Source organism: Lissotriton helveticus, chromosome 9 (genome assembly GCF_964261635.1).
Source record: "Lissotriton helveticus chromosome 9, aLisHel1.1, whole genome shotgun sequence".
Lineage (NCBI taxonomy): Eukaryota > Metazoa > Chordata > Amphibia > Caudata > Salamandridae > Lissotriton > Lissotriton helveticus.
The window spans coordinates 1,052,399,193-1,052,543,371 of NC_136070.1; positions in this window are offsets into that span (position 1 = coordinate 1,052,399,193).

Here is a 144,179-nt window from a genome sequence, read left to right on the forward strand (position 1 = left end):
TGTCGGAAGTCCTTCTGCGCTTAACACTATGCTTGTGTCTCCTAATGCCCCTGTGTTCATGGCGCAATGAGGTAAAAACGGACTTCTTCGTGAACGGCCGCCATTTTTTTTTTCTCCTTTTCTCTGCAGTTCTGCCGATATTTCTCGCCCACTATTCATACATCTATGGGCGTTTTTCTTCATGAGGGCCTTCCTTAGCTGCTGGCTATACTGCTGCGAGATTGTTGACTTTTAAGTGCTTTTTGCAGATTTACATGTGAGACGCAATTATCCTCGATAATGGCCGCCATTTTGTTTCCACAAACCAAAGAGGGTGCTCCTCCTTCATAGAATTGCAGTTTAGTATTGATTTTGCTATCTTTGCTGCTTTGTATGAGCTCCTGCATGCTCTACGCATTTATTGCTTTTTTTTTTATTGTTTTTTGTATCTCGGTGTGGTAGCCTCTGAATATCTCCTTCTGGCTGGTGTATTTACCTCAGCTGCTGTTCCATTCCTTTTATTGGGCCCCTCACTCATACAATATGGACTCAACACATAATTCCAAGGCTTCCTCCGCAACAGTTGCAACGCGCAAAGACTCCACGTCTCCTGGTAAGCGCCTTAAAAAAGACCCTCCCTCGCCTTCCAAGTCTCCGCCTCCTGTGACGCTTGAGGACATAATGGAGGAACTTCGTCATATTCGCCCCTTCATGGCGGATACTACCACAACTCTCCAGAGACTTGATGAGAAATGGTCGACTCTAGACAAAAGGGTTACTGATGTCGAGCAGCAGATAACTGATGCCAGAGATGTTGCTGCTAAGGTCGCTACTCTTACCAAAGAAGTTGCCTTCCTCAAAAAGACCTCTGAGGATTTGGAAAATAGAAATAGGCGCAACAACCTACGCATTTATGGTGTTCCAGAAAATTCGGAGGGGTCGGATATCATCCACTTTCTAAAGTCTCAAGTACTGCCTATCACTGGTATCCCCAAGCATCTGGACGTCAATATTCAGAGGGCGCACCGCCTTGGCTCTAAAAACTCCTCTGCTTCCTCAAAACCCAGGGGCATTATTGCATATTTTCTCCTCTACTCTGATCTAATGACTATTCTTCATTCAGCTAAGCAGCATAAGCAGCTACTATGGTCTGGTCATAAATTATTTTTCACCCAGGATGTGTCAAAGTTGACTGCGGCCCGTCGCAAGGAATTTTTGGACTTAAGACCTACGCTTCGTGCCATGAATGCTAGATATGGTCTCATCCATCCGTGTTTCTTCAAGGTCACATACAAAGAAAGGTCTTTCAGCTTCGATGATCCGGCTGACCTGCGGAAATTCATCCACACTCATAAGAATGATTCCATGGAACACAGCGGCACTTGATATTTAATTGTTTCTTTCCTTTTGTCTTCAAACTTTTTGCCGTTCTTTTTCGTTCTCTGATATGCGTTGTTCTTTTCCTTTGTCTTTCAGAAATGCATTTCGAGTCTCTGATCCCATCTCTCCTCTGTTGTATTGTATCATCATACAATTGTTTCTGTTACACCCCATCAAGCCGTTCCCCTCATGGCTGTCTGGTAAGTCCCCTTAATTTGTAGTACATTGTCAGGCTCAGTCTCTGTCTATTTGTTTTCCTTTTCTTCTTTTTCTTATGTACTTTTTTATATGAGACTTTGTCTTTGACTTTTCCTTTTGTAGTGGGGCCGTCTTTCCCTGTTGCTCCCGCTCTTACATCATTGTCTGTTTTGCCCCTGATGTGCATGGCTGAAACCCCTCGGTTTTTTGCCATCCTGTTGTTTTCCTTTTATCTTTTGGGACTTTGCGTTTCCCAGTCCTCTCTCTTCTTCTCTTCTTTTCCTTTTTCTTTCATCCCTTTTTCTCCCTTAGCCTTTCTATACCCTCTTCTTGCTCATTTTTCTTACCACTCTTTGGGTGCTTTCTTTCATTGGAATGTTCTCTTCTCTTTTTATATTTTCTCCTCTTGGCTCGGTATGCTTTCCTTTATATATTTCTTTGCTTCTTCTATTTCCTCTTTCCTATGTTTGACCAGTTTTCTTCTTCATTTCTCTATGTTCTTTCTATTTTTTGTTAAATGAAAGGTCTCAGGATAATTTCTTGGAATGTTAAAGGTCTTCGCAATCCGATTAAAAAACAACGTGTCCTCTCTCACTTAGCAAGACTGAAATGTCAGATTGCTCTTTTGCAAGAAACGCATTTGACTCTGCAAGATTTATCTTCACTCCGTAAGCAATGGGTTGGAGCAGCCTTCTGTTCCCCAGCTGTTAATCATAAGAATGGTGTTATTCTCTTGTTTCATAAATCGTTAAATGTTCAAGTTTTGCATGAATCTCAGGACTCTGATGGTAGATGGTTGTTTTTAGAATGTACGGTTAACAATGTTAAATTTTCTTTTTGCAATGTCTATGGTCCGACTGGTGTTGATAATGTATTTTGGAATGATTTTTCCTCCCTTCTTTCCTCACATTCCTCTGATGACCTCATTTTGGGGGGGGGGATTGTAATCAGCTCATGGACCCCTTTTTGGATAGGAAATCCAGAACTAGATACATTCCAACTAAAATGCAAAAGTCTTTTCATAAGGCAATCACATCCAGAGGCCTTAGCGATTCCTGGAGAAAATCTCACCCTGATTCTCTCGAATTTTCTTTTTTCTCCCCTGTTCACGCTTCACACTCCCGCATTGATTACATATTTCTCACTCAGCATGCATTTCAGTTCATGACTAATTCAGAAATTGGTTCTATTCTCATTTCTGATCATGCTCCTATTCTTCTCGATATGGATTTTCCCTCTCCGACTTCCGCCTCCAAACGCTGGCGCTTCAATAATTCCCTCCTCTTAGACCCTCTATTTGTAGAACATTTATCTTCCTTCATGACGGAATTCTTTCACAATAATCTTCACTCTGTTTCTGAATTTTACTTCGTTTGGGACGCCTTTAAGGCCGCAGCCAGAGGCTGTATTATCGATTTTGTGTCTCGTAAGAAGAAGAAAACCATAGCCCAATCTACCCACATTCTTAAACAAATTAAACATTTGGAGCACCTATATTTCACCACTGACTCCCCTGATACGCTGTCTTCTCTTATTCAAGCCAAAATGCAGTTTAATAAACACTCATGGGATTCTGCCTCTAATAATCTTCTTAAATTCAACGCAAAAATGTATGGTGGTCGCAATAAGGCGGGGAAAGCGCTTGCTAATTATCTTAAAATTAAGAAGCAGAAAGCCAACATTACTTCCATCAAGGATTCTCAAGGCACCTCTCATTCTTCGGATGCCAAAATTCTTGAATGTTTTGTTGATTATTATTCTAATCTTTATACTCCAGAATCCAATCCATCTCCAGCACAGATCGATTCCTTTTTCCAGTCCATACCTAAATCTTCCTCAGATACTGTTGATCTCTCCTTTTTAGATGCCCCTATTTCTGATGCAGAAATTCTTAAGGCCATTACTCTTCTGCCCAAGGATAAAACACCTGGCCCTGACGGTTTTACTGTGCGTTTTTATTCGCATTTCAAATCTATTTTCATACCACACCTACTTTCTTTACTTAACTCCTTTCTTGCTAAAGGTGAATCACAAGGTTCTTTTACTCAAGCCATGCTTGTTCTACTTCCTAAAAAAGACAAAGACCCCACTTTATGTAAAAACTACCGGCCTATCTCTCTTATAAATACTGATTGTAAGATTTATGCAAAAGTCTTAGCTCTGCGAATTAATCAAATCATCCCCAATCTCACTAATATTTATCAATCTGGTTTTGTTAAAGGACGCTCCATTACGGATAACTCAAGAACTCTTCTAAATATCATCAATCTAGCCTCTAAAATGAAAACCCCTGTTGCGGCCATTTCATTGGATGCTGAGAAGGCTTTTGATCGTGTTAACTGGGATTTTATGTTTGGGGCTCTAAGATGGCACGGTGTTAGTCCCCACATCATCAGTTATATACACTTATTATATTCTGCCCCCTCTACTTCCATTTGGGTTAATGGTGCGCAATCCAAGTACTTTCCCCTTCACAGAGGTACTCGGCAGGGTTGCCCTCTTTCTCCCCTTCTATTTGTCCTTGCTTTAGAGCCTTTTTTAGAAACAATTCGTCGATCCTCTTCCTACACAGGTTTTCTTTATAAGACTATTGAGATCAAATATACAGCTTATGCAGATGATATTATGCTATATATTTCTAATCCAATCACCTCTTTACCTGCTCTTTTTTCCCTGTTACAGGCCTACTCCTTAGTCTCAGGTTATAAATTGAATGTCGATAAATCTGAAATCCTACCCCTAAATAAATTCTGCCTTTCTCATCAGTTTCATGGTTCTGGTTTTGAATGGACCCCTACTCACATTAAATGTCTTGGTATCCTTTATGCTAACACCATTAGGGAAACTATTAGACTTAATCATAAAGACGTCCTCAATAAACTTACCTCCCTTATTAATGGTTGGTCTCCCCTTTTTTTTATCTTGGTGGGGTCGTCTCGCAACAGTTAAAATGATGCTACTTCCTATTATTAATTTTTGTCTTTCGATGCTCCCTATATCCCTTCCACTTTATTTCTTTAAATCCATTAACCGTTTATTGTCTAAATTCTTATGGAATAATCGTAAAGCTCGCTTATCTCTCCTTCGTCTACAACAGCCCAAAAACTTGGGAGGCGTTAACTTCCCCAACATATCCCGTTTTCACTCTGCTTTTACTCTTAAACAGATTTGGCCTTTTATGCAAGATTCAATTACTCACCCTGTAACTGCCTGGAGTTCATTGGAACTTGAGCAGATTGCTCCCTTCTCCTTTCTCACTGCTACTCGTCTTTCGCACCCGCCGGTACGTTTTCTTGCTCCTACTCTTAAACACTCTAAGACACTCTCTTTATCTCTCTTCCGCTCATTTTTGTCGCAAGCCGAATTACACTCCCTTACTCCTATTTGGTACAATAAATCCCTCAGACTTAATAACAAAGCGCTATTTTGGAAGGAATGGATCGATAAAGGCATTATCTATTATACTCAACTCTTTGTAAACAATACCCTTCTTACTCTTCCTCAGCTCTGTACTACCTTTCATATCTCCGATGCACGTGCACCCCAATATTCTGCTCTCACACTTCCTCTTACTGACTTCATTTCTCAGCATTCTTCATTACCTACACTTCCCCCTACTTCTCTCTCTTTACCAACCTTTTCCTTTCCCCTTAAAGCAGCTATAATTTACAAGACACTCTCTTGTTCTAACGTTATGAGAACTAAAACTAAATTGGAATTACTCTGGGAACGGGACTTAGATCAAGAATTTTCATTTCAGACATGGGATGCTATTTGGTCTAAAATACATACTGTATCCCGTTCTGCCAGTACTACACAGACATGCTATTTTTTTTACAATAGACTCTTTTTTACACCACATGATTTATGCAGATTCAAATTACTTGAGTCTCCAATTTGTTGGTCTTGTTCTCATAGTACTGCTGATCTCATGCATATGTTTTTTCATTGTCCTCTTGTTCTTTCTTTTTGGTTTAAAGTTTGGTCGCAATTGAACAAAATCCTGAATACTACCTTTCCTTTTGAACTTGTATATATTTTTTTAGGTGGTTCTTCATCTGTTTGGGATGATCATTGTAATTTTCGTAAATTCATAGACCTTGCATTGGCAATTGCTTTTCAAGTTATCACCACCAACTAGAAAGACACTTCTAAAATCTCCTACATTGCTTGGTGGAATTTGCTATGTCACCATCATAGACTTGACCGTGCCTTTGCTAGTACGACCACCTTATTAATCAAAAGGGATTTAATATGGATGCCTTTAACTGAATTTCTTTCTACACATGTTTGAAGATTTCTAGTCATATGATGCAATTTTCTTTTTTTCCCCTAATTTATTCTAGTGTTTTCTTTATTTCTATTATATTGTACTTTTATTCTTTTGTATAAACCCTTATGTTAGGCTATTCCCATCTTCTCTTTTCTCCCTTTCTTTTTCTTTTTTTCTCTCTCTTTCTTCCTCCTTTCTGATTTCTCTCCCCTTTTCTTCTTCCTTTTTCTCTCATCTCCTTCTCTTCCCCTTAAAAAAGAAAATCCTTAAAAGCTTTTTCCCTTAGTAATTTTCCTTAGCCCCTTCTGGGACATTTTCTTCATTGATATATTTTATTGCTTCATGTTATTTTCATTGATATGTTTCTTTACATTTTCTGTATTGATGTTTACATTGTCTATATACTTCAATAAAGCTTTCTAAACTTAAAAAAAATGAACTCTTCATAATATTTCTTAAAAGCCCAATTCACTGATAAAATCAGATTTTTGATAAATACTGATAAAAAGGTACTTTTAGATATGTAACCTTTTCCCTGCCTAAAGCCTCTGACGGCTAATTTGCATTAGCCTCCAGCTTCAACTCTCTGAGTGCTCAAGCCTTGAATGATGTGTGAAAACTGATCTCAGGGCAGAGACAAAGACCTGTGTATAGGGAAGTATTGCAGTTCCTCTGGCAGCATGACCATTTGAGCAGTGCCCATGAGCTTAATTTACTTCAAAGGGGCCTCCCTTGTCACAAGCAGATGTAAGATGTTACATGGACAAACCTCTTCTGTTTTCCCCTAGTCAAGCTGGAATCAATCCCACTGGGATGGGAGCTGCACCTATAACTGGGTTAGAGCTACCACACAGTAGAAGCTGCCCATTTCTTTGGCCATACCTCTGGGCGGGCGCACAGGCTCTGCACAAAGATAGAAGTCTTTCACCATCTCAGATTTAGGCAGAGAAGGGCACTGTGGGAATGTTTTCAGTAGACCACACACAATATGTTGCACAAGTGGATAGGGTTACCGGAGAATTTTGTGCCCATTAGTTAGAAAGTTACCCTCTTTCCTGGATGGCCGTACGCAGCAGGTCTGCATGACTCCTTTTTCATCCTCTGTCAGGAAACTCTCTATGGGGGTTCCTCAGGGCTCTACACTGAGCCCTCTGCTTATTAATATATATTTGACCCTTTTGATCTATCTGGCAGAGGAGCTGGGAGCAGAAATTATAGCGTATGCAGACAATACCCAGTTACTATTTACCTGGAGGGGCTGGGGATCTGGACACTATCATCCCCCAGACGTGCCTAGCATCCGTATTTTGCTGGCTTGCACAGGCCCATTTGAAGTGCAATGAGGACAAGTCGGAGGTTCTCTTGGACGGCCAGTTCCCTCCGGCCTTCAGATAATCTCTGCGGCCTCCAGATTTCCCTTGTCCTAACTCTGAGGGAGGCCGGCAAAAAACTTGGGGGTGTGGTTCAGCGAGGATCTCTGGTTCGCTGCTCATGTTAAAAAACTCACCGGAGTCTCCTTTAGCACCCTAAAGGCCTTAAGAAATTTCTTTCCCTTGCTCCCTAGAGAGGCCAAAGAGATGATAGCCCATGCCTTGATTATCTCCCGCCTCGACTATGCCAATGCTTTGTTCATTGGCATTCCTGGGTATTTGTTGAAAAAACTGCAAATTATACAGAATGCCGTAGCCAGACTCCTGTTCAACATCTCTAGGAGATCTAGTGTTCGACAGTATTTGCAGGATCTGCACTGGCTGCCTGTGGCCCAGCGGGTGCAATTCAAGGCCCTTACCCTTTTGCACAGGGCCCTCCATGGCGAAGGTTCTGTGTATCTCAGGAGGCGATTTGCTCTGTATGTGCTCAACCAATCCCTGCGGTCTGCCTCTCTACATCGGATGACTATTCCGCGATTTTGTAGAGCACATTTGGGGGGCCAGTCACTTTCTGTAAAAACAGCAGTTGCCTGGAATGCTCTCCCCTGGGATCTACAGCACATTCAAGAATGCCGTCTTTTTAAAAAATGCTTAAAGATGCATCTGTTCAGTCAGATCTTCTAAATGGCTCTTGCTTGCTCCACCCCAGTTCACTCCAGCGCCAGGACACTCCAGAGTATTTGTGCCCGATACAAGCTCTTTATAACATAACATAACCCTCACCCACAAGCTGGTGCGAGGCATAAATGTGGTGTCCCCATTACCCTCATCCAAAATGCTACTGACCTGAGGAATATGGGAAGAAAACTGAACCTGCTGTCTGAAAACTGATAGGAGCCCTTAAGGACAGGAAGTTCTCCCTTTTGTACCAGGACAAAGAAGTTGATTGCAAGGTTCAAAAGGGTGACCTCCTGTTCAAACTACAGGTACACAACAAGCTACAAGATGCCTTTTTTGAAGAGTTCCAAATGATTAATCCCAGCTTAACCTGCCCTGGACACTTATGTTGGCCTCTGCAGGAGAGAGTCCTTACTTCCAAGTGCTGTTACTCAGGTCCTGTAATTCTTGTCTGAGTCTGGATTAACTTCTCCTTTGACACGTGAAAGGACTTAGAAGATTTTTCGCTCCAAAGACCTCTGGAGTACTGGGGCAAACCTGCTAAGCCTGTCTGATCAAAGTGAGTTGCCGCTGGGTGAAAGATCCAGGTTTCCACCACTTGGAGCTTTTTCATGATGTGAAATCCTCATCAGTGGTCCCTCGCGGAATATGTTTTCGGCTCATTGAGCACTCTCTGGTTACAGGTTGCAGCCTTGCATTGCTGGAGGAATTCAAACTCCAGAAAATGTAAACTAAAAGATCTTGACCAGGCGAATGCACCTAAAGTGTATGGCCAGTGAGGGACCTTCCTTGGGTGTGAAATTCAGATTTGTTGAAATCGCAGCTTTCCTGCCAAAAACAGCTGACATCATCAATACCTCATCCAACAGATGTCTCACATCATGGAGCCCTCCTTGGCTAAATCCTGCTGCCATGACTGAAGTTTTTGGACTTCCATTTTAGGCTAAGTTCTAAGGTAAAAATTCTGACTGGGTCCAACCTGGGTGTTATATTTGACCCACACTCAATCACGGTCATCCTCAAATCACCCCTAGGTCCCAGTATACTGCAACCAGTTTACCATGGTTGGCACTTAATGCTTTATAGATATATATTTTATTTAACATTTTAAAAATCATATGTCTGGTTCCCCATACTTAGATTTGTTGTTTTGCTGTCATTTTATTTATTATAATTTACTCTGTCTAAATTGATTTGGGATTTTTCTTGTGTTGTGTTTTGACGTTATTACTGTTTTGGTACTGCATGAATGCTTTATACCTTGCTATAAATTAAGCATATCTTCTCTGTCCTATAGCTACCAGGGTGTGGAGGCTAGGCAAATTTAGCAACTTTAGTAGTTTACCCTAACAAGGACTGCTTTTATAACTTAAGATGGCTAGTTATCCCCTTGACTAACACCCCAATTTCATACAGGCCCAGTCTAGTTAAATATATTTCCACAAGGGAAAATAAAAATACGACGTTTATGGGATTTGTCACAGAACTGATTGTACTAGAGTCAATAAGAGAGTAAAACCAGTGCACTGCATCCAGGGAATCCATGGAGAATAGGCAAGGGGATGTGCAAAGGGTAAAATACGCAAATACATATTTTTTCTGCTGAAAGAGAATACTGCTAGTCAATGTATTTGACATTTCACTAAACTCAGGTGTGTTTGGAAGCACACAGTAACCAAACCTCTGTTTTTTGGGAAGTTGGAGAGTCCACATTTTGGTTTGTTATAGCTACAAGGTTTCTTCTCCAATATCTTTGTCTCCCTTCTTTCATATCTGAGTCTACTTGGACATTGCCTCTGACTTCCAGTTCACCTATTTGTATATTTCTTCATTGGTGCCTGTCTTCTCCTGCCTGCATGCATGTCTGTGTCTTCCTGTTCTAGTTGTAAAGAGCGGAGGAGGCGGTAAAAGGTTTAAAATTAGATTTATTATAAGTTAAATCAAAGGACCCACTGGAGCACAAACCAAAGCGTCTAGATCAGATCAGCTCCAACCGCTTCTCTGATCTAGAACACAGTCTCACTACAACACTCCACATTACATGTGTAACATTCTGCATACATATAAAAGTTCTATAAATGACATCAACAACTAAACTAGAAAGAGAAGAAGGATATTACCACATGTATCTTTTTCCACAAAAAAACAAAATAAAATAAAAAGAACAAAACAGAAGAAAAGTAAAACAAAACAAAATAAAGATTAATCTAGAATATAATCATCAAATCTCTTTGGCAACTTGACACATCTTTTATGAGAGACATGTGATCCAAGAACAGATGAACTAGTACCAGCATCACAATCAGAAACAGAAGGACCCAGAATAGGATCAGTCTCTGAATGAAGAGTAGTACCAAGACCATCACTAGAACAAGCCAACTGCTCCTTCTGTAATGGACCAGATAAGGAATTATCAAACCAAACATCTTCACCATCTTCCCTTTTATCAAACAAAAATTCTTGGCCAGGTTTAAGAACAACCACTGAACTCTTGCTCCACCAACCTTTGCCCTTGAGTAAAACAGTAGATTCTGTAACTTTTTCAACTTCAAAGGGCATACTGAACTTAGACATACCTTTGGGTGTATGAGAGGGATTAACAATCCTAACCCAATCTCCAGCGTTCACAACTTTGCTCTTACAATGATGAAAAACATCAGGACTTTCCTGACATACGTGCAGAAATTATATTGTCTCTAGCTTTAGAGATAGAAGATTCAAAACTTCCTGTCAAATTGTTCTTGTTTTTAAGTTGAGGCAAAAACAAAGATCTTGCTTGTCTGCCTCTCATTAAACAGAAAGGAGAAACTCCTGTACAAGTGTTAGGAGTTAGATGATAACTCCATATTTTGTCTTTCAAAAAGTCAAAAACATCCAAATTACTCTCCAAAGCAGCTTGAATCCCCTCTTTAAAAAATCTGTTAGCCCTTTCGGCCTGACCATTGGAACGAGGACTATAAAGAGGAGCCCTCTTAGCAGACACTCCAAACTTTTTTTAAAAACAATTGCATTTTGCTTGAAATGAACTGAACACCATTATTAATATCAGACTTAATGGAAATAGGTGTGATAGAGCGCGCGAGGCCACCCGACCAATAGTTTTCGCCGTTTCCGGCTTCAGGGCCCATATACTTTCAAATCACCATATACATCGATCAGGTGACTTCACGAGCTCTACCAATTTGTGTGTGAGTTCCCTACTATTATTTCTCAGTGCACCCGACTTACCATCCACCGATGCGGGTACCTACTGACCACAATGAATCAGGGAGCTAGCTGTAAAAGGAAAGGCAGCAAAATACAAACCCAACCAATAACATTCAAAATACTGTTGAAATGACCACGGACAACGGGAAGTTTTAAAATGTTTATCTAAAGTTCATTTGCTTCATTCATAAGGTACATCAATATAAGGCAATCAATAACCAAGATAACGTAAATGATGTAACTGTAAAGAAATAACGACAGAGTAATCATTGAAATACTGATATAAAATGTAACGAGAAGATACTATGCTATTCAATAATATTTAAGCATGGGCGGACTATGTAGGTATAACTACAGGAGGGCCTATAAAGAGTAACACGCTTCACTTAAGGTGAACGGGCCTTTAAACAATCTAGGCAATGAGGTTCTAGACCATATCAGAAAATGACAAACTGCAATGCAAAATATAGTTTCTAACAAGTGAGAAGACATAGGAACAAACTTATGGAAAAATGCAAATGACTTTCAATAGTTGCGGAAAGACATGGAAAAATAACATATGCAATGGTAAACTTTATTGAAGCAAAAGTTAGAAATTCAGAAGGTGCAAGATTTAAGAGGTTCAGAGCAATATTTACCTAGAAAGGTGTGGAAACCAAACCCTGGCCACGGGTCAGTTAAGGACAGGAAACCCTCAAGGAAGGATACCCCTCAAAGGACAGCAGGTGCAGAATGGACACCCCGGATAGGACAGGATACCCTCGGATTAGGAATCAGGACAGGACCTCAGGACAGGACAGCAAACCCTCAGGACAGGACCGCTCAGGACAGGACCGGAACCCACAGTTCGGAAGCAACGCCTGCGCTCCACCCGCTCTGCAGTTATCGATCAAGACCCCGATTGGGTCAGCGAACTCCCAGCAAAGTGCTTCGCCAGCACTTTAAGGTTCAGTAGAACCTTAGTCTATGGTCAAATTCGGACAGAGTGCTCCGCAGCACTCTGTATCTTCAGTCACCTATTGAGTACGATGGGTCAGTGACAGGTCAGCTAAACCAGACAAGTCGGACGGTTCCCTAGGTGAACCCAGGGTAGATATACAGTTTGGGGACAGTGTACCACCCCCCAATGTTGCAAAGTGTCAGAATCCCTCAATTTCGATTGGTCCTAAGGTAGGATTTGGGTAACACACCAATCACAATTCAACATTTCAAGCCTGTATTTGCATGTTTGGGCACCGCCTAGTAAGATTGGGGTTCCCATGAGAAGCTACACGGCAAGCAGCAATACAATATTACATTGTAACATATAAGGAGCCACATTCGCTGTTCTCGCAGGGCAGAGGTGACTTTCTCAGGAGCATCTCGCCCATCGCTGCCAACTGGCTATGTTCCATCAGTCAAGGTCTACTGTGCTGCCGAAGTTGCGCAGGCGCAGAAGGGACCTCCAATATGGCTCTCCTTTCACTCAGACCCCCATTCCCCGCGGTACATGAAAAGTAAGCGAAAACAAATTAATACATAATAATGTCATCATGAAAACACATCACAGGGTTTGTACTTTCTACTTATCATTATAAAATATACTTATGCAGTTTAAATGTTAGCTACATTGATACAGACACAAGAGCAGTGGCACGAGCAGTACCACATGATGGGCACAGCTATGGATTACGCATGCGCATAAATTTCCCTCCACTTCTGCAGACGCGTCAGGACACGTGAGTGTGGCTGACGCATGCGCAGTAACTAAAATACAAGCGGCGGCCATTTTAAAGTACACGGGTTAAATGTATTAGAAATACACGTAGGCAAGCTTCGCAAACTTTGCCTAAACAAAAATAAACGTTAGTAAAACATACGTTTTGTTACCTTATTACACATAAACGAGGTTCTTGACTTCGGCAAGCCGCAAAATATGCGAAGCTTTGCTTCATCAATCCCCTCTTTGATGATATTTACTATCATCACAAAAAATGGAACCAGATGCCAACTTTCTTTCACACTTTATATAGCTCTATCTCTTCCAGCAATCGTTCTAACTTTTCTCTCTCAGTTCTAGTAGGGTGAGAAGTCTTCACCTTTTTGTATATCTGATCATTCACTTCCTCCAATTCAATCTCATCCACACTCCGTTTCAACCCTCTTGCATTTACCTCGTGCTTCTTGGTGCGCTTACGGCATTTACAACAGATAAAAATGAGAAATATAATAAGACCTATATTACCAATTGGCATCAGTATCTTGAACAATAAGCTTTTACCTCCGCTAGTAAGCCAATGACCTACATTTGAGAGACCATCTACCAGTCTCTTCCAGGCACTATCAACCTCGAGTGGTTTGAGTTCCTTTGTCAAATTAGTAATGTTTTTCACATATCTTTTGATCTGTACACTTTTATCCGGAATATAAGTGCAACAATGTTGCGCCTTCAACATCCGGCAGACTCCGCCCTCTTTCGCTAATAAGGTGTCAAGAGCAAGTCGATTCTGCAAAACCATTGATCTGATCGCAACCATTTCGGTATTGACCAGCAGAAATCCATGAGCTGTTTCAGTAGACAGCACATCCACTATAGTAGACAATTTGCAAATTCTGTGAGTGTTCAGAACCACTCCCACTCCAGGTATCAGTGCACTGAAAATACTACCCATAATTTCACCTATACTTTCTCTTTTACTACGCACTAAGCCATTAGTATCTTCATTGCTTCCAGCTTTTCCATTCACATGGTATATTTTCGGGAAGACAATGCCAAAATAGCAGCTTCCATACCAGTGATCCGGCAATTTGAAATAAGCCTTGTCCCCACAAATATAATAAATTCCAGGAAACACAGGCTCTGACCCATTTTTGAAACCCCAACCTCCAATTACCTTGTAATTATGTTCGCATTCACTGGAACCAATGAAAACATTATTATAATAGCTAGTCTTCTCGCGGTGAAGACATAGCTTGCCTTTCTTTTCAAAATCCAGCAACAGAGCAGGTCCCGCCCCACCATTTGAGGTGCCTTCCATGTTCTCTGCCCACTTTGGCTTTTTCTGACTTTCGTCATTAGCCTTCTTTTGTATTTTAATTCTTCTTTTCTCTGCCATGTTCAGGAACATCTTTTCCTGTTCACGCAAAGAACAAGTCAAGTTATCTCTGTGTGCATCAGCTATGTCAATGTTACCTATAGTCAAGAAGTAGTCTCCCATATATCTTATGGTGTCGCCTTTGGTATGTACAGGATTCAAGTTCCCACGTATAGGAAGTTCAGAAAAGATTACGTCATTATTAGAGTAATAGTACTGTAACGGTCCTCTTTTGTAAAATAAACTAGCTAAAATGCTACAGGAGATTCCATATGTCAATGGCAAGTGATGGTATGTCACGCCTTCAGCCACAGAAGTAGGTAGCTTCATGCAGACATAGCAATCTTCAATTTCCATAGTCTCTACATAGTGTATTAACAAGTTTGCAAAAACATTTAAGTGTGTCCTGTTCTTAATTCCATGATAATGTAGTCCTCCCTCATCTGATGCTTCTAAGTCTCGTTTTGTTTGTCTCAGTGCTCTCTCATGTCTTGCTACACTCTGTGTTGTCAACTCCTCACTGTCTGTATTTACAATTTCAGTAGGAACAATGTTAGTATCTTTACTTACAGTGAAGGGTATAAAGATTGTTAGTCCTATCCAAATTACTATCAATACTATTATACTACATATACACACCTTGCAGCACGTTTTGCAACGACTGCAACTAGGTCTACCATTCACAGTTGAATCAGACATTTCGGCTCAGAAGAAGTTTCTCGACCCCTCTTTGTGTCTTTACACAGCTAGCTTACTTTGTGCAAATTCACGGTGGTTCGTCTTCTTCTTCAGCAGAGTACTCAGGGACGGGCTCTCCGTCGCTTACGTCAGCTATATCAAGGTCTTCAAGTTCTTCCAAAACGAGTGTCCATTCAGGAGACTTGTACTTCTTGTTTTGTCTTTTTATTCGTTCACTCCTTCTTTTGGAAGAGTTTTCTTCTTGCTCTGCTATCCGCGCACTTCTCCTTGCTTCTGCACGTTTTTCTTCCACCGTCTTTATCCTTAGCCTTAGTCTCTTTACGAACCTAGGCTCAAGGTTGTTTCTTTTCTTTAATCTCTTAGTTGGTACTTGGACTTCGCTTTCTTCTCTTATCCTCTTATTCTCTTTAGCTTGTGGCAATTCTGCTTCACTTTCTTCTTCTTCTTCTCTTATCTCGCTAGTTCCAGGGCTAGCATCAAATTCTTCTTCCTGGTTACTAATCTGGCCCTGTTCAGGAATATTTTGTTTTTGGCTTTCGATTGTCTCTGTTTCTGTTTCTGTTTCTGTTTCCTGAACCCGTTCTTCTAACCCTATCTGATCCTGTTCAAGCACTTCGATCTCTTGATTTTCTTCTGCTCGAACTATCACTCTATGTCTAGGCTGTCCCTTGTCCACATCAGGAGTTAGCGGTGGTGTATCGAACACCTGGTCTGTCCCTGTCTGACCTTCTCCTTCCTCAGTTTTGATGTGAATCTCAAGCGGCTGAGGTTCTTCGCCTGTGCCTTGCTTTTCCTCACTAGTCCACTCCCTACCTTCACAAAGTCGCTCTCTTGTTCTGATGGGATCTTCGGTCAGATCAATCATCGGTATCCATTCTTCTGGCCATATGCTTGGCAGCTCGTCATCAGCTACTCCTGGCTCAGCTTCCTGGACCTCTTCAGCAGGCTGGATTCTTGGCAGTTCGTAGTCAACTACTCCTGGGCCAACGTCTGCTGTTCCTGCAGCCTGACTGGTGCTGGGCTGCTCGTTGTCAGCTGCTTCTGGTCTGGCTCCTGCAGAGTCCTCTGCTGGATGCCCTTTTTCTTCAAATTCCTTGTCTGGTAATACCTTCTGGGTGTGGCCAGCGTGGATCCACTGGGGAATACCTGCGACCTTCACTGCAGTGGTTGTTACCAGGATTACTTGGCGTTTCTTTCCCCACCTTGGTGCCAGACAGCTTGATCGAGTGTGCTTCTTTATTTTGACCCAGTCTCCTGGAACCAAGCTGTGGAGAGGAGTCGTTGGATTGAGGATGCCGTCGTCTCCAATCTGGCGAGAGATAGAACGCACTTGGTCACCCAATCTTCTGCAGTATTCAAGCACCAAATCATCAGTAATACTCAACAGTTTGCTTCCTGGCACCCATGCTTGTCTCATCACTCTTCCCATAATGATTTCATGGGGACTTAGGCCTGTCTTGCGGTCAGGAACACTTCTCAGTCCCATCAGGACCAGGGGCAGGGCCTTCACCCAGGTCATGCCAGTTGCATCAGTCAGCTTTGCTAGTCTGTTTTTGATAGTTCCATTTACTTGTTCCACTATTCCAGAAGCCTCTGGATGATATGCACAGTGAAGTTTCTGCCTTATTCCAAAGGCCTTACAGAGTTCAGCCAGTATTTCATTCTGAAAATGTCCACCCTTATCTGATTCAATAATGAATGGCACCCCGAATCTAGGTATCAGTTCTTTTAGTAAACACTTCGCTACGGTCAGTGCGTCACTTTGGGGAGTAGGGTAAGCTTCTACCCATTTTGAAAATACGCAAACAATGACAAGGACATATCGTTTCCCTTCACAACGGGGCATGGTGATGAAATCAATCTGTATCTTTACAAAGGGACCCCCTGATCTCCCAATTTTGCTCAGTTCAACCATTGTCCTTTTGCCTGGGTTCATCTGTTGACATGACAGGCACCTCTGGCAGAGGGACTCTGCTACCTTCCTGAACTTTTTACTGTACCAAGTCTGTTGAAATACCAGAATCATGGCATCCCTACCAATGTGTGACCCTTCGTGTATTAATCTTGCCATTGTGCCAAGCAAGTGTCGGGGTAATACAGGCATACCAGTTGGGCCCAAGATGACACCATCCACACGTCTCGGTCTACACCCATCCTCCTTCCATTTCTCTCTTTCTTGCCAAGGAGCCGACTCCTGCCACTCTCTCACTTCATCCCAAGTAGGCACTTCCTCAAACACTTGAAGTTGGCAGCTGGCTCCGATTCCCCCTCGTTTAGGATTAACGATATAGTGATCTCTGGCGCACCATTGGGCCACTCGATCAGCATAATCGTTTCCCAGTGATACTTTGTCCATGCTCTTCTTATGAGCACCGCATTTTACCACTGCCAGTTCCTTGGGTAACTGGATGGCCTCTAAAAGGTCATGAACAACTTTTGCATTCCGAATGGGAGTACCTGAGGAAGTCAGGAATTCCCTCTGTAGCCACAATTGGCCAAAGTCATGCACAACTCCATAACAGTACTGACTGTCAGTATACACTGTTATGCGTAGGTTCTTCCCAATTTTGCAAGCTTTTATCATAGCAATCAATTCGGCTACTTGTGCAGACTTGATGTTATATAGGTAACCTGCTTCTTCAATTTTTGTTAAAGAGACTACTGCATAAGCAGCACTCAGGCCTCCTAGTTCATGTCTTAGACAGGAACCATCTACAAACAGCTCTTTATCATGCTCAGGCAATGGCGTTTCTTTTATGTCTGGGCGTGGTTTGGTGCTGAACTCTGTCAGATCAATGCAATCATGTTCATCATCATCCCCACCTTCTATTTCCAGGGAGTCGGGGAGTAAAGTGGCAGGGTTCAGAATACCGCACCTAACAATGCTTACATTTGCTGCACCCACAAGAATCCTCTCATATTTAGTCAGCCGACTAGGGGTGAGATACTGCGTTTTAGTTCTGGTCAATAGAATTACCACTCCATGTGAAACATACACAGTCACAGGATGTCCCATGACTATGGACTCACTCTGTTCCAAACTTGCACAGGTAGCAGCTACTGCTTTCAGACAGCCTGGTAACCCAGCAGCTACTGGGTCCAAGGTGGCAGAGAAATAGGCCACAGGCCTTCTGGTCGTGCCATGTTCTTGAGTCAGGACTGACAATGCGCAATTATCGCGAGTGTCACAGAATAGGGCAAACTCTTTGGAATAATCTGGCATTCCCAGCGCAGGGGCTGTACACAGACAGTTTTTCAGTCTTGTGAAAGCCATTAGGCTTTCATCGTCCCATTCTACAACGTCTGGCATTCCTCTCGTGGTCATTTTTATCAAAGGCCTGGCTAAGACTGCAAATCCCAGAATCCACTGCCTGCAGTATCCTAGTACACCCAGGAACATTCTGACGTCTTTTTGAGTACGGGGCAACTGCATCTTTTGAATTATTCTCACTCTTTCTGATGTGACTTTTCTGACACCCTTTTCTATCTGGTGTCCTAGATATTTCACTGATTTTGCACAGAACTGTAGTTTGTCAGGGGCCACTTTATGCCCTTTCTCACACAGATGATTTAGGAGGGCAATGGTGTCAACTACACAGTCCCTATGACTTTTAGACGCCAGTAGAAGGTCGTCTATGTACTGCACTAAGACAGAGTTCCCAGGTAAGATCAAAGTCTCTAGACATTTTTTCAAGATCTGATTAAAGATAGAAGGGCTCTCTGTATACCCCTGAGGGACCCGGTTCCAGCAATACACGTGACCTTCGAAGGCAAACGAGAAAAGAAATTTGCTGTCGGGGTGCAGGGGTATCGAAAAGAATGCATGACACAAATCAATCACAGTGAACCCCTCAGCATCCCAAGGAATCTGGTACAATATCACTGCTGGGTTCGGGACAATAGGGCAGCAAGGAACTACAATTTTGTTTACCTTTCTTAGGTCTTGCACTACCCTATACTTGCCACTAGGCTTCTTGATGCCCATAATCGGTGAGTTGCATGGGCTGCTCATTACTTCCTGTATGATGTTTCCTTCTAATAATTTTTGAATTTCCAGAGTGACACCTGCTTTCACTTCAGCATTCATTCGGTAGGGCTTAGTGTTAGGATATACTGCATTGTCCTTGATGGCTATCTGTATGGGGTCCACATCTTTCATTAATCCCACATCTTTTCCAGTGAAATCCCACACCTCTGGCTTTACCGCTTCCTGGAGTTCTTGGGGCAAATCCTGCAGGGTCAATCTTTTAATTTCTGAGTCAGGTCTAAGTAACAATAGTTTATAAATGCCATCTTCATCCGGGGTCTGTATTTCAACACCTTTTGGTGTGCAAAAGATGGTACAGTTCATTTTGCACAGCAAATCACGACCCAGTAGATTCACTGGACTGGTGTCACAGACGACAAACCTATGCATTTGTTTAAAATTTCCAATTGAAATCTCCATTGGTTCGGTAACAGGAGTACTAATCAATTGATTAGATACACCCACTACTTGGATATTTTCTCCCGAGAGGGGTAGGTTTGGAACGTCCACTGTTCTTACAGTAGAACGGGTAGCGCCAGTGTCCAACAGAAAGGTGACATCATTTCCGTCAACCTTTCCTTCAATGTATGGTCCAGACTGGTCTACCGGCAAGGAAGCGCCAAGTACGCACTCCTCGTCCTCCCCTCTCAGGCCCCGTCAGTGCTGATCATTACAAAGGAAGGTATCATTTAGCAGATACTGCGAAGTTGCTGTATTCCTGTTCTCACCGCTTTCCCAAACTTCTATCTCCTCACCCTCTCCCTGTTTTCCCCTGTATACCTGCTTGGGTGCTCGAGGCACCTGATTTGTTTTTACCTGGGGTTGAGTCTTTCTTGGTCTTTCTTTCTGCGTCTGTGGAGTTAAATCAGGTGTTTTGGGGTTATCATCTGTCAATTGGGGACACTCGTTTCGCCAGTGTCCAATTTCGCCGCACTGATGGCAGGGAAATTTCTTCATAGCCTCTTCCCTGCTAAATTTGGGCCGGGGCTTTCCTCCACCCCCAGGACTTTTGTTCTCAGCATTTTTAACCATGTTACTCAATTGTTTTTCCTGCTGTTCTGCGAGCTTTACTTGAGCCCACATCACTTTTTCCTTAAGGGCCTTTTTCTTTTCTGCCATCTCGTCCTCGCAGTACTTAGCGTACCGCAGGACCTCATCCATTTTCTTTGTATGCCAACAGATTTTATTATCTTTTATCCACTGACAAATTTCAGGTCTTAAACCATTTACAAACCTGTAAATAAAGTGCGTCATGTCCTTCAAATCGATGTTATCAATACCACTGTATGTTTTAAATACCTGCAATAACCTCTCATAGAAGGAGTGCACTGTCTCGTCCCTTTCCTGTGTTGTTCTATCTGTTTTTGTCCAATCAGTTTCTTTTGCGGGCACCTTTTCTTTCAAATGCTGAATTACCTGCTCATATTTTCGCATGACATCCTTTGATGGCTCCCCTGTTTCCTTATTTCTTGGGTACTCTTCAGTAGGCCAGTCTATGGCTATTTTACACTGGGTCCATAAATCTACCGGAACCACAATGTCGAAAAACCCATCCAGGTCTTTCCACAGACATTTCTGTACCTTCACGAACCTTTCCACCTGCCTGTACCAGTCTACTGGTTTCTCTCGTAATTTTGGAAAATCGTTCGTAAAGGACACAATATCCTGTCTAGACCAGGGGACATGCACATATTTCCCTCCAGGTACTTCGCGCATGGGGCATAACTGCTCAGGTTTCTCTACCTCTCTTAAAGCAAATTCAGGAGTCACTTGTCGGGAGCGAGCCTCTTCCCTCTTTTTCGCCCACCTGCTTCTCCATCTTTCCACATCTCCCCATTTCTGCAGTACCCCCAATAATTCTTTAATCTGCAACTTTTTTCCCGCCACATTCAGGTGCTCTATATCTTTGTCTGAGAAGTCTGCTCTGTACGGTTTCTGTAAGGGCTTGGATTTCGAGATATCTACCCCCATACTAGCTGCGGTTTCGGTCAGTTTTTCGTGGAGCACTCTGGTGTTCCTTGTAAAGCTTTTACATATAAACGACAATTCTTCTTCAGAGTAGGTATTCAATCGATCCAACCCCACATTTCCTGCCATTAATTCTTCTATTTCTACCCTCAGCTTGTAGAGGTCTAAAGGTTTCGTTTGCGGAGTCTGTTTCTCTAATTCACGACTCCAACTCTCAATTTCATCCGGAGTTACCAGAGAGACATTCCTAGTGCCTGTTGCTGACTCTAACTTAATTTCTTTCGCATTAAAAGGGTTATGCCTCTGCTGCATTCCCTTTCCGGTCGGTTTGTTTGGCAAGTCCAAGAACGCAACTTCAGACTCGCACTCACTGGACTGATCATCTATGATTATCGGTTCCTGTCTCGGGGGTGCCATGACTGGGGTCATAACTGGAGTAATCGGATTTCCCTGACCATTTCCGTATAACGGGACCACTGGTCCAATAGTTACTGGAATAGTCAATGCCTCAGGACTGGTATTTAACTGGGAGATTTTCTGAATTATTTCTGTCCTTTGTCTAGCTAGGGCCTCTTGCTCCTTTTCCACTAGTATCCTTCTTAAAGTCGTGTCATGTAATATCTGTGGGGTCAATGGAGGAGTAAAACTCGGGGCAGTAGGATGCGTTTCACTTGGTCCCCCACCATAATTTGGTTTCGGGAATAAAGTTCCAGTGTTAAAGGACCTGCGCTCTTCCTCATATGGAGGTTGAACAAAAGGCAGTCCTGAATTCGATGGTTTCTCTTCGTTTTCATACAGGGGTCTGGGAAAGAAAACTTTCGTACGTGAATATTTTTCTTCCTGGCTTGCGGGCACTTTGGGATATATATCCCTTGTTTCTGCCGGTTCGGGTTTCTCAAAATAAGGCAATACTTGACCACCCCCTCCCAGTCCTAGGGATCTGTCTTCTTCCTTGAGGAAGTGGCGTCGGGGAGCATCTCCTACACTGGAAGATCGGGTTCCCTCGTTATAAGGTGGCGGACTTCTGGTACAGATGTCATCTATCAATTCATCATCTGACTCCCCAGGGGCCCCCCAATGCTTACACTTTTTGGTACTTTTCTCACCCGCTGCAGGGTTATGACATGCCGGCATCATGGGAAACAGACCCTCAACAATCATGCTCTGCCTCCACTGTTTCATCCTTTTATCCCTGGACTCCTGTTTCAGCCTGGGGTACCACTTGGTCAAACCCTTGTCCATTCGGGGTCTTTCTCTTTCAAAAGCCTCAATCTCCCATTCCTCTAATGCCTCATACTGCGTTAGTCTCGGTCTGGGATGCAGTTCATTCATCCGAGTTCTTAAATTAAATAAGATCCTACCATTGAAAGTACCATCTAATGGAAAAGCCAATACTCCGTCATCTTTTGTGTACTTCACCCAATTCTCCAACCACACACAGGTATTGTACCCTCGGTCAAACATCATGAATGAGGCAGGAGTATTGGGTGGTGGGACAAGAACACCTTCTCTAGATTTAATCGGTTTGTCCGTTTTAAAATAATTTTTCACCTTACTTACAAGGGACATTTTTCTCTTGGTTCCGTACATAATATCGTATCTATTAGTCTTCCACTGATCCCTTTCAAACCCTAGGTGCCTTGGATCAGGTCGAGTTCCTGTAGTCTGCGAGTGCCACATACGACTTCTACGCTAAACTTTGTTTACAAACTACCTCCAATCAGAACGCGCTTCAGAAATCCGTGCGACCAATGGGTGCGCGACTCTGAATAATCTCCGCCAATGGGTGCGCGGCCCCTTCGTGAGACAGTTCCCACGCTCTGGCGCTCACCCCTCCTTTACAATCTCAGCTCCGCTACCCGCCCGCTGCTTCTACCAATCCCAGCGCGGCACAGAGTGACGTCAGAGGCGCTTCGCGACTGACTCCCTCCCTTCACAAGGTAACGGAAACTTTCTTTCTTTTAAAGTGCTCAGTGCTTGGTTATTTTACAACAAATACACATTCGCCACAGTGCTCAAGTGTCTAGACAGAGAAAGAATTATTTTACTGCAAGTAAACTACTTCCATTTACTTTTCACTCGCTGCGGGTAGATCTCTTCCGCCTACCCTTCACTCTAGCATCGGTGAACCTGTTATTCCCCTAAACTCATCCACTTCTTTCCGGGATATATTCCGAGTTTAAGGTTTCCCAGCGGACCCCTCTGCTTTCACGCTAGCTCCGAGGAACCTGCTACTCTTCCGATGTGACCCTTATTAGGTTACGCCACTATGGGAATTTTGCCAATGAACCCGTTACTGACATTTATTCACACATGTATTCAGAAAACCCTAGTTAGTGCTTCCCGGTTATCTAAACCTGCACCTAACTTTCCTCGAGCCTGTGACCTCAGGACAATGGATTCTATTCACCACTTGCCCTTTCAATTCCCCGGGGAGTTCGGACAACACAGAACTAAACGGTTGACAAATGCATGGATTAATACATATAACAATATAAGAACAAGAATAATAACAATACAGCAATTCATGAATTCCAAAACAGCGTATTCACAAGAGAATGATCAGGTCTCTTAGAACAGCCGCTCTTCTAGCAGCATCAATATACTAGCAGCTTCCGACTCAACTAGTCCAACTAATACCTGCCTTACTCTCAACTAGTCCCTAACCATCCTCTGCCTACCAGTAAAACTGATAGAGCGCGCGAGGCCACCCGACCAATAGTTTTCGCCGTTTCCGGCTTCAGGGCCCATATACTTTCAAATCACCATATACATCGATCAGGTGACTTCACGAGCTCTACCAATTTGTGTGTGAGTTCCCTACTATTATTTCTCAGTGCACCCGACTTACCATCCACCGATGCGGGTACCTACTGACCACAATGAATCAGGGAGCTAGCTGTAAAAGGAAAGGCAGCAAAATACAAACCCAACCAATAACATTCAAAATACTGTTGAAATGACCACGGACAACGGGAAGTTTTAAAATGTTTATCTAAAGTTCATTTGCTTCATTCATAAGGTACATCAATATAAGGCAATCAATAACCAAGATAACGTAAATGATGTAACTGTAAAGAAATAACGACAGAGTAATCATTGAAATACTGATATAAAATGTAACGAGAAGATACTATGCTATTCAATAATATTTAAGCATGGGCGGACTATGTAGGTATAACTACAGGAGGGCCTATAAAGAGTAACACGCTTCACTTAAGGTGAACGGGCCTTTAAACAATCTAGGCAATGAGGTTCTAGACCATATCAGAAAATGACAAACTGCAATGCAAAATATAGTTTCTAACAAGTGAGAAGACATAGGAACAAACTTATGGAAAAATGCAAATGACTTTCAATAGTTGCGGAAAGACATGGAAAAATAACATATGCAATGGTAAACTTTATTGAAGCAAAAGTTAGAAATTCAGAAGGTGCAAGATTTAAGAGGTTCAGAGCAATATTTACCTAGAAAGGTGTGGAAACCAAACCCTGGCCACGGGTCAGTTAAGGACAGGAAACCCTCAAGGAAGGATACCCCTCAAAGGACAGCAGGTGCAGAATGGACACCCCGGATAGGACAGGATACCCTCGGATTAGGAATCAGGACAGGACCTCAGGACAGGACAGCAAACCCTCAGGACAGGACCGCTCAGGACAGGACCGGAACCCACAGTTCGGAAGCAACGCCTGCGCTCCACCCGCTCTGCAGTTATCGATCAAGACCCCGATTGGGTCAGCGAACTCCCAGCAAAGTGCTTCGCCAGCACTTTAAGGTTCAGTAGAACCTTAGTCTATGGTCAAATTCGGACAGAGTGCTCCGCAGCGCTCTGTATCTTCAGTCACCTATTGAGTACGATGGGTCAGTGACAGGTCAGCTAAACCAGACAAGTCGGACGGTTCCCTAGGTGAACCCAGGGTAGATATACAGTTTGGGGACAGTGTACCACCCCCCAATGTTCCAAAGTGTCAGAATCCCTCAATTTCGATTGGTCCTAAGGTAGGATTTGGGTAACACACCAATCACAATTCAACATTTCAAGCCTGTATTTGCATGTTTGGGCACCGCCTAGTAAGATTGGGGTTCCCATGAGAAGCTACACGGCAAGCAGCAATACAATATTACATTGTAACATATAAGGAGCCACATTCGCTGTTCTCGCAGGGCAGAGGTGACTTTCTCAGGAGCATCTCGCCCATCGCTGCCAACTGGCTATGTTCCATCAGTCAAGGTCTACTGTGCTGCCGAAGTTGCGCAGGCGCAGAAGGGACCTCCAATATGGCTCTCCTTTCACTCAGACCCCCATTCCCCGCGGTACATGAAAAGTAAGCGAAAACAAATTAATACATAATAATGTCATCATGAAAACACATCACAGGGTTTGTACTTTCTACTTATCATTATAAAATATACTTATGCAGTTTAAATGTTAGCTACATTGATACAGACACAAGAGCAGTGGCACGAGCAGTACCACATGATGGGCACAGCTATGGATTACGCATGCGCATAAATTTCCCTCCACTTCTGCAGACGCGTCAGGACACGTGAGTGTGGCTGACGCATGCGCAGTAACTAAAATACAAGCGGCGGCCATTTTAAAGTACACGGGTTAAATGTATTAGAAATACACGTAGGCAAGCTTCGCAAACTTTGCCTAAACAAAAATAAACGTTAGTAAAACATACGTTTTGTTACCTTATTACACATAAACGAGGTTCTTGACTTCGGCAAGCCGCAAAATATGCGAAGCTTTGCTTCATCAGGTGCCCCTTCAACCCTGAAAACATTGTCCAGGAAACTAATAACAACATCAGTACTAGGATGCTCCACAAAGGAATAATGTAACCATTTCGAAAAATCATCAATGAGAACAATTAGAAACCTTTTTTCCCTACCAAGACATTCATAAGGTCCTGAAAAACCAATAGACAGCTTTTCCCACGGACCTGTAGGAGCTTCGCCAATAGACAGTGGTTCAGTTGAAACCTTCCAGTGCTTGTCAGACTTAACACACACCGAACAGTTATTGATAAACTTCTCAACAGAGGCATCCAAACCCGGTCACCAATAATGACTCTTAAGTAACTTCTTTGTACCTGAAACACCAGGATGCCCTGAATGTGCTAAACTGATAATCTTCTCTCTGAGACTGCCTGGTGGAACAAATAAATCATTCCTCAATAAAATTCCATTCTCAATAGACAATTCATTTGCCACTTGTGCAAAACTTCTCAATGATGATTCAAGATTTTTAACAGAGGGCCATCCACTAACAACATAAGATTTGACTTTAACTAACAAACTATCCTTACCAACATGATCATTCCATTCTCTCTCATCAATTCCAAAATTGCTGGACTCTACAGCATCCAAAGTTGCCACTACACATTCTTGCTGATCCAAGACCTCATCACAAGAATCGCCAAGTGGAGGTAACCTAGATAAGCAGTCTGCAGTAAAATTCTTTCCACCTGGAATATGCTGAATCTCAAAGTTAAACTCCTGCAGTCTAGCTATTAACCGAACCAATGTAGATGATGCCTTACCACTCCTCACACCATCCATCATATAAACCAAAGGCTTATGGTCCGTCACCAAAACAAAAGGTCTTCCCCACAAAAAATTCTTTAACTTCTCCACAGCCCACACACAGGCTAAGGCCTCCTTCTCGATCGTACTGTAATGAACTTCAGCACCCCTAATTCCTCTTGAGATAAACGAAATAACTCTTTCCTTGCCATTAACAATCTGCGTGAATACAGCACTCAAACCAACAGTGCTGGCATCCACAGTTACAAAAGACTTCCCTTCTGGGTCAAAAGTTTTAAGACCAGGAGCACTAGCAATAAGCTTAATTACACCCTGAAAAGCTGAATCATGAACATCAGTCCAAACAAATCTTGAACCTTTTTTAAGTAGTTGTCTCAGTGGCTCCACAACCAAAGCATATCCCTTCACAAACTTCGCATAGTATTCACTTAATCCAAGAAAAGAGCGTAAAGCATCCTCATCTTGTGGCTTGCTAGCATTTTCAAGGTTGCTAATGATATATTTTTTAGGAAAAATCCCTTCCTGAGTTATTTTGTGGCCTAAATAGTCAATCTCTTTAACTAAGAACCTACATTTTTCCTTGCTCACCGTCATGCCTTTGCTGCTTAAGGTCTTCAAAACTTTTTCCAGAGTGACATTATACTCATCAATAGTTTTGGCAAAGATTAAAATGTCGTCTTGAAAAGACTGGACCCCTTTAACACCATTAAACACATTTTCAATTAATTTTTGGAAAACACTGGCAGCTGATGCCAGGCCAAAAGGCATCCTCAAAAATTTAAACAACCCAAACGGAGTTATAAACGCCGTCAGATCTTTTGAGTCTTGATCTAAAGTGACCTGATGGTATGCCGCTTTCAAATCAATAATTGAGAAAAATTTCGCTCCATTGACAGCTGCCAACATTTCTTGTATTCTCAGCAAAGGATATGTCTCCACTACAATGTTCTTGTTGAGAGAACGAAGATCTACACACAATCTAATCTCTTGATTCTTCTTAAGGGCAATAACGATAGCCGAAACCCATTCTGAGCTACCAGTAGGTTCTATGATACCTTGAGAACAGAGACCATCCAAATGTGATTTGAGCTTGTCCCTCACACCCAAAGGTACCATCCGAACTTTGTGTTGTACATGTAAAGCTCCTTTTTTTAGTTTAATCTAATGTGAAAATCCTTTGACCTCTCCAACAACATCTTCAAAAACATTATTATACTTATTTCAAATGGAAGACAGAGGATATTTCAAAGAAACATTGTTAACAGGCATTTCCCTCAATTGAATGGGACGATCTGATCCTGGGCATAAATTAATGCCAAGTTTACCTAGATCATACTACCCAACAATATTTTTTCCATCAATTGCAACATAAATGTTTGTAAAAATCTCACGTGTCTCAAACTTCAATGTATCCTCAAAGAAACCTAACATTTTGATGTCAAAATTGCCAAAAGCTTTAGGATTGATATCCGTTTTAGCCAATTTAACACCCTTCCAATTTTCACAAAAGAAAAAAATCTGATAAGATGGTCACTGGCGAACCAGAATCAGCCATAGCCTCAAAAGCAACCTTACCAACATGAACGATACCTAAAGGAGCTTTGAAAGGAAGAGTAACACTGTTGATGTTACCATTAAAAGAGTCATCATAAATAGTGATGATAAGATTTTGAAAATCATTCTCTACATTCGAAACACTATTTACAGTGGAATTGACATTAACACTTTTCTTTATAGTTTTACAGGAACTTGTAAAATGTACAACCTTCCCACACTTTGTACATTTCTTTTTAAGAGCAGGACATTCCAGATGATTTGCCAAATGAGTTTTAGACCCACATCTGAAACAACTCAACTCTCTACCACTTTTAAAATTACCCCTATTCCGCATTTGAACTGCACAAACAGAAGTACCACTAGCACCTTTTGCTTTCTTCTGCAGTAATGACTTTTGAAGACTCAATAGATCTCTCTATTCCTTTTGCTAAATCAATTACCTCCCATAAAGTAGGATTAAGACAAGCTAAAAGTCGTTCTTGTACTTTTTTACACCAAAACAATTCAAAACAAATTGGTCCCTTATGGCTGTATCAACATAGGCACCAAAATCACAGTTAGCAGCTAAAACTCCTAGAGCTGCTACATAATTCTCCACAGATTCATCAGCGGACTGTTTCCTTTTATGAAATGAATGCCTTTCAATCATGACATTAGGTTCATCTTCAAATTGTTTTTCAAGTCTTGCAACAGCTTCAACAAAAACATTCCATCCATCACCTCCTTCAACTGGTGGCGCAATAGGTATAAGATTCTTATAAATCTCAATTGCAGCTGTGCCTAAATAACTGAAGAGAATTGCTTTTTTCCTTGCAGCCGAAAATTCAGAACCATCAATGTCAATGATGTAATTTTCAAAAGTTTCAAACCACTTCTTCCATCTCAATTTTGGTTTACCTAGAATCTCCAAAAAGATGGAATGTTGATTACAGATTTGTGAATTTGCCATTGATACTAAAAAAAAAATAAAACCTAAACTGTAAAAAAAAAATGAAGAACCAATAAAAATTAAAATGGAAACATAACATGCACTAAAAATAAGTAGTGTGCATATCACTGAAGATTACTCCAAATATTGAGCAGATTTGAAATCAATTACACTTAAGAAGATGAGCTTTAAATTGTGTGCAAATCACAGCTGAATTGTGTAACATGCACTGTATCAACAAAGAAGTGTGCATATCACTGTGGAGAGTAGAATGACTGCACTTCAAGTGTGCATATCACTGTGGTAAAAATATTTCAAATACACTTCCAGCTTACACCACTTCAACACTTTATCCAGGGCAGAAGTGTGCGAATCACTGAATTCGCGTTTAAATATGTAGTAAATAATGAGAATAAACACTGCTCACACGACACCGCTTAAGCTCTCCCAGAACTTCAACTTCGCCGGAGATCAAAGAACAGCTGCCGGTACATCAACAAAGAAGTTCTGTGCACTCCCAAAATGGCAGCGACGTTACGTGCCTGAAGAACGCTGCGTTCCACTGAACGATGCCTTTAGAAATTACGCTGCGTTCCAGATCACGCTGCGTACAGATTTACGCGGACAGGCACTGATGTCACACCACAAGGAGCTTGCTGGTGCGCGAGCAAACAAACTGCCGGAGAAACGCTTTACTCGATCCAGCTGGAAATCCAAATAAATTAAAGTTTCAAGAGTACCTTAGACTTGTTAAAAGGCGTTGTAAACAGCTCCCATGCGAATCCAGAAAAGGGCATCATGCTGTGAGTTCAATTTAAGTTTTTTTCAAAAACGATAAAATTATAAGAGACGCTCAGCTACACAGTGGGTCCAAAAATAAATAGTAAATTACCCTCGTCGCCAATGTACAGAGCAGAGGAGGCGGTAAAAGGTTTAAAATTAGATTTATTATAAGTTAAATCAAAGGACCCACTGGAGCACAAACCAAAGCGTCTAGATCAGTTCAGCTCCAACCGCTTCTCTGATCTAGAACACAGTCTCACTGCAACACTCCACATTTAGGGCCTCATTATGATTGCGATGAATTCGCATACTCCGGGCCGGCGGAAGCCACCGCCGACCCGGAGTATGCGGATTCACCGCCGCAGCCACATAGAACACCCACCGCCAGATTAGGATGGCGGTGGGATTGCAGTTGGACCAGCGGCAGACGGCAGGTCCGTCCGCCGCTGATCCGCGGGGTGGGGAGGGCTATTTGGTGACGGTGTCTGCAAGACACCGTCAGCCAAATTAGGATTTGCACGGAGACATGCTTTTCCGCGGCGGCTTTTCCCCCGTGGAAAAGCATGTGGACTTTGGCTTTTGGGGGCCCGTTGCGGGCCCCCAGGGTGTCGGGGGGTGGGGGGTGCACATGGGGGGTACCTAAGGTACCCCCCAACATTTACATGCACAAAGCGGCAGGCACCGCACGGTGCCTGCCGCTTTGTGCATGTAAATGTAATACATGCATTTTTAACATTGTGGTGGGTGCTGCTTGAAGCAGCACCCGCCGCAATGTTATTAATACAGGATGTGACCGCCACCCTGGCGGTCACATCGTAATTTGCACGGAGGGACCGCCGCTGCCCCTGCGGACGGTCCCTCCTACTCTATGGTGGCGGACGGACTCTGGTCCGTCCGCCATCATAATCGGCCCCTAAATGTGTAACATTCTGCAATACATATAAAAGTTCTATAAATGACATCAACAACTAAACTAGAAAGAGAAGGAGGATATTACCACGCTAGTGTGTCTCCATTTCCCTTTTGGTGATGTTTCTTGATGTGTTTCCTGCAAGTCCTTCCAGAACATTATCAGAAATGTGTCTCTCTAGAGCCTCTGGCATAAAGCACATAGTCAATGTACCAACATGAGACAGAGCCAAGTGAATTGCAACCACCCCACAAGGCATTATGCGAATGAGGTGCTTTTTTATGTTTGTTTTGAAAACATTAACGTCCCCCTCTTCACACTGTCCCCGTCCATGGGGAGCTTACTTCGTCAGTTACATTTCAGATAAATCAGATTTCATTCACCACTGATCTTTACACAAATGAGTTACATTTTAGGTAGCATTCAGTCCGGTAAGACTTCACAGGCATAGTTAGTGGATTCCAAAACTACTTTCATCACATGCAGGCACACTCAAGAACTCCAGGGAATAAAAAATATAATTTCCACATTTATTTAAAATCAAAACCCTATTCTAGTGCAAACAATATGAATAATACATATTACAAAAAAAAAATAGGCTACTGGCAATAATGCTGGTCAGAAGACAGTATGTTAGAAATTATTATAGCATGATCATATTGTCCGGCTTCTTTAGATCAATATTCACAACCCCTCCTTTCCCAAGCTTAATTAAGCTAAACATAATAAGAAAACAGGGCATATTCGAGTTTCATACGTGTTTCAGACCCTCATAACCTTTTTGAACTTTTCAACCCATGTTCAGTAAAGAAACAGCCACTGCTGTTTCCTTCTGCATCTGAAGGTAGGCTGAAAAGCTGTGTGAAGAACTGGATGTACCTTCCCTGTAGCCATCAGCAAGGAAAGAAGATTACAGCTTCTATATGATCCTCAGTCTCGAATACCCGGTACAAAGTTCCTTTCATTTCATTTCAGTTTATATGTTCTGAAATTATATTGTTTACTATTTTCAAAATAAACAATTTGACCCTGCTTACAAGTGGAGAGCTAAATTATGAGGTGTGTGCTAATTATCACACCCTTGCAGTTTTTCCTTGATAAACTTCAGAAGGTCAAACCTTCAGATATTTATCCAGTTAAAAGGCCCGTAAAATAAATAAAACATGTGGAATTCAGTGTGTTAAATACCTATTACATTTGCTGTCTCATTTGTGAGATAAAAAGTCAAAATAGGGGTATTTACTACACTTGGTAAATACCTCCTCACTCCAGGGTAATGGTATTTACTATGGGCTAGATGTAGGTAATAGCAAATTACCGAATGGTAAATACCGAATTTTACGGATTCGATATTTACTAATCGGTAATTGCTATTTAGGTAAAAAATTGGTAAAAATACTGAATCGGTAAGATTCGGTAATTACCGATTCGGTAATTACCGAATCAGTATTTGCCATTGATTCCTATGGGCCTTAAAGCCCATAGGAATCAATAGCAAATACCGATTGGTATTTTACTGATTCGGTAAAATACCGAATTGCCAAGGGGGACAGGGTGTCACTTTGACACCCTGTAGCACCCCTGTTTTTGGCTTGTGTGCAATGTGACACACATACATGCCCTTAGGGCATGTATGTGTGCCACATGGCACAGGTGTACATGCACAGATGTGCATGTACACAAAAATTCGTAATTTACCATGCAATAGTATTGCATGATAAATAACGAATTTCTATGGGCCTGTGGCACTGTAAACTGCCACCTACATTTGGAATTACAGAATCGGTATATTTACCAATTTTGGTAATTTACCGAATCAGTAATTTTACCGAATCGGTAAATATACCGATTCTGTAATTTTTTGCCCCCTACATAGCAATAGCCAAATACCGGTCGGTAACGGCCAAAATCGGCCGTTACCGACCGGTATTTGGGCTCCTACATCTGGCCCTATGTGTGGTAAAAACGTGGCCTATTCAGCCGAAATTGTAAGAGGGTCTTAGTAGCCCTTCTAACATTCCATTTACTTAAGTTCTGTTAAACCTTGTGTATTGTTTAAAAGCAAAAAGTGAGAAGTCAAGATATAATTTTTTATGAAACCTTATTCATTATTTAAAAACAGCCACTGAAAAAGCAATTCAAAGTGCAGAAAATCCCTAAATATATTTTAGATAGATAAATTGCCATATTGTAATGAATATTAACATTGATAAATGTGCATTTACATTTAAGATATACACCTAAAAAGCAGACACATGCAATTCAAAAGGGGAATATATGGAAAAGAAAATGTACAATGATCATAACAATCTTCTATATCTTTATTCTGAACATGTACAGATCCTGGGCAATAGCACAAAATAGTGCTCTGTTCCCTTTTCCCTCCAACCACATTGTTTACATTGTATGTACTAACACTGTGGCTCAGATTTGCAATTATTTTTTTCTTGCAACACTGCACAGCAGCCAGTTATGAAAAACCCTGGGTGGAGAATGAGGAGTGGCACTCCGCGGAGTTCCACAGAGTTTTTAAAAAACTCCACTCCACTCTGCCCCAGCCCCACGATTTCTTTTTTAGAAAGACTTACCCTGTCTTCTCTGTCGTCTGCGGGCCGCCCTCCTCCTTGGCGCGGTGTCTCCTCTCTCCTGGCTCTCCCCCTTGCCATCCTCCTCCACCCCCTACATTTTACGTCTTGAGTAAGCTGCGCATGCGCAGTTGAGCAGGAGACACCGTGGCGAGGAGGAGGTAGGGCCGCAGATGACAGAGAAGACAAGGTAAGTGGGTATTTTACCCTTTTTTGGGCTGTAGTGTGGGGGGCTGAGGGGCGTACTCTGCTCCACCGTGGAGTTGGAGTTTTTGCCTCAACTTCGTGTCCAAGCGAAGCACAGTGTTGGTAAAACTCTGCAAACTCCACTGGCAGAGCGGAATATGCAGCCCAGGCTTAGTTATGATGTGCTGCGCTGCACTGATGGGTCGGGGACTGTAAACCTGCTGCTGGTGTTATCCTGTGTTGGTGCTCCAACAAGGCTATCTTGTGCGAAGGAAAACCTTGCAACGTGATGAAGAAGTGAGTGAACATTGTCCAGCCTAATAATTGTACGAGAGGCATACTCTTCCACTACAAATTCCTTTGCATAGACAACCTTAGAAGGTTTCCACCCAATGGATGTGTGCTATGCAGCAGCACCCATGAAATGTTTTATTTTGTTGTGAAATTAACAAATTGCCCTTTGTTTGCTCCTACTTCAAGTATGCAATAGTTTGTGAAGTAAACCCCATCTGCCAGTTTTAGTCAATTTATGTTTGCATCATATACTATGAGTGGTTGTTTTGATAACCCCCTTTGACACAAAGTGTGATAAGCTGTTTATTGCACTGTGAAAGGGAACATTTCCGGGGCAAAATGCCCTTTGTGCTAAATTGTAAATAGAAGCCACCACTTTACACCACTTTGTGTCACAATAATTTTACCGCAAGCTTTACTGTTGGACCTGACATCCTTGGCATGGTATTCCCCTGAACTTTTTGTCTTCCATTCCCTAACTTTGCTGAACTCTTTTTGAATGGTATTTTAAAGGTAATACAAATTTCACATATCCTGACAGTGAAAAACTCCTAAAGTTATTTTTTATTGTTGTAAGGCCAATGCCACTGATAGACTAACACAGGGTTACCTTATTACATTTAATAAGTGCTAACTTCAGATTGGGAGCAGATAAAGAAATTATGTTCACACTCAAATTAATTGTAATTTAAAATCCTTTTTATTGGTAAATTACCTGAATACCTGTCAACCATATCTAAAGTTCACCTTTGAAATGAACACAGACAGTATCCCATTCCTAATTAGTAATTAAAACAATGAACAATCATCTAACTCTATTCCTCTATAGAAAACCAACAGAATGCAACACATTAATATCCCCTTGCAATATCTTCAAGTGCTGTGTCAGTTCCTGGTACACTGGCTAGCCGATTCCATGCACATGCATACTGCACCATCACTCACACCTCGCCGGAGACACTGGGAGATTGACCTGACCCACCCCTTCAAAGATAGGAAGGTCCAATCTCCTTGAAAGCCCCATTCAAATTGCTCGCAATGCCCGGTTCTGTCATATTCAAGTATATATTGTACATGGGGCTTACCTTACTCCTGTCAAAATAAATTGGTACTTTCACCGAACAGATGCTTCCAATCCCCGGTCCCTTTTAGGAGATGCAGATCTCCTGCATATGCTCTGGGCTTGCCCCCCTTGCACAAATACTGGCATAGAGAAACACATTTTCTTTTTCACTATACTGGTAGACCACTGTTAATCACATGGGAGGCGTGCCTTCTAGGTCTATATTGCAGGGACAGAAAATATAGAGTCCCGTTCAGCTTTACTGACCTGGATATTTTACTGGCCAAGAGATCTATCACCCACAGGTGGAAAACACCTGACCCCCGCCCCTCAAAACCAGGATGTGATCACTCACTAGGCACAGGGAGGGCAATCTGAGGCTCTGTAAATATCTCATTGCCACTAGCTGGGACACCATTATGACTGACTTGCACTCTGACACACAAGATGCCTTCACCTCATTGATCACTTCACAGAGGGATGGTGGGGGTTGCTGGACAAGCAGCAGTCTGTGCCCCTTCCAGAGATGGAGACCCTCCATGCCACATCCTCAACTACCATTCTACCGCTTCCAGATCGTTACTACGTCTGTTTACAGATGTCTCCTCAATTGGCTGCATTATGTTTGACTGCATGGAGGAGGAATATGTTTTATTGTGGCCTGCCTGTTCACTGTTATACTAATTGTTAGCATTATCATTACTTGTGGAAATGTACTGTTTATCTTTGCCTTTGCAATTTGCCACGCCATATGCCCAGTGCCGTCTGTATCTATATTGAGTTCTCCAGATACACCTTCGTAATATTCCTGATAACTAGATGTGTCTACCTGCTTTCTAGCTGTCACAACACATAATTATATGATGCATCTTAGAACAAGCAACAACAAAGATGTAGTTTAGCTCGTAATGTTATGATGTACCTGTTGTTCTGTTGACATTCCAACTTATGGTAGCTTGTATAATTGGATTGTATCACGTATACGCAATAAACCGATTTAAACAAAAACAATTGTAGAATATAGGAATTTGATTTAATGTTAGTAGTGGCTTTTAGGTGAGTTGTTACGCTATGATGCTTAGCCATGGGATTTTGTTTCCTGTGACCTTTCAACTTGCTTTGAGTCAGTGTGGACTAGGTCATGGCTTTCTCGGCATGTGGCCTACAGGAGGCTGGTTTTAATAATGTGGCCCTACTTCACCCCTACACCAGCTAAACTATGGCATTGATTTCTGTGATTCTAGACTTCAGTGGGCCTATGCTCATGTAGTAGGCTTTGTCCCGTTCCATATCAACCAGGTCTACATGTGCAGTTTCTCTACAATTTATTGTTTACAGTTGTTCTGCATATGTATGTGGAATTAACTTCAGAACAGTTTCTATTTGAGCATGTCACACTGATTGCTCATTTCCTGTTTACTTACTAAGGCTCTTATTTGTCCTGCTCCAGTTTGATTGCATTAGTCTTGAATATTTTGATTTTGTTTATTTGTATTTAGTGTTTCAACCTGAGGTTAGTGTCAGGTTCTCTCTTTTACGATGCCACTCTATCTCCATATATGTTAATCATTGCGCTGATCTCTCTGTTCTCAGGGCAAAATGCTGGAATGGTCACCTTCTCTATTTATTCTTGGCATGTAATACTTGTTAAGGTTCGTGTTCTACTGCAAACTAGGAGAAACCCTCTAATCTCTGAGCCTCACTGTTCGAAATGAGATTCTTGGTTGGCTGTGGTATGCACCCAGGCCACAGCAGGAACAACCACTCTAGTCATGGTAATCTAGATACTCACTAAAAGATAATTTATGCTCTCCCTCTGGTAGCTTGGCACAGAGAAGTCAGACTTATCTAAAAGGCAGTGTGCAAATTATTTGTGCAACACACTCAGTAACACAATGAATATGCCACAAAAATTCTCCCTCCATTTTATATATTTATCTGAGTAAGAAATGACACAAATCCAATCAGTAGAAGTCGAGATATGAATTTCTGAAGATGAAATGCAAAAACAGTGCTTAGAAATCACTAGCGGTCAAAAGGTTACTCGAGGTTGCAAGGGACTGGTGCAAATTCAATGTCCGGGCTAACAGGGAAGTAGGACAGGCTGGCTAAAGGACCTACGCAAGACCACATGAGAAAGTACCTTGGATGGAGCAAAGTGTTGATACTGAGGGCACAATGCTTCGATCTTTTTCATGCAGTAGGGTTTTGCATCGCCATCAAGCCTCGCAAAGCATGGCCATTATCTGCACAGGCTATGGAACCGCTGTCATCAGACAGATCGGTGTCAAAGTGCGATGTGTCTGTTCTGACCAGTGCAGTGGTGACAATGCATCAGTTTTTTAACAAAACTGCTGCAAAACCCACTTGTGCGGCCCAGAACTTGGAGAGTGCACTCATGCAAGGATAGTACTCACAGAAGGCAGAGTCCAGCAGTACCAGCAGAATTGCAGGAAGTCTTTTGTGTCCCTGGATCTGTAGGAAACAGGAGGCAATCCAGCAAGCCCTTGGAGATCATTTGAAGGGAAGGCGGAGTCTAGCTCTCCTTCAGCAGAGTCAGGGAGCAGGAGACAGCAGGGCAACAAGCAGAAAAGCAGTCATTCATGAAAAGCAGTCCAGTTGAGTCATTTAAGCAGCATAGACGCCCTTCTTACAGAGGTTCAGTTGTACAATCCAGAAGTGTCTGATTGTAGAGGGTCAGAGACCCAGTACGTATACTCAAAAAAGTCTTTAATGTAACAGGAGCTTTCAAAGCAGCTCTCTGAAGTGCACAAGGATCCCTTTCAACACAGTCCTGTCTGCCAGGTTACCTGTGGGGTGAAAGTCAGTGCTTTGTGTGTGGACAAGACGCTAACTATTGAAGTGTAAGTGTCAGACCCTCCCATTACTTCCCACCCAGGAAGACCCATTAGAATGCAGATGAATGCAAATGAGTGCTCAGACTCCAGATGAGACTCACGTTCCTGTGCTTGTGGCTGTCTAGAAGGAATGCACAAAGTGTAGCTTTCATGCATCCCATAAGTGTATTGGAGACACAAAGAGCAGTAAGTACAGAGAAATGTCCAAAAGTGGCATTTCTAAAACAGTAATGTTAAATACAACTACACCTGTGAGGTGTTACGGTAATATCACACAATTATGCTCAACCCTGTCCTAAGACATAAATGTACCTCCTAGTTCTTGTGTTTAAATGAGACAATGTATAGATCAGCCCTTTGTATTTATCAATGCCTGTTTGTGTGCCATTGCTTTTACATTTTCCAATGCTTGTTATTTTTGGCACATTGAAAAAACACTTGAAGTATATTCAGATGTGCCAATGCTTGTTGATTTTCTGTTCTATTCAGTTACATTCTGAAAGCACTCGATTGGGAACTGAATTTGCATAGGCTGCACGTTCCTGGAAGTGTCAGTTAGAAAAGGAGCATGCACGTGATGAGCAATCCTCCCTTCACCTCTGAGGCGACCCCACCCTATAGCTCAGAGACGTTTTAAGGCAAGGCTCTGGCCCAGGGCCCCAGCCTTTCAGGGAGCACCTTGACTGATCCAGCTCTGTTCTGCAGAGCCTTGCCCTGATGGCATTAAATAATTCTTAAACAGATTATTTTAAATACCTTTTTCCTTTAATTTATTTTTAATGTGGGAGATGGGTGAGTCTATTACAGACATTTTGCAAAGAAATGTTCTGTTTATGTTTCATGCAACATCTATAAAAGAGTGTTTTGTTGGATCAAAACAGGACCTCACACATGAGAAATGGGAGGGTGTCATAGAGATTATTTGCAGTAAAATTAGTGTGTTGCTGCTGTGTTACAATATTGAAAGCCTGCTTCACTATCCCTGAATATTAGATGCAAACACATTTATAATTTGGAGGAGTGTGCCCGTGCACTGTCAGTGACGTAGCCGAAGAGGGCATAAAAAGCTGCAATTGTATTATAAAGCTGTTCTGAAAAGGGCCCCCCAAAAACAGTTTTGGCCCAGGGCCCCCAAAATTCTTAGGATGTCCCTGCTCTAGCTCAAGTATAAAAGGCTTAACGGAGCATGTACACATGCTTGCGCTCGTTCCAGCCATCCTTACCTGAAGTTCGGGATTCCAGATTCAGAGAGTTCTTCCTCGGCACCTCTTTCCTTCTCATGGTTGTCAAGGGGATGACAACATAGATGAACCATTGAATTCCTTTCAGTCTAGCAAAGAACATCTACCCCTTCGCAACGTGGAAACACTTTCCTCAGGTTTGCCGGCTTCTCCAGTGATCACGTAATCCCCTGCAGAAGCATACATTGACAGTAAGCAAAACGCATGCTTTTGTCACTTGAGAGCAACATGTAAGTCATTTTATAAACTTTTGAATTCAGGCCTTTCATAAATAATGGACATTGAGTTTTTCTACTGGAAACAGAGAATTAATATTTCAAGTTAACAGGAAAAAGACTGTGTTCTACAGACTCGGGATAGAGGAAATCTTTCAAGCCAACGACAGCAATTTAATTAAGATAAAAAACGAACATCTTTATTCATGGCGAAGTGCTAAACCGAACATCTTTATTTTGTGGTGAATTGCTTACAGAAATAATACCAGGCTAAAACGAACATCTTTATTCAAGCTACAAGAGTTAAAAGAGGACATTGCTTATTTCTCATGTTATAAAAGAAAACATTATAGTGAGTTTCTTTTTATTGTAGTAACAATACTTACTTGGGTGCACATTTTATTTCAAGCACAAGGTGCAAGGGTGATTAATGTTTGTGGTTATTTCATTTGTATTTTGCAGAGTGTAATGTCATTTCCAAAACCTCAGTAATCTGCATCATATCAAACATATAACTTCTGGTGGAGATATAACCAGAAGCGAAAGGTACATTATCTAATTGTATGCTGATTTATAGATAATATAGGAGCACCAAAGGAATCCTTGTTAATTGTTTCTGTTTGTTTGGATTTAGAGACACAGTCCTTAGATGCCAAGACCTTCCTGAGCAAGTGAAGCAAATTCTAGGAGTGTCTTTTCTGTTTGTTATTTTATCCAATTCCCCCTTCCCTTGGGGCTTTATTCTTGGTTGGCTGTATTTCTTGTTCAGTCGTTCAGGAGTAGATCCTTAGGGGCAGAAGGGAATAGTCTTCTCGTCTCTCAAGTTGAACCACCTGGATCTTCAGGTGAGTGAGGGCTTAACAGAAGCGCAAGCCTCTCACAAAAAATTATGGTTCTACTTGAGAGACATGGATGATGAGGACCTTAGGATTGATAGTCAGGCAATGGCTCAGGCTCTGAGTGATGACGTGGAAGGAAATAATTCAGTGACTGAAATGCTACAAAAAATGCAGTTAGAAATTGATGGACAAATTATTATCTATAAATACCCCTAGAATTGGCGAGATGTATGAAGGACTTAATTTACTTTTGCCAGACGACATGGAGAAACATACGGAGGCATGGCAAAGTAGACTTGGCATCTCTCCACGAACCTCCTTGGAAGCCTTGGAGATGTCAATATCAACCCTAATGTCCATGAAACTCCAAGTACAATTTTATAAAACATTTTTTTTACTTTATTACACCCCAGAAAAAATGGCAAAATGGGGGAACGGAAACTTGACACACTGTCCTAGGTGTTCACTTTCATCAGCAGATCTAACCCACATGTTTGCTACATGTCCTATATTAGGGAATATTATATCAACAATCTCTGACTTTCTTTCCAACCTCGCAAATTGCCGTATTAATATATCAACCGAAGAAATTTTATTAGGTACGTCCAACATACCACGACCACATTCAATGCATGGGCTTATCTTCGTGGCTATGGCTGTTCTCAGATTGTGCATTGCGTCAGCCTGGAAAGATTCATTAGCACCTTCGTTTGTAGAATGGAGAACCAGGCTGTTTGCAACCTGCAACCTGGAAGTGGCGATTTATAGAAGCAAAGGGCGGACTAAGCGGAATAAGGGCATGATGATATGGGCACCTCTGCTAGACTGGATGCAAGAGGAATGAAATGTTTGAATCACTTAGGCTTTATATTTACTGTCTCTCTTCTCTTTTTTTTGTTGAACAAATGTATATACTTTTCCTCATATTTTCTATAGTCAATAAAATGTAAGATTTTGCTACCTGTTCTGCGGGGGTGGGGGCTGGGGGGTAATGTTGTTTATAAACTTCAAATGCAAATAAAATAAAAAAATAAAAAAAAGAAATTGATGCCCTGAAACAAGAGAATTTGGTCTTGCGTCAAGAAGTTGTTCGCTACAAACCTAGAATGTCTTTATGGGAGAATCCTCGTCCCTCTGTTTTTTCTAACTCTTCTGACAAGGGAGAGAAATTTAAAACGTCAAACACATTTATGATGTCTGAATCAAACCCATTACCCATGCAAGTTACTGTAGCTGTTCCTAATGTTGTACCACTTTCTGCTCCAGAACGCTTCTTAGGTGATAGTAGTAAGTTTAATGTGTTTGTTAGTCAATGTCAATTACATGTCATATGTAAGTCCCAATTATTCCCTACGGACGCTACTAAAGTAGCTTTTGTGCTCTCCTATTTGGGTGGCACAGCAGCAAACTGGTCCATACCTTATATTGAAAGAGATGATCCAATTCTACATGATTGGCCCATGTTTAAAATAACAATGACAAAATTATTTGCTAAACACACTTACATTCAAGCAAGCGATAATGAGTTACTGAATTTAAAACAAGGAAATAAAGATTTGTTATCATATGCTACTGCATTTAATAGGTTGTTAACGGAAACCCAGTGGCCAGAAGAAAAGCACACCTCTTTGTTTTACAGAGGATTGCGCGATGATTTAAAAGATGCCTTAGCGCACATTGTAGATTTACCTGAAGAATACTCAGAGTTTGTAGACCTAGTCGTTAAGTTAGACCACAGTCTAGGTGAAAGAAAGAGAGATAGGACGTGAATTGAACCTAGATTTTCCACAATAAAACATGAGAAAAAGGACTTGGAAAGTAAAATGCCAGGACCCGAACCAATGCAAATAGGGACATTAAAAGGCCCTCTGTCAAATGAAGAAAAGGATAGAAGAAGGAAGCTAAACTTGTGTTTATATTGTGCTCGCTCTGGACATTTTGCTAGAGAATGTCCGGTTAAACCAAAAGCACCTAAGAAAACTGATGCTTTAATTGTTACTCCTAAGGAGCAGGAAAACTAGAGAGCTCGTCAAGAACGGGGGTCGCTTGTGCAAGTAATAAAAATGATAAGATCTCCAAAAATGGATCTAACATTGTGCCACGAATACCCAGACATTTTGGTATTAAAGTAATCCTAATAATTAGTACTCAGTTGCGTCAGTTGGTTCCAGTTTTACTTGGTTCTGGAGCTACTGGGAACTTTATGGACATAAAGTTAGCGCAGGAATTACATGTCCCAACTGAGTTAAAGACCCAACCAGAGGCGGTTTGTGTGGTAGATGGTTCTACACTATCCTCTGGTATGATAACAAGGAGTACATGTCCCATTGTTATGGACTGCCAAAATGGTCATACAGAAAGAATAAGTTTCGATTTAATTGATACACCTAATTTTGGCCTCATTTTAGGAGTGCCTTGGTTGATCACACACAATCCTAAGAGTAATTGGATTTCACAAACAGTGACTCTAGATTCTTCTTATTGTCGAGCATCATGTTATCAGGAAGCTCCTAATGATTCCATGACGGTTTTGCATTGTGCAAGTACTGCGAAAGTTTCCCTTGCCATTCCATCTGAATACCAAGATTTTCAAGATGTGTTTGATCCTGTTAAAGCCTCTTCATTACCACCACATAGATCGTATGATTGCCGTATAGATCTTATACCTGGGGCACCTTTACCAAGTAGTAGGGTGTATGCTCTTTCAGAAGAGGAAACTAAATACTTGAGAACTTATTTAGATGAGTTATTGGCATCTGGCTTTATTAGACATTCAACCTCCCCAGTGTCCTCGCCCCTATTTTTCATTCCTAAACCGAATGGTTCTCTGCGCGCCTGTATTGACTATCGCGGCTTAAACAAGGCGACCATTAAAAATAAATATCCTCTGCCCTTGATACCAGTTCTTCTTGATCAATTACGTCATTCCACAATTTACACCAAGTTGGATTTAAGAGGTGCCTATCATTTGGTCAGGGTAAAAGAAAACTCTTGGGAGCCAGCATCGTTTGTCCACGCACCTAGGTTAGTGAGACAATTTCATCTTCAATACCCACGAAAGCCTTGCCCGGTTGGGCGGCCTTTGAGGGGGGCGGCTGCTACGGTAATATCACACAATTATGCTCAACCCTGTCCTAAGACATAAATGTACCTCCTAGTCCTTGTGTTTAAATGAGACAATGTATAGATCAGCCCTTTGTATTTATCAATGCTTGTTTGTGTGCCATTGCTTTTACATTTTCCAATGCTTGTTATTTTTGGCACATTGAAAAAACACTTGAAGTATATTCAGATGTGCCAATGCTTGTTGATTTGCTATTCTATCAAGTTACATTCTGAAAGCACTCGATTGGGAACTGAATTTGCATAGGCTGCACGTTCCTGGAAGTGTCAGTTAGAAAAGGAGCATGCACGTGATGAGCAATCCTCCCTTCACCTCTGAGGCGACCCCACCCTATAGCTCAGAGACGTTTTAAGGCAAGGCTCTGGCCCAGGGCCCCAGCCTTTCAGGGAGCACCTTGACTGATCCAGCTCTGTTCTGCAGAGCCTTGCCCTGATGGCATTAAATAATTCTTAAACAGATTATTTTAAATACCTTTTTCCTTTAATTTATTTTTAATGTGGGTGATGGGTGAGTCTATTACAGGCATTTTGCAAAGAAATGTTCTGTTTATGTTTCATGCAACATCTATAAAAGAGTGTTTTGTTGGATCAAAACATAGGCTGCACGTTCCTGGAAGTGTCAGTTAGAAAAGGAGCATGCACGTGATGAGCAATCCTCCCTTCACCTCTGAGGCGTCCCCACCCTCTAGCTCAAGTATAAAAGGCTTAACGGAGCATGTACACATGCTTGCGCTCGTTCCAGCCATCCTTACCTGAAGTCCGGGATTCCAGATTCAGAGAGTTCTTCCTCGGCGCCTCTTTCCTTCTGATGGTTGTCAAGGGGATGACAACATAGACGAACCATTGAATTCCTTCCAGTCCAGCAAAGAACATCTTCCCCTTCGCAACGTGGAAACACTTTCCTCAGGTTTGCCGGCTTCTCCAGTGATCACGTAATCCCCTGCAGAAGCATGCATTGACAGTAAGCAAAACGCATGCTTTTGTCACTTGAGAGCAACAAGTAAGTCTTTTTATAAACTTTAGAATTCAGGCCTTTCATAAATATTGGACATTGAGTTTTTCTACTGGAAACAGAGAGTTAATATTTCAAGTTAACAGGAAAAAGACTGTGTTCTACAGACTCGGGATAGAGGAAATCTTTCAAGCCAAAGACAGCAATTTAATTAAGATAAAAAACGAACATCTTTATTCATGGTGAAGTGCTAAAAGGAACATCTTTATTTTGTGGTGAATTGCTTACAGAAATAATACCAGGCTAAAACGAACATCTTTATTCAAGCTACAAGAGTTAAAAGATGACATTGCTTATTTCTCATGTTATAAAAGAAAACATTATAGTGAGTTTCTTTTTATTGTAGTAACAATACTTACTTGGGTGCACATTTTATTTCAAGCACAAGGTGCAAGGGTGATTAATGTTTGTGGTTATTTTATTTGTATTTTGCAGAGTGTAATGTCATTTCCAAAACCTCAGTAATCTGCATCATATCAAACATATAACTTCTGGTGGAGATATAACCAGAAGCGAAAGGTACATTATCTAATTGTATGCTGATTTATAGATAATATAGGAGCACCAAAGGAATCCTTGTTAATTGTTTCTTTTTGTTTGGATTTAGAGACACAGTCCTTAGATGCCAAGACCTTCCTGAGCAAGTGAAGCAAATTCTAAGAGTGTCTTTTCTGTTTGTTATTTTATCCAATTCTCCCTTCCCTTGGGGCTTTATTCTTGGTTGGCTGTATTTCTTGTTCAGTCTTTCAGGAGTAGATCCTTAGGGGCAGAAGGGAATAGTCTTCTCGTCTCTCAAGTTGAACCACCTGGATCTTCAGGTGAGTGAGGGCTTAACATGAGGAGGGTTCATCATTACCATTTCAAATGTATGAAACATGAAAAAGCTACACCTTTCTGATTGGGAATTACAGCTTACAAGTGTATTAAGGAATTTCCAATGCTGGCCTATGAGAGTAGTAGGCCTCACATTAGTGAAAATCAAAATAGGCTGGTTGTCATTACCAGGAAATGCAAAACATAAAAGGACATGTCCTACCTTTTACTTGGGTAGTGCCCTGCCCTTAGGGTTACTAAGGGCCTACCTTATGGGTGACTTATATATAATAAAAGGCGAGTGTATGGCTTGACAAGTAGTTTAAAATGCCAATCGTACTGGCAGTAGTCTGCACTCACCGGCACTGAAGTGGCAGGTCTGAGACAGGTTTGAAAAACTACTGATGTGGGTTGCGCAATTAACACTGCAGGCCCACTAGTAGTCTTGAAGTACAGGCTTTGGGTATATGGTATACCACTTTACAAGGGACTTATTAGTAAATCAAATATGCCAATCTGGTATACACCAATGTCATTGTGTTTAGAGGAGAAGCACATGCACTTTAGCACTGGTTAGCAGTGGTAGAGTGTTCGGAATACTATGGTCAACAAAAATAATCTCCAAAATTTGGAAGCAAAAGGCAAAACATCCAGGAGAAGACCACCCTAAAGATGTCAGATCTAAAAATCTGCATGTCCCATAAGATGTTATTTAATAAGACTGGCCTAACACCGTAATACATGGTGGTACAGTGTAATGTGGGGGCTCAGGTACTGCTTGGAAGGAATGTGCTCAACTGGGGTTTTTCACAATAGAATGAGATGTATGAAATGCTGCAGTATGGTGTGATGGATTACAGCTTTGTGAAGTAGGGTATTTTCATGACCATATAGGGTATCAGGCAGTGAAGATTTTATGTAGTTTAGTCCCTGATCTGTCAGCATATATGCCTATAGGAGTAATTATCAAAATATGAATTTTAAATTAGTATATGTATTAAGGATCAGATTTACATAGATTTGATGCAGTGCAGCATGAAAAGTTGCTGCATTGCCTTGCATGTAACGGAGAGAGCAGAGCAGCATCATGTCTTCTCAGATGTAATTCTGATCTTTTTCTTTGCGCTGGCACATTTTAGATTGCCAACACCATGTGCCAATTCAAACACCCTTGTACCGTAGTACAAGGGTGTGTGCGTTGCGAGAAGCATAGGCTTTGTGTAGAAATGGATCCCTTTCAGTACAAAACTATGTTTTAAAGAGTTTCCTACTTTGTATGTTTGCTGTACAATTCAGCACACCTAAAATATGTGAAAAGGGAGAAATGGAATTGTTTCTCGTCAATATGCCTGTTTTGAGGAGGTTCAAAATATTGGAGCAAATCCATGTCTACAATTATTTATAGATAGGGATTTCCATCAAATCCCATGGTTTGTTGAAGAAAATGCACTGCTAGAGCAAGAATCAGATTTAAATTAATGTTTCTGGTTCAACATACCTCCGGGCAAATCCCCTGTCAGACTGATAGACCTTGGACATTGAGGTGAGAAGAGAAGGTTAATACATCAAGTAAATTAATATTTCAATCATCAATATTATCTTAAGTCAATAAATAGAGTTAAAAAGAGGTTAAAGGTTTTATTCATTTGAATCTTTAGTAGAGATTATCTTTATTAGGTTATCAAACAAATTGATCAACACGCTAATATGCGAATTGTTTTAATATCAAATCAATATGCCTAGTATTATTTTTTATTTATTTATTTTGGTCATTTATTGAGCGCAGCGAATCATCCCCTGGGGGATCTCGCGGCGCCTGAGAAGAGAACAACCTATTGACAGTGGGAACCAGATTAGAAAAGCCAGGTTTTAAGCAGTTTCTTAAATTGAAAGAAACTGGAACAGGCATGGAGCTCTTCGGGGAGAGAGTTCCAATGACTGGGTGCCAGATAAACCAAGGCACGCCCACCCATTTTGGTCTTCCTTATTCTCCGAGTACAGAGCAGGTTGCGGTTGCTGGATCAAAGCTGTCATACGGGTTGATAACGATCGATTTTTTTGTCAGATTTAATGGCTCCATACCCTGGAGGGCCTTAACCATACATAACAGCTTAAAAATGGCTCGTTTTCTAATGGGGAGCCAATGCAGTTGGCGCAAGAGAGGTAAAGAGGGGGTTCGAGCAGGCTTATTGATGGCAAGACGGGCTGCCGTGTTTTGAACCACTTGAAGTTTGGCAGCCAAGTCCTCTCTTACTCCCACCAACAAAGAGTTTTATTGTAAGAATATCGGAGAAAAGAGTCAGTCAGAACTCGTAAAGCACTCTAAATTGAGAGAATGAAAGTAAGCATAACTCTTTTAAGCAATAAATCAATTCAATACATCAAAATAGAACATGCCATAAAGAGATGTTCAAGAAAATCAATAGAGCCTCAGAGCAACATGGCATAGGGTCTGGGCAAGTGGAGTAAAGCATCTGGGTAAAAAGCTGTACACTACTCTAGGAACACACACTTATATAAACAACACATTTTATGAAAGTTGCCAACTGTTTCTTCTTTTATCTTCTTCCATCCAATCAGCGTTCGATATTTTCCTGGGAACAGGATCATTCCTCATCTAATCACAGGAGAACAATAGTCCTTGGAATCACTATGCTAGTTTTGTACTGACTAATGTTAAGTATGGCTCAGTTTCTCATTCAGCATTACTTTATCACATATACTCGTAACTCTCCAACCTATTGAATCTAATATCCACATAATAGGCTATGTAAAAATTGAAACATCTGTATAACAAAAGAAAACAGTAAGTTGTATGTATAAACATTCTGCAGAAATATGTGAAACTTTATGAACTTTTTTTATTAAAAACGCTTTCCTACCACCTTTAGGCAAAGTTACACAAGGCAACACATTGCTCAGCTTTGTGTTTCTTCTGTTGCAGTTCAAATAGTGATTTGCGTTGGATTGTAAATCCCACCACAACACCTTCCTTCCGGTTTGCGTTAAAAATGTAATACATAGAGAACTCAAAGGGGCATATTACCAAGCAATAGCGATAATTATCGCTATTGCTTGGTTAGAGACAAATTTTACCGCTGAGCTGAGGCGATTTTTACCGCAGATAAACCTTGGTATTACCAAGGGTTTATCGCGAATGCGATAAAAAACGGCCGCAATGCATGAATATCGCTGAAAAGTCAGCGATATTCATGCATTACCGAGCTAATGCTCTTAGCCATGTTATCCACCTTCCATTGGATAACATGGCTAAGAACTGCTCAGGGCAGGTGTTAGCTTTTGGAGATATTCGCGCTTAGTGCGAATATCTCCAAAAGTTGGTAATAGGAGTTAGCGATGTTAGCGACTGTTTCCAGTCGCTAACATCTTGGCACGCCCACTGTGCATGTCCTTAGTGATAAATATCACTGACATGCAAAGTGGGGCCCAAGATGGTCGCTATCTCCTACTAGCTGTCGCTGACTGGGTAATAGGGAGATAAGCTTTCTTGGCTTTTAAAGCCAAAAAAGAAGAGATAAACCCCCTTGATAATATGCCCCAAAGTGCTTGTAAATCTGGGCCTAAAGGCTTTTTACTGTAGTGGCAGCAGCATCTATGAATTTATGTTATTTGCCCTAATACTTGAGGGCAATAAATGAATGTTGTGCCCATAGGTTCATGTCTGTATTATACACGAGGAACCTGGCTCTTTAATAAGCAATCTCGAAAACCAATACAGAACTACGAAAGAATGTTAAATAGTTTCAATATTCTGTTAACTAGCAAATCCACAGTGCATTTGGATCCTAATGAGGCCTATCAGAGTCGTGCAGTACAGCTGCTCTTGTATGTAGTCTCAATGCCTGTGCTGGCAGCCTTCATAGAATCCAACCCTGCCAATCTCTCTAATGCACGGGAAGTCTCTTATAATTGTGATTTCTATTCAGATTATGTTGGTAAGAATTCGTATTTAGGATGCAGTCCAAATCCCTGGTAACACGGCCAGCTGTTTCACAGTAGAAAACATGTTCAGCTCATACTGAGTTTTCTCTGTATATTTTCAGGGACACTTGTATTGTGGAATCATCATCACCTAACTTTTTCGAACAATAAAAGTGTTACCAGTATTACCAGTATTGAAAGCTGAGGACAGCTGTGCTAATGGAATATTCACAAGGTTAAAATGCATTTTTAAAACAACATTTAACTTTCATTATATCAGCAACATTTAAGCCCATATATTACCTTTTCTAAATATTCTAAATAATTAATAATTAAAATATGGGAATACTTACAACGGTGGCCATGGCATGAGCATGGATTGTTTAAAAAGCAGCCCCAGTCATCTTTGAGAAGAGGGACAATAGACTAACTAGATGCAAAGGGCAATTATACTGGAGTTAATGCCCAACTTCGGTTCTTTTGCAGAGTTTGGTGGACGGGTTATTGCGTCACGGATATCACGTAGGACTGATTAGAAGTGCCATAAGACATAACTCACTTGTAATAAGGTGGCGAGATATCCATATACGTATGTGACTAAAATACTATCAGACAAACTCGAAATCAGTCCTTTAAAGTATTATTCAATACCTATGGCGTATTTGTTGAATTCCTAGAATCCAATGCATGGAGATGTTTGGATTACTTAACAATAATCTGGATTATTTTAATACTTTCTTTCCCATCCTAGTATTTACTCTATGAGGAAAGGGTTTCTGAGTCCCTCACAAGGCACGCCAAAACCTAAGCCTTTTGTTGATATTTACACTGCCCCGTTACCCCCAGGGCCAGAATGGCCCACCACACTGGCACTCACCACAGCTTTTGCATATACCAAACCAAAAGTATAGGCAAATCAGACCAGGGGCCTTATTACAAATAGTGCCCCGGGGCTGCAACGGGCGTTTGCGCCTGCTTTGCGCACCCTGGGCACTTTGGTATTATACAAGGGGGCGTAGATACTTGCGTGGCCCCTTCACTAATACCGATAGCGCTGGCGGCACTTAAAGCGCCAGCGCTACCTTCAGAGAGTGTTCCCTCATTTGCATAGGGGCTTGCCCTATGCAAATGAGGGAATTCCTTTGATGTAGCACCCGCGCTATGTTACAAACGCGGATGCAGCGGTAAAGAAGCCCTCAGGAGGCGCACTGACGGTGCGCCATTTACAAGGTGGCGCACAGTCACTGAGCCTCCCGAGAGCAGCCCTCTGCAGGAATGTATGACGTTACCACGCAAACATTTTCAACGCATGCCTTTACAATGCAGTTTTTACATCGCAACATCCATTACAACGCATGATTTTACAACACATGCCATCACAACGCATTTTTAGAAACTACATTTACAACGCAATCCATTACAATGCATACCATTACAACGCATACCCTTACAATGCATATTACTTTTAGGGCAACAGTGGGGTAAGTGTTTGACAGTGTAGGGGTAAAAATTACTATTCCCACTCCAGTGAGTGCAACAGTAGGGTAAGTGTTGGATAGTGTAGGGGTAAAAAGTACTATTCCCACTCCAGTGAGTGCAATAGAAGCTTAAGTGTTGGATAGTGTAGGGGTAAAAATTACAATACCCACTCCAGTGAGTGCAACAGTAGAGTAGGTGTTGGATAGTGTAGGGTTAAAAATGACTATTCCCAATACTTACCTTATAATGCGTCGGTATGGCATATGTTGCAGCGACATGCGTTGTAATGACATGCATTGTAGTGACATGCGTTGTAATGGCTGTGCTGTAATGGCATGCGATGTAAAGGATGTTGCGTTTTAATGACTGCGTTGTAAAGGTAGTGCATTGTAATAACTGTAAAGGTTGTTTCCCCTCTGCAGGGGTAAAGGGGGTCCCATGGACCCTCCAGACATCCCCTTGCAGGTGGGTGCAAGGGAATGTTTATTCCCCCGTAAAAGTGCAGGTGGGTGCTGCCTACACTGTGAAAACATGGAGCAGCTGCTCCGTGTTTTCACATGAATGCCCTGGGGGAATGCATACCTCCTAATAGGGCGCATTGTCATTGCTTGAGTCCTGTGCACCCTTTAAAAGGTGCGCCAGGCGCAAACAATGTTAATACATAATACAGCCCCAGGATTTTTTCCAAGGCTTGTGCTGGTACTTGTGCTGTGCTGTGCAACATTGAACTGCACCCAAAGACTCTTACAATGGTACGTAAATTGAAGCAAGGCTTTGAATTGCTTTGAACCATGAGAGCATCGAAGCAATACCTTACCTAATAATTGCCAAAGAATCTCTGGATTGGAGGGTGGGCCATAGGTCATTGGATGGAGAAGAAAAATTATAGTAATGAAGATTACTGGTGAGCATTGCAGACATTATCTCCTTCTCTGCTTCCCATTCTGTGCTCTGTGACGATGGTTCCAAGAGGTATGTCTTCCTTGTAATCAGCCAAAAAGAGACACCAAGTGCCAGGTGCAATGTGACATCCACCATTTATTGGTGCACCATCAAAAGGCAAACACAAAAGCTTTAGATCAGTTCAGATTTCCGAGCCACCCAACAAGACACGTGTACCAAACGTTGTAGTTAAGAGCCCTGTGTCACTTGAAGTTTGTGGTGGGAGAACAATGTGGATCAGATAGACTAAGCGGCCACATTGCAAATATCCGAAAAGGAAGCATTACAGACTCTACCCACGAGCCTATGTTTCCATTTGTTGAATAAGACGACCTCTCTAAGGAGGGACAAACCCTCTGATGGCATTCAGAAGCCACACATCCAAAAGTCACCTGACCTATAAAATCTGGACATTCAAAACAACATTCATCAAATGCAGCTCACCTTTCAAATCAGAGAAGCGACGAGACTAAAAAGGGGAGATCTGCCTCCTGATGCTGGCAGAAACCAGAGTTATTCTTTGAGAGAAACCCAGACCCAACGGCAACACTTACTGATACTCAAATATCAACAAGAAAGGAGGAATAAGGGGAAGGGAATCCAAATCTCTGAGCCAATGTAATTTCCACCAAAAAGAACATCCTAGTTTCAAAGCTTTTCTGAGACCTCATCCAAGGGCTCAAGCAAAGGGGCCGCAATTGCTGGAAGTACCAGCAGATTTATGCGGGGACCAACAATCAGACTTTGGGTTGCAAGAAGGCAAAACTCTGGAAGAAACAAACTGCAAGTGTCTAAATGGACAGGAGATTCCCCAATTGTTCACAAACAGACTGGATATCTGACCATTGTATATACAGGGTCGACAATAAGAGGCCTGAGTCAATACCCTCCTTCAGGAACCGAAGAATCAATTCTGGAGCATAAAACAGCAGGAAAAAATCTTTGTGCAAACACCAGTGAAAGAAAAGAGTCCCAAAAGTTGTCTTAAGGAACACTGTATTGATCCCCTTCAAGAACCCTGAGGGGAAAGAAACACTGTAAAGGAGAACTGTATAAAATCAGGTCCACCCTCTAGACCTGTATGGAAACACACTCCCTGTGTCCACCGAAGCAGGAGAGGCAGCAGAGCCTTCTCTTACCTAGCCGTCATGACCTGGAACTACCTCTAGCCCGAACCGATCCTAACTTGTAGAATTTCAGTAACAGCTTGAAACAGCTTGAAAATCTGGCTATTCGACTACCCACCCCCAACCCCAGCAGTAACCACAGACCCCAGCACCTAGATACTCTCACGGGTGATAAGCAGCGCTATACAAATCCATTTATATTGATTGATTGTAACCCCTGGAAGTCAGCACTGTATCAAAACAATCCACCCTACTGGAGTGCCACATTAAATGTTGTACCTTGTGTCAGATCACATCCAAATTTTAACTTTTCACATGTTACCCAAACTGGATATGAAGTGGATTCAATCTCCTGGAACACCAATTGTTGCCTTCATTGTCAGTCTACAAGACAAAACTTGAACTTTTGTTCATCATTTTGTATTTCCTATGCACAAATCGTACCCTTATATGTCTGAGATAATGCAGCTTTTCACTCTAACATCTACAGCCTGCAATGTGAAATACATTTTTATAATGTCATGAGTGATGTAATATGTGAGGTCATAAGCTGTGCATCGTGGGGGCGAAAGTTATAGTTAGCTCAGGTAACTATAACTGCTGAATTTTTATAGTTTTGCACAAGTGAAATCTGAGCCTATCTCTAATGTCCCTGTAACCTTTGGTTTATTCAGTAAATTTCTACATTTAAAAACATTCTATTTCCTAACTATAACGTCCCTGTAATATTTGTTTTTCTAGTGAATTTGCAAGTTTTGTTTAAGGTGGTTGTGAGGTCTCTACAGTAACATGTTTACCTTTTTCTGTTGCTGAAATTAATTCAGCTGTATGGCTCATTCATGGGTTAATAACACTGCCCTTCCCCTTGTTCAAATTTAGTTTGTGTATGAAACACTATGCCATAGGTAGGTTTGAACCATTGGGAAGTGCCAATCTCCATGAAGTTTGGTCCCTGCCATTCACATATAGGTGCCTGAAGGAGGGTAAAGAAGTTTATTTGAAAGGCGAAGAGTGCACTTCTACACCTGAACACTCACTGGTTTGCAAGAACATACAGTTGCATGGCTCATGTAACACTCAAGCCCCGAATTTAGCTTGCATTTTAAAGGGTATTCCAGTGCTGGCAATAACACCGACTTTCACGCTACTAGCTAACGATTGCTATTTACTTTTAAATAATGAAGATTGCTGCGGTATGTTGGCAGGGATTCCGTACATTGTGACCGCCCACGCGTGGGAGACTCGATGTGTCCATCTGGCCTTTCACTCCGACCTTGAAAGCAGAGTTCAACAAGATGAGCAGAACAAAGGCTCTATTGTCCCAGAAAGAGGTTGCCCTTTCTTCTTCTCATGAAACATTTGTCCTTCACGTGGCTAAAACCTGCATTGAGGTGCATGCGCTTTTAAATACTGATCTCCGCCTACATTTTGGCGCTTTGATTCACACTATATTTAATGCCTCATCAACAACTGGCTTGGCGCATTTTTTCAAAGTTGTGAGCTCCGGCCTTGTGACCTAATTCGAAACGGTATTTGGTGCGATACCGGTATTTTTTCATTCTATTTTTTCCAGTATCTTCGGCGGGTTACCATTAATCCTCGCCTTGGCTGCCGGTGTGCTGCTGTTGATTTGTTTACTACGAAATAGCTGCACAATCTGTGTCACAAGACAGCTACCCCGGCTGTCCCAGCTTCGCAACTGGATGCTTGAGTACTATGGAACGCTACCTCTGGCCAGTTTGAGTGTAGCATATGGATTATCCTTCCGGTTCTCATACTTTACTTGGACTTTGGATTTGTGTCTCTTGAATGCGGTGACTTCTGCCCCGGATTATGATCGACTAATGTGTCCCTTAGTCGCTCATGAGTTGGACTGTTCTGGTGTCGGCATTATGGACTGCACAGCTGCGCATGGAGTTCTAGGAAATTGGAATATATTTGAGGCAGCACATGACTTCCTCACACGCAAGTTGTCCTCTGATGGTGCTAGAGGCTCTGCCTATTGAAGAACATGTATGTACATTCGATTTATTAAATTGGATGGCTGAATCGTTTGCTGATGAGACCAATGACTTCCTCTTGGAGGCTGTTGCAACATATTGTACATGATGGATTAAATTGGCACTCATCCATCTTCAGAGCATGCAGACCTCAAACTATTTTTACATATTTTTTTTCTTTTCACATTGGGATGCATACCACCCCTTCCTGTTTTTTTACTTTTTCTTACTACTTCGAACAAATCACTTCCTATTGTCCAGTTTGGCAGATTTTGAACTTGGTTCTGTCTCACTCGAACTTTAACTCTGCATTCCACATTTGCTTCCCTTCTTGTCCGTGGTCCGATCAGGGGAGGATGTAGTGAAGCCAGGGCTCTGCTTGCACACATTGCTATGTTAGCATAAGCGTATTAGAAGTTTAAATGCCATTTTGCCACTTTGCAGCTTTTCCACATGACACTACATGTAACTGTTATTGTAAGTTAAACTGCTTGATTTTCCTCGCATGAGAACGGTCTGTTTTTCACATCCCTAGACTTACACCGTGACCTTAGTCTATACACTGCATGCAGAAGCCTTCAGGGTCATAACAACAATGTATGCTGTTATTCAGATTAATCGACCCATGCTCTAGACACAACACGCACACAGTTGCAACCAACTGAAATTCAGGTGCCTTTAATATTACACTGCATGCCAGATTTGGGAGAAAGAAACTTTCCAGAGGCAGAGAGCTTTGCTGATCCTGAGATGTGATTCACCTCTGCTGATCTTGGAGGTATGGGGTTCCCTATTCAAGCCTAAGAGACTTGTATTATTATAAAACCTATTTCCTAGCAGGGGAGGGTGGTTCACAAGTCGCTATAAGACCTGTTTCCGCTGTCATTGTAACATGATTTCTCCCTTTGTGCTTTATGGAATTGTAACATTGCTGATTGTTGTATTTCTAATCATATACCTGCTTATGTTAGCTAAAATACTGCATCTTAGAGCACGTCGTTAAAAATAAACATTTTAAACTTTTCCGTGTCTCTGATAGCTCATGTTGAGGACTGGTATGAGAATAAAAATGAAATGTTCTGGGTTGTCTAATCATTGGTAGCTTCGCTGTAGGACGGAGAGCTAATGAGAAACTGATGATAGTCGGTTACGGGTTCTGGGTACTGAGGTGAGTTTTTTAGTACACCACAATTCACTGAGGTCCTGGTTTCCTGCGCATATTTCTGTGCATGAGTAGAATCCCTGCCACACTACTACCACATTTGGTCGCATTTTATGATGACACATATTGCATTAAATTTAACACACAACAAGGTACAAGTCCAATGGATTCCTCAGACCTCTCATCATAATCACTGTCAAAGCTGCCTTGGTACAGGAGTTGTACTCCCTAAGTCTTTGTGTGTCCATCTCAGGAACAAAGCGATACAAAAGGGGATGATGGACGGAGCGTTTGAGCAAATCAAACACTCACCCCCAGTCAACTGATCTGGTCCAGCGAAGATATGGCTTGGCAGTTCGGGCTGGACTGTTCCCATGAGGCACAGGGTCAGACTGATTTGCATATGGCCATGTTTGAACTGGGGTGGCGGAGTGAGCTAAAAAATGGTGATGGATTAAACCCAGATCAGTTGACTGGGGGTGAGTGTTTGATTTGCTCAAATGCTCCGTCCATCATCCCCTTTTGTATCGCATCTCAGGAACAAGCCATGTCACCCTTGTACTTCCGAACAGCAACATAGGCCCGCAGATGCCACATCTCTGAAATATCCAAGTGAAGTTAACCATATGAAGGTATCTACAACAGAACTTCATATAAAGAGTACATTACAAACCATACATATACAATAATTCACATAGTCAGTATCTGGAGAGATAAACAATGCTACAGAAACTAAAGTCCCATGTGTCAAAATCATGTTTTGAATTCACCTTTGCCTACTACTTCCCCCAAGCTTGCCCTTCCTTCCATTTTAGCTTAACACACTTATCTCAACATCACAACAAGAGGTGCTATAACAATCACAGTAATATAAGGCCAGGAGAAGTTGTTGAAGAGATCCCCTCCTTCTTCTTCACCACTATCATCTTCAATTGGCATTTCATGGTCCTCACCCTGCGGTTCTCTGCGGTCTCTATCCTCTCCGATGTAAGGGTTGTTCTGTTGCAGGGTGAATGTTGTGGAGCATGCAGCAGGCCACAACAATTTGGTATACCTTCCTGGGTGAATAGAGGAGGGCTCTACCTGTCCTGACATCTAACTATGGCCTCCAGGAGCCTGAATGCCCCCTCCACTGGCTGCCTTGTTCTTTCATGGGCCTCATTGAAGCGGACTTCCCCTGGCGATATTGATTCCTCAGTGGGGTCAATAACCATAGTCGGTTGGGATATGCTAAGTATCCGACATGGAAGTCACATTTAAGTTTAACAATGAGTCACACAGTTTCAGATGATACTACTTGATATTGCCTATACAGAGTTAGGACAGTTCATAATTACCAACAAGCCAGGCCCTCTCTAGTAGGAGTTGTGACATCAGCTGGGGTACGGTGCTGTTCCGCAGTACAAATGAATCATGGGCAGAACCTGGGAAGCGGGCACAGAGGTTTGAGATGTACAAGTCCTCTAGGCAGACAACTTGCATGTTGATTGGGTGTAAGTCCTTCCTGTTACAGTAAGCTTGTTTCCTGTCGCATGGAAGTGTCAAAGCTGTATGGGTGCCATCCATGAATCCAATTACATGTGGCATGTGAGCAAATCCATACAAATCTGCATTTACATTTGCCAAATCTTCATGTATGGGGAACTGGATGTAGCTGTCAATATGTTGCATCAAAGAAGAAAGGACTACTCCTAGCTCACCACATTCATTAGTTGTGACATACCACCACAGCACTGTGTCCTGGAATGAATTAGTGGCACAAAATTGCAGTGCTGCCATTACTTGCACTATATCAGGCTCCAACTGCTGACATAAATCACGGATTGTTTGCCTAGTCATGCGAAACATTTTAATTACATCCCTTTCTTCCATTGTCTGTAGGTTTGGAAATGAGTGGTACACTTGAGGCTGCTTTCTTCTCCCTCTCCCAATGTAACTATGGGTGAAGCGGCAACATATCACTTCATTGGACACAGCAACAAAAGTGCAATTTCAATTAATAAATCATGTGACACAACATAACTGGTGAACTATTTACTATACACATGTAACATGTTAGTAGTCTCCTTTCCAAATTTTCCTAATAATCCCCATTGTGCAATTTACATGTGTTTGTACCATTGATGTGCAAATATTGCCACACAAAGGTGATATATATGCACCTTTTTACTTTTTAAAGTATTTTTGGGGCAAAATGCCATCTATGGCAGTATACACTGCATCGTGCTAATCTAGTGATAATGCACATTAACACGCAACACAGAGTCTCAGTTGCGAGGAAATTACATGGCTATGGATTCCTTCCCATGTCAACATGTAACCCCTTCATATGAGTGGTGTTGACGTATTTAAATTAAAAAAAATCTACTACTTTCAACCATTGACATGGCAGCTGCCTGGCCTCGCTCTTTGGACAATGTGATGGTAACTCCGCCGGAGGAAATTCTACATGCAATAGGCGGGTCACCTCTTGATGGACACAGCCATAGACTAACGTTGTTGATTGTGATGGTAGTGAGCCAATGGTTGTGTCTGCCTCCACTGATTGCTGTGTACATTGCGTACATGTACACTGCAGTTTCAAAAATAGCTCACTTGCCTACAAAGACTGCTGCCATCAACACCTCCTCCTCTTCAGCTGCTGTTTACCTCCTCTGATAGCACTCATGACAGGAATATATTAGAGAGGGCCACGCCTTCTCTACAGAAGAACTGGCAATGCTTGCATACAAGGTCCCCTCCCGGTATGGCCAGCTCTATGGCTCACCAGAGGAACAGGTGAGCTACTAGCAAGTTCAAGTTTAACAAGTTCAAGTTTAACATTTGTATAGCGCACTACTCACCCAGAGGCTCTCAAGGCGCTTGAGGGAGGGGGTACTTTACTTATCGAATATCCAAGTTTTTAGTTGGTTTCTGAAGGAGAGGTGGTTCTGTGTAAGGCAGAGGTGGGTGGGGAGAGAATTCCAGGTTTTGGCCGCTAAGTAGGAGAAAGATCTTCCCCCCATGGTGGATCTATGGATGCGCGGAATTGCGGCGAGGGCTTGACTGGACGATCGAAGTTGCGGCTGGGGGTGTAGAAAGACAGGCGCGTGTTGAGGCATTCAGGTCCTAGGTCGTAGAGGGCTTTGTGTGCGTGGGTGAGGAGACGGAACGTTATTCTCTTGTTGACGGGGAGCCAGTGGAGGTCTTTCAGGTGACCGAAAATGTGAGCTTGGCGGGGGATGTCTAGTATGAGTCTGGCTGAGGCGTTTTGGATGCGTTGAAGTTTTTTCTGTAGTTTGGCTGTGGTTCCGGCGTAGAGGGTGTTTCCGTAGTCCAGTCGGCTTGTGACCAGTGCGTGGGTGACCGTCTTTCTTGTTTCGGTGGGGATCCAACGGAAGATTTCTTTGAGCATACGTAGGATGTTGAAGCATGATGATGAGATGGCGTTGACTTGTCTGGTCATCGAGAGGGAGGAGTCCAGGATGAAGCCCAGGTTACGTGCGTGGTCCGTAGCTATGGGTGCGTTTCCCAGGGCCGGTGGCCACCATGAGTCGTCCCAGGCGGAGAGGGATGGACCTAAGATGAGGACTTCCGTTTTGTCCGAGTTCAGTTTTAAACAGCTGTTCTTCATCCACTCGGCAACTTCTTTCATCCCTTCGTGTAGGTTGGTTTTGGCGGTGTTTGGGTCTTTGGGGAGGGTGAGGATCAGCTGGGTGTCGTCTGCGTAGGAGATGATGTTGAGGTTGTGTTGGCGCGCGATGGATGCGAGGGGACTCATGTAGATGTTGAAGAGAGTGGGACTGAGTGATGATCCTTGTGGTACGCCGCAGATGACTTCGGTGGCCTCTGATCTAAAAGGGGGGAGGCGGACTCTCTGCGTTCTTCCGGCAAGGAACGAGATGATCCAGTCCAATGCATTTCCTTGTATTCCGACGTTGCTGAGGCGTTGTATAAGGGTGCTATGACAGACTGTGTCGAAGGCAGCGGAGAGGTCAAGTAGGATGAGGGCAGCTGTTTCTCCGTTGTCCAGTAGAGTTCGAATGTCGTCTGTTGCTGCGATGAGGGCGGTCTCGGTGCTGTGTTTGGCCCGGAAGCCGGACTGTGAAGGGTCGAGGGATTTGTTGGATTCGAGGAAGGCGGCGAGCTGACTGTTGACGGCTTTCTCAATGACTTTGGCAGGGAATGGGAGGAGCGAGATCGGGCGGTAGTTCTTAAGTTCAGTGGGGTCTGCTGTGGGTTTCTTCAGAAGGGCGCTGAGTTCGGCATGTTTCCAGCTTTCCGGGAAGGAGGCGGAGTTGAGGGAGCAGTTGATGACGTCTCGGAGATGGGGCGCGATAATAGAGTCTGCTTTGTTGAAAATGTGGTGGGGACATGGGTCGGTTGGCGATCCTGAGTGGATGGAGTTCATCAGGCGGATGGTGTCTTCAGTGGTGATTGGGTTCCAGGGGCAAAGGTTGTTGGAGGGGGGTTTTAGTTCGGAGGTGGGTGGGGTGGACTGGTCTACGGACTGGTTGTCAAAGCTGTTATGTATGTCCGTGATTTTGTTGTGGAAGAATGAGGCTAGGGAGTCGCAGAGATCTTGGGAGGGAGTGATGTCGTTGGTGCCGGTGGTGGGGTTGGTAAATTCTTTGACGGTGTTGAATAGTTCCTTGCTGTTGTGGGCGTTGTTGTCCAGTCGGTCCTTGAATGCTGATTTCTTAGTAGATCGGATCAGTTGGTGGTGTTTGCGGGTGGCGTTCTTAAAGGTGGCCAGGTTATCCGGGGTTGGGTTTTTTCTCCAGGCTTTCTCGAGGGAGCGACAGAGTTTCTTGGATTTCTTAAGGTCATCGTTGAACCAGGGGGCTTTTTTACTACCTTGCTTGGTTTGATGTTTTTTCAGGGGTGCCAATTCGTCAGCGCTGTGGGTGATCCATTGTGTGAAGTTGGTGGCTGCAAGGTTTGGGTCCGATGATTTTGCAGGAGGGTTTTGGTGAAGCGATGTGAAGAGTTGGTTGGTGGTAATTTTGTTCCAGTTTCTGCGGCAAATTGGTTGTGGGTGGTTGTGGGTAGTAATCTTTTTGTAGCTGAAGTGAACGCAGCTGTGGTCTGTCCAATGGAGAGCTGTGGTGTGATTGAAGGAGATGTGCTTGCTGGAGGTGAAGATTGGGTCAAGCGTGTGACCCGCAGCGTGGGTGGGGGTGTCAACAAGTTGTTTGAGTCCGAGATTGGCGAGGTTGTCCAGGAGGGTGGTGGTGTTGCTGTCGTTCTTTTCCAGGTGGTAGTTGAGGTCTCCAGTAGAATGTAGTCCTCGGAGGGGAGGGCGTGTGGGCTGATAAAGTCGGTGATATCTTCGTTGAATTGTGTGCGGGGTCCTGGAGGCCTGTAGATGAGGGTGCCTCTGAGTGTGGTCTTGGGGTCGGTGTGGATCTGGAAGTGAAGGTGTTCGGCGGCTGCGAGGTGATCGCCGGAACTGGTCGTGATGCGGATGGTGTTCTTATGAACAATAGCGATGCCTCCTCCTGTTTGCTTGCTGCAGTCCTTTCGGATGATCCTGTAGCCATCCGGGATGGCTATGGCGATGTCGGGTGCTAATGAGGCGTTCATCCAGGTTTCTGTGAGAAAGTCGACGTCCGGCGATGTGGTGTCGAGTAGGTTTCCAGAGGTCAATAGAATGTCTGTGGACCGAGCGGGTGTTGAGCAGGATGCACTTCAGGTGGTTAGTGTCGGAGCTTAGTTTGGAATTTGTGGATTTGGTATGGGTCTTGATACAGTCGAACTTGCAGGACTGACAGGTGAAGGGTCCATGGGTGTGTCCAGGGGCGGCTTGGTAGCAGTTTGGTGGTCGACCTGGATTAAGGGCTGAGAGGGTTGCGGCGTCGTACGTTATGAGGGTGGAGTGGATTTGGCAAGGACCAGGGGGTTTGGCTCTGGGCGCGGTCTAGGCGCGGACGGGCGTAGACGGGCTTACCTTTGGCATGGGGCGCGTCCGCTGCGCGTGAACGCTGCGCGCAAATGTATTCATCATATGAGGATAGTGGAGGGGGGCGGGGCGAGGGAGGAGCAGCTGGGAGGCGGGAGCGGGGTGGAGAGACGGGCTCTGAGGCACAACAGCAACAAATAAACAACAACAACGTATATAAATATGTGTAACTCAAACTTTGCCATGTCCACAGGCTACATCGTGCCCCCGAGTCACATTATATGTCTATGTGGTGTTGTATAATTTACTGCTCACTACATAGGGCAATCATGTAAGTGATTGTTGGGCACCATTGTTTGGGGAAAATATGCAAAGTCCTGCAGTCCATGGTGGGTGTATGTAGCCATCTATGCATTCATACATTTAATGTGTTACAACTCTGATGATGCCAAATATGAAAGCATGTGCATATCTGTAGCAGTATGAGGACTGTATGTACTCTGGCAAGAGCAGATAAGGATGATGTCAGCAATGTGTATAGCCACATATATCACCCAGCCTTTATTTGGGCTCTCACAAAAGCTGTCTGGGAGATAGCAATATATCACAGACCCCTTCAAGGGGCCACCCATAACTGATGTTGCTTATTGGATGTTCTCAAGCTGACCTTTGTTAATGGGATATGTTGTTAATGTGCTGGACATGGGACATCATTTGCTCAGTCTGCAGAGAGCAAGGCCTGGCAATGTACTGTGGCCAGTCAGAAGTATGTCCCAGGCTGAACTGTAGGACTAAATCCATTGGGCCTGCTTTTACAGATTGATATCACATTTTGTATAAAGATGTGCAGGCTTCTAAAGTCCAAAAGATTTTGTCAGGTCTCATTGTAGCTGACATCATAGTGCATGTAGCTCACCCCGGGGGTACTGCATGTGAGAGGTGTACATTTGTGATTTTGGTTAACATATGTATCAAGGACCCCCTGAATAATCAATTCTAGTAATTCCTAGGTCATGGAAAAAACAATATATGAAAGATAACAACCTATACAATTAAAACTAGCTTGTCATATAACTAAGGTAGAGAGGAGAAAACAATTAATATTTCACATTCAGTTGTTTAATAATATATTCAATGTAAAACATATATTGCATATAAAAAGGTTTATTTCTCAAGTAACAACATATAAAAGCATTTCAACAATAGGATACTATCACAAGTTTACATGAAAACAAAATAAAATAAAGGAATAAGAATTAAAAAGTGGCACAATTCTCGGCGCGCGTTTCGGCGACCAGCGCCTTCTTCAGTAGCCACGTACTACAAGATCTGTGAATATTATCTGCTTAACAGGATATGAAGCCAATAATTTTTCATACACAAACAATTTGAATAAGTGATATCCTAATTTTTAATGTTAGTAGTTCATCCGCGGGACTTCACAAATATTGATTTTTCATGATACTTTTATTAAGACGACGTTTCTAAATCTTCAATCAAATTTTCTTTTTGGACAGAATCAGGATTTATCTTTGGTTTACGATGTACAACCGTCAGGTTTACCTGACTATTTAGAAAGTAACGATATGCCTCCGGAGTGAATAGATGATATAATACGCTCTGTGCCGTAGCGACTAAAAGAAAGGAGTCCTCCTGATATGAGGACAAATTCCAAAGTTCAACCACTAATTAGAGATACGGTTCAAGATTGACCGGAGGCGGGAAACTGCTTGCGTCTTGATTTCAAAATGGGATGACCATTTGTGATTTTGGGACATTAACAAAGATAATAGCATTCAACAGATTATTACTGAAGTGTGTATTAGGGTGGTTGTATATTTCAGCATATGTAATATAAATATGCTGTGTGCCCACTATTGGTGTCAGCTTGTAGCAGATGTAATACAGTTGTGTGACATCAAGACTGATGTACATTAACTTTTACTTTCAAAATGTTTGCTTCCTCTCTTGTATCTATGCATGTCAATGCCCATCAAAAGCATGACACCTGGAAGGCCATCTCAATGAAGGTGCAGACCCAGGGAGTCTACATGTGGCGTAGCGTCCATTGCCTCAAGAGGTGGAAGGACCTGAGATGCTGGACCCAGAAGATCGTGAAGGTCCAGCTGGGGCTGTCCTCAACACGTGTGTGGGGTGCACACCACACCCTATCACCCCTAATGGCCCACATTCTTGTGGAGGCCTATTCCGGGCTTGATGAGCAAGTCAGGGCCCAACAGCAGTCATGACCCAAGTTGCACAAGTGCTCTTAACATTTGTTTTAGGTCACAGGCATGATTGTCACCATCTGAACTAAAACAGACCCAAATTCAAATGCACAACAGGAGTACACAAATGTGTAGGTCTGGTGGTATGGAAATAATGATGTCATTTGCCTATTGTCTGTATCAACTCGCTGCACAGAAATGACCAATCACCTATCCGTGAACGTGATATAGGTTGCCACATGGCTGACTCAGTTGATGATTCAACTTATGTTGTCGATTAACCTGGCTGGCCATTGCACCCAACAGGCCAATTGTCTACATTGTGGAATGAGTGATGCTCACTCACTACTCTGTGTCATGTGATGGTAGGCTTATCACATGTGACATAGTATGGCATGCACCGGAGATACAGTGACTGGACAACACTTCCCATTGGTAAGTAGGGTATGTACAATTGCAATTGTTCCTACATCACTGGTGCAATCAGTAATAGGGCCTACATGTTGGCCTTTGAACCTGTTCCTGTAGTTGTATCATCAGCAGTCCTGTGTTCTACATGATGTAACTGCATTTTTAGCTTGATGTCTAAGTAAATCAGTCATATGTATGTGTAGGCCACTCAGAATATTTTGCAAGTCGTGTTAAATAAACAGTCAATGTTTTACCACAGCGAGGACTGTGTACACATTGATGAGTGTGTGACGCATACACTGATCCTCTACTCATACTTTTGTGGAATGTCCAAATGGTGAAGCTATGAATGACATGGTAGTTACTATAATATGCTATCACCAAGGAAACAAACTTAAACTAAATGTTGATGTCACAAATAGTCACTGTAACACATGAGCCTTGAATGGCAAACTCTCGTTGGCAAATTGTAAATATAAATGGAGTGGTCAGACAGTCCAAAGATGGAACGGGGATGTCCTTAGTGCAATGTGACAACTTACGCTGTGGGCATTTGTTTACTGATTGTCCCATTGTCATCACATTTACCTTTTTAAGTGGGTGATATGTGAGAGTGTAATGCATATATTTAACATAGAGGGTGTGTTTAAATTTCATGACACATCCATCCAGAAGTCTCTTTGATATGACAACAGGACCAAGTAAGTTGCAAATGTGAGGGTGTTCCAGAGCTGAATTGCTGCAATGCTGATGGGAAGTTGCTGTTATGATACACCAATCAATGCACACATCAGTGTCCCTGATTCTTAATTTTATACACATGTTCAAATTGATGACGTCGTCCTGTGCAGTGTCAGTGACCTGCCCAAAGAGGGCATCATGGAGCAGTGCTTTGATCATACATTCCGATTTATTAGGAACAGGGGCAACATGACTTGTTTGGGCCAGGGACCCCATACACCTTCACATGATCATGCCATGCCAACTATTTGCTGAAGAATCAATGGGAACAGGCTGGTATATGGCTTACCGTCCGTTGCGTCCACGACAATGTTGGTCATCATAGAGCAGCAGTGGCAGGATATTGAGGGCCAGCTCCATGGTCATACTGGTCCTGTAAAGGTGAGTTTGTGCTTTATATCCTTCCCGTACCGCCAGTTCGGGTGAGGAGGATTAACTACCATAGTCACATCGGCGGTAAGGCACATTGTGATTGGGTGGGTGGGGAAACTAGTGGTCCACACTCTGACATATGCATTGGTCTACCCCATCGCAGATGCAGTTGGGATTTACTGGTAGCGGTGGCAGTACCAATGGGGTATTTGTCTATGGGAGTGCATGTATAGCAATAGGGTAGTCGGACCACCAACTTGGAGGCGCTGATTCCAACACTGTTTCGATGGCAGTCACTTTACCGCCAAACTTATAATCTGGCCCTTAATCTTAATAACTTCTCAAAAATGCACCAGGTGTCAGTGCCGCCTGCCCCAGATGTCTGTAGACTCAGGCATACGTTTTTCATATTGGCAAACTGCAGCCTCTGGTGTATAAGATATGACCGCCTCCATTTTGCCATATGACTGCCTTCTCTGTTAGTGGGAAAAGAATGGAACAATCAATGGGGTTTCAGGATCTGACCCTTGTACTGGCACAAAGACAAATTGCCATGTCCTGGAAGGTGAAGCCTGGCCCTCGACTTACCAAATGGCAGAAAGGTGTGATCCGTTGGGCATCTGCTGAGCTTTAACCCAGATCTGTTGACTGGGGGTGATTGTTTTGATTTCTTCTACATTCTGTCCATCAATTGTGTGTCTTTTGCTTCTTTGCCCTAAGTGATCTGATATGCCCGGACGTGGGTCCCGAGCTCACTGTGCCACTGGATTCAAGCCATCCTGGCTGATGAGGGTGAAACCCCGAAAACGATCCTAGGATGCTTGTTTCGGGTCCAGGGAAGACCTGGCTTGGCAGTTCGGATTGGAATATTCCCATGAGGCACAGGGTCAAGACTGATTTGCATATGGACAGGTCTAAACTTGGGTGGCAGGGTGAGCAAAAGAATTATGGATTTAACCCAGATCTGTTGACTGGGGGTGAATCTTTTGATGTCTTCTACATTCCGTCCATCAATTGTGTGTCTTGAGCTTTCGATTGGAGCAGATGCCCAGAGCCATGGATGGGAAGTGTAACATCATAGAGCAGTGTGATGATTATTTGACTAGATTGACTGTGAAACTCACCCCCCACCCCTGATCAGCCTGAAGAGGCCCAGCTATGATCTCCAGCGCTGCTGCCCCTGAGGTGCTGTTGCCTGTACCTATAGTGATATTGGTTTTGTTTTCCAGGAAATTAGATTGAATATGGGGTGTATGGGGAGACGAGCGGGGTTGATTGGATTGTTGACCATCGTTTCTTCCTTACTCAGTTGCTTGGCTCTAGTGCTCGTGTTAACATGGGATGATGTTTATCCCTTTTGGTACTATTTGGATACTTTGCTGCACAGAACATATGGGCCAGATTAGCCCACACGATTGTACTGCCATATCTTAAAGTGGATGGTGTATGTCACAAGAAAAATTAAGAAAATATATATGAAAAACAAATCATCTACCATGGCTAAATCTCATCATAGAACTAACAGCAATCATTATGGTACATGCTCCCCTACATGAGTAATAAAGGTATTAACTGGTGTGCATTCATGTGGAAGGGAGGAATTGCATAAAGCAAAATCTCTTTATGTGCAAAGTGAGGAAATGCAGTAGGCAGACTATTTACCTATCCACATATCTAACAAATGTTTTTCTTGACCATAGGATAAAAATGTTATCTTCTATGTAGGCAGAGGCCATTTTTGTGTTTCTTGACCAGTAGGTTCCTTGTGCACCTACCTACTCTAGACGAGTTAAAGAAGTTCCCCTGGACCAACTTGATGTTCGCGATTCTGAGAGAATCTTACTGGGCTCCCCACCTACAAAGTATGGGAGTAGTCAAAATATGATGGGGGACATCATGTCACAGTAGCTACATAATTCCAATGTGGCATTAGTAAGACATTGATACAGAGGTTGGGGCCTGATTTTCATGGAATGCCCCCATTCTTATCAATCTGAGTTCACAATTTACCTACCTGGCTATACCTCCAGCCCATCAGTATTCCTACCTGCAGCTGGGCATCTACATTCGTTCTCACATACACCAGGGCTCAAACCATATATCATAGTCATTTATAACCAAAATGTGGGTTATGAAATTCATGTAATACATTATGGTAATGGCAAAATAATACGTATGGATAAGAGAGCCATAAAATAATATGCTTTACAATTTCATCCATTGTTCATCTTTAACTATACAGTTTCAAAATTATGTAAGAGGGCCTCTTTACAATCTGTTTATATGGCGATGTCTGCACATAGTTAAAAACATTTTGCTGTATTGTGAAATGAAACTACGGTATATTTTGGGAGTGATCTAAAATCTACCCTTGGGAATACCTGGACCAGCTGCAGCTAACACCATAATGGAACATTTATCACCTCATAAATCAAGTTGATTCATTACAGTTACAGATCTATACAAATGTTTCATCGATGTCAGTGGGAAATTGTTCACTTGAATTGTTAGAAAGATTTAATATGTTTATACCATCAAGGTTTCCACAAATGGAGTGCATTCATGCCCATACATTATGTGACATATGGCCTTGCTATAATGTAATGTAAATGTCACAGGTTTCCTTTCCAGTTTACATAAAATGAACACATGTAGCCACTAAAGGATTTCGCCAGCAGCCATGCTACATTCTATAAGAATATGAATTGAAAAGGCAGAAAAAGCTTCTTTATTTCTGTCTCCCTACTCGGAGGTAGGAAGCAAAAACTAACTTAGAACAGAAACTGTTTATAGAAAGCATTGGCAAAGCCAACTAGACTTAGTTCTAAGACGCTATTCTACTGGCCTTGCTAATGGTTTTTGACTGCCAGTCACGATTTGTGTATGCAAGGACAGCGTGTTTGCTGATGTGTATTAGCACATCATGATACCAAGAGGCCATTTTCAAGTCTCGCATGTGCCAGGGCAAGCGCTGTCACCTGTGAGACATTTTGTAAGTTTACAGTGGGCTTTTAGCAAGCCATTCCTTAACATTGGTTGACTTCATAGTCACTCTTTTTTACTTGCTTCTCTTACATCAGTGTGTGCTAGCCTAACTTCCTCTTTGTGTGTTTTTTCCTCCTCTGGACCATTGCTTAGTACTTGTGCCTTTCCAAGGTTTGTGCTTTCAAGCTACTTTTATCTTTTAGTTGAGGCACTCAATAGGGGAGCATGTATTTGAAGTCTGTCTCCCTCATGTGCTTCTATCCCGGTCTGACTTCTTGTTGGCCTTGAGCCCTCCTTTTAGGGGGATACGATAGGTACGTGCTAACACGTTTTAGATTTGGGACATTCCATCACTTGATTAGCCACCCAGACACCAACAACTGGTCAAGGGAACTATGCCTGTGTCCCTGTGACAACATCTCCTCACAAACAACTATCCTCATAATTTTATTCTGTAAATTCTATACAAAAGAGCGACATAGATGGATTGTACCTTTATTTTTTATTTTTTTGTTTAATCATTTTTATTAAGTTTTCAGAAGAAATAACATATAACAATCAAATGAACAGTTTATGAATAAAGTACAACAATTAGTTAAAAAAATAAAAAATATGAGCAGGAAATTCAAAAGAAGAGAAGAGGAGAAACAATTTAAAAATTAGAAAAAGGAAGAGAGACAGGATAGGAAGAAATTACAGAAAGAAGAAGTAGAGGAATAAGAGAAATAGAGATTGAGAAATAGTAAGAATTAAGGTGCAGGCAGCCGCGGCCGGAATTGGGAGTACCGGCCGGGCGGTGACGTGGGGAGGGGGAGGGGCAGGGTGGGGGGTAGTAATGTATGGATTACGGACTTTTAAAGGTAAGTAAGCATAAAAATAAATAAAACTAATTTCGTTGCACACACTGCATCGCATTTGGTGATGCAGTGTGTGCAACAAAATTCGTTTTATTTTTTTATGTTTACTTACCTTTATAAGTCTGTATTCCATACATTACTACCCCCCACCCTGCCCCTCCCCCTCCCCACATCACCGCCCGGCCGGTACTCCCACTACCGGCAGTGGCTGGGTGCAGGTGCATGTGTAGAAAGATATGAAGTAAAGGTTAGCCCAAGTAGGTCGGATTTAATTTTCTGAGAGAGAGTAAGAGAAGAAGCAGAAGCAATTCTGTGTTCATCACAAACAAAACTCCACCAAGATAATTAAGATAATTTAGAGTTATCTTTCCAACAGGATAAAATCATCTTAAAAGCAATAGCAATAAATAAATCAAACAACAGAGTAATGTGATTAGAAATATCAAAATGAGGTGAGGAGAAACCAAGAAAAACATTTTGCATTGTTAATGGAATATTGGATTGAAATATAATCATACATTTAGACAAAATAGATTGCCAGAACTTTAGAGCATTCGAACATTCATAAAGTTGATGAAGAAAAGTCCCAGTAGATTCAAGGCAAGACCAGCAAAGGGGTGAGGAAGTAGGGGAAAACTTGGATATCTAAACAGGGGTAATAACAGCTCTACTATAAATGAAGTACAGGGATTGAGTAATAAGTGCAGCAATGGAGGTTTTAAAGAGTTTGAGCCATAATTTATCCCAAGAGGAGATAGGAAGTGACATAGATAAGTCTGCTTCCCATAGTATTTTAACTGGGGATTTAGGTCGATCAGTAGCATGAGATAACAACAACTTATAAATAAAAGCAGCCTTAGGTCTATGCTCTTGAGAAATACCATATAACGGTGAGGGTGAAGTGAGTGACTGAGAAGATGAGAGGGAGTTATTGGAAGATAAATAAGACTACAACGCTATGAATATTAGAATGTATTCATTAAGAAACTAATCAAGTAAATTATATTGAGACTGTAATTCCAGGAAGGGAATAACAGAATTATGATGGATTAATTGATAAAAATAATTCCCTTTTCCTTCCAATGCTTGTAATAAAATGATTTAAGTTTATATTTGATAAATTTGTTATACCAAATAGTGGAATATAAAAAACGTTGGTAAGTATCTAAACCCTGGGAAAACATACTATATAATAGTTGTTGGGAATATTTCAAAATAGGATTATCCGATAGAAAGGAGCAATTGGACATGTATATTATATCTCTAAAGGAAAAGTCTTTTAATAGAGAACGTTCAAAGACAATCCAGCGAGGGATAGGGATATCAGCAAATTCATGAGTTAAAAAAAAATGTATGAATTAAAAATGCAGAATGATGAGATTTAAAATCTGGAAAGCGTACGCCTCCTTCTGTTTTGGGATGTTTAAGTTTCATAAGAGCAATGCGGGGGATTTTATTATTCCATAAAAACTTTGTACAAATAGAGTTAATCTGTGAAAAATGTGAAGCAGGGACTCGGAAAGGTAACATGGATAGAGTAAAAAGGACATGAGGTACAATCATCATTTTGATAGTGTCCAATCTAACCCACTAGGATAAAAAAAGGGGGGACCAAGAGAGAAGTAGTTATTGTATGTTGGTGATTAGAACATTGAAAGTATGACTAATGGTGGAAGATAATGTAGAAGAAAACCAAATACCAAGGTATTTAATTTTTGTATTTAGTATTATTAAACATATATTGATAGAAAATGGAGTTTAAGGGCAATACTTATGTTTTAGACACTGGAGTATAGCCGAACTCCTTCCAAAAGGGCTGGAGGGAATAATTGGGATCAGACATATATATCAGGATATCATCAGTGTACGCAGATAGTTTGGTTTCTATAGCATTATGTGAAAAACCAGAGATACCTGAATTAATTTGAATCCGCTCAAGGAAAGGTTTGAGACATAATATAAATAGCAAGGCTGAAAGGGGACATCCTTAGCGTGTGCCTCTATATAATGGGAACTATTTAGAAAAATCATTGTTAACGAAAATACATGCTAGAGGACAAGAATATAACAATTTAACGTAAGAAATAAAATTTTGACCACAACCAAACGATTTGAGTATATCAAACATGAATTGCCAATTTATGTGATCAAATGCTTTTTCAGCATCTAAAGACAATGCTTCAAGTGGGGATTTTTACTTTATTCCAAAGGAAATAACATTAGCTAACATGCGAACATTGTGTGAAGCCAATCTGCCCCCAACAAAACCAGTTTGATCTGTTTTAACCAATAGTGGGATTATTCTTTCTAAGCGAGCAGCGAGGATTTTAGCAAATATCTTACTATCATAATTATTTAGTGAAATGGGGCGAACATTTTTACAGAGCGAATGGTCCTTGTCAGGTTTGGGCATAAGGACAATCAAGGCCTCCATAAAGGACCCAAATGCCTTACAGTCCACAATGAATGAGTTAAAAAGAGTCAAAAATGTGGGCGCAAATATAGAGGAAAAATTGGAAGACCATCAGGACCTGGTGCTTTCGATTTTTTTAAGGATTTGATGGCTTCTGTTATCTCTCTAAGAGTGACCTCACTTTCTAATTATTCAAATGTATCTGGAAGCAAAGGAGGTTTAGGGAGGCCAGGAAAAAAGTTATGTATGTTTTGAGCAGAGGTATTAGTGTCATCAGTATATAATGATTGGTAATAATCATGAAATGTAGAAGCAATATCTTCATCAGAAGATACCAAAAAAGTAGTGGATTCATTAAGGATGGGACCAATCGTTTTACGTTCCGATTTAATTTTTAAATAATTAGCCAACATCTTACCAGCTTTATTTTGACCGCCATGGTATTTTGCTTTGAATTTAAGGTGAACATTGCATGCATCAGTTGTGGCAAGTTTGTTGAGAGCAGATTTGTCTGTAATCAATTTGTGAAACGCAGAGGGAGATTTAGAAGAAAAATAATTATGTTCCAACATTAGTTGTTGTACTAAAATGGCATACTTGGATTTAGCAGGTTTCTTCTTTTTTGCTGCGAATGAAATAGCAAAAGTTCAGAAGGAAGCCTTAAAGACATCCCAGTTATTAGTAATGGAGGTGTGCGAAGGTTTGTTGATAATAAAAAATTCATTAATGAAGGTGGTGGCTTCAGTAACAAAAGTATTGTCAGACAAAAAAAAATTATTACGTTTCCAACACCCAAATTTTGGAGAACTCGAAGATAGATCTAGTGCAGCAAAAACTGGGGCATGATCAGAGATAATAAATTGAACCAAACTCAGAGGATTGAATGCATGGAAGTAAGGGTTTACTAACTAAAATATAATCAATTCTAGAACGAGCTTGGTGAACGTTAGAAAAGAAAGTAAACTCAAGGTTGTAAGGGTTACAGGTCTTCCAAACATCATATAATGAACGTGAGGCAATGGCAGATTGAAATGATTTATGAGTTTTATCAGGAATAAATTTTCATTTGGATTGTCTATCTGCGAAAGGGTCTAACCATTGATTAAAGTCCCCAGCAACAATAATATTTTAACCATCAATTGAAGACAGCAAAATCTTGATATTATTCCAGAAATCTGGGTCAGGTTTAACTGGGCCATAGATATTCAGAAAAACCAATTCTTTATTTTCTATATCAACCTTAGCCATTACCCAACGTCCATCACTGTCACATTGCATAGATAAAATGTGCGCATGAATCGATTTGTGAAATAGAATAGCTACACCACCTTTCCAATTAGAAGCTGGAGAAAAAACAAATTGACCCACAACTTTTCAATTTAAGTGATTCTGCATCATTACAATGTGTTTCTTATGTAAATGAGACATAGGAATTCAATTTAGACAAATGAGAGAGTACCTTTTGTCTTTTAACCCCCTGGCTGCGGCCGGAATTCTGCGCCTGTGCGGCACATTCCGATCACGGGTGTGGTCATGTCGGCTCCCGGCCGTCATCATCAGCACAGGCCCACCGTAACTCATGACGGCCGGGAGCCGTCATCAGCAACTAACGGGTTAACGGGGTTTCCAAGACCACAAACATTCCACGTGACAACATTATACATATTAGAGGGGAAGGAGGGCAAAACATGTATGGAGATGATACACTTCAGGTGAATGACTAGAAGTAAAAAACACCAAGTATTAGATGAGAACGAAAAGGAAAAAATACAACAACAATTGCCGCTAATAGTCAGATGCATTGACGAACAAAATAAAGAGAAAAGAACAACAGAAAGAAGAAAATGAAAGATACTTATATAAACAAAGGAACGATAATGAAATTGCACCATAACGAGAGAATAGAAAAACAAAGGATGATGAAGGAAGATAAAAATAGAGAGAGGGAAGAAAAACAAAAAGAAAATGAAGAAAGAAAGCAGATCAGGGAAAGGAATCCAGATCTGAAGAGGAACAAGCAACAGGAAAACTGGGACATGGTGACGACAGAAGCAGAGACAGCGAAAACAATTAAATAAATAGAAAGAAGAAAATAATAAGCCTCAAAGATAAAAAATAGACACTAGTAATAGTGATTTAAAAAATAAATAAAAATAAGATTTAGATAAAGAGAAGAGTATTTTAACGAATGGACCAGAAAAGAGGTAGAAAATATAGCTATAATTAGAAGGGCAGCATCAACAAATTAACTATTAGAACAAAGTGAATATATAACGTGAATTTCCCATATTACGAGGAGAGATATTATTGAGAAAGTGTCTCAGTTTATCCTGATCATCAAAAGAACGCGACCTTCCTTTATGAGTAACTTTACAAAGACATGGGTGAAGAATACCATATTGGATGTTCAAGTGTCTCATCTGGGGACAAAGAGCCAAAAATTCCTTGTGTCTTGCATTAGTTGCATTTGAAACATCTTGTGAAATGAAAATATTCTGACCTGGCCATTTGAGGCATCGTTTGGATTTAACCGCTTTCAAGACATACATCAATTCGGTAAACTCTATGATAAGCATGATGATATCACATGGTTTGTTAGAGTTAGGTTGAAGCCCCCCCCAAATAATGCACTCGTTGTATGTTGAGAGGTGATGAGGATTGAAGGTCTAAGACATCAGGCAGAATTTTTTTCAAAAAAGACAACATATCAGGACCCTCAATATTTTCTGGCAGGCCATAAAGGTGTAGATTGTTCCTTCGATTATGGTTTTCCAAATCTTCGGTATGGAGCTTAAGTTTGTGGATTTCTTGTTCTAACATTGGAAGTTTAGTAGAAATATCATGAAGATCTCCAACCAAAACCTTGCCTTCCATAATTATCCAGCGGTCTTCAATTTGTTCCAATTTTTCATTAGTCGTAACCATGAAAAGTTGAAGACCACACACTTCCTCTAAAATGAAATGGAGTTCAGTACAGGGTTTTGTGAGGAATGAATGGAGGAAGGCGGGTCATTCTTATGCCTTTTTGGTTTAGCACCTGAGGTGGAAGATCTGGAGGAAGTATGAAGGTAATTCGCCATCATTAAATGTACAGGAGAACAATAAGTAGTAAATAAGAGTGAGCAGATGCAACCCGTACACCACAGGGGAGAAAAGCAGGAATATCACTTATACACAGGTGAGTACAGGTGTTGGATTTGAAAGAAAAGTTCACAAAATATAGTATTGAAGTCAATAGAAAGAAAATATCCAATAATATCCTCAATAAGTAGAGACTCAGTCACAATACAGAGGTTTGTTAAAGACTGTAGAAATGCTGCATGAAAACATGAATAATGAACCCCTAAGGTATCAAAAAATGGAAAGTACGCATTCGATAGTTGACATTGCCAGCAAAAGGTTCTTCCTCATTCATGTTTAGAAACTGCTCCAACTGTGGTAGAAGAAAACTGATATTGAAAGTTGCATTTGTAGTAAATATCAAAGGAAAAAGATGAAAAAGCTTTCTCTGTTGAGACTTTATTCATCCCTTTAGTAACACAGATGCAGAGAGTGAGAAAAAGCAGTCTTTATTTTATGAAAAAAAACACCTCTCTGATAAGTTACATCTATTTATCATTGGGGAAAGAGAAAGAAGAGAAATATATTGCAGAATTAATTTTTTCAAAACTGCACTGATGCAGACAAGCAGCTGCTGCAGAGAGAATCGGCATGTTGAGGCAGGCACAATAAAAATGGCACATTGAAGCAGGTGTGATTAAAACACAGACGCCGCAGTTTAAAATGGCGGGCGCCCGCGATTCTGAGGAGAAATGTACCTTCGCATGCAACAGGTTGCACGCTGCAATTTGGGAAACGGAAAAGCGGTTACGAGATGCGCCAAGTATTCATGAAAGCAGGACCCCCATCCTCGCCCGCAATGTCCACGGTTTTGAGGTGAAAAATCAGAACGAAGCTCCGCATCCAACAGAGCTCACACTGCATCTGCCATCTTGCAGCGGCGCCCAAGTCACCAATTGTACCTTTATTGAAACATGGGGATGGAGGCAATGCCCCCCTGCCTTTATGTATTTACAGATGATGAATAATGTTAATTGTATTGGAACCATGATGGGTTTCCTAGAAAGCATACTGAGAGCAAGGAATATTTTAAATTCTTAGATTTCTGAGAGTATTATATGGGAAATGTTGGACTTAAGATGGATTATCTCTTAGTATAGATCTCAATTTTTTTTAATACTCTTAATATGATACATCCAAAACAGTTAAAGTAAAAGAAATTGATTAATGTACCTGTATATTTCTATGTATACCTATGTATTTTTTAATGTTTTTAGAAGCGTGATTGGCTACTTGATGTTGCTGATCGTGACTGAGAAGAAAGTCTCAGCGGGATGTCATTTTGCTCACTCGCAGTCGCCAACTCCATTATGTGTTGCTGCTTGCCCTCTCCTACCTTATCCCACAATGTTGCTTCTAACCCTGGGCGTTGTTCGTGTAGTAGCGCTACGAGTAGCTATGTGGAGTGCACTTCGCATTATGCGAGCTACGCGTAGCTACACAAACTGCTTAGTGCACTGTGCCGGATGCTTGTCCGCACTGATTGCACACTGCCGGATGCTTGTCTGCACTGTGCAATCAGTGCAAACTGCATCTTGCAAAGTGCAAGCGGGCATTTTCTGACGTTCGAGTAGATTTCTACTCGAAATGCAGCTTTCTCAACGCGGACTGGTAGTTTCTCATCACGAGCGGTCGCGAGCATACGCGGCCACTCACAATGAGAAACCTGACCTCCCCGCGTTGAGAATCTCGCCGGGAGGTTTATTTTCCACACTCGTGATTGGCTACTTGATGTTGCTGATCATGACCGAGAAGAAAGTCTCAGCGGGATGTCATTTTGCTCACTCGCAGTCGCCAACTTGACATTGAGGACTGTGAGCAAGCAAAAAATGGCCGGCTAACCATGGGGAAGATGGTGGCTGAGTAGGAAGCTCAGTCGGAGAGCTCCCAGAGCGCCCGTGATTGAAGCGGAAATGTAATGGTTGGTGAGCATATGCAAGCGAAGAAAATGGACGGAGAGTAATATCAGAGGCAATAATCTCCCTACCTTGCGGAAGAACTTCTCCGGGAATGGTGTGTTCCCTCGGTCTCTCTCCCACGTTTGGCTGCAGGACAACGAGGGAAGTCCTGTGCTCGCCACGCAGAGGTGGTGAAGAAGCCGCGATTGTCCCATGTGAGCTCCGCTATCTGAAGCTCCGCCGTCCGAAGCTCTGGGTGACGTTCACGGGCGAAGGTGAGAGCTGCGGACCGGGAGGGATTGAATTGAGGAGCCGCGCCGGAGCGGTGAAACAGTGGCATCGGTGGGACGCTGCAGCAGAGGCAAAGTCGCGCTGGCGCCGTGCCTCCGGAAGACTGAGCTATCAGTTCCGGGGCACGAGCGGGAGAGTCAGAGGGGTACGCTCTCAGATCCCCGAGGTTGCTAGTGAGGCGAATGTAGCGAGTATTGCCTTAACCGGAGAAGGCTTGGAGAGTGCAGGGGTTGCATTACAGCGTCGGCAGACAAGCGAGGAGACAACAGGGGTCAGGAGGGTGAAAAGACAGAAAACTGCAGCCTCTCACAAAAGAAGAATCAGACAAATAAAGAGGTTTTGGACACCAAACAAGGATTTTTGTATAAAGCCACAAAGTATAAAATGCAAAAGCACTAAATGCAGCAATTTCAACAGTCAGCAAGCTGTTTTATCCGTCCACACTGATATTCAGAAACAAGAGATATCTGTAAACTACTTGCCTATGAGTAAATCTACAAAACCAGTACAGGAGGACAAGGAGGAGGCATATCAAAACTTAGAGGAGATCCCTGTAAGAAAAAATCGAGTGGGAGTTAAAGAATCACCAGAACCTCAGCAATCAGAAAATCAAGATAAACAAGTAAAATCTTTCTATAGTCTGCGCAATAGAAATTTCTTAAGCCAAGAGCAATTTCCAAAGGGTATTTCACCGAGAGTGAGTAGAAAAAGAGAAATAACTATATCAAAGGATCTCAAGATTACCTCAGAGAAAGAGAAAGATAAGTTGGCCTCCTCACAAAGATTAAAAATAAAAATCACTCCCTCATTAAAAACTTTCTTCAAAATTCAGCAACAAGGGTTGAAGTCTGAGCTTCAAGCTTCGATACAATCACAGTCTGCTCTAGAATCTTTGAGGGAAGAAAAAGAGGATAGCAAACTACCAGACATTCCTTCTTTGAGAAAAGGAAACCTGCAGACACCTCCCCCCCCAAGTCGGAAAAATAGGCTCAGGCAATTTAAAGAGAAGGGGGAAACCCAAAAATAAGAAAAAGAACCCACCAGAAACAAAGAGCCTGGAAGATATTTGGAAAACCAACAAGGGAAACAGAGAAGTAGAAAGCGCTGAAGCCCAGGAAGTACATATGGCGGAGGAAGGTATCGAGCCCGCTGGTACAGCAGAACACATAACTGAAGAAGACAAAGAGGAGGACAATACTGGCTCTTTAGAGAGTTACAAGGAAATATCAAAAAACCATACAGACGAACTCCTGGAGAAGATATGGGCAGAAATGAAAGAGAAATTCTCCATTTCAGAAGCAAAGCAGAATAAAATTCAGGAGGTATGCGAAAAATTAGACAACAAGCTTAACGCATTAGGAGACAGAGTCACGGCAGTAGAGAGCAAAGTTGTTGTCTTAGACAAAAAGGTGGAAAAAATAGGAAGGAAATAAGCTCCTTAAGGTTAGAAAATAAAATCATGAATGAAAAAATGGAATCCTTGGAGAATCAGGCAAGAAAAAACAACATCAGGGTTCTAAACGTGCCGGAGAACCAAGAGGGCAAGGACATTAAAACATTTGTAGTGGCACTTCTGGCAGAACATTTCTCATGGGCGGTTAAAGAAGTACTGGAAGAAGATATACAAAGAGTGCATAGAGATCCCTTTGGAAGGAACAAAGAAAGAAAAACCCCTAGGAAGATCTTAGTTAACTTCAAAACATATACACTGAAGGACAGGATCCTGGGAGATGCTTTGAAAAAAGGAACTTACAACAAGGACAGTTGGACTTTTAAAATAAGATCTGACATGTCAAAGGCCTCCCAGACCAGGCAATGGGAACTGGGAAACTTGATGTCCGAATTGCAACAATTAGGTGCTACGGTGCAGATGAAATTTCCACCTTCATTACGCATCATGTGGCGGAATAAAATGCGAAACATAAGAGATCCAGAAGAGGTGAAAGCCCTGATTAAGCAAATGAAAGACCAAGTACACTCAGAGGAACCCCTGAACTGAGGGAACTTAAGTAAAAAAAAAAAATATATATATTCCACAAAATGGAAGAAAAACACGTAAGTCAAACATATTAAGGAGCAAAAGTATAAAACAAACATGAAGGTGTTAACAACCAAATAAATCTTTTTAATTGTACATAGGCAAAATCACGGGAACGGGAGCTAAAAGGGTTATGAAGATAACCAAAGGAAAAGAAGAGGGAGGCTTCCCCGGGGTGGGTAATTCTATAGCACAATCAAGAAAACAGAAAATCACAAGAAAAAGAAAAAGGGTGGGGAGCAAAATAGGGAAAAAAAAACAAAAAATACCTCATCTGCGAAAAATCAGGAAAAGAAAACAAATCGGAGTTATATCTCGTAAAAAATCACAAAAAAATGCAACAATGGAAAAAACAATTAATAAATGGGGAGTACAAGTAGAGGCGTAACAATTTTATCTTGGAACGTAAATGGCCTGAGGACAAAAAGTAGGAGGAACAAAATCTTGGAGTATATCAGAACTGAAAAGAGTGAAATAATAATATTGCAAGAGACTCATCTTTTAAAAGAAGAATGGGACCAAATAATTAAGAACTTATGGTGGGTAGACTCCCATGTATGCACCACACAACAATGCAATATCAAGGGAATTGTGATAATTTTTAAAAAATCTTTAAAAGCAACTGTAATTTCTTCAGAAGTAGACAGTAAAGGCAGATGGGCCATAGCTAACGTCAAAATCGGAAATTCTCCTCTTACCATCGTGGGTTATTACGGGCCCAACCTTGACGATGCCGATCCCTTGCGAAAACTATACTCGCAGCTACTACTAGCCACTTATCCCATAATAATGGGAGGCGATTTCAATCTAGTGATGGACCTAAAACTAGACAGATCACCACCGGGAAGACAGACCAATTTGAAAGAAATGAGAGAATGGATCGGGATCTACAAAAGAGATCTTGACCTAGTAGACATTTGGAAAACAAAAGGAGATAAAGCACACCCTTTCACCCTGCATAACAAAAAGCTGGGGCATAAATCTAGGATCGACTATTTTTTGGTCAGCAATGAATTAACAAAGAACGTGGAAAAGATATCTCACTTACCAGCTCACTTGTCAGATCACTCAGCTGTACAACTAGAAATACAAGTCACGCTAAAAATAACGGAAAGAAGATTCACAGTCGAGAGAGCCTTGCTACAAGATGAACAGTTAATAAGGGAACTGGAAGTTGAAACAAACAACTTCTTTGAATTAAATGCCCCAGGTACCACAGAACAAACAACTTGGGACACCTTTAAAGCTGTTATAAGGGGTAAACTTCTGAGTCTAGGGACTCGCAAAAATAAGCACTTAAAACAAGAGATCTCAGATCTGGAAAAGAACATTGATTCTCTAGATATCGCCATTTCTACGGAACAAGAAGAGGCTAGAAAGCAGGAATTATCCCAAAAAAACAGCAGCAAAAAGAGAAAATCGATTACATCTTGGAAGAAAGATTGAGAAAAAAATGGGATGCCAGCAAGCTAGCAAAGCACGAATATGGAGAAGGATGTGGAAAATGGCTGGCATGGAAACTCAAAACTGACATGGCCAGAAACAAAGTGAGAAGCATCATTCAGGTTGATCAAACGGTTCAAGACACTGACGAAAATATCATCAGGCAAGAATTCTGGAAATTTTTTAAAGAGCTTTATACGGAAGATACAAATCCACAAGAACAAATGATCAATTCCTACTTAGAAGAGGTTGCACTTCTAAAACTAACGGAAGATGAAAAAGAAATTCTAAATAATGAAGTCCTCGAAGGCGAAGTGGCTGACGCCATTAAGAGCATGAAAAAAGGAAAGGCAGCGGGGCCCGATGCGCTACTATACATGGCAATAAAAGATTGTATACTTCCTCACCTGACCAAATTAATCAATATAATTTTCAATCAACATAAAGCAATACCAGATTCCTGGAATGATGCCATAATTACAATCATCCTGAAACCCGGAAAGAACCCTGCCAGATGCGAGTCGTATCGTCCGATATCACTGCTTAACGCAGACTATAAAATATTTACCAAAATAATGGCAGCACGGCTAGGGAAAGTATTGCCAAAATTGCTGCACCAGGACCAAAAAGGGTTCATCAAAGGGAGGAACCTACATGAAGTCACACAAGAATTAATAACTGCAATAGACATCGCAACACATGAGAAAACTCCTCTCACCATACTCACCATAGATGCCGCAAAGGCTTTCGATAGGGTCAATTGGGCCTTCCTTGAGAAAGTTATGGTCAAAAATAACATAGGAACAAATTTCATACATATGGTAAACCAAATATACAAGGATCCAAGATCCAAGGTCCTAATAAATGGTAGTCTCACAGAAAACATAAAGATAAGCAGAGGAACGAGGCAAGGGTGTCCGCTTTCACCTTTACTTTTCAACTTATACATTGAACCGCTAGCGAACAGGTTAAGAAATAACAATAAAATCAATCCATTTAAACATCATACTTGGGAGAAGAAAATCGCGTTATATGCGGACGACTTAATGATTTTTACGGACGACTATCTAAGAGCCAAGGACACAATTGGAAAAACTATAGAAACATTTGGGAAAGTTTCAGGATACCTTGTAAATCAAACTAAAACAGAGATCATGACATGGAATACTCACTTTCAATGTCATAATATAAAAAATGAAATTAGATATTTAGGAATCTTAGTAAATCACGACATAGGAAAGATTCCACAACACAATCTAAACAAGGTAGCTGGAGACGTGAGGAAATTACTCAAGGCTTGGGCCTCTTTACCACTCAGCTTGATAGGGAGGTCAAACATAGTCAAGATGACCATCTTACCAAAATTCACATTTCTATTCAATGCAATACTGCTGGAGTTCGGAAAAAAGGAGCTAGCACAAGCACAGAGAGACATCACAAGCTTCATATGGGCAGCAAAAAGCATGAGGATTGCTTGGAAAAAAATTAGGAGGGGGAAGAAAGATGGAGGACTAGCTAGCCCGGACCTGGTGGAGTATTGCAGAGCTTTTCAATTCAAGAACATTAGAGCACTACTAAAAAGTCACGAAAATTACCCAAATCATCTACAAGCAATCACAAAATCAGATGACCATGTACTGTTTAAATTTGGACACCCCAAATACTTCAAAAAAATAAAACTTAAGACACTAAAGGACGCAGCAAAGATGTGGACACAAATCAGAGGAATCCTGAAAATATCGTATTATAACAAATGGGCCCCCATTTGGGACTCACCAGGAACCCCAGAATGCTTCAAAGACATACTTGCTTCCTCATTAAAAAGAGCTAATGTAAAATATTGGGGGCAAATACTAAACGGATCAAATCTGAAAACATGGTCAGAGCTTCAAGAGCTGACAAGCAATACACTATCTAAATTCAAGTACTACCAAATTCTAAGCTGGTCTAAGACTCTACCCAGTGTTAACAACATCAACGAAAAAATGGAAAAGGAGATGGTCAAAACAACACGAATACCAAAAGAAGTAGCAAAATGGTACTGGGCTCTGATAATGGCCAACGACCAATACCTCAACATAGAAGCACAAATTTGGGGGAAAGACTTATTAATAGCAGATCTAGATTTAATTTGGGAAAAATCCGTGGCGAAATGTTGGTCAACTCTAAAATCCGCGGCCTTGAAAAGGAACCACATGTATACCATTCATCGCGCATATTGGACACCAAGAAAGCTCTCCAAGTTTAAGAACGCAGGAATAAAAAAATGCCCAAAGTGTGGAGAAGAAAGAGCAGACGACATCCACATGTTCAAAAGCTGCCCCCAGCTAAAAGAATTTTGGGATCAAGTGGGTAAGACCGTGAGCATTATCTTCTCCAAGCAACTAACTGTAAGTACAACTCTTACCCTTTTTGGGATTGTAGATCAAGGTAATGAAGAGGGGCTCACTAAAGAGCAAGAAAATCTCCTCTTTGTATTAATAGTTCTTGCTAGGAGGGAAATTTGTATTAAATGGATAGGGTCTTCTAGCCCAACCCATGCAGATTGGTTGAACTCGGCCATAAGAATTAACAAACTTGACAGGATAGGAAACGCAAGTAAGAGATTTAAGTTCTGGGAAAGTTTCGAGAGTTTCCTAAACCCTAACTAGATATAAATGTAAGTCCTATGATTAATGCGATACATCTTCTGGTAAACAAGTATGGTACTTGTTGAGTAGTCAAGCTGACTAGCTCCCTTCGCTCCAAATCAGAGGCAATGGTATGTAACGGGTAAAGGAAACTCCTCAAAATCATACTAACAAGACGGTGATAAAAACTCCCCAGACAAGAGAGATCGTGGGGTAGTGTCGGAAAAGTTACCAGAGGTAGTTACCTGATACTCCGTATTCATACAAATATCGCAAGATGAGGACAAAAAATAAAAAAATTAAAATGGTGGGTTTCCTAGAAAGCATACTGAGAGCAAGGAATATTTTAAATGCTTAGATTTCTGAGAGTATTATATGGGAAATGTTGGACTTAAGATGGATTATCTCTTAGTATAGATCCCAATTTTTTTTAATACTCTTAAAATGATACATCCAAAACAGTTAAAGTAAAAGGAATTGATTAATGTACCTGTATATTTCTATGTATACCTATGCATTTTGTAGATGTTTTTAGAAGCGTGATGAATTGTTTTTACATTGTCTGCTTTTATGATTTTATATGCCTAAAATCGAATAAAGCTTGTTAATTGATTGATTCATTGACCCCTCCTACACCCCATCCCTCTCTGTATTGTTGCTTTTCTTGTCAGTGTTGGTGCTCTCACCCTCCCATCCTGTGTGTTATTGCTTTCCCTCTCCCTATTGTTGCTTGTCCCATCCCACCCTCTTGTCCCTCTCCATGTTTTAGCTTACTCCCTCCCATTGCTCACCGTGTTGTTACTTACCACCTCCCACCTGACTAGGTACCATAGCTTGCCCAACCCATCCTGTTTCTTCCCGTTGCTTGCCCCTGACATCCCATCCTGTGTTGTTACTTGCCTACTCACCCTCTGGCTCCATTATGTGTTGCTGCTTGCCCTCTCCTACCTTATCCCACTTTGTTGCTTCTAACCCTGGGCGTAGTTCGCGTAGTAGCGCTACGCGTAGCTATCCGGAGTGCACTTCGCATTACGCGAGCTACACGTAGCTAAACGAACTGCTTAGTGCACTCTGCCGGATGCTTGTCCGCACTGATTGCACAGTGCCGAATGCTTGTCCGCACTGTGCAATCAGTGCAAACTGCATCTTGCAAAGTGCAAGCGGTCGTTTTCTGCCGCTCCAGTAGATTTCTACTCGAGCGGCAGCTTTCTCAACGCGGACTGGTAGTTTCTCATCACGAGCGGTCGCGAGCATACGCGGCCACTCACAATGAGAAACCTGACCTCTCCGCGTTGAGAATCTCGCCGGGAGGTTTATTTTCCACACTCGTGATTGGCTACTTGATGTTGCTGATCATGACCGAGAAGAAAGTCTCAGCGGGATGTCATTTTGCTCACTCGCAGTCGCCAACTTGACATTGAGGACTGTGAGCAAGCAAAAAATGACCGCAACGCTATGCGTGTTTGCACTGTGCTATGTAAAATTCGCGTAGTGCGAAGTAGTGCAAACTTCGCAAACTACGCGAACATAGCGTGGTACTTCGCCCAGGGCTAGTTGCGTCCCACCCACCCATGTCACTCAAGCTGATTTTTGCCAGTAACTAATAAAAAGCCCTATGACATTGCTAGCACTGGCCTTGTCGTTGCAATTTGGGAAACAGAAAAGCGGTTACGGGATGCGCCAAGTATTCATGAAAGCAGGACCACCATCCTCGCCCGCAATGTCCACGGTTTTGAGGTAAAAATCAGAACGAAGCTCCGCATCCAACGGAGCTCACACTGCATCTGCCATCTTGCCGCGGCGCCCAAGTCACCAATTTTACCTTTATTAAAACAGGGGGCTGGAGGCAATGCCTCCCTGCCTTTATGTATTTACAGATGATGAATAATGTTTATTGTATTGGAACCATGGTGGGTTTCCTAGAAAGCTTACTGAGAGCAAGGAATATTTTAAATGCTTAGATTTCTGAGAGTATTATATGGGAATTGTTGGACTTAAGATGGATTATCTCTTAGTATAGATCCCAATTTTTTTTAATACTCTTAATAGGATACATCCAAAACAGTTAAAGTAAAAGGAATTGATTAATGTACCTGTATATTTCTATGTATACCTATGTATTTTTTAGATGTTTTTAGAAGCGTGATGAATTGTTTTTAAATTGTCTGCTTTTATGATTTTATATGCCTAAAATCGAATAAAGCTTGTTAATTGATTGATTCATTGACCCCTCCTACACCCCATCCCTCTCTGTATTGTTGCCTTTCTTGTCAGTGTTGGTGCTTTCACCCTCCCATCCTGTGTGTTATTGCTTTCCCTCTCCCTAGTGTTGCTTGTTCATCCCACCCTTTTGTCCCTCTCCATGTTTTAGCTTACTCCCTCCCATTGCTCACCGTGTTGTTACTTACCACCTCCCACCTGACTAGGTCCCATAGCTTGCCCAACCCATCCTGCTTCTTCCCGTTGCTTTCCCCTGACATCCCATCCTGTGTTGCTACTTGCCTACTCACCCTCTGGCTCCATTATGTGTTGCTGCTTGCCCTCTCCTACCTTATCCCACATTGTTGCTTCTAACCCTGGGCGTAGTTCGCGTAGTAGCGCTATGCGTAGCTATGCGGAGTGCACTTCGCATTACACGAGCTACGCGTAGCTACACGAACTGCTTAGTGCACTGTGCCGGATGCTTGTCCGCACTGATTGCACAGTGCCGGATGCTTGTCCGCACTGTGCAATCAGTGCAAACTGCATCTTGCAAAGTGCAAGCGGTCGTTTTCTGCCGCTCGAGTAGATTTCTACTCGAGCTGCAGCTTTCTCAACGTGGACTGGTAGTTTCTCATCACGAGCGGTCACGAGTAAGCATGGGCGGATTTTGCGGATCCACGATTCACGAATTTGCGGATTCACGGATCGTGGATCCGCAAAATCCGCGGATTTTGCGGATCTGCGGATTTGGGGGCGGGGCTTCCTCGAGTGTGTGGGCGGGGCCAAACGGACGGGGCTTCCATGCGAGCGCACATGCCTCTTGTGTGTATAAAAGGTCAGAGACCGATCAGAGCAGCAGATTAAGAGACAGAAGCCCCTGGTCACAGGAACAGCACGGGGATTGTGCTCTTAGAAGTCAAAGATGCAAATGCCACGATTTTTTTTGGGCTGATGAATGAGTCACCGCATTTGCGCTTCAACTAGTTCCAGCGACCAAGTGTGTGTTAATGCAATCGCGCCGAAGTGAGCAGGGGTCCCTTGAGTGAAATGTCCATCATAGTGGGTAAATGGCGGGAAGACGGTGCACACCTCGAGTGTGTGGGCGGGGCCAAACGGACGGGGCTTCCATGCGAGCGCACATGCCTCTTGTGTGTATAAAACATCAGAGACCGATCAGAGCAGCAGATTAAGAGACAGAAGCCCCTGGTCACAGGAACAGCACGGGGATTGTGCTCTTAAAAGTCAAAGATGCAAATGCCACGATTTCACGATTTTTTTTGGGCTGATGAATGAGTCACCGCATTTGCGCTTCAACTAGTTCCAGCGACCAAGTGTGTGTTAATGCAATCGCGCCGAAGTGCGCAGGGGTCCCTTGAGTGAAATGTCCATCATAGTGGGTAAATGGCGGGAAGACGGTGCACACCTCGAGTGTGTGGGCGGGGCCAAACGGACGGGGCTTCAATGCGAGCGCACATGCCTCTTGTGTGTATAAAAGGTCAGAGACCAGCATCACAGCGGATTTCCGATGGTATATTTGGGAACAAGGCACACCTGCAAGTGTTTCCTGTTGAGGTTGATTTTTTGTGCCAGGACCGTCGTGCCAGAATGAACCCTGCCCTTCAAATTTATGCAAGAAGACACTGTAAATAATTTATGATGGCGCCAGCAAGCTGCCAGCGCCATCCTGCAAAAGTTACTTAATTAGCTTCAACAGGAAGCTCCAACTGATAAAATAAAGCAGGCGCTCGAGCCCCTGCTTTATCTTATCTGTTAGAGCTTCCTGTCGAAGCTAATTAAGTAACCATTTGAGGATGGCGCTGGCAGCTTGCCGGCGCCATCGTAAATGCATTAGGCTTGAACTTTTGACCGCAAAATCCGCTCCGATCGCGGATTGCGGATTCTCGGTAAATTCGCGAGAGTTCGCGGATCGCGGATTTACCGAAAATCCGCAAAATCCGCGATCGGAGCGGATTTTGCGCTCATGCTTAGTCACGAGCATACGCGGCCACTCACAATGAGAAACCTGACCTCCCCGCGTTGAGAATCTCGCCGGGAGGTTTATTTTCCACACTCCTGATTGGCTACTTGATGTTGCTGATCGTGACTGAGAAGAAAGTCTCAGCGGGATGTCATTTTGCTCACTCGCAGTCGCAAACTTGACATTGAGGACTGTGAGCAAGCAAAACATGACCGCAACGCTATGCGTGTTTGCACTGTGCTATGTAAAATTCGCATAGTGCGAAGTAGTGCAAACTTCGCAAACTACGCGAGCGTAGCATGGTACTTCACCCAGGGCTAGTTGCGTCCCACCCACCCACGTCACTCAAGCTGATTTTTGTCAGTAACTACTAAAAAGCCCTTTGACATTGCCAGCACTGTCCTTGTCATAGCACTTTTTGAAAGACTATCAGCTATGCTGCACAGCCACAGCAGCCGCGCTATTATGAAACACGGCTACAATTATTTAATCAATCAGTGGATTTGTAAAGTGTGAATAATCTAATATGGGCGGATCTAGCGGATCTCGCGTACGCGAATTTGCGAATTTACGGATTCGCAATCCGCAAAAATACGCGAACTCTCGCGGATTTGCGGATTTTTACGTTTTTTGTGTTGGCGAGCGTTCGCGAGGATTTGTGGACCATTTCGCAATTGCGAACTTACTTTTCGGCTCGCAACGGCCGCGACTATGTTGTTTCTACGTCTGGTTTATGATCACAGGTTCACAGCACCCTCTGTTTCACCACTGCCACCCTCTGGTACATCCTCACTGCCACCCATTAGGTTTGTTTATCACTGTAGATTATGGGGGTGAAAAACAGCAAGCACACCTGCCCTGCTTCAACTGCCATGAATTAATTTGGGGTTGATTAATGTGTCAGTGATTTTGAAAATTCCAGTCTGGCTGGCACCTGCTTCCTTCCTTATCTGTAATTTGCTTTCTGTTGCAGTGAAAGCAAGCACACCTGCCCTTCTTCAACTGCCATGAATTAATTTGGGGGTGATTAATGTGTCAGTAATTTTGAAACTTCCAGTCTGGCTGGCACCTGCTTCCTTCCTTATCTGTAATTTGCTTTCTGTTTTTTTTGTCACAGGACCTTTATGGTCTACTTGTAGCTATTCTATGAGCCTGCTGTTTGGGTCATAGCAGGGTCATGGAATAGTTGCAAATAGGCAACTGAACTCTGGAGGGGCCCCTCAGGAAGCACTAGAGTGAATGGTTACTAATGTTAAGTTTGAACTTTTGCACCTGCTGATTGCTTTCAGTTTAGCAAAAATTGTTTTTCTGCAATTTCGCGCGATTTGCGGGGCGCGAATCCGTGCGAATACAATTTTTTTTTTGCGGCGTGTATGTTCGCGTGATTTTTTGCATGTTCGCAAGGCGCTTGTAGCTATACGTTTGCGAAGTTACCCTAGCGGTCGGACACGGGCGCGGCCATCTTGTTTGCGTGACGTAATTCAGTTTCCGGCCGCTATGTGTAATCTCGCAAAGTGTGCTGCTCGCTAGTACAATTTCGCTCGTGATCGCGAGGAAAATCTCGCGCGAACTTACCCACGCGGTCGTGAATGGGCGCGGCCATCTTGTTTCTCATTCATTGCTATGGTTCTGGGCATGCTTTCTGTATCCTCTCTGAATCTCTGCCATCCTTTGCTTTTTTGAAGTTTATTTGATCTATTTTACTTATTATCTATCCCTCTATTTTTCTAGCTCTATATTTTTGTGTTTTCTGCTACTTTTTGTTAATTTTAAACTACTTTTTTAAACTCTTTTCTTTTCTTCTTGCCTATTCTATTTCTTCTTTATTATTTCACTCATTTCTGCCCAGACCATGGTAAAGGGAGCCGGGAAGCACCCTGAGAAGGGGAAGGGTCCCGCACCCCGTGCCCGGCTCCCGTGCGGGCGTTTGAGGGGGGAGCAAGTGATGCCACGGGAGATCTTTAGCGTGGAGGAGGTGGCCGCACTCATCTTCCACGTCCAGCGCCGCCTCCCCAAGACGATCCTGGGAGGCGGTAAGATCGCAACCGGCTATGGCATCCGGGAGCGCCGGAAGCGGTGGGAGAAGGTGTGCCGGGCCATGTTTAAGCTCTCTGGGGTCCGGCGCACCTATAACCAGGCCACCCACCACTGGACGGATGTCATGGACCGGGAACGGGACTTGCTGGACGCGCTCGGCGTAGAGGTCCCCGGGCTTGGTGAGTAGTAGTAGCCATTTCTAGCTATTTCATCACTAATCTGTTTTATCCGGCTCTGTTATTTGCAAATCTTTGTTCTTTACCAAGAGCAATAATGCTGCTGATTACATTAGGTAAATTATATTTCAAAATCTTCTATGCATTTCAGGTGCACTGCTCTCCTTCTCAGTAGCCTTGCTTGCTACTATGCCTATTTGTTTTGTATTTTGTGTTCATTTCATTGGCCTGAGAAATTATGTATGAGTGTAGTGTAAAGAACTGCGTAATGCTAGACACTAAGGGTCATATTTTCAATTACCGGCGCATCCCTGCAAAGTAGCAGGGATGCGGCAGTAATTGTGCGCCATGCCACCACCACCCATTGGCCCAAAACGTCACAGAAGCCTTACGCATCTGTGGCGTAAAGGCGGCGCATTGCTGGAGTTGCGTGCCAACGATGGCGCAGCTCCAGCAATGCTCTGGGGTGCCCTATCTCCCCAATGCTGCATCACGCCGTACGTCGGCTTCAAGCAGGCGCAGGGTTTGAGTCACGCATCATTGTCCTAAAATTGACTGATTGACATCTTGTAGATTTCCCTCAGCCACTTTTAGGATTCGTTCCTGCGCAGGAACGCCCTCCCTTGCGCCGGAACGCCCCCTGATGGTGCTGGGCTTTACAACGTGATGCATGTCCCATATGCGTTTTTTTAAAATATATACGTCGCACCATGGCGACTCTTTTGTTCTGCCGCTGCGTCACAAAAGTCACGCAACAATGGAGGAAAATGAGCCGCAAGGGACTTCTAAATCAGCCCCAACAGACTGAAGTCCAGTCCTTCCTTTAGACACATGGCTATAAGAAGAAATAGTGGTGGTGGTCGGTGGATTGATAGTTTGAGTTTGCAAGCAGGATGGACTTTGTCTGTCACTTTGCGTGCTGCGGACTTCTGCCTGCCAGGCCTAGGCAAACCTTTTTAGTAGTCTGTTTATTGAGTTACATAGGAACTTTGAAAGTCAACGGTCCGCAAATCAGGCAATACGAATAACGTAGTATACCACATGAGATAGACAACTATTCCACGGGATATATTGACCTATCTATTTGCTATTTCTCCAAAATATTTTGTTATAGTTCTTTTGAAATGTTTGATTTGGTTGACAAATCTCACCCATGTTTTCTGGTATTTCTTTCTTTCATGTTGTACATCAGCTCCCCCCAAAGGCAAGAGGACACAGGAGGAGGGTGCTGTTCAGGAGGATGCAGGCCAGGATCGGGCAGGCGAGGGCTCCTTTGCTGGCCCCAATAAGTTTTAATTTTAATAAAGAGTACCTATTTTTTCCTAGCGTTCCTCATTCGATTTTTTCTAAATCGTCTTTGATCTTCTTGTAGACTGGATCTAAATTCTTATCCTGCCTCGACTATGACTCCCTGTGGTATTACTAGATTATTCTTATTAGTCTGTCTGTGTAGCTAACTAAGATTGCACATTTGGCAATTCCATTGGACTCCCATTCTAGTCAGCAATAGCTCTATGCACTGAGTGCAGTCCTCTGGGATTGTCCATAATGTCTTTTCAAGTCTTCTAAATGTTTATGCTTTGACAATTGCCAACAATAAAAAGGTGAATGACCACCAAGAAAGAATAAGATACTACTTTACTTTTGTTTTGGATAGAAGGACAATCCATTCTACCACTGTTGCAGGGACAAATCTGCACAAACCGAACTATGAACACTAAATAGTGCATTGTTTATCAATTATAATAGGCGCAGGTAGACTTTCTTTCCACATACCTCAGTGATATCAGACTTTGAAGAACCTCCAATCTCCTTACTGACTAGATAGTGTGGCAGAGTCATTTAGCTCCCTAAGTCACCGATGATTGATCCCCAATGATCATTAGATTATCCTACGCAGGGCAAGAGTACGGAGTCACATTCAAGAAGTGTCAGAGGCACTCATGCTTGCAAAAATTCCAAAACCTTTAGCTCATCCACTCTAGTCTGGAGGACCAAAAACCACAGAGTCTATTTAAGTTTAAAAGCTTTATTAAAACTAAACACATTTATTAAAAGCAACTTTGTCATAAAAGTAAACGTTTAACTGAAAATGGAAAAGTGCTTAGTGCTAACGATTAATTGGACACATTTCTTGTGGTCGAGCTGAGCTCTCACCTGGTTTGAACTTGAGCTTGACCCTGATCGTGTTCTTAGAAGTCAAGCTTCTGTTAGGAGAAAAAGTGTTGTGTGTTAAAATAAAAAGCAAGCATTCATCAGTTGTGACAAAAAGTGCAGCAAGACAACAGCCTTCCCTGGAAAAAGGGACATTTTTACTGTAGAGTATACAGTTACAAATTATTACATTGTATTTTGTTTTTTTTAACTTTCTTTATTCCTCCTCGACCAAATATTATACAGTAGTGAGTGGTGAATTCTAACATTCTAAAAATTTACTTTGTAGGTGGAACATCTGGTGGCGGGGCCAGCGCAGAGGTGGTGGATGAGGAGGACAACTCTTCTGGGGAGGAGGCGGTGCGAGTGCTGGACAACACCAATGTGCCTGTGAGGGTTGACACGGTGGTGGCGGGCACAGGTAAGCTATATATTCGAAAAGCGAAAGAAGGGTGTAAGTAAGTGTGGAAGGACGAGAAATTTTATAATGGCTGGCAAAGAAGAATGATATGTGTTTGCTTGGCCCCCGAGGTGGCTGGGAAGGAAAGAATATGGTATGGTGCATGGCTGGGTCAATGATGAAGCAAGGATGGGTGGAAGGACAACAGCCTGGGTGGGTGAAACATAAACTGTATGTGTGCATATACTTTGAATGGATGGATGCATGGAGCATGGTATTATCTGACTCTTAGATAGCACATGTGTATCTAGAGAGAGTAGATGGTCACTGGATGAACTAAGTGTTACCTTGAAGAGCATGTAACACCGCACCCGCATGTCCGTTCCAGTGTAGGGAAGGCAAGGAAAAGAAATTGTAAATTTGTCCAATACTACCATGAATAGTAGCAATAGTTTGTATTGCAACTGCAAGCACAGCATATATCCGGTTATTACGGTGGACACTCCGTAGCTCTCTTAATAAATTTAGTTTAGTAGTAGTACGTCATTCATGTGTGGGTATATCACTGTTCACTCAATAATAAGCAAAGCACCTAAAGTCATCCCATATGTCATCAAATACATCCCATGTGAAGTGATAGATAATCTAATTATTTAGCTTCTTCATTTTCCTTTTCTATTACTTATTTGCACTGTAGGGTGAAAGGTAAATTAATTAAGCAGTAGCCCTTGTAACAGAGTATTCTCAGTGCCACACGTAATAGAAAAGTAATAGCTTCACCACCTGCATGTACTGGACCGGTACAGTAACGCAAGTCTGTCTCACTCATCATGGTGTGCGTCTGTTTTTCTCGGGTGCAAGTTCACTGCGCTGGCATTCTGCCGGCTTGCATAAGATAACGTACCAATTTTCCGAAACAAGAGAGAAGAAGAAGAATAAGACTGGTGTACTGTCATAGTCGACTGTAATGGAAGTCCATAGTGGTCGTAGAATTTGTTCATTAAACTACCACTAATGTTAGAGCAAGGATGCAGAAGTGGGAGGTTAGATAGATACTGTCCTCAATAGTTATGTACTGTGCTTTCAATTTGCTACTTGTACTGTGACACAACTTTCGGCTCAATCACTTTGTGTTATTAATGTTAAGGAGCAATGGTTACAGACTATGTCTTTCTTTCTTCATATAGTTGCTCCTTCCAAATCGACATCACGGAGGGAGCAGGCTCGAATGGCCCGGCAACGGAGGCTGGATGCCACTGTCGCGGAATATCGGCGGCTGGTGGCCCTGGAGGAGTCGGAGGACACGCAGTCGACCGGTGCAACCACAACATCCTCGACTGGGACAGCTGCATCCTCCTCCGTGAACCCACGGGCTGCAAGCCAGCGCAGTGCTCCAGCGGTACGGAGCCGGGCTAACAAAGCCAACCGCCATCGCCAAGCAGCAAAAAGACCAGCTGCCCCCCACAGGAGCTGCAAGGCACGCCAGCGCCGCCTAGGAGTGAGAATGTCCTACCTGGAGCAGGAGGTCCATAGGTACAAGAACTTGGTGGAGGGCCTCCGCGTCGAGCATGCCACCCTCCGCAAGGAGTATGATGCCCTGGCCGCAAAATTCACCAGCACCCTCCAGTAGTGGAGTGTCCCTTGCCCTTTTTTTAGAGACTTTTGGGGGGTGGGATTTGGGAGTTGGGTGCTTTTTGGGACTTTTCAAAGACAATCGATGGGGTTAGGGAGGGTCTTGAGGGAGATTATTTTGTTAGGGCTACATAAATATACTTTTTTTAAACTTTATCTGACCATACCTGTTTTTTACTGCTTTTCAGTCTGGCGGGTGGGGGTGTAACTAACAGTAAGTTTGTTTTCCTGAAGAGTCCTAGGACTTTAGTAGTACTACCGTCAATCTCTCGTCTAGTCCTAATACTCCATTATACTACCTCCCACCAAACGCTTATCTTACCTGTAATTTGTGTTAGAAATTAGGGCTAGGCCCAGGGCTGGCTCCACGTGAAATGGGGATTAAGGTTGGCAATCCTGGGCGGATGAAATTTCCTCATTGCGGTGGTACTAGTGATGTGACACAGTGGCAGTTGCATGCCTATGGAAAAAAATAAAACGAAACCTGGTTTGTCCTTACTGTAGCATTACAACAGTTACGGCACGATCGAGAATATAGCAGGTGACAGTACACTAGAACAGTGCCACAATGTAGCCTAACAAATGGTAAAGTATTGCAAGTATAACTAGTACTTGCGTTGAATTTATTTGACATTGGCTCCTACTACTACAAGAAATAGTACTGAAGCTGAGTAAGGCTAGAATATATCCTCGTATTCCTTCACCAGCCTGTTGCTATGACCTTATCCTCCCCAGCAAGTGTGTGGAATTATTGATGTCATTTAGTCAGTCATCAAGCAAAACCACACAGAAGAGGGTTAGGGTTTGGAAAATGGATGGGAATGGGGGTTTCTTTTTGGGTAGGTTTTGTTGAGAGAAGAAAAAAAAAGCACAGCATGGGCAAACAATAATTTAAGATAAAGAAATCTTTGGGTACAAACTAAAGCTAACCACATGCAGTCACACTCATAGAAGAAAACAATGGATACTGTATCTGTATTCTGTATGTTGTTGGAGTTGTCCTGTTGAATTTGGTAAGTAAGTTGCATGCAGCAAACAATTCCTCTTATTAGCGGCACTCCTCCATTCCAGCTGATGCTTCGTCCATCAATGTTGGTGACCACTGACAGAAGACACCCTGTCCACTGCCTGCCTGGCGGATGTTGACTGAAACCCGGCCTGTAATTATTGAACGGAAAACAGGAAGTGCTATTACAATACCACTGATAAATAAATATAAGATATGTACGCTGTGTGGTGCAAAAAGTCACACTTTGATTTCCCTAAGACAGTACAATATTGTTGAAATTGCGTACTCTGTCTGAGTCACCTTTTTAAGGATAAATAAGTATGGCCAAAATAATAGTTAGCTAACCCTAACGAACCCTAAGTTACAAAAAGTGCCAAAAGGTTTTTCCTTATGGATTTTGTCCTAAACACTTCTATCCGTTATTAGACCTTCACAGGAATGCCCCAAGAGACCCGCCAACCCACCCGCCAAAAAGCACACGACAACACCCCCAAACAGCCAAAAAGCAAAATCTCATACTTACAATATCTCTCGGCCTTCGGTCCAAACGCGCTGTGCAGCTAGGTCATCATCATAACTCCTGTTTTCCACCACGGATTTCCTGAAAAGCAAATGCAATCAAGTTTAGACTGTCGCAGCAGTGCTCCGACAGAGACACCAAAACCCACCAACAAACACCAGGAAACCCCTCAAACAGGCCCCCGGAAACGCTACATTGAGCAAGATGTCAGAAGAAATAGCACAAAAAAAATCTGCATGGATTTTGTCCTAGACACTTCTATCCGTTATTAGACTTTCACAGGAATGCCCCAAGAGAGCCGCCAACCCACCCGCCAAAAAGCACACGACAACACCCCCAAACAGCCAAAAAGCAAAATCTCATACTTACAATATCTCTCGGCCTTCGGTCCAAACGCGATGTGCAGCTAGGTCATCATCATAACTCCTGTTTTCCACCACGGATTTCCTGAAAAGCAAATGCAATCAAGTTTAGACTGTCGCAGCAGTGCTCCGACAGAGACACCAAAACCCACCAACAAACACCAGGAAGCCCCTCAAACAGGCCCCCGGAAACGCTACATTGAGCAAGATGTCAGAAGAAATAGCAAAAAAAAAATCTGCATGGATTTTGTCCTAGACACTTCTATCCGTTATTAGACCTTCACAGGAATGCCCCAAGAGACCCGCCAACCCACCCGCCAAAAAGCACACGACAACACCCCCAAACAGCCAAAAAGCAAAATCTCATACTTACAATATCTCTCGGCCTTCGGTCCAAACGCGCTGTGCAGCTAGGTCATCATCATAACTCCTGTTTTCCACCACGGATTTCCTGAAAAGCAAATGCAATCAAGATTAGACTGTCGCAGCAGTGCTCCCAGACCCCATAATTCACCCTCAAACACCCGGAACCCCGCCAAAGAGCACCTCAAAGGCAAGCAAGTCAGCAAAAACGGCAAGAAATTTCCGCGTCATATTTGGTCCAAAACACTTTTATCCGTTATTAGAGCTTCACAGCAATGGGCCCAGAGCCGTCAACTCACCCGCAAAGAAGTAGAACACCTCCAAAAGTGCTGAGTCTTTCTTCATTGGGCGTAATCCAGCCCTCTGCTTTGAGGGAAATAGGAGTCTGGAGGAGGAGGATAGAGGAGCATGTTCTTCAGAACTTGTGAACCTGAGGAATGTAGACTGCGGCACCTTCAAATCAATAAGCAAACAAGTGAAGACAGTTCTGCTGATGGGCTTGTTTTTGGGATTAGGTGATTAAAGTTTGAATTAAATTAACTGTGCAAAACAAAGAAAGACAGACACACAGGAATAAAAGTGAATAAGGACGAAAAAGAAAGTTATTGATTCATTGTCTCATTTTCAGGGCTCGGTGTCAGGGAATAAGAAGAAGATTTCGTCATCATACTCTGCGAATTCAGGCAGGATGAGGTCAGTGTGACCGAACAGAGAACAAATCCCCTCATCTACGCTGCCGTCCTCCTGGTCTTCATGCGGCGTGCTTTCTCGTACTTTGTAATCTGGTGGTATGAGGTGCTGATTCATCTTGATCATTGTCAGCCGCTCCACATTTTTGGGCGAGAGGCGGCTCCGTTTGGGAGTTACAATGCCACCAGCAGCACTGAAAACCCGTTCAGAAGACATTCTTGCGAGTGGGCAAGACAAATAGTTTATAGCCAGATTGGAGAGCTGTGGCCACAATTGTTTTTTCCCATGCCAATACTGCAATGGCTCATCATTAAGAAAGACCTCTGTTGAGTCATTCAGATAGTCCTGCACCATCGACTCAAGGTCCTCAGCGGTTCCTCCCCTTTGCTTACTTTTTGCTGTGCCTGTGACATTTTTTCGAGAACCATACCCAAGCAAAGTTAGCCAATCCTCTACAGCAGCCACTGTTACTGTTGTGTCTGGTGCAGATGATCCGGTTGCCGGTGTCTTTAACGGCTGAGAGGTCACTTGTGTCACAGCCACAGGTGCAGAAGTGGATTTTTTTGACTGGGGATGGCCTGCTGATGCTGATGCTGATGTACTGCCTTCTCCTTCAATATCCTGCCGTTCTTTTTCAAACCTCTTGGCTGACCAGGCTAGCCAACGTTTGTACTTTTTAACATCTTCATCAGCAAAAGGAAAGAATGCTTGGCATGCCAGTGCCTTTTTGTAGCATGGATCCAGAATAGTAGCACAAATGTAATGCTGTTCTGAATTGATCTTTTTAAGACGTTCATCACCACGTAGGCGCTCTAATAATTTCTCCGACAAAATAAAAGGGTCTTTTTTTTTGGCATCTTTTTCAAACTCAGAAGACACCGCCTTCAGTTGGTGCTCCAGCATGCACAACAATGGGATAGCTTTTCCCAAATTACAGTCCTCCTGGCTGACTGCACGCGTGAAGAACTCAAAAGGACGAAGCATGTCTGTCAGGCTTTTAACTATGTCCCATTGCGCCGCACCTATCCGCAGGTCCATCTGAGCTGTACCCTCTGTTAAGAAATAGTGATCGAGTACCGTATACTGCTCATACAGACGCTCAAGCATGTAGAAGGTTGAGCTCCAACGTGTTGCCACCTCCTGGATGAGTGCTTTCACTGGCATTCGACGTTCAAGTAGCAGCCTCCTCAGATGCTTCCGGGCCTTAAAAGAATGGCTGAAATGGTTGCACATTTTGCGGCAGGTGGCCATTACCTCGAACGCTGTACTGTCTCTATCACTCAAGAATTTTTGAACTACCAGGTTGATACAGTGCGCTAAACACGGCACTCTGAAATAGTCACCCAGCGCCATGGCCTTAACTACATTGGCGCCTTTATCCGTGGAAACATAACCAATCCGGCGTTTTTTTGGGGACAGCCAGTGAAAGACCTTTTTGTTAAACTCGTCCAAAATGTTTTGTGCTGTGTGACTTTTCTCCAAGCCAAACATGGCTAGTGTTGCATGTTTCCGAGCAGCTTTAAAAACTTGGTCCGGGACAACACCTGCGTTTAGCTTTGCTTTAACACCTGAAAAAGAGACCCAGTGTGCAGTGATGCACATGTAATCAGCGCCTGCGCCACTGGTCCACATGTCTGTTGTCAGATGTATAGTGTGAACAGCACTCTTCTGCAAAGCTGCCCCAATCGCCTCCAGCACATCTTCATGTAGTGCTGGAACCGCAACTCTGGCAAAATAGAACCGGCTAGGAACCTTCCATTTAGGTCAGAGCGTTGCCACTAATTCTAGAAAACCTACCGCTTCTACAAAAGAAAAAGGGAGAAGGTCCACAGCTAGCATTTTAGCCAGCTTAGTGTTATACAGACGCGCCAGTGGGTGGTTGCGTTCATATGGCGCGTCTGAAGAAAACATGGTTCTAATGTTGCCCTGGACCAAGCATTTACGGGATGATAATGACTTCGTTGACCCAATTATGCTCGCTGGTGAACTTTTGCGCGTTGGTGTCTCAGTCGCTCCAACACTCTTAGTGTGCCTCACCCGGGGTGTGCTGCTGACAGGAGTACTGGGTGTAAGTGAAGTGTTTGACACGTCTTCTTCCTCCTCGTCATCATCAGATGCAACATCAACGTTTTCTTGACTTCCAATTCGGGCTTCCTTGATCGCATCTAGGTGCGCAAACCATTGGACAGTGTGCTGTCTCTCAAGATGACCTCTCTGGCATCCGGTACCATAGTTGGTACCTGACTTACCACGACTAACTGCAAGCTTACAAAGGGTACAAATGGCGAACTTTTCCCTTTTTGGGCAAACAGTAAAGAAGTCCCAAACTGGGGACTTGAAGTGTCTGTGGGGCCTGGAGGAGGCGGCGATACTGGTGGTGGTGGTCATGCTGCTAATGCCAGATGAAGTGGAGGATCTGGATTGCCCAACTTTTGTACGTTGTGCACTTTCACCGCCACTAATTAAGGTCGAGGTGGATGGAGGTCCCTTCTTGCCAGAAAGAAATATGGAAGCGGTACGAGTTGGTGTACTACTTAACTCCAATGATTGTGGTGGTGTTTCCACTGCCTCCTCGTCGACAACATCATCATCATCACGCTCAGCAGCTTTTCGGGCTAGGGTCAAAATGTCTGTTTGCTGCATGCCCGCTGGGGCTGCAGTTACCTTTATGATGACTGGGTCGTCGTTGTCAGAGTCTTCATCAGCAGCAGTATCCGCCACTTCTTGCTGAGCCTCATCATCACACTCCATAACTCTGAGACTTTGGACGAGCTTCCTTTTACGCTTAACTACCTTTGTCAGATCATGGTGTGCCTCACTCTCAGACGGCAGTGGTGCTGGTTCCCAATTTTGATCCGTATCATCAGAAGGAGGTGTGCTTGAAGAAGATGTAGCCACCACCCTTGATCTCTTCCTTGCTAGGGGTGTGGAAGACAATGAATGATCATCAGGAGGAGTGTCTTCCTCAAATGATACCTCGCCTTGATTGTCGATTTCCTGATGTGCCCCTACTTCGGGAGGAACAACTATTGTGGGCACTTGTGACCCTCCATGCACCTCTGCTTGCGCATCTCCTTGCGCTGCCTCTCCTTCCACATGTACTTGGGCTTCTACTTGCACATGTGATAGTTGTTGCGGCTGTGGTTGTTCAACACTCGTCAGATGAGCTACAACAACCTGTGTTGATTGAGGGACATTGCTGCTGCTTTCTTGCGATGAGCCAACATCACTGGTCGATGGTGATTGAACTACTATACTGGCTGCCTCTGCAGCACTCAAGGGCTTGGACTTAAGTTGGCGTGGTGGTGGTGGTGTCACTGAGCCCAATGGAGCGGGGGTGCTGCTCCCAGCTTGGTCCCCAGCAGATCCCGCTGCTGCTGCAGGCATACTTTTTTTTTTACTCCCAAAAAAATGGGCGACCGGCACACCAGTCTCCTTGGTAACTTGCTTCTTCTGCTCCTTACTGGCACCTTTCTTGCTAGAGGAGCTACGGGTAACTTTTTTTGGGGCCATCTTCTTCAGAGCAGGTCAGAACAGCAGGCAGCAGTTGCACGAGTTGCAGAGTTGTCTGTGTCCAGACGTGACGTCGCGTGACGTTATGCTGCACACACACACCGCTGCAGGACTTCTTCCTGGCACTGGTGGTTCTCTTGAGTCTTGTGCACCTAAAAGCAATGGAAGACAGAGGAACATCAGTTCAGTTATACACCCCAAAAAATCGACAAAACACAGAAAAATCAGCACAATCCCATGCCATCCATGATGTTTACATTGAAGACACCCCACAGAAAGACTAGGGCCATGCAAGTATGCAACACTCACTACCCCATGGCATAATGGATGAAAAGTAGGCAAAATAAGTGCAGGCCTCAGACACTGCCTCTCTTCAAAATGGCCCCTTACACCCCAAGCCAGTCCACATCAACAGTACACCCCACAAAAACAGAAAAACAGCCAAAAATCACCACAATCCAATGCCATCCAGGATGTTTACATTAAAGAGAGTGAGACCCCACAGGCACACTCAGTCCATGCATCACTACCCATTGGCAAAAGGCCACACCAGCAGCCCCAAAAAAACGACAAAAAACACAAAAAACAGCACAATCCCAGCCCATCCATGGCCTCAATGGTGTTTAACTTCAAGAGGACACCCCACAGAAAGACTAGGCCCATGCAACACTCACCACCCCTGGTCAAAGGGCCCCACCAGCAGCCCCAAAAAACGACAAAAACGACAAAATTCAGCACAATCCCAGCCCATCCATGGCCTCCATGGTGTTTAAATTCAAGAAGACACCCCACAGAAAGACTAGGCCCATGCAACACTCACTATCCCTGGGCATAATGGATGAAAAGTAGGCAAAATAAGTGCAGGCCTCAGACACTGCCTCTCTTCAAAATGGCCCCCCCTTACACCCCAAGCCAGTCCACATCAACAGTACACCCCAAAAAAACAGAAAAACAGCCAAAAATCACCACAATCCAATGCCATCCAGGATGTTTGCATTAAAGAGAGTGAGACCCCACAGGCACACTCAGTCCATGCATCACTACCCCTTGGCAAAAGGCAACACCAGCAGCCCCAAAAAAACGACAAAAAACACAAAAAACAGCACAATCCCAGCCCATCCATGGCCTCAATGGTGTTTAACTTCAAGAGGACACCCCACAGAAAGACTAGGCCCATGCAACACTCACCACCCCTGGTCAAAGGGCCCCACCAGCAGCCCCAAAAAACGACAAAAACGACAAAATTCAGCACAATCCCAGCCCATCCATGGCCTCAATGGTGTTTAAATTCAAGAAGACACCCCACAGAAAGACTAGGCCCATGCAACACTCACTACCCCTGGGCATAATGGATGAAAAGTAGGCAAAATAAGTGCAGGCCTCAGACACTGCCTCTCTTCAAAATGGCCCCTTACACCCCAAGCCAGTCCACATCAACAGTACACCCCAAAAAAACAGAAAAACATCCAAAAATCACCACAATCCAATGCCATCCAGGATGTTTACATTAAAGAGAGTGAGACCACACTACAGGCACACTCAATCCATGCACCACTACCCCTAGGCAAAAGGCCACACCAGCAGCCCCCAAAAAAAGACAAAAACAACAAAAAACAGCACAATCCCAGCCCATCCATGGCCTCAATGGTGTTTAAATTCAAGAGGACACCCCACAGAAAGACTAGGCCCATGCAACACTCACCACCCCTGGGCAAAGGGCCCCACCAGCAGCCCCAAAAAAACGACAAAAAACAATAAAATCAGCACAATCCCAGCCCATCCATGGCCTCAATGGTGTTTAAATTCAAGAAGACACCCCTCAGAAACACTAGGCCCATGCAACACTCACTACCCCTGGGCATAATGGATGAAAAGTAGGCAAAATAAGTGCAGGCCTCAGACACTGCCTCTCTTCAAAATGGCCCCTTGCACCCCAAGCACATGTTGCCTGTACCAGCCAGCACTCAAGATGGCCACCACCACCACCCACATGGCCAGTCCACATCAACAGTACACCCCCAAAAAACAGAAAAACAGCCAGAAATCACCACAATCCAATGCCATCCATGATGTTTACATTAAAGAGAGTGAGACCACACCACAGGCACACTCAGTCCATGCACCCCCACCCCTGGGCAAAAGGCCACACCAGCAGCCCCAAATAAACGACAAAAAACACAAAAAACAGCACAATCCCAGCCCATCCATGGCCTCAATGGTGTTTAACTTCAAGAGGACACCCCACAGAAAGACTAGGCCCATGCAACACTCACCACCCCTGGTCAAAGGGCCCCACCAGCAGCCCCAAAAAACGACAAAAACGACAAAATTCAGCACAATCCCAGCCCATCCATGGCCTCAATGGTGTTTAAATTCAAGAAGACACCCCACAGAAAGACTAGGCCCATGCAACACTCACTACCCCTGGGCATAATGGATGAAAAGTAGGCAAAATAAGTGCAGGCCTCAGACACTGCCTCTCTTCAAAATGGCCCCTTACACCCCAAGCCAGTCCACATCAACAGTACACCCCAAAAAAACAGAAAAACATCCAAAAATCACCACAATCCAATGCCATCCAGGATGTTTACATTAAAGAGAGTGAGACCACACTACAGGCACACTCAGTCCATGCACCACTACCCCTAGGCAAAAGGCCACACCAGCAGCCCCAAAAAAAAGACAAAAACAACAAAAAACAGCACAATCCCAGCCCATCCATGGCCTCTATGGTGTTTAAATTCAAGAGGACACCCCACAGAAAGACTAGGCCCATGCAACACTCACCACCCCTGGGCAAAGGGCACCACCAGCAGCCCCAAAAAAACGACAAAAAACAATAAAATCAGCACAATCCCAGCCCATCCATGGCCTCAATGGTGTTTAAATTCAAGAAGACACCCCTCAGAAACACTAGGCCCATGCAACACTCACTACCCCTGGGCATAATGGATGAAAAGTAGGCAAAATAAGTGCAGGCCTCAGACACTGCCTCTCTTCAAAATGGCCCCTTGCACCCCAAGCACATGTTGCCTGTACCAGCCAGCACTCAAGATGGCCACCACCACCACCCACATGGCCAGTCCACATCAACAGTACACCCCCAAAAAACAGAAAAACAGCCAGAAATCACCACAATCCAATGCCATCCATGATGTTTACATTAAAGAGAGTGAGACCACACCACAGGCACACTCAGTCCATGCACCACCACCCCTGGGCAAAAGGCCACACCAGCAGCCCCAAAAAAACGACAAAAAACACAAAAAACAGCACAATCCCAGCCCATCCATGGCCTCAATGGTGTTTAACTTCAAGAGGACACCCCACAGAAAGACTAGGCCCATGCAACACTCACCACCCCTGGTCAAAGGGCCCCACCAGCAGCCCCAAAAAATGACAAAAACAACAAAAATCAGCACAATCCCAGCCCATCCATGGCCTCAATGGTGTTTAAATTCAACAAAACAGTTGTATCATGCACCCATAACTAACCCTGGTCCTACTGGATACTGTGGCTACCCACAATATAATTTATTTAATGTTCTGAAAAAGTTCAAAAATTGTAGTTGCAGCAACTGTAATGCCCCAAACAAACTTACTTGTGAAAGTTGATTTCTAATCCAAAAGTGATCCAAAGAAAGTCAAAAAGGCCTCAAATCCAAATATCCAGCAGCACCCACAAAAAGTAATCCTTCCAGCTCCAGATCCAAATGAAAGTGACCAGGAGATGGACAAAGCACTGGGAGGAGCCTGCTGGACAGGAACAGGAAGTTGGAGACCGTGGGGCACTTCCTTCCCTCCCCCCCCAAAAAAATGGACTCCTTGCAAAAAAAAAGGCCATGCAAATGTCAACCTGAGGAGTGATTCTGATAAAAATCATCATTTTCTGAAGGTTTATCCTGTTTGCTGGTGGATTTCTTGTGCAGAATTGCAAAATCTCGATTTCGCGAGTGCGAGATTGTTCCTTTCCGCCGCAACTACGTGTTCGCAATTGCGAACTCTCGCGAGGTGTGCTGTGCAAGGTGGCAAGCCGCGATTACGTATTCGCGGGCGCCAAACTCCCGCGGAATCACGCAGCAAGATCCAAAATGGCGCGGCACTCGCAAAATATGATCGAGAAAAACAACTCGGCAAACGCTTAATGACGGAAAGTGAACGCCGTGCACCACGCCGCGCGCCGCAACCAAGCAAAAAATCCGCCGCGAGCGGATTCACGGATTTTCGACAAATTCGCGAGAGTTCGCGGATTGCGAATTTGCCGAAAGTCCGAAAAATCCGCGAGCGGAACGGATTTTACGCCCATGCTTAGAATAATCACCAAGGAGGGTGTCCAGGCACTGGGGAAGAGGCTTTTGCCAAGAGAACAGCTGAACAGACAGGTTTTGAAGGCCTTCCTGAATTCCAGAAGAGAGGTGGATTTTTGTAGGTGTAGAGGGACATTGTTCCAGGATTCTGCCGTGAGGTAGGAAAATGAGCATCCTGTACTGTTACTCTGGAAAATACAAGGGGTTTGAGCAAGAGACAAGGATGTGGATAGCAGGTGTCTGGAGGGTTTCTGGCAGTTCATTCAGTGGTTGAAGTAGGCTGGACGTGGTTGTGCAGGGCCTCTTCGGTGTGGATAAATATCTTGAACTGGCATCTCTTGTCTATGGGAGCGAGGGGTGTTTCCTGAGGAGAGGGGTGATGTGGTTCCATTTGGGAATGTCGAGGATGAGTCTGGCCATGGAGTTCTGAATGGTCTGAAGTCTCTTAAGGAGGCGGGTGGTAATTCCTTCATAGAGTGCTTTGCCATACTCCAGACAGCAGGTGATTGGAGCCTGGATGACGGGTACTTCTGGTGTTGATGGCGAACCACTTAAAGATCTTCTGTCGTATGTGTGCTGTGAGGAATCAGGCAGAGGAGATTGCATTGATCTGGAATTTCATGTCAAGGCTGCTGTCCAACATTATGCTGAGGTTTCTTGCATGATCAGTCTGTGTGTGTGAGGGTCCTAGTTTCACAGGCCACCATGAGTTGTTCCATGGGGAGGGGTTGCTGCTAAAGATCAGCACTTCCGTTTTGTCTGTGTTGAGTTTCAGACAATTGTTTTTTATCGACTCAGAAATGCTTGTCATACATTTGTGGAAGTTTGCTCTAGTGGTGGTGGGGTCTTCTGGGAGTAAGAGGATGAGCTGGGTGTCATCTGCGCAGGATATGTAGATAAATCCATGGGTGCTGACAATATTGACCAAGGGGGTCAGGTATGTGTTGAAGAGAGTGGGGCTGAGGGACAAGCCCTGAGGAATGCAGGCTTGGAGGTGAAGATGTTCTGATAAAGGACGTGAAGATCCACATGAGGATGTTTTCCTTGAATTCCATTGTGATGTAGCTTTTTGATCAGGGTATGGTGGTATATGGTGTTGAATACTGCTGACAGGTCGGACAGGATCAGAGCTGCTGTTTCTCCATGGTCAAGTGTGTTCTGATGTCATTGGTGGCTGAGATCAAGGTGGTTTTGGTGCTGTGGTTGGAGCAGAATCCAGATTGACTGGTGATGAGAAGATGCTTGTTTCAAGGGTATGCTCAGATGTGAGTCCCTTGCTCACTGCACTATCAGGATTCAAGCAAGCCTGGCCGAAGACGGCTGTAATGCCAGAAACCGGTCCCCGGAAGCTTGTTTCCTTTCCAGTAAAGAATTGGCTTGGTAGTTTGGTCTGCCCTGTTCCCATGATGCACTGGGCCAGGGTCAGACCAATTTGCATGTAGCCAGGTTCTGAACTGGGATGGTGCAGTGAGCTAAAAAACGGTGATGGATCAAGCCCTGATCTTTTGACTGGGTAGGAGTGTTCTGCTTAATTCAGATACTCTGTCCATCACCACCCCCTTTTTGAATCGTTTTGGCCACCACAAGTGTGGAAGGGTATGCTCAGATGTGAGTCCCTTGCTCACTGCACCATCAGGATTCAAGCAAGCCGGGCCGAAGACGGCTGTAATGCCAGAAACCGGTCCCCGGAAGCTTGTTTCCTTTCCAGTAAAGAATTGGCTTGGTAGTTTGGTCTGCCCTGTTCCCATGATGCACTGGGCCAGGGTCAGACTAATTTGCATGTAGCCAGGTTCTGAACTGGGATGGTGCACTGAGCTAAAAAACGGTGATGGATCAAGCCCTGATCTTTTGACTGGGTAGGAGTGTTCTGCTTAATTCAGATACTCTGTCCATCACCACCCCCTTTTTGAATCGTTTTGGCCACCACAAGTGTGGAAGGGTATGCTCAATTGTGAGTCCCTTGCTCACTGCACCATCAGGATTCAAGCAAGCCGGGCCGAAGACGGCTGTAATGCCAGAAACCGGTCCCCGGAAGCTTGTTTCCTTTCCAGTAAAGAATTGGCTTGGTAGTTTGGTCTGCCCTGTTCCCATGATGCACTGGGCCAGGGTCAGACTAATTTGCATGTAGCCAGGTTCTGAACTGGGATGGTGCAGTGAGCTAAAAAACGGTGATGGATCAAGCACTGATATTTTGACTGGGTAGGAGTGTTCTGCTTAATTCAGATACTCTGTCCATCACCACCCCCTTTTTGAATCGTTTTGGCCACCACAAGTGTGGAAGGGTATGCTCAGATGTGAGTCCCTTGCTCACTGCACCATCAGGATTCAAGCAAGCCGGGCCGAAGACGGCTGTAATGCCAGAAACCGGTCCCCGGAAGCTTGTTTCCTTTCCAGTAAAGAATTGGCTTGGTAGTTTGGTCTGCCCTGTTCCCATGATGCACTGGGCCAGGGTCAGACTAATTTGCATGTAGCCAGGTTCTGAACTGGGATGGTGCAGTGAGCTAAAAAACGGTGATGGATCAAGCCCTGATCTTTTGACTGGGTAGGAGTGTTCTGCTTAATTCAGATACTCTGTCCATCACCACCCCCTTTTTGAATCGTTTTGGCCACCACAAGTGTGGAAGGGTATGCTCAGATGTGAGTCCCTTGCTCACTGCACCATCAGGATTCAAGCAAGCCGGGCCGAAGACGGCTGAAATGCCAGAAACCGGTCCCTGGAAGCTTGTTTCCTTTCCAGTAAAGAATTGGCTTGGTAGTTTGGTCTGCCGTGTTCCCATGATGCACTGGGCCAGGGTCAGACTAATTTGCATGTAGCCAGGTTCTGAACTGGGATGGTGCAGTGAGCTAAAAAACGGTGATGGATCAAGCCGTGATCTTTTGACTGGGTAGGAGTGTTCTGCTTAATTCAGATACTCTGTCCATCACCACCCCCTTTTTGAATCGTTTTGGCCACCACAAGTGTGGAAGGGTATGCTCAGATGTGAGTCCCTTGCTCACTGCACCATCAGGATTCAAGCAAGCCGGGCCGAAGACGGCTGTAATGCCAGAAACAGGTCCCCGGAAGCTTGTTTCCTTTCCAGAAAAGAATTCGCTTGGTAGTTTGGTCTGCCCTATTCCCATGATGCACTGGGCCAGGGTCAGACTAATTTGCATGTAGCCAGGTTCTGAACTGGGATGGTGCAGTGAGCTAAAAACGGTGATGGATCAAGCCCTGATCTTTTGACTGGGTAGGTGTGTTCTGCTTAATTCAGATACTCTGTCCATCACCACCCCCTTTTTGAATCGTTTTGGCCACCACAAGTGTGGAAGGGTATGCTCAGATGTGAGTCCCTTGCTCACTGCACCATCAGGATTCAAGCAAGCCGGGCCGAAGACGGCTGTAATGCCAGAAACCGGTCCCCGGAAGCTTGTTTCCTTTCCAGTAAAGAATTGGCTTGGTAGTTTGGTCTGCCCTGTTCCCATGATGCACTGGGCCAGGGTCAGACTAATTTGCATGTAGCCAGGTTCTGAACTGGGATGGTGCAGTGAGCTAAAAAACGGTGATGGATCAAGCCCTGATCTTTTGACTGGGTAGGAGTGTTCTGCTTAATTCAGATACTCTGTCCATCACCACCCCCTTTTTGAATCGTTTTGGCCACCACAAGTGTGGAAGGGTATGCTCAGATGTGAGTCCCTTGCTCACTGCACCATCAGGATTCAAGCAAGCCGGGCCGAAGATGGCTGTAATGCCAGAAACAGGTCCCCGGAAGCTTGTTTCCTTTCCAGTAAAGAATTGGCTTGTTAGTTTGGTCTGCCCTGTTCCCATGATGCACTGGGCCAGGGTCAGACTAATTTGTATGTAGCCAGGTTCTGAACTGGGAGGGTGCAGTGAGCTAAAAAACGGTGATGGATCAAGCCCTGATTTTTTGACTGGGTAGGAGTGTTCTGCTTAATTCAGATACTCTGTCCATCACCACCCCCTTTTTGAATCGTTTTGGCCACCACAAGTGTGGAAGGGTATGCTCAGATGTGAGTCCCTTGCTCACTGCACCATCAGGATTCAAGCAAGCCGGGCCGAAGATGGCTGTAATGCCAGAAACCGGTCCCCGGAAGCTTGTTTCCTTTCCAGTAAAGAATTGGCTTTGTAGTTTGGTCTGCCCTGTTCCCATGATGCACTGGGCCTGGGTCAGACTAATTTGCATGTAGCCAGGTTCTGAACTGGGATGGTGCAGTGAGCTAAAAACGGTGATGGATCAAGCCCTGATATTTTGACTGGGTAGGAGTGTTCTGCTTAATTCAGATACTCTGTCCATCACCACCCCCTTTTTGAATCGTTTTGGCCACCACAAGTGTGGAAGGGTATGCTCAGATGTGAGTCCCTTGCTCACTGCACCATCAGGATTCAAGCAAGCCGGGCCGAAGACGGCTGTAATGCCAGAAACCGGTCCCCGGAAGCTTGTTTCCTTTCCAGTAAAGAATTGGCTTGGTAGTTTGGTCTGCCCTGTTCCCATGATGCACTGGGCCAGGGTCAGACTAATTTGCATGTAGCCAGGTTCTGAACTGGGATGGTGCAGTGAGCTAAAAAACGGTGATGGATCAAGCCCTGATCTTTTGACTGGGTAGGAGTGTCCTGCTTAATTCAGATACTCTGTCCATCACCACCCCCTTTTTGAATTGTTTTGCGGGTGTTGCATGAATTAGCGGTTGATGGCCTTTTTCCAGGACTTTGGTGGGAAGGGAAGCAAAGAGACAGGCCTGTAGTTTTTGAAATTGTGGGGGGGTTTCCTGGGAAGGGGTGTTACTTCTGCGTGTTTTCATCCTTCAGGTTACGTGGCTGAGATGAGAAATGCGTTGAAGAGGGTGGGAGTTTGCTGCTGATCTTGTTGCCTCAGAGGTTAAAGATGTGGTGCAGCCAGTTCATGATGACTGTGGTGTCCTGTGGGGAAGCATGTCCCAGTTGGCGTGTGGGTGGTCTGGGATGGCTTCTATGGGTGTGTGGTGGGAGAAGTCAGAGGGGTGGGAAGGCATTCAAACTTTTTGTAGATGTGGAGATCTTGTCTTGAAGGAAGTCTGCCAGTTTGTGCCACAGTTCTTGTGATGGGGTGATGCTCTTTTTGGTGACTGTGAGGTTGGAGAACTCTCTGATGATGTTGAAGAGATATTTTCTTTGGTTGAAGCTGGCTTAAATGCAGTCCACTAGGGGGGTTCTTTTTAGTCTCTCTCAGTACCCATTGGTAATGGTTGAGGGCTGGCTTGAAGGTGGTCCTATCTGCGGTGTCCTTGGTGGTGCCCCATTTCCTTTTTAGTGCCTTACAATTGCATTTTGCAGCTCTCTGATCTTTGTCGTACCATCACTTGTTTCTCCTGGTTCTGATGGGGGAGACATTGTTAGCACAGTCGGTGATCTATGTGGTAAAGTTTTATGACAGTCTGGTCCAGGTTGGGAGCCATTTCTAGATGGGAAGGGTTGAGGGCATCAGACCACTGGCTCTCTGATACTTTGCACTAGCTGCAGTGGGAGGCACAGGCTAGCTTCGGGGTGGTGGCTGGGGGGCTGTTGATGCTGAAGTGGATGATGGTGTGGTCTGTACAAGTGAGCTGAACTTGACTCTGTTGCTTGAAGTGAAGATATAGTCAAGCGATCGTCCTGTAATTTGATTGGGGCTGATGAGCAGTTGGGTGAGTCCGATGTTGTCCATGCTTTTAAGGAGGTTGGTGGTGTTGGCGTCATTGAAGTCATAGCAAGTAAAGTTAAGATCACAGTGGAAGATGTAGTCTTTGGAGTCTCTGGTGAACGGGGCTATGAAGTCTGAGAAGGCATTTCAAAAGCTGTGGCGTGGGTCTGGAGTACTGAATGCGAGGGTGCCTCAGATAATTGATTTTTGTCTGTTTGGACTTTAAACTTGAGGTGTTCCATGATTGGGGTGGTGCCGTCTGTGGTGGTGGTGCAGTGGATGATCTTTCTGTGGATGATGGCGATTCCACCTCGGTGTTCATTGACCCGATCCCAGTGTGCAATCTTGTAGCCATTGGAAATTGCGAGGCAATGTCGGAAGCAGATGCGGGGCTGAGCCAGGTTTCGGTGAAAAAAATGTAGTCATGGTGTGGCTGGTGATGATGTCCCAGATTTTGGTGACATGCTTGCAGAGTGATTGCTTGTTGAGGAGGAGGCAGTGGATTTGCCAAGGTCCGATAATACTTTTCTGTTTGGTCGGCGGCGTTGGTTGTCGCGGTGGCAGGAGTTTCGGTGCTGCTTGAGAAGAGGCATTATAGGCAGGAGTAAGGTCCTACTGTGGAACGGGGCAATGTGACTGTGGTGGATAGTGAATCCAGGGTTCCTGGCACAGAGCTCGGTCTAGGCCCGGACAGGAACAGACAAGCTTATCTTTGGAGCACTTTCGGCCAGCCTGCACTGCAGCCTCTATTAAGTAGGTCCTGGGAGAGGCATTGGATAGCAGGGGTGGAGCTGGTGGCATACCGGAAGAGGGAAAAAAGGTGGCAAAAGTGAGGGAGATGACGAGAAGGCAGAGCAGAAAGCAAAAGCGATGAGAAACAAGGCAAAGAAGGAATAAAGCAAGCAAGCAAAAAAAGGCAAAGAAGGGCAAATAGGCAAAGAAAGGAATGAAGAAAGTGGCAGAAAACGTCAAGAAAGTAAAAAAAGGCAAAGAAGGAAAAAGCTAGTAGGCATAAGACAGGCAAAGAAAAGTTCAAGAGCAAGGCAGAGTCAAGATCTGGAGGGGGTGAAAGTGGAATCAGGGCAACTAGGGAGGTCAACTGCTTGGCGGCGGCAAGGGGGGGAAACATTGTTTACAACGCGGTGTTTACACCACACGACCTTTACCACGCAGCTATTACAATGCAATTCATTACTACGACTTGCGCTTAATGGCGCTCTTGGTTAAGAAATAGTGTGATTTTCTATTCCAACACCTTCCCTACTGTTACGTGGGCTGGAGTTGGAATAGAAAATCATATTAATCCTTAATCCAGCATCCTCCAACGCAAGTCGTTGTAACAACTTGCATTGTGAAAACCGCAATCAAAATGACCGCGTTGTACTGTCGTACATCCGGCAAGGGAGCTGGTCAGGGACAAAGCCACTAGCTTTTGGCTGAAGCTTTTTCATTTGGAATTTTAATTTGGAGGACGACCATCTTAGAATGGTAAATTAAAAGACAAACAAATTTAAGTAAATAGTGCAGAATAGTGTAAAAAAGGGAATCGTGGAGCATAGTAGCACTTTGTGGTTGCCAGGCCCAATAAAACAAATATGTAAAATGGATATTGGGAAACTAAGCACAGAGCATACGGCTGCCCAGTAGTACTTATCAGTTGCTAATACCTAGTTAAAAAAAAAAAATTAAGGCGAGGGAGTGAAAGAAAAGAAAGCGGGGGTACAAGGAAGGATAACTACTCTAATGAAGTGCTGAAACCGAAAAGAAGCATGAGAGGGAGGAAGAGGCACATGCACTACCATGGAGTGCTAATGGATAAGGGGTACAGCTCATCCAGTCAGAAAAATGTGAGACTGAAATTATACTACATAAAGCAAACACAAAAATAGTAAGAAAAGCCAGTGAATTAAAAATAGATACCGAAAAAGGCAGCAAAGCCAACCAATTAGAAGCAAAAGGCTGACTCAAAAGCCCATCTAAGTATATATGTTTTGGAAAGAATAGGTCTGCAAAAAGACAGCTAAAGCTGAAAGTGACAAACCTTCTGGGACCCAACTGTGTGATCTGTCACCAAGTGCAGTACATTTTAATCGCTACCCTTTCACTTTTTAAATATTTTCGGAAATATTAAAACACTGATGTCAAATTTTTTTTTATTGTTTGTGATATGTTTTAATCATGTTTGCTTAATTCACTTTGCTCCGCAACATGTAAAGTTTATTTTCGATAGATTCAGAACTGAAAAAGAGCCATACTGCATTTTCTACTTGTGTCCATCTTAATCAACCTACTGGTCCAGTCCGTGCATAACTCCCTCTTTCTGGCTAAATGCAATGGAGGACCAGCAGAAAATGTATTTCTCTTTGACTATTTTGCAAAAAAGTAAAGAAAAGTGACATTTCTCTCCCTCCACCTACGCACATAAGCATATGATAAACAGGTGAAGGTGGAAAGAAATGTCGATTCCATTGGGTCCTCCTGGGTGTAGATGAGTCGGGTTTGTAATGGTTTCCAAATAGTGTGTGCTTACCTCTGGCATAACACGTGTAAACAATTGCGAATATAAATGCTGATCTGGGTTCCCTCTCTCAAAATATCAATATATATATTTCATTTGCATAAGGTAAAACATCCACCACAATGGTCTAGACTGACTGGTTACTTCCAGCGATCCCCTTAGAAACTCACCACACATTCTTGTGTTACTTGGATTCTGCAACAATCGCAGGTACCAACAAGCACTCAAAAGTGTCATGAGTAAAAAAAGTAAGCATTTTTCACCATGGGAAACTTTTTGTCCATGTGAAGAAACCCATTTGCTTTTGCTCCAATAATTTGGGGGCTGTCCACTAAATATTCAACACAAAAAATACATATATATCTATTAGCTTTGCTTATATTTCTGTGGTTCTTAAACAAATTACCTGGTGATGTACCATGCCTGTGTATGAAATCACACTTTTTTCCTGTGAAATATAATGAAAATTAAACGAAATTTCATAAAATTCACTTGCATGAAAAATTAACTGATGGCCATGACTTACTAAGTTTGCAAAATGTTATACCTCTGCAATCTTGAGAAATTTTGAGAAAATGTCATAAGTAACCCGCAAATCTAACAGGCATAAATAAAAAATCATCTGAGCAAAATATACGCCATAGCACCTGTAACCCAGAATCCGCTTCAGGTGTTCCAACACTCAGCAGTCTAGGCTAAGAAATATGTGCCTCCTTCTTAAGCACATACAGCTAGATTCATCAAGCCGAAAACGGCTCGCAAAGGGCCAGATTCTGAGAATCTGGCCCTTTGCGAGTGCAATTTTTGCATTTGGGATTCGTCATCCCAAATGCAAAAAATCGCTAATTGCGAAATCACATATTTGCGAGGAATTGCATTTAAGGAATCTCTGTTTGAGATTCCTTAAATGCAATTCATTAACCATTTTCTATTAGCGAATTCACTATTTCTGGCCGCTATTTACCACGAAGTCAGACTTCGTGGTAAATAGCGAAAACTCAGGAAAATGCACTTTAGTGCATTTTTCTGAGTGGTATGTTACACACACACATGTCCTTTGGACATGTGTGTGCGCAACATTAGGCTACATTTGCTTTTCAGGGGTGCTACAGGGTGTCCTTTGGACACCTGTGGCACCCTTGAAATCGCATCCTTATTTGCGATTAGCAAATTGCTAATCGCAAATAAGAAATAACTCCCCATTCATTCCTATGGGCCTTAGGCCCATAGGAATGAATGGGGAGTTATTTCTTATTTGCGATTAGCAATTTTCTAATCGCAAATAAGGAAGATGTAGGAATCGCAATATTTTTTGCAGTTCCTACATGAATCCCGTTTTGCAAGTCCTTAATAGCGATTCCTTATGAATCGCTTTTACAGACTCGCAAAACGGGACTTTGATGAATCTAGGTGATAAATGCTTATGTTTCTGAGAAGGCGAAAAGGTACCTTCCTCTATATTCTATGGAACATTTCTAAAAATATGCTAGTTCTCATCTACCTATATAACAGTCAGCCATACTGGCCCATGGAGATGAGACTTACATGGCAAATGGAGTTTCTGCTTTCAATAATAACAATGGTGCCATATACTGAATCCTCATACGATTTAACAGTTGGTTGCCTTGTCTAGTTCATATTTTTTAAATTTGGTGATGATTGGTCATCATGATCGATGTTATCTGGGGTTATCAATAAATACTATTTTTAGATTAATATCTGTTTTTGCTCTTGCTGAAAGGAATCACACCACAGTTGGCATAAAGATAGCATTTTAATATGTATATATGCTTTCTGATGTGTGATATACATTTGTTCATTGTATTTCTTTTAGATATTTGCTTTAGAAAACAACTTAGGGTGGGTTTCAAGGGGTTATTTATGATGTTTGGTCAGTAATCCACTATCTAACTGCAGAATAAGATCTGCATCCCAGAAAGAAAAATTCTAACATTTTTAAAAATCTGATTGGCCAAAGGAGGATTTTATTATATCATCTTTTCAAGATCCACATATCTCAGTTAGATTCATGAGTCATAACATTTTATTGACTGACAAGAAAGTTTTACTACTGCTGCAATTATGTGATGTAACATTTTGTTCGAGAATCAGAGATTCCGTGACTTGAAAAAAAAATTGATGGAGAGGGCCAACACACCTATAAAGACCAGACAGTATACACCAATCCACCAAAAAACACTTAGGCTCCAATGTTATTTAATATGGACTTCTTTGCAGAGATTTTGAGTGGCTGGAATTTCCAATAGCAGTTGGAATCTGTTAGTCCTGGCATCCTTGGTGTGGGTTTCTGCTGTATTCTTTGCCTTTGCCGCCAGTATTTTTACTGTTTGTTGGAATTTGTTTTTGCTGGTCTAGATGCTTTTGGCACTTGGCCACTGCTGTTCAGTGCCAAAGTGCAAGTGCTCCTTCTGTAAAGTGTTGTCATGGATTGGAGTTTCCATAATTGGCTTATTTGATTTACTACTAAGTCCCTAGTACAGTCCACTGTGTGTGCCCAGGGCCTGTAATGTAAATCAAATTCTGCTAGTGGGCCTGCAGCACTGATTGTGCAACCCACACACACACCTGTGAAAAAGGTTCTCAGACCTGTAGTGTCTGTTTGCAGTTTTGTATTTCCATGTCGATCTGGCAGGTGCACCCACTTGCCAGGCCCTAAACTTCCCTTCTCTTATATGTGAGTCACGCCTAAGGCAGGCCCAAGGAACCCCTGTGCGAGGGTCCAGTGTTTAGGTAGGCCATGTCCTGATGAGTGTGTCATGTCCTGATAGTGAAATACGGCCAATTTCGTTTCCACTATTGAAAGGCTATCTGCCCCGTAGGATTGAATGGGGAGTTTACTTATAGCAACTTATAAGTATAACTACCCATGGGAACAAGGTAGCAAAGTGGAATTTGGTATGCCTGAGCTCACAGAATAAAGATGCATGATTTTTATATTCTGGGTTTGAAAACACCACTTTTAGAAAGTGGGTATTTTCTTGCTTAGCCCTCCATTGTGCCTCTGATAGGTTAGTGTATTGACTGTCTGGCTTGGGAGTGACAGGGGAAGGGGATGTGCTTTCTGTTCAGACAGCCACTTGGTGGGTGAGGTGTGTCCTGCCTTTCCAGGGTGAGTCAGGGCTGGGCTGAATAGACCTGAGCTGCATTTAGAGTAAAGGGAGGATATTTCCTTTACACCTGAATGGGCCTGGTCTACCTTCAACAATGCTGTCTCCACCTCCTGCCAAGAAGCTGGGCCAGGGAGGACATAACAGGTTTTTGCTGAGCACAGACCCTCTCTGCCACAAGAGAACAAAGTAATTTTGACTATAAAAAGTGGGGCCCAGACCCCAGATTTTTAGACAACTTCTGGAATTCAAGAGGAACCTCTGCCAAGGAGAAGAGCTGGGAAAGCTGAAGGATAAGTACTGCTCCTTTGGTGTGTGCTCACTGGGGTTTGCCCGCAGTAGCTCTTTCTGCCAAGAAGAGGAACTGTGTGTGTATCCTGCTTGAAAAGTATCTCCAAGGGCTTGAGGTAGAGCTTGCCTCCTGTTCAAGAAGTCTCAGGAACAGCAAAGACTTCATCATCCCTCTGGACACCGTCTCTGGAACCGCAGGTTTCAGTCACCACAGAGGAGAAGAGCAGCCAACTCCGTCACTGAGTCTGTCGCTCGTTCTGTGTTCTGAAGGCACTGCAGAAGGCACTGTTGCACTTCGCATTGCAACCATGGTCTCACCGATGCCCCTGGACGACTGTCTCGGACCCGCTGCTTGCATCGCGGCCCCTGGGGCACCTCACTCCGCGCCGCCTCGTTTCACTCTGTCACATGGACCTCACCCACACTGTCGCTGCCTGCCTGCCTGAACATTGACTGGCTTTGTCGCCTGCACCGTGACCTGCCAGCAACGCATCGAGCAATGCCTCACTCTGCATCACAACCCTTGCCTCACTGATTCCATTGGGCAACCATCACCAAGCCAATGCCTGCACTGTGCCATGAGGGCACTGCAGGCCGCACAGTACCGCTTCACAGCGCAACCGTGACAGTTGACCCGACCAACTCATACCAACGGCATCAGCCGCAACAAAAAAGGTACTGTCTAAGAGTCTGTCGATGCTACAGCTGACCCATACCAACACGGTCAGCTGGAACTGTTAGTCTGTCGTTTTCAGCATTACAGTAGCCCCAGACGGAGCTACCGACTCGGAAGAACAGTGTTTTGGAGATATTTCTGTAATTTAAAGGTTATCTTGCAAAATACCTATTTTTCAGTATTGTGCGTTGGATTTTTGTTGCTTTTGGTCTTGGTTGGTTTAGATAAAGATTTGCTATTTTTCTAAACTGGTGTGCTGACCATTTGTAGTGTTTTCACTGTGTTACTGTATGCATGCACAAATGCTTCACACACTGCCTCTGAGATAAGCCTGTCCGCTCGTGCCAAGCTACCAAGGGGGTGAGCAGGGGTTATTTTAGAAGTGTATCCCCTTTACCCTGACTAGGAAGAAGGGTCCCTACTTGGACAAAGGTGCAAACCATTGCCAACTAGAAACCCCCATTTCTAACAGAATCTTCATGTGGAATTCCTGAAATTATGAGATAAACTCATATGGAATGTAGGATGACTGCGCACAACAGTTTTTTTCCAGTTTGTATTCCACATCGAATTCCCGATAATGAGCAGGTGATAAATGTCTGCAGAGGCTCCAGGGCAGTGGGTTTGGGAAGGGTAGTGAATGGAAGGGGAAGATGTCACCAAGGGAAGAATTGCTTACTAATCCTTTGCCTTGGATGAGCATTTGACACAGTCTTGGAAATGGGTGTGCAATACAACCCATTCCTAAATAATTGTTGTCCAGTAAAATCTAATCTGGTGTTCCAGTGCAAGTGAATTCCCAGTGCAGGAAAATCGGTCTAATCATAATTATGCATAATATAATTCCATGTTGGAATTACTCTCCAAGCACTTCCAGTCTTGGCATCAAAAGAATTTAAATCATTCAAAGGTTGTCTTCTAAATTGAGTTTAATCCCTGCAGAGGGGAACATGTCAAATCTACCAATAAAGCCCTTCACTGACTCCCAGTTGTGATCATGATCAAAATTCTGTTCATGATGTATAAGTTATACTGGAATAGAAGTTCAGGCAATCTCCAAAAACTGCTGCCCTGCTAAGTATATGAGATGCAAATTCTCACACAATTGTACCAAAGTCAGAGCTTTAGGCCTTCAAGGACTATGCAACTTAGTTGATCTGAACACTAAATGAGAGTTCCTTTTCCAAAAGCACTCCCAAATACTTCACATATGTGAGCATTCTGGATGGGCCCAAGAGCAGAAGACCAAAACAAATCATGCCATCTATGCTTGAATATGCCAACAAGAGGTAGTGCAATCCAATTGGTATTAAATTTAAGGAAGTCTGTATTCTTTCATCGTGGAATTTTCCACATGCATTTGCTCAGATTAAGCATGGAGTTTGGTGCTCAATAATTCAAGTGCACCATCTATTGGATGTCATCAGCATGCTTAAGATTCTTGCAGACAAATTACCTGATAAGTTCCTTCGGAGTTCAGGCTCAAATGTGAAACACAGTGGGAAAATCAGATGGGTACTATGGAACCACACATTCCAAATAGATGTGGATTACAGGAGAGTAGTCTTTAAGAAATGATATAAACCATGCTTTGATTGAATTGGTAGATTACATTTCTCTTAGTCTTGCTAAGAGAACTCTGTGATCAAGTGTATTTTTTTGTAAATCATTTTTATTTACATTTTTCGCATTTTAAGCATACAACCAGAACAATGCATATGTACCATGTATAGTTGCTTGCTAATGTTACAATATCCAGTATCAAACTGTAAAAAAGACAGATGAGTTGTTCAACAGGTATTAAAAGGAGACTTATGACAGTGTATGCAGAGCCCATAGTCTGACCACTGGACAACTTGTGCACATTTCGGACATGGTGCATGATATGCCAAATTGTGGACACAGGATACAACAAAATGAGGACAACTTAAGCCAAGGTGGGGAAGGGAATCGTATGAGACCTGCTGTTGCGCCTAGTATAACAGAGTGAGCCAGTCCTATCAGGTTCTGGTGACAGCGGGAATTATGAATAGAAGCCATACAACTCAGGAAGTCAGTGCTACTTTAACACCTAGACCTAGGGAGTACGAGCATTGGGTGGTAGTCCTGGATATCATCCCGGAGTTCCCCAGTGTTAGTGGCCATTTCCTGCTGTGATCAAGTGTATTGACCATTGACCATTCTGGATAAGTCCAGTACGATCAGGTCTACGACATAAAATTCATTCAAGATAGACTGTCGTTCATCCACAGCACTTGCTAAACCTTTTCTGTAACACTTTATGGATGGAAAGGATTAAGACTATCAGTCTCTTCCAATCAGATTAAAAGATGCTTTGCTACTACTACCCTTTCTGTGAGTTTTCAGAGTCTAGCCCGAAGCACAGTGTGACAATATGAGTCTGCAACAAATGTAACCAGATTTTCTGTTTTTAGAAGAGGAATGACAAACGTATTCTTCCACTCATTAGAGGCTGATCCAGAAGAAATATAATTTCTGAGAGTCTATGCATGACGGCAGAAGCAAATGATTGCAGAATGGAAAGTATACAAATATATTCAGGCATTTTAGATGTGATCATTTATAGAAACTCAAACTTCTTCTGCTCTAGTAAAAGAAAAAGAGGATGGTATATTGGTTTGAGAAGATGGCGGGCAGGATTAGGGCTTGATATTACTGTAGTTGTTCAGAAGTTTCTGCTGCACAGATTTAGCCAATTCATTGCAAAATACATAAGAAGCTGGAATTTTCTTGATTTGACAAAAAGACAAATGTGTGCTAAGTGGAAGTATCTATGATGGGTATGTGAGTAAATATTGGGTGATTTAGCTTTAAACAGACTGCTTTAGTAGTATCCTTGCAACACTCTTACAGGTACATGCATCATTGTAGGATTTTGCAATTCCTAAATTGCGATAATTAAGGGATCGCAATTTAGGAATTGCAAAATCCTATGCATCAAGAAATAGCAAAGATTTGTGCGATTTCTTAATATTCTTTATTTGCGATTCCTTAATTGCGAATCGCAATTAAGGAATTGCATTACATTGATTCCTATGGGCCTAGAGGCCCATAGGAATCAATGGGAAGGCATTCTCATTTTGCGAATTCGCAATTAAGGAATCGCAAAATGAGAATGCAATTTCAAGGGTGCAGGGGGGGTCCAAAGGACCCCCCCTACACCCCTGAAATGTCATGTAAGTACATTTTACGCACACACATGTCCCACGGGCAGGTGTGTGTGTAAAATATCAGTTTCAAAAATGCATTTATTTGCAATTTTGAAACTTTTCGCAAATTACCATGAAGGTTTACTTCATGGTAATTTTTTCCTAATAAATTGCGAATTCGCTAATTTTTAAAAATCATGCATAGCATTTAAGAATTCGCAAATTTTGTGAATTCTTAAATGCTATCACAATTTAAGAATTCGCAAAAATTGCGACTTCTTAAATTGCGAAAAAATAAAAAAATAATGATGCATCCCAAAAAAGCTTTTTGCATTCGCAAACGGCCGATTTTTGCGATTCGCACCGTTTGCGAATGCAAAACAGCTTGATGCATGTGGCTGTTAGCATCTTCAGTTGAACAGGTTTAGCCCTGTTTCTTGTTGTTATGTTTTAGGTTCTTAGTATATCAAGAATGTTGAAGTTAAGAGATTTTTCTCTTGGTGAAGTATGTGGTAGGTGCCTACATCAGAATCCTCCAGTGCATTGTCAATATCTGTACAAAGAAGTTATGATTTGTTAAAGATATTAGTGGGTATGGTATAGCAGCCAGATTAATCTTTTCCAGGCCAACAAAAGTACAGACCACTTGTTTGTATCACAGGAGTATTTTGTGCAAAATGTAATTGAAAAAAACACCAGATGATGATGACCCACTGCTACTGGGGGGGGGGGGAGGGGGTGAAGAATTTGAGTGAGGTGAAGACATTTTAGCAGCATTAAGGGGGTCCCACATACATTAGAAATATTGAAATGAAGATCAAATTATTTGAGGAAATCATCCAAAGTTTGTGTTAGTATTTTACTATTCCTACATATAGAGATGGTGACCTCAGCCATGAAAAAGTTGAAGAGGTCATATGGATTTTCTGGGATCATGGGACTGTGAAGATTACAATAAAAGATAAAGAACATGAGAATACCCTACCCAAGAAGGAACTGCAGCTCGAAAAAACTAAGAAATCTGTTTTCATGGAACATCTGCAGGAGTAGCAATAATGGTCGCAATGACTGTTTTAAGCTAATTCCTCAGTAGCCTATGCTTGTCATTGTTGCTGCATTTATTTTATGGATTGGTGGTTTTCACAGCTAGAAAATACTATTCAAGGCAAATATGATGCTTCAAAAAAGATCCAATTATCCATTGATTTCACTGACATCTGAAAAAATATTACTTCCTAGCAGGATTCAAAGAATAGAGGAGACCAGTCTACAATTTCATGGATTAGTTCAATACCATAGAAAAAACATGACCTCACAAAAAGAGACTTTCAGAAATTATTTCTGTTCACTGGAGTTCCGTATTCATTTTGTATGTGTGTTGGTCATAGATTTTTTACACTTCTTTCACCTCATGAATTAACAAAATAGTCAACTGTGGACTACTATATCTCAGCATAGAGTGTCTTGTGAGATCCATCAGAATCTGACTCCAACATTTAAAGTAAATATATAGCTGGACCCCTCGTAAAATGATCTTATTTTAATAAAGACTTGTCCATTGACATTCCCTTTTCTCCTCACTTAACTGCAGAAAATAGTCTTTGCCGTTAGCAAACCTTTCAACTAGTATGAAGTGAAAACATAATTGACCTTTCTATGGATGTAATGGTTAGAATGACAAATCTTCTTGACACATTATTGGAGTCATCCTCTGTTCACTCTCCATATGCCCTAAAGCTGCATTGTAGATTTGTAAGTAGAGGCTATCATATCACCATAGCAGGAGATACAGCAAATTGCCTCATGGTTCATAAAGAGCCAGTGTGATGCCATATACAGAAGGAGACAAAGGAAAGTAAGGGGGTAATTGATTGAGAGGAGGAAGGAACATTAGGTCTGCGCACTTACAAGGCTCATTATAGGAGTCAGCAGGACAGCATACAAGGTTTGGTTAATGGAGCCTTAAGATATCATTGAAAAGTTTGTTTCTACAGCTACATAAATTGGAACATCCCTTACCTAACATTCTAGAAGAGGTGGGAGCAAAGGATAGTTAAATACAGCAGTAAAAATTCACATCTATAAGACATTATTTCCATAATAAAAATGGTGATATCACTGTAAACAGAGGTTGGAAGTAGGCCTGGGTGAACTTTTAATTATGTCGGCGCAATCGGTGTAATTTCGGTAATTTCGCCTTACTCTGTGATTGTGCCCACTCAGGTAATTTAGAGTCATTTGGGGCAAAAATGCATAAGCAAGAGCACAGAAACAGCATGTGGCAGTTGGTGTCTGCTGTTCATGTTATGTTGCATTTAGTGAAAATAGCACAATTGCACCTTCAGTTCCATTTTAGAAGCGAGGGTGAATTTAGTGCATAGAAAATAGAGCTGAATGCCGGGCTACTCTCGTGTAATTGTGTTGTAACTTTGCACATGTAAGCTACAGCAAATTACCCAAGTTTCACGCACCCCTAGTTGATAGGAGATTGTAATTTTCAGACTAAAAATACATGCTCTTGTTTAGTTAGTACTTAGAAAGGTCATTGGTGGAGAATGCTATGGCCCATTCAGCTGTGCCTGGTCTCTAAGTGAACCAGCAAAAAAGTAGAAACTATTGGGAAGGCTGATCATTAAGTTATGTTTTTTCAATTGTTCATCTAATTGTTTTGAGTTCTGCATAATCCCTTATTGCTACAGAAGGTTTTTCAATCACCAAAAATACGAATTACTTTTCTGAATAATCATCATATGTTTTGGAGCTGCACTGACTCAGGCTTAAATCAAGATTGGTAGATGTTAGGTACTTTACAAAATGTTTATTTTGCTCTGGTTATGTTTTTCAACATAATTTTCACTTGCGGGACACTGTTTTGAACTTAAAATGTCAAGCCAGAACTGTAAAGCTGATGTGTGCCACTGCTGTGAGTGTTTTTCCAATTGAAGCAGTCTTTTGCCAGTATCTCACATGATTTTGTTCCTCTGGGTATGTCCTCATGTATACTTTTGAGGCAGACACAGGTGTCAAGTTCACAGAATTTATGTGTATGACTGGGGAAATTAATTTCACTACTGTTTGCACCCCTTGACTGCCACATCTATAGCACACACTCCCAACCAGGCACTTTGGAAGGGGAGGTCATGTTCAAGTAACAGGCATGGAAGAATCAGATGTGCGGTGCTCAGGTGCTCACGAAGATCAGACCCCCAAGGTTGGAGCAGCATCAAACCAGGGATAAAGGAAGTCTGAAAGATGTGCATTGTCCATGGTTTCATTCATGCCTGTCATAGGTAAGAGGCTGAGCTACAAAAGTGGAGTGGCGTTTTTATCGGGACAAGTGGGGAAACTGTATTGTAGGAATTTGTAGGATCTATGCTCATTCTGGAAGTTCATGTCACAGAAATACAAGGTAAATGTGTGATTTTAGGAAATGTTTGAAGTTTGCAGAATATTATGGGTAAGAAACTTTGTGGGACTCATGTGAAGCACACCATACTGGACTCCCCCGGTAACTAGTTTTCAGAAATGTCTGGGTTTGGTAGGATTCCCTGGGTGGCTGTTGAGCCTCGGCACAATTACCACAGCTACCCCATTGCAAATCAGGTGAATTTATTATAGCAAATATTGATGTATCCACCTTGCAATTTGTGGCCTTTCCTGGTACGTGTACTAGGCCCTCCCTCATAAGTGGGGTACAGTTTTTATCAGAAGACATGTGTGAAGACTGGTTGAGATAGGGAAATGGGAAAATGTGTGTTTTAGCCAAAGTTTGAGGATTACAAGGACTTCTGGGGGAAAAAATGGTAGGATACACAGAAGTCACACCATCAAGGAATCCTCAAGTGTCTAGTTTACTAAAATATCTAGGTTTGGTAGGTTTCCCAAGTTTCTGGCTAGGCTATGACCCAAAATCCACAGTTACCTAAATTGCAAAAAAAAATATTTAGCTTTTATTGTGAAAATGTGATCTGTCCATGTTGTGTGGTGGACCCTGTCCTTTCATGGACACCTGGCCCACCCAAACAAGTGGGGCAATATTTGTATCAGGATATGTGTTAGAATGCTGGGTGGTAGGAAATTTGAGTGTCCCCAGAGATTCCAGAATGTTCCCTCACTGAAAGTTGGGGAAAACATGTGTTTTAGCCAAAGTGTGAGGTTTAAAAGGGCTTCTGGGAAAGCAAAACTTTGCAAGATTCACACAGGTCAAATAATCTGGAGTCCTTTGGTTGTCTGGTTTTTAGAAATGTCTAGCTTTGTGGTTACACTGGGTGCTGGTTCCCTAAAAAAAAGGTTAAAATTTTTGAGTGGAAAATTGGATCTGTCCATGTTGTTTTTTGGGCCTTCCTATGGTGAGCGCTAGGCTTCCCACACAAGTGGTATATAGTTGCTATCAGATGTAGAAATGTTAGGTAGCAGGAAATGTTTTGTCTGTATGACAAAAGTCACCAGATGGAAGAAAACAATGACCTCAGGCTCAATACAGACAAGACTGAAGAAGTAATCTTCAGAGACCTCGCTTCAAATAGCTCCCCACCAACACTCGCAGAGCTGTCACCCAAGCCCTCATCACCAGCTGGACTACTGCAAATGTTCAGGTGTTCGTGGGATGCTGTTCTTGAAGGTCAGTTAGAAGCACAGGTCCTGCATGACATTGCCCTCATGTTTACCACAATCCATTGTATAGAAAGGCAGGAGAGAGGCTGATTCGAGGATTTGCTGCAGCGGACATTCTCCTTTCTTTGGCTTCAGCTTTTGTCTTGTCTGAACTGTTGTTGATTCAAGTTTGTAGCTGCAAGTGGGGACCGCGATACAATAACGCTGACTGCCAGCGCCATTGCCACTGTTTTTTTGCTCCCTCGACCATTATTGTACCTGGCCGGCTCATGGGGGCGGGTAGGCATAGCGGTACTGCAGGGTGGGTCTGGTGGTGAGCGGCGGCAGTAGCGTGTTGTTGGCATGTGTCTTGGTGTGGAGCCCTGTACTCTTGGCCACAGCAGCTTATTTTGGTTATTGCAGGGGGAACCCTGCCTACAGGGGTGCTGGGGCATCAACTGATGGTAGAGCTGAGTTGGCAGCCCTTAGCACTCATCTCACTCCCTGCCCCAGCCCAGCCCTACCCTCCAACTCCCAGCTCCTGAGCCTAAGTGGAGGCATCAGGTCACTATTGGTTGTTCGATACCCCACATACCTGTGAGTGCAGTGAAGGCGGCAGCATGCATGACCAGGGGGAGGAGGTCAGTGGATTCTTCAGGAATCTTCATGATTGCTGTTTACCAGTTTCTGTCTGCTGCACTACATGGGCTATATGGCTTAATTCTAGGCCTGGGCCGAGTTTGTGGAATTCTCCTACTTGGAACTCCGCAAAGTGATCAAAAAACTCTGCTGCGCTAAGCGGAGTTCACCAAGCAGCGGAGTGCATTAAGTCGCGCTGTTCATGCTGATTTTTAGCGGCGGGAGATTGTCCCACACTAGAAAATCAACACAAACTGCACCATGCGCAGCACAAGAGGACGCTGCTTCTTTGCCCCAGTAGATGTTCGACTTGAGCAGTAGCTTCCTCAATGCGAACAGAAGGTTTCTCAACCTGAGCAGTAACAGCCATCCATGACCGCCTATGTAGAGAAATCTCACCGGGAGGTTGTCTGGAGTAAGATTTTCTGCGCTACTGCTTGCCAAATTAATGTTGGTGAGCGCGATCAAGGGAAAAACTCCGCTCCACAGAGTGGAGTTTTTTTGGGAACTCCGTGCGCTATGCGGAGTGCATAGTGGGGAAGTGGAATTTCAGCCCAGGCCTACTTAATTCCTACACCAGCTTAGGGATTGTTGTTAATGTTGATGTGTGACTACCCCAGCCTTTGCCCCCTTGAAGCACCAGCATATTAGGTCCTTCATGTGTCAGGACAAGACATGGGCTGGAGTGGCAACCTCACCCCATCGTAAACCAGCTCTTTTACTTCCTGTACTTTAGTGGGGGTACTGAGAGGTACTGAGGGGCACTGTACTAAAATTGGAATTGGATCCTGATTCAGCCCTGATTCAAGGTCTTATGGTCCTATAGCTCTCTCAAATTGGCCTCTCTCACATTATATGAAAATGAGAGCAATGGGGAAAAAGAAGTTAAAGGCTGGTGATCGTACACCCTGTTCCAACACCACTGTGGAAACATTCCTGCAACAGGCCATGGGTGTCATTAACATAGAGATTAAACTGGCTGAATGTCACTTATTGCTCTCATCTTCTAGAGAGGTGTAACCCCTGTTCATTGCAGAGGACATGGAGGGACACTCATCATCTTTACATATTGCATTTATGGAGGAACCTCCCACCCTACCCAGGCCACAGAATTTGCCCCTCCCCCTAAGCCCTAAAGTTATAGTGGATACAAATAAGGACCTTGGGGCAGCCGGAAAAAGGTAGAGATGGGCTGCAAATCCAAACCCAAACATGCCGGGGCAAATACCAGGACAAATAACACCCAACTCACAGCTCCTACAACAGCCAGTGATATCATACCTAGGGGAGAGGACAGATTAGAGAGTTTAATAGACTCACTATACGATAGATTTAAATGTGTTTTGGATGCTAAATTGGAATTAATTTGTGCTGTTTAGATGCAATAGAATTAGCACTGATAAGCCATAACAAACTGGCTCCCACCACAGGCATACGATGGTCAACTCCAACCCCACAATCTCCCCCAAACTCTGCTATCGCACATATGTTGTTTGCAATCAGTTAGTGGGGAGAGCCATTGAGATATTAAGTGAGCAGGTCAATGGTCCACCAATTATACCCCACACCTGACAGGCCTCTAATGAGAGGGTCATACACGACCCAGGAGCGCACCAGCCCTGGGCATCTTAAACAGGGTAGAGTTGAACAGTTGGGGGGGGGCAAACCAGTCACACATCGCCCAGAAAGGTCTGCCCAAAGTGACGTAAACCATTATGCCTGTTAGTTTGGCGGCAAGTTTTCTCTCATCAAACACTAGCACAACCAACCTGCCACCAGAAGCTACCCCGTAGGTTATAGTGCTCAGAAATGTCCCTTCTCTCAGGGCCAGTTCTATGAAAGCTTTAGCCAATTGAAAAACAAGGCCATGCATTGGTTAAATTCTAATTCTATGCTGGATGTTCATGTTGAAGGCTGGATTAATATGGTACAAAGAGTAAACTGGATAGGCAAAGAAGCCATATCCCTGGATGGAGACTGTGTAATTATACATTTTAATAGACCATCAGTGGTGGGGAGAACCTTCACTTTACTTAGGCACCCGAATGTTAATCAATTTCCCCACTCCATTTGGGCTCTACCACTAAACTTTTGTATAGAGCTCTGCTTATGGTAAAGGTCCCTCAACTAAATGAGTGACAGTTACATAGATGCTCAGCCCCAGACAGAAGTGGCTTCCATCCAGCCCCAAGGGATTTGGACCTCTTTAATAGGTATGCGCCTCTGACTTTACTTGATGGCTGTGACTGACTGGATGGTCGTGATTATCTGGCAAGTGAGAGGGACATGAAGGCCTCAAAAGAACGGTACCAGGGGATTTCCCTTGAACCCAATGGAAAAAAGCCTAAACATCCCAAAGGCCAGAAGGACCCTTTTGACCTTTTTGGGGAGCAGTCCAACTACAACAACCAGAACAATGTTGGTCTGGCTATAACCAGTGGGATTTTGGCTGAGCCAACTAATGTGGTTGGACAGGGACCCCCAAACCTGCATAGTGTGGGTATCAAAGTAGGAGTCAGGTATTAGAATTCTGCCAGTATTAAAAACAAATTAGGAAACAAGGATTGGGTAGACCTAATTAAGTCATTCCAATTGATTTACTTACAGGAAACCAGGCATACAGGCGATGTCCATCTAGATGGGCATAAGACCATTAGTACCCCAGCTATCCCCTCCAGCCATGGACGAGCAATGGGGCAACCTAGCTTTACTAATTTGCACCCTCTCCCCACTAACAGTGAAAAAGGGTATCTTAAGTTTATCCTTTTTCCAACTATTTCATCTCCAGGCCATTGAGAAAGCCAATTCTATTCTGATTAAGTTTCCCAATATTATTTTTGATAACACAAGGAATAGGGTTATCCATGACCTGGGGAGAGAATTGGAATGTTTTGAGACATGTGTTTCAGATAGCTGCATTTACATATGGGTTGGGGATTTCACTAGTGAAATTTGTGTTAAGCCCTCCAGTAAGATGTGTGGATACACAAACATGCATGGGGGTAACCAAACACATTTTCCACACAACCCATATGGTGAGGCCCTTAATGACCCGATCTCCAGATATAATTTTGAGTTCTTGGATTATTACAAGACCGGAGGCTACATTATACATTATGCATTTATCCTTTAATAGCAACTCACACAGCCGCACTACATCATAAAGGATAACGTTCTAGAGTTAACAACAAAGGATGTATCCAGGAGATGATCTGCCTCTTTTAAAAGCGGCTCGCCAGCAGATAAGTCACTACTTTCCTTCTCTCCGATAATTTCACATTATATTCTAATATTTATGGCAATTCCTTATGTTTTAAGACTGGTTTATGCTTATATAAGGCTGATTTACTTTTATATCTCTCTCTGACTGTATTTCCATGCCTTTTTGCCAATACGATGTCAAGATGTCGAGTTTGAAATAGTTTAACTTTGTTGTGATGCCTTATTTCCCTTCCTTCTAGGGTTTTGTTTCCATTATCCCCCGGGTGGCGCTGGTTCCCACTCCCACCCCCTCCCATGGACTTCCAATTTTCGGTCGTCCTTCGTGTTATCATCGTACCTTCCCTGCGTGATCCCGCAACGGTCCCCTCATTGCCCGCCGCTCTCCCGCCCTGTCCCGCCCTGTCCCGTCACTGCTCACGGCGATTTTCTTACGCTTCAGCCTTTTCCTACTTTCGATGATTTCTTCGCTTCAGCTTCCTCGGAGTAAGCGCCGCTTGGAGGAAAGCACCTTAGCAACGCCCGCTTTGCGTGCTTCTCCTCTCAAGCGACTTTCCTCTCCCCGGCGGCTGAGCTCGAGCACTCTTCGGCAATTTTGCCAGTTGCTCTGCATCAGCCGCCGGAGGGACCCTATTTCATCGCGCTTTGGCTCCTTACTGCTAAAACATCGTTTTTTGGCACATATTAACCCTTGCCTTACCTCTAATAAGAACTTAAATAGTTCCTCTACATATAGAGTACTATCCTTCCCCTTCAGCCTGTCTGGGTTCCCTTAACCCTAAAATCCACCCTATAAAATAGTTTCAAACTCTAAATCAAAAAAAAAAAATTATATTTATTTATATATAGATATATCCCCCCCCCAAAAGAAATCAAAATCAAAAAAAAAAAAAGGGGGGAGATAGAGAAAAGAGGAGATAGAGAGGAGAACTTTATTACTTTACCTTCTAGTATCCTTTTCTGGCTCTTACTACACCATGTCTGACATGGATTCTGATGATGCCACCGCTAGTTCACCTGCCCCCACTGACGACTCTCTCAAAAAATTCCTTCAACAGGAAATTAAGTCATGTATGATATCCTCTCTCAAAGAAGTCATGCTCTCCAAAAGACCGTGTGATCCTCAGGATCCTCCCCTACACGGTAAGAGACCCAAAAAGACCAAACATTGCGAAAGCACTACAGGCCCTAGCGCCTTTCACGGTACAGGAGGTCCTAGCACCTCGCTTTGGATGGGTGGCCACCGCGCCCCACTTGAACCTGATGTCCCTCGGGACACTACCTTGACCGGTGCCCATGGCGGCACAAATATGTACGGTGTCCCTCGCGACACACTTTGGGATAGTGCTAACCAAAAAAGCAAGAATGTTGGTCTCGACTCCTCTTCATCCTCCTTTGATGATAACTCCTCCAAAGACCTTTCAGACGAATTCGTCTTTGACCTGGTAGAGGTCCATCATGATCTTAACTCGCAATCTGACCCGGAACCCACCTCAAAAAATATTATTTTAAACCCTGTTGGAGAGGAGATGTTTTCTCCCCTAAACATCTCTCACCCCAACAGTTCCAAATGGTTCCCACAGGATCATGTTTCCAAATTTGTCACACGCTGGTTGAGAAACCTTTTGGATAGAAACACCAGAAATACAATGAGATCTGAATCCCCCAGACCTACCATTGATGAGAGGGTCTGTCAAACCCCCAAACTGGATCCTAATCTTATCAAATTTTTATTTAAATTAGGGCGAGACCCCAGAAAAGGATTGGCGAGAGCCCTTAAAGGCTGCCAAGACCTCTTGGACGTCTTGGGACCCCTCGTTAGAATCCTTGATATGGCCGAACAATCCCATCTCTCCTCCACGCCCTTGAATGTTGATCTCATTCGAGGATGGATCCAAAGAGCCATTGTTCTCCTTGGCAACGCTAACTCAAGCTTAAACGTTGAACGGAGGAGATCCATTTTAAACAAGATCAACCCAAAATTAGGTGACATGGCGGAGAAAGAACCCTCCCAGAACCCCAAAGGCCTTCTTTTTGGAGAAGACATAATCAAGGAGATTGGCAAATACGTATCCACCTTTACTGCCCTTGATAGAGCTCAAAATAACCTGAGACGGGTATTCAACAACAACCTTTTTGGCCAGGCCGGTAGAAGGGGTCGCTCTTCCGGCCGAGGCAACCAACGACCCTATTCATCTTTCAGAGGAACAGGAAGGGGCTTCTACCCCCCTAGACAACCCTTCTTTCCCCAGAGAGGAAGAGGCCCGAGAAACCATGGTTCAAGAGGCCGAGGTACTCCCAACACCTCCAACTCTACAAGTAATTACTACTCCTCCTTCTTCTTTCCCTCCCATAGTGGGGGGCAGACTAAAACAGTTCTATCATGTTTGGGATTCAATTACCCAAGATCCATGGGTTTTAGAAACAGTTATGGGCTTCAAGATAGACTTCTTTCAGATTCCCTTCCAATCACACTTACCCCAACCCTTTGTCCTTCCGGAAGATCAACAAATGATCGTGGAGGAAGAAATCATTTCCATGCTCAAAAAAGACGCAATTGTGGAAGTTCCCTGGTCCGATGCAAGGTTCATAAGCACACTGTTTCTTGTTCAGAAAAAGGACAAGGGTTGGAGACCCGTAATAAACTTTCGAGAAGTCAACAAATTTCTGGTTTATCGTCACTTCAAAATGGAGCGTATCCACCACCTGAGGGATCTCCTTCTCGAAGGAGACTGGATGGTCAAGCTAGACCTGAAAGACGCCTACTTCACCATCCCCATGTACAAGGAACATCAACCTTTCCTTCAATTTGCTTGGAAAGAACGTCTTTACCAGTTCCAAGCTCTTCCCTTCGGCCTCTCTTCTGCCCCTTGGTGTTTTACCAAGATCATGAAGTGTGTCTTTACAATCCTAAGAGAGAGGGGTATCCGCCTCATCATTTACCTGGACGATATTCTTATCATGTCCCAATCCCATTCAGACTTCCTAAGAGATCTAGAAACTTCCATGAACTTAATAGAGAGCCTAGGTTTCATCATCAACAGAGAGAAATCCATTCTCTCTCCCTGCAAAATTATAGAGTTCCTCGGTTTCACCCTAGACACCTTGAAATGCCTTCTCCTTCTCCCTGCCAAGAAGATTGCCAAGATCCGGAAGGAGATCAGATCCGTGTTTAAACAAGACTCCTTAACTCTCCGCGAACTAGCCAGACTTCTTGGGCTCCTTTCTTCTTCCATCCAGGCTGTTTTTCCTGGTCCCCTGAACTACCGCGCGCTTCAGAGAATAAAGAGGAAAGCCCTCAATTCGGGTCTGTGGTATGGGGACCTTGTGTCTCTGGACCCAGATGCCAGGGCAGAGCTCTTTTGGTGGCTGGAGAACTTAGATGCCTGGAACGGCAAAGCTATCTTCGGCTCATCCACGGATTTTTGCTAGTTTGGAAGACCAGAACACCGGTGGGGTCTGGACCCTGTCGGAATCTTCTCAACACATACATTTTCTGGAGTTGACGGCCGGTTTATACGCCCTTATGAGCTTCAAACACTCCATCCAAGGGAGGTCCGTTGTTCTGAAAATGGACAACGTTTCCGCTGTGGCCTATATCAATCGCCTTGGAGGGACGAGATCTGCAGATCTCTCCAACCTTGCCAGGAAACTTTGGATGTTCTGTCTGGAACACAAAATTTCCCTCAGGGCGGAATATCTTCCCGGGAAATCGAATATTTCTGCAGACTGGAATTCAAGATTCCTTATAGACTTCTCGGACTGGAAACTCGATGTGAACGTCTTCAATTCCCTCTTCCACTTTTGGGGTCCCATGGACGTGGATTTATTTGCCAGCAGGCTTACCTTCCAACTTCCCAACTATTTCAGTTGGATGCCGGACCCGGGCGCTCTTGCTGTGAACGCGTTTCTCCAACCTTGGTCCCACTTCCTGGGTTATGCCTTCCCTCCTTTCGCCATGATTCAGAGGGTCCTTCAGAAGGTCAGATCGGAACAATGCCTTCTGATCCTAATAACTCCCTTTTGGCCGTCCCAGGCATGGTTCCCGACAGCCCTGGAACTAGCATACGACATTCCCTTTCTGATCCCAGCCTCCCCAGGCCTGGTCTCGAATGCACACGGGGAAGATCATCATCTTATTCTCGAGGGGAATTTGAACCTTCTTGCCTGGAAGGTGTCAGGAAATCTAACGAGCTGTCTGGACTTTCGTCGACAGCTCTCTCTCTCCTCGGAGAATCTTGGGCCCCTGGAACACACCTTAGATATAACAACATTTGTAAGAAATGGTTTCATTGGTGCCTGGAAAGGAGTCTGGATCCCGTGGAGACTCCTGTCGTGAATATCGTAAATTTCCTGGTCGAACAATTTGACAGAGGCCTTTCCTATCGCTCTATTAATTGCTTTAGATCCGCAATCTCTGCTGGTCATTCTCCTATCAACGGTAAATCGGTAGGTAAAAATCCTATTATTTGTAGAGTCCTCAAGAGTATAAGACTAAGAAGACCCCCTAGACCTAAATACCAGACCCTTTGGGATGTCAAGTGTATTTTAGACCTTTTTTGTTCTTGGCCGGACAATTCTTCCCTTAATAGAAAGTTGCTCTCCTTTAAACTCGCCACGCTCTTATGTTTAATCTCTTGTAGGAGAGTATCTGACATCAGAAGTTTAGACATCTCAAATAGGTGTTATGATATGTTTGGTGTCAAGTTTGAATTACTAAGAAGAACTAAAACCATGTCAGATTTTATCTTTTATCCTCGTTTTGACAGTTTGCCTAAACTTTGTGTGGTTGCTTGTATGAAAGAATACGACGCTAGGATGTCTCTCCTACGCCCTTATGATGCAAATCAACTTTTAGTTTTTTTGTGAAACCTTTTAAGCCTGTTTCTTCCACCTCCATAGCTAGATGGGTTAAATCTACCATGAAACTTGCTGGTATAGACCTCTCTAAATTTCAAGCACATTCCATTAGAGGAGCTATGGCCAGTAAATCCTTCTGGTCAGGTGGTAAGTTGGATGATATCCTGAAAGCTGCTGACTGGTCAAATGCTAATACCTTTGCTCGTCATTATTGCAAGCCTATCGAGCATATGTCTGAGGTCGTCCTTCGAGGCTACGAACATGCATAATGTAGCCTCCGGTCTTGTAATGAAATTGCGATTCTCCTATTAACATGACCAGAGAATCTGGATTTCATTAAAGACACGGAGGCTGACATTATCCCTCCCTCCTCCCTTTTACAACCTTTGGGATATCTCTTACGAATCTTTTACATCTTTGATATATTGCTCATGTTCTTATTGATTGCTTCAATTGTTTTAATCCATTATTACGCCTATATGATGCTTTATCTCTTTAGGCTCTTGGTTCTTAATCTTTTCTTTCTTTCAGACAATTCCGTTTAACCGGCTGGCCTTTGACTTGCTGAAGTTTCTTCCATGATGTTTTCAAGCTTCCTGATCTCTCAACCTTTGAAGTTCGTTCCTTACCCGGATCTCTCAGTTTTTGAAGTTCTTCCTGCTGCGATTCTTTTAAAAGAGGCAGATCATCTCCTGGATACATCCTTTGTTGTTAACTCTAGAACTTTATCCTTTATGATGTAGTGCGGCTGTGTGAGTTGCTATGAAAGGATAAATGCATAATGTATAATGTCAGCCTCCGTGTCTTTAATGAAATCCAGATTCTCTGGTCATGTTAATAGGAGAATCGCAATTTCACTAGTGAAATTTGTGTTAAGCCCTCCAGTAAGATGTGTGGATAAACAAACATTCATGGGGGTAACCAAACACATTTTCCACACAACCCATATGGTGAGGCCCTTTATGACCCGATCTCCAGATATAATTTTGAGTTCTTGGATTATGCACCGGATAGTGAGGGACTATTGATATTCTTCTATCAGGGGAACTATTCTGGTTCTACTATTGACCACATTCTGGTCTCTGCAGTCAGACTTGGATTGGTTCTTAATCTTTTCTTTCTTTCAGACAATTCCGTTTAACCGGCTGGCCTTTGACTTGCTGAAGTTTCTTCCATGATGTTTTCAAGCTTCCTGATCTCTCAACCTTTGAAGTTCGTTCCTTACCCGGATCTCTCAGTTTTTGAAGTTCTTCCTGCTGCGATTCTTTTAAAAGAGGCAGATCATCTCCTGGATACATCCTTTGTTGTTAACTCTAGAACTTTATCCTTTATGATGTAGTGCGGCTGTGTGAGTTGCTATGAAAGGATAAATGCATAATGTATAATGTCAGCCTCCGTGTCTTTAATGAAATCCAGATTCTCTGGTCATGTTAATAGGAGAATCGCAATTTCACTAGTGAAATTTGTGTTAAGCCCTCCAGTAAGATGTGTGGATAAACAAACATTCATGGGGGTAACCAAACACATTTTCCACACAACCCATATGGTGAGGCCCTTTATGACCCGATCTCCAGATATAATTTTGAGTTCTTGGATTATGCACCGGATAGTGAGGGACTATTGATATTCTTCTATCAGGGGAACTATTCTGGTTCTACTATTGACCACATTCTGGTCTCTGCAGTCAGACTTGGATTGGTGGATTCCTCTAAAATAGTTCCAAGCCATTTTAGTGATCATCATCCATTGTTAATGTCACTCAATAATAAAACACGGTGGACTAAGGGATCACAACTGACGGAACATATAGAAACCCACAGCACAAATGGCATTAGCCTCAAATGTACAAAAGTCAACGGAGTTGACCTACTAGATAAAGTTTTACGGACTAGTGAATTTTCCATTTGCATTTACCCAATTTCTTTGCCCCACCAATTTATAGATGCTTTCAGAAAAATATTAACAGCTATTACGGGTAACTTTAGATCTACTAGAAAGAGGCCTGATAATACACCCATTAAGTGGTTTAACCGGTCCTGCTCGATTACAAACCGGAACCTAAAGTAAGCACTCCAGACCCTTCCCAGAAATAGGAATGAGATTTTAACCCTGAGATTTGCTTATAAGCAAACAATAAGATAAAGAAAGGTGGATCTACTGGAAGAAGCCTTTGCAGATTTGTGACAGGCAGCTGAAACAAGGGACTTTACCTTTTTCTAGAAAACAATAAACCAGCCCTTTTAAAAAGATGTATTAGTTCTCTGAGTAGAGGCGATAGTTCAACAGGTTGACAGGTTAAGCCACTATGGAGGAATTTTAAACCCAGAACATCATGTCAAAATGTTAACTCTGGAGCAATATGGTATGTGGGACCATCACATCTAAAACCCATTGGTTTAGAAGAGATTACTACCTCCTGGAAACGTTTGCTGCGGTGAAAGCACCCAGCCCTGATGGGGTCCCAATCGAAACATTTAAGTCATGCATTAATTTATGGGCCGCTATACTGACATAGGTATGCAACCCTGCTGCCAGAGGATATCTGAACTCATATTGAACAGAAAATATTATAGTTCTGATTTTTAGAAAAGGGGACTGGGGGATGCAAGGTGTTATCACCCAATATCCCTCCTGAATTACCATGCTAAACTAATGGGCAGAGTCCTACTAGAAAGGTTGGAATCCTAGGTGATAGATAATCAGATCCTAACCGATGCCCAACATGGTTTTGGAAGGGATGTGGGACTAAGGAACAATGTATCAATCTTCATCTGCTCATTAGCAATTACACCCTGGTGAAGCAGGATCACATCCATTTATGCTTTGCTAATTTGAGCAGTGCGTTTGATCTGGTTTATCATGCCAAACTGTGACATTCACTGGTTTTTAACTAACCCTGGCCGAAGCACTACGCTACGCTCGCGTAGTTTGCGAAGTTTGCACAACTCTGCACTACGCGAGATGCACGTAGCACAGTGCAAACATGCGTAGCGCAGCGTAGTGTAGTGCAGCGGTCATTTTTTACTTGTTCCCGGTCCTCAACGTCATGTTCGCGACCGCGAGCAAGTAAAATGACATCCCGGCGACACTCTCAACGCGGGAAGGTCAGGTTTCTCATTGCAAGTGGTCGTGCATTCTCGCGACTGCTCGTGATGAGAAACTACCAGTTCGCGTCGAGAAAGCTGCCGCTGGAGTAAAAATCTACTCGAGCGGCAGAAAACTACAGCTCGCACTGTGCAAGATGCCGTTTTCAATGATTGCACAGTGCCAGATGCTTGTTCGCTCTGTGCAATCATTGAAAATGCATCTTGCACCGTGCGAACATGCTACTACGCAGCTCGCGTAGTGCTACGTGCAGTTCGCGTAGTGCGAAGTGCACTTTGCGTAGCTTCGCGTTGCGTTACTTCGCGAACTACGCCCACAGCGGGAGCCTCTATTAAAAATGTGAACTTTTCTTTTTGTCACAGCTACATGTATAGTTAAAATCAAGGGTACTCTATAGGTCAAGGGGAAAAGTCACTAAGTATGGGCGAAATTTGCGAAGTTGTGATTTTTTTGTGCGTGTTCGCGGGGCTTTTTGTGTGTTCGCGGGGCTTTTTGCGTGTTTGCGGGATTTTTTCAGCGCGGCTACCGCGTGGTTACCCATGCGGTCATACATGGTATAGCTGCATGCTCGCGTTGTGCAATTGCGTGTTCGCATCCGTTTTTGCGTGCTCGCGGACAAAAAGTCTCGCGACCAAGCAAAATAATTCGCAAGCTTGCGAATTGTGAATTTTTTTACAAATTTGCGCGATTCACTGAACGCGACTTTGTCAAAAATTCGCAAATTCCACGAGCAGAACGGATTTTACGCCCATGCTTAAAAGTCACACCACGTTTCAAAATTAAACAAGGTATTAGGCAAGGCTGTACTTGCCCCCTTTCTATTTTTGTTGAATATTAATGAGGGTTTATGATTTTTTGCAAAAGATTATTGCAGAGGCCCCAACAGTCGAGCAACGTCTATTGTATGCAGATGATTCAATTCAATCAATTAATGGCGTTTGTAAAGCACACAGCTACCTCCCAGGAGGTGTTCGGGCGCCAACAGGCAGCACATTAGAGATAAAGAAACAGTGACAATTGTATAGCCCTAAGTGAGGAATTGAACAGGAAAGTTTTGAGACTGCTTCTGAAAACTGATTCCGAAGGAGACAGGGTAGATGGAGCTGCAGAGAGTTCCACAATTTGGAAGCCAGGTAAGTGAAGGAACAGTAAAGGAATGACCACCCTGTCTGGCTTTACATATGAGAGGAACATACAAAAGCTTCAGATTGTTGGGCCTTACTGCTCTGGACTAGGAGTAAGGACTAAGTCTCCTCGTCAGGCCATTATGGGTGTAGGCTGTAAAAACTAAAAGTGAGAGCCTTAAATTGAATTCCCTTAATCAAGGGAAGCCAGTGAAGATGCCACAAATGTGGAGAAACACATGAATCAGAGGGTTTCTTATGAATGAGTTGAGTAGCAGAATTCTGGATATATTGAAGCTGTTGAATACGGAAAGTCTGAAGACCTAAATGGAGACTATTGGCATAGTCCAATATAACAGTAACTAAAGTGTGGACAATCGTTTTTCTGGAGTCCACCAGAATCAGGTGGATCATTCTTCTAAGAGATCTGGTGGGCACAACAGGAGGCAGATAAAGATCTGATTTGAGGTTCAAAAGTAAGATGGGAATCAAATGTTACCCCCAAGTTTCTGGCCATCGCAGTGGGGGCTGGGGCAGCACCTAATTCAGGTGGCCACCACAGACTAGCATCCAGAACTGAATTAGTACCAAAGAAGAGATCCTCAGTTTTATCCGAGTTGAGTTTAAGATAGCTTTCCTCCATCCAAGCCATCATATCTTTCAAACTCAGCTTAAAGGGAGCTTAGTGATAAAGGCACATGTTCATGGAAAGGTAAAAAGAGTTGGGTGTCGTCCGCATATGAGACCAACCAAATCACCCATATTTCCATCAATTTGGTAAGAGGCTTCAGATAGTAGGGCTAAGCGCTGAGCCATGAAGGATGCCACATACCAGAGGATTGGAAGAGGAGGTAAAGAAGGAAGAAAGACTGCTTGGGAAGGATCAGGCAAAAAAGATTTCAATCAATGCAGAGTTTGACCTCTGACATCAATTCTTTCAATTCTATCAAGTAAGATATACTGTAAAAAATATGACAACCATTTATTGACCCTTTTCTCTAAAAGTTTATCTACTGTGGAGAGAAGTGAAATGGGCCTAAAATTGATAAGAACCTTAGGATCTGCTAACGGCTTCTTTAGCTGTGGGAGCAACACTGCATGTTTCCAACAAAGTGGACCCTCTCCCAATTCCATTGTTTTATTCATCAGTATGTTAATAGTAGGATTAACCTCGTCGGCTGCTAGCTTTAAGAAGGCAGAGAATAGGGATCTAATGGAGATCCCTATTTACACCTTAATAATTCAAACCCCGAATCAGCCAACAAATGTGGTCAATCCTTGTAAGAAGGTGGCCAGAAGAAGTAGAGACCGGGGAGACCACATCAGATGAAATTAAAGCAGAAATTTGGTTAAAAAGGTTTTGAACTTTCCCGCCGAAAAGGTTTGAGAGGTCTTGCAGATTAATCGAGGGAGTAGGAGCAATTGCTGCAGCCGAAAGAGACAGAGAAGTGTTTTGATAATTTTAAAAGTTCTTGTGACTTATTAGTTTCTTCAGAAATAGAAGCAGCAATATAAGTTTTCTACGTTTTTTGGATAGAGGAGTGAAAGCATTTCAGTGCGGATAGGTACATTACTTTATCCTCTTTATCATAGACCCTCCTCCAGTGTTCAAGTCTTTTACAGCATAATTTCTCAATTTTAAGGGTCTCAGCGACCATGGTGCAGAAGGAGATATCTACTGAAGGGGTTAGTACTGATAGGAGCAAAAGTGCCTAATGCAGAGATCCACCAGTTGTTAAAACTGATCACATCAGATTCCAAAACTCCATTGCTAATACAGGATCTAGACCATAAGTTCTGCCCTAAAGATGCTTCTGTTATCTTGGCATAAAGTCTGGAAGTTTTCACGTTGGTCCTTGAGCCTGCCTGAGGACTGGGGAGAGATTGTTAAGAGGGATCAAAAGATAGTCAGACCAAGAGAACTCAAAAGCCGGTCTGACCCTAATCGTAACAAGAGATGAAAAAATAGGATCAATTGGAAGACTTGAATGGGTGGGTTCCTTGACCAACTGTTCCAAATTAAATCCTTCTAGAGAGGACAGAAGTTGTTGCACTGGTTTGCTGCTGAAATGATCAACATGAAGACTGAAAACCCCTAATGCCACGAAATTCGCTAAAGGGGGATAGTTGGACAAGGGTGTCCACAAGTGAAAGGAGAGAGTCAGCATACTCATCAGGTGGATGATAGATAAGGGCACCAGACAGAGTAGAGGTAGGGGATAGAACAATGGTGAAAGAGAAGCCTTGAGTGATATTACCAGTCACCAGTTTAGAGATGGAGCATTAATAGGGGGATTGGTGTACAATACCAAGCCCCCCTAACATTTTTCCACGCACGATCCAGATGCATGGCGCCGTCTTGATTTCTAGAGCTGGTAACGACCTCCAGATCTTCATTGACAGTTATGCCACATACAATGAGGACAAGTGTATTGAAATTAATTAAAAAAACCCATTTATCATGACTTGCGGGAAAGGGAGACACAAGAAGAAAACTTAACATATCAAGGGAGTAGCACTGGCATGCAACAAAAAGACGTACATATTTAGGCGTGAATTTTTCTAGCAATGGCCAATGGCGGACACATGTGGAAACAGCAAAACTGAAATTTATTAGATCATCAGAAGAACTTTTTAGGTTTGCATCAAAAACTGGGAATAAGACTATTAGAGAGCTGTTGACATAAGTAAATGTATTCCTAGTGTCAATTACGGAGCCCCCTTGTGGGATCTGACAAACTGTAAATTGTTGCAGAAACAAGAAAACCTTTTCCTGAGCAGATTATTAGTTGAGCCCTGTTCAAACTCCTCTTATATAGCTCACAAAGTATTAGTGGTCCGCTATTTAGAGGACAGCTTGCAGACAAATCCTGTCACACTCTGGTATAATATATGGAACAAAAGGGCACTAAATTCACCAACGTGATTATAACAGACTGTCTTACTTTGGAATATAGAGCAAGAATACCATGGTTGGCATATGTAAACAGTTTGCTAAAGAGGGGGATGGGAAATTGAACATTGAGGATCCAAAGGGGGAGTTACAATTAAGGGGTCGATTCCGATTCCGGTCGGAAGGGCTCCGACCGACCGCATCGGTATGTGCCGGCCGGATTCCATTCTGACCGAGCCATTCTGATGTCCTCAGTCAGAATGGAATACGACTCTGATTTCTGGATGGCTTACGAGGGGCTCGGAGAGCTCGTCTGCCATCCGGAAGTCCTTCAGTTCTGCCCTGGTCGCCTCTGTACGACCGAGGGAGTACGATGGCTGTTTTTCTCTGAAGACACGAAAAGGCAGTCGGAAACTGTCTCTGGGGGCCCCCAGCAGGGCCCCCATGGGTGCTAGGCCACTAAATGGCGGCCCTCTGTCGATCCCTGCACCCGGTGGCAGGCACCTTGGGGTGCCGGCCACAGGGTGCAGGGATAAACTGCACCCCTGCTTTTCACATTGCAAGCATGCTTTCCGCTCAGAATGCATACTTGCATTGTGAAGTATAGGAGTGCATCATACTAGCAGGGCCGTAACCGATGACAGCAGGTTGGTTGGTTACGTCTCCTGACTGATGTCGGACGGACTCAGGTCCATCTGACACCGGAATCGGCCCCTTAGTAAGAAAGATTTTAAAATGGTCTTGATTGGGAAAAAGATGGCTGATTAGGAAAATAGAGAGTGTGTTAAACCGACTGTGTCAATGTACCTCTCAAGTCCCATGCAACCAACTTCCCAGAGCTACCTCACCCTAGTAACAAATATTCAACGCAGATTTTATCTAACAGCACAGCAAATAGGCACACTGCACTTTTTTGTTGCTTTTCCTGACATCCTCTTTTGTTCCCAAAGGCTACTCAAATGCCCATGTGAGGGTAAGTCCAACCAGTCCACATTGCATTTTTTACTCTTTTGTAACTTTTGTAGGTATCTGAGAAAACAAATATTGCGGCCATTGTTTCTTAAAGGCAAGACTATTTATCATAAAGATGCATTTAATTTCATCCATAACCTTGATAAAGTGAATCTATGCTATTGAGACTCTGTTTAGGTTTCTTATGTCATCCAAAGCAGGAAACAGCTGCCATACCTGGACATTGTAAGATATCAATCAATCAGTCATAGGTTTGTTAAGCGCAGCTACTCACCCGAGTGGGTCTCAAGATATGAAAATGAATAGCTAAAGATATTATACCCTTAACAGCACTGATATATGTCAATTATTGGTCTCCTATCTGATGCTTCTGATAATGTTTTCAACTTGCTGCCTAATGAGTTGATATCTAGCTCGGTATCTGGTGTTCTGTGGGTAAACACCCAAAATATCAAATTTGAAATATTGACTGGCCAGAATATCGAATTAAAAATATAGAAAGGCCAGTATATTGAATTACCAAAATATAGTTGGATAGACTATCGAAATTGGGGTTTAAAATATCAATTTCCATAATATCGAATTTAAAATATAATTTTCCATAATATCACATTTTTTTTTGTGTTGTGTATGCTAGTATATGTGTTAGAATTATATATCTTTTTTGTAAAGTATGTTTAATTTTTTGGAAGTAATGAATGATATGTTATTTAATTTTTGAGTAATTTAATTCCGTAGTGGTTTGTGGGTTTATAGGGAAATAGGGTGGGAAGTAATTTAATTATAGTAAATTAAATATACATTTTTATGAATGATTAATTCTTTTTAATTTAATTTTGAGTTTTAGTTATGTAGCAGGTTGTGAGTTTATAGAGGAATAAGGTGGGAAGTAATTTATTTGTAATTAAGTAAATATTAATTTTAATTTATTTGCATTGATAATTAATGTATTGCTAATTAAATATTAACTGGTAAATATTTTTTATTAATTGGTAATTCATTTTTATTGATTGATTAATTGATAATTATGTTAATTGTATTAATTTATTGTTTGGAGTGGGTTGTGGGTTATAGGGGAATAGGGTGTGAAGTCATTTAATTGTAATTAAATAAGTATTTTAAAATTATTTTTGTTATTGATTAATAAATCATTGTTAATTCATTATTAATTGGTACATTTTTATTACTTATTACCCTTTTGGGATTGAAAATTAATTAGTTGTAAAATATTTATTAACAGGTAATTAATTGTTAATAAAAATATTTATTGGTATTCATAATTGATTAATTATTAAATATTTTGTTATTGGTAATTTATTTTAATGTATTTTTCAGTGGTATTGATAAATAATTAATTTTTATTTAAATAATAAATCATTAGTTTTCCTACTGTTGCACTCTCTGGAGTGGGAATAGTAATTTTTACCCCTACGCTATCCAATGCTTTCCCTACTGTTGCACTCATTGGAGTGGGAATAGTAATTTTTACCCCTACGCTATCCAACGCTTTCTCAACTGTTGCACTTACTGGAGTGGGAATAGTAAGCGTGGGTGCCCTTTTAGTCAGTAGCTCCAGATGCACCAGCACTTTATCCTCTGGCTTGCACATCGCCACTTTGCCAGAGTCTTCCAGGGACAATGTTAGGACTTCTAACTTTAGGATTCCTAAATGCCTTCTGTGAATACCGTAAGTCTCAAAGTTAGGATTTTTCTCAGTTTAGGAGTAGTAAAGTTAGGACTCCTAACTTTAGGACTCCTAAATGCCTTCTGTGAATACCAAAAGTCTTAAAGTTAGGATTTTTCTCAATTTAGGAGTCCTAAAGTTAGGAGTCCTAACTTTACTACTCCTAAACTGAGAAAAATCCTAACTTTAAGACTTTCAGTATTCACGGAAAGCATTTAGGAGTCCTAAAGTTAGGACTCCTAACTTCTGTGAATACTGAAATGAGTAAGTGCCTTCTGTGAATACCAAAATGAGTAAGTGCCTTCTGTGAATACCAAAATGGTAGTAAGTTTAGGGTTTTGTCTTAAGTTAGTTCTGTGAATCGGCCCCCTTCAGGAGATAAATATTGATGTTATCATTCTTTGGGGGGACGATTTTAATTGTAAACTATGCCCCCTATCAAAACAGTCTGCATGTAATTTATTAGATGGGGCTAGGGACGGCGGTTGTCATTTTTATCACAACCCTTGTGGGAACATTTTTTATTCATTGCTTTCAAAATTCTCTCTTTTCCTTACACTTGATCTTACACAACTGAATGGTTTGGATTTAGTGTCATATGTAGGTATAGGTCAAGGGACTCTAATTGATTTCATTGCCCTTTCTGAGGATTTTAAACCTCAATCTGTGAGCTTCGCCATCACAAGGTCTGTTTTAGCGATCATTATCTGCTATCTCTCCACCTAGAGATTCAGGTTGTTGACCCTGTTATGACCACTAAATCATGCCCAATAACATATGTTGAAAACAAGGGGCTATTGCAGAAGTGGTCAACCATAAAACCAGATTTTGTTTTACAACAGATCATGACAACCACTATGATTCAAGTACTAGATTGTTAGAAAGACAATATAAACCCACTACCCATGCTAACATCCTTTGTGGCAATAACTGAGACCGTATTTGCTGCCTTAACTAGTAATTATAAAACAAGACCTCGGAGGCAAATTAAGTGGTTTAACAGTGAGTGTTCACATTCTCATAACAAAATAGTAAAGTAACTGAAGATAAAACCCTGAGATAATTTGGAGGTAAAACAGCTACGATTTGAATATAAACAGGCGTTAGGGAGACGCAAACTAGATAAAGGAAAAGATGCCTGGGAAAAAACTCCATGTAGCTTGTCAGAGCAAAGGTTCTAGACTCTTCTGGAAGACCGTTAACTCAGATTTTTTAATAGCTCTCACAATAGCAACATTGATGTTACAATTATGCCTGAGGTCTGGGTAGCACATTTCTCTGGTTCATATAGCACTAATGGTGAGCCGCACTCTATTTTAAATTATGGGGCATTAGAATTGGCCCGCCCAAAATACTTGATGAGGTAGAACAGGCCTTAAATAACACTGTGAAGAATAAGGCCTCTGGCCCGGACGGCATCCTGGCAGATTTGTTTTTAGCTAATCCCCCCTATGGCTCCCACTGTTGATGAGCATTTTAAGCTGTTATGCAACCCAGGCCCCCCGGACTCATGGAGATAATAGTCCATATTTTCAA